At 40.1% G+C, this 144179-nt stretch overlaps 6 protein-coding genes and 1 non-coding gene across 8 annotated transcripts; 4 read left to right on the forward strand and 3 right to left on the reverse strand.

The window, feature by feature from the left end:
- Positions 1–3068: 3068 nt before the first annotated feature.
- Positions 3069–41751, reverse strand: vdra (vitamin D receptor a). Of its 2 annotated transcripts, XM_030786473.1 has the most exons (10): positions 41584–41751; positions 40924–41056; positions 18164–18311; positions 14578–14708; positions 9743–9927; positions 9322–9421; positions 7730–7913; positions 6271–6422; positions 3702–3818; positions 3069–3510 (listed from the first exon to the last, which is right to left on the reverse strand). In XM_030786473.1, the coding sequence occupies exons 3-10, from the start codon at positions 18307–18309 to the stop codon at positions 3257–3259; spliced, it is 1269 nt and encodes a 422-aa protein (XP_030642333.1). In that variant the 5' UTR covers positions 18310–18311; positions 40924–41056; positions 41584–41751; the 3' UTR covers positions 3069–3256. The 2 variants fall into 2 exon arrangements, with proteins under 2 accessions (XP_030642333.1, XP_030642334.1); XM_030786474.1 differs by lacking the exons at positions 40924–41056; positions 41584–41751 and having other exon boundaries at positions 18164–18312.
- Positions 41752–54090: 12339 nt separating this feature from the next.
- Positions 54091–54162, forward strand: trnaq-uug (transfer RNA glutamine (anticodon UUG)). The gene has a single exon. It is a non-coding gene; the product is annotated as a tRNA-Gln (tRNA).
- A 1519-nt stretch (positions 54163–55681) lies between these two features.
- On the reverse strand, positions 55682–76376 carry calcrl2 (calcitonin receptor-like 2). Its single transcript, XM_030785905.1, has 13 exons — positions 76298–76376; positions 66552–66652; positions 66218–66374; positions 64776–64883; positions 61712–61824; positions 60995–61086; positions 60374–60500; positions 59758–59923; positions 59297–59357; positions 58729–58795; positions 58283–58501; positions 57607–57648; positions 55682–56799 (listed from the first exon to the last, which is right to left on the reverse strand). Exons 2-13 carry the CDS (start codon positions 66603–66605, stop codon positions 56581–56583), a joined length of 1425 nt encoding a protein of 474 aa, XP_030641765.1. The 5' UTR covers positions 66606–66652; positions 76298–76376; the 3' UTR covers positions 55682–56580.
- Positions 76377–79026: 2650 nt separating this feature from the next.
- On the forward strand, positions 79027–99170 carry itchb (itchy E3 ubiquitin protein ligase b). The gene is made up of 24 exons (XM_030786020.1): positions 79027–79133; positions 82199–82290; positions 82614–82755; positions 84076–84200; positions 84871–85005; positions 85330–85384; positions 85545–85723; positions 86110–86299; positions 86811–86906; positions 87263–87437; positions 87717–87786; positions 88065–88149; positions 88445–88573; positions 89428–89500; positions 90152–90223; positions 90657–90749; positions 90978–91133; positions 91545–91678; positions 92079–92219; positions 92589–92709; positions 93872–93976; positions 94751–94847; positions 96450–96522; positions 96620–99170. The coding sequence occupies exons 2-24, from the start codon at positions 82221–82223 to the stop codon at positions 96717–96719; spliced, it is 2616 nt and encodes an 871-aa protein (XP_030641880.1). The 5' UTR covers positions 79027–79133; positions 82199–82220; the 3' UTR covers positions 96720–99170.
- A 1010-nt stretch (positions 99171–100180) lies between these two features.
- On the reverse strand, positions 100181–109908 carry znf341 (zinc finger protein 341). The gene is made up of 15 exons (XM_030786734.1): positions 109874–109908; positions 108205–108312; positions 106471–106661; positions 105947–106084; positions 105269–105484; positions 104989–105154; positions 104772–104865; positions 104293–104504; positions 103542–103738; positions 103096–103304; positions 102605–102701; positions 101637–101769; positions 101377–101488; positions 101141–101211; positions 100181–100954 (listed from the first exon to the last, which is right to left on the reverse strand). Exons 1-15 carry the CDS (start codon positions 109902–109904, stop codon positions 100446–100448), a joined length of 2484 nt encoding a protein of 827 aa, XP_030642594.1. The 5' UTR covers positions 109905–109908; the 3' UTR covers positions 100181–100445.
- A 2782-nt stretch (positions 109909–112690) lies between these two features.
- On the forward strand, positions 112691–118917 carry e2f1 (E2F transcription factor 1). The gene is made up of 7 exons (XM_030787330.1): positions 112691–112933; positions 113211–113310; positions 114251–114470; positions 114923–115075; positions 115273–115387; positions 116565–116781; positions 118673–118917. Exons 1-7 carry the CDS (start codon positions 112691–112693, stop codon positions 118915–118917), a joined length of 1293 nt encoding a protein of 430 aa, XP_030643190.1.
- Positions 118918–125530: 6613 nt separating this feature from the next.
- LOC115822780 (protein-glutamine gamma-glutamyltransferase 5-like) lies at positions 125531–132300 on the forward strand. Its single transcript, XM_030786699.1, has 13 exons — positions 125531–125534; positions 125717–125896; positions 126197–126430; positions 126560–126678; positions 126846–126974; positions 128076–128253; positions 128345–128480; positions 128641–128744; positions 129037–129276; positions 129863–130072; positions 130463–130623; positions 130737–130848; positions 132167–132300. Exons 1-13 carry the CDS (start codon positions 125531–125533, stop codon positions 132298–132300), a joined length of 1941 nt encoding a protein of 646 aa, XP_030642559.1.
- Positions 132301–144179: the final 11879 nt, after the last annotated feature.

The following is a 144179-nucleotide window of genomic DNA, read 5'->3' on the forward strand; positions in this document are numbered from 1 at the left end:
TAGATTGGTTTGGTTAACTACGGCACCTGTCGGTATGTGTGTACTGACACAATCAACTCAAAGAGGAATGAAGGACTGGATCTCCCTTCACAAAGCTGCTACAAAAAAAAAAAGACCACCATACAGTATTACAACACCAACAAAGGGAGCAAAGAGGAGATGTCTCCACCATGCTCTGACTGTATAAGAGCAGACCGCGTGTTGTTTTAACGAAACGGTTATGTCTCCTGTTGATACGCACGCCGTTGGTCTAGAAGCTCTCTTAATCAGAGTAGGTACTGATCCCTTAGACAAACTTGCAAACTATTCCATTAAAAGCAACAGAAAATATCCACAATCCCCAGCAGTCCTCGTCACAAAAACAAACAAACAAACAAACAGAAAAATACTGACATACTGAAATGGGGTCGCTGTAGTGTCAGAGACCCTGTTCTTTTTTTTTTTTTTGATTCTGATGCTTAACCATTAACGGTTGGACTAGCCAAGACGAAAAGGAAAAAAAAAAAAAAAGGTGAAACAAATAAAACATCCCATCCTTTCTAAGCACAATACCACGAGTCATTCCAACAGGGCCCAGAACAAGCTGAGAAAAACCTGAGCCCCTCAGAGCCAGGAGGGCCGTCGCTTTCTTCCCAGCTCCCGACACTCCTCAAATCATGGCAGAGAAAGAGAGAGAAAGAGAGAAAGTGGGGGAGAGAGAGAGAGAGAGAGAGAGAAAGAGTCAGTCCTGGCTTTGTGTGTATTTCCTATTTCCCTTGATGAGTGGATGAAAATAATCCAGTTGCATTGAAGTGCCTGTTTTGAGATTTGAGTTCTGTAAGGCTAAAAGAGGCTGACCTGGGTCTGAAGAAACAGGGTCGGTTTGGGTGAAAAAAAAAAAATTAACTAATAAAAAACCAAAAGTGCTGCCATCTCTGTGTATCCTAACACAAAAGGGTCAAGGACATATCCAATTATGACCAGTTATGTTGCTGTGCTAAAATACCATCCAACAGGTTGATCCTGGCTGGTGTGTGTGTGTGTGTATATATATATATATATATATATATATATATATATACATACACATATATGTATATATGGTGTCTGCCTGTATATGTGATGATGCGTCCAGTCCACTGTCCACAAAGCTGGGCTTGCCCCATTCTTTTGTCCACTAGAGGGTGGCAGAGAGACAGATGAATCCAATATTTCAGGCAATGAAATAAACAAAAAAATACAACTTCCCCACTACTGCTTTCTTACAATCCGCACTTGAGTCTTTCACAAAAACAGTGTGGAGAGCAGCTTTCCGGGACCTCTAAAACATCCAGATGTTCATCCACCCTTTTCATTCACCCCTCTTCATGACAAATGGCATAGTCCGGGCATAAACTCTCACATACGGGATTGGTGACTGGAGACAGTTCCGTTCTTTGCAGCACAGCAATGATAGATCATCCATGTGTTTTTTCTTTTCTTTTTTGTTTAGCAGCGCGTTTAAAGCTTTTTTTTTAACGTAGAGTCTGGCTAGTCTCGGGTTCTACTGCAGAGAGGCGTTGGCATGAGGGGGAGGCATGTCCGTAGTCCTGTTCATTGGTTGCCTCTGTCTGTGGCTGGTTGAGGCAGCGTTTTTTGTGGTGAAAAAACAAAAGCACCTGATTGTGACTATCTGTCCGTTCCCAAAATGATTGAGAATCACGGCTATGCGGAGCAGCAACAGTCGAGTCGAGATGTCTCATCTTGTTTTGCAAACAGATTTCAATGTGGGTAATCCATTAAAAAAAAAACATTCAAAGATAATAATAATATTAACATTAATAACAATATATGATGAATTCGCACCTAAGAACATCGTTGATAGATAAAACTGCCAAAGCTTATCATCCTCTCAGAGACAGAGAGGCCAAATACATAGGAACATATCATATTTGCATATGTCTCCCGAGCTTCTTTTTCTTTTTTTTTTTAAAACAGATTAATCATCTTAGCTTTGCCTACTTTTTCATTGGACATATGTACAGAAATTATAAGTGGTATTTACAGCATATGACCACTAGAGGGCAGCGTGGAGAGCCATGCTTAATTTGACCAGTGCTTAAGTACTTGGATGTGGTGGGACAAATCTTATTGGGGTAGTCGTAGACAGCATGCCAATGGTGCGACAGACTCACCCAAGTCATCTGTGTACAATTAATAATGTGTCCATAATCTATGCATAGTTTTTGCATAATTAAGAGTACGGCAGTTGCTCGTTAACAAAATACAAATTTTCAAATGTACATGATTTTTCATAAACCTCAAAAACAGTAGACCAAACCAAGATAGAGTTCTGAAAAGTGTATCTGCATATTTAAAATATTTTCATCTGAATCTGGTTGGCTTGGCACCTCTCCAAACCGTTAAAAAAAGGAGGATAATGTTGAGGAAAATGACTAGTAGCTTATCTTAAGTGCTGTGATGTTAGCAGCTGTAATGAAGAAAAATGGACCACAGAGGCCATACGTTGATAAACCGCTATATGCATAAATTGGCCAGACACAGAGTAAGGCTGGGATTCATTCAAACACTCATGCCTTTTTGGTGCCTGCCCTCTTGTGGTCATGAACATGTCCTATTTATACAAACATCAAAAATAGAGGCCCCTTGCACTCTGTTCACTGCAGGAGTGTGTGTGCGTGTCATTTTTCATACATCTAACACATTCTCTCACACAAACATCATGACCCCTCCCACACTCCCACACACACACACCCCACGCAGACACACGAATCCACCCATCCAGCCACCCACACACACACATTAACGCAAGGGGCCTACAACTCCAACATTACACAGAGGATCAATCAATCAATTCTTTTTTTTCTTTTTTTAGTAGAAACCGTTTCTCTCTTAAATATAGATATTAGCTTATAAACATATTTTATATTTATATATTTATAAATACATTCTTTTCAAAATTCCCTTTTGCTTACCAATAGGGAATTCCAACCTTGTCAAAGCCCGATTTTCTCAACCTCTCCACAACCCCCACCCACCCTCAAACACCAAAAAAAAAAAAAAAAAAAAAAAATAGCACTCCCTCACAGTCCACCCCCTCCGTCCCCCAAATTAAAACGTTATCGAATCCGGATGAATCCTCTCAGGCACTCAGGACTGGTCAGTTGGTAGCTGGTTTCCTCTCCAATGCTTGCTGTTTCTGTGGATGAGAGAGCCAACCCTTCACTCTTTCCGTCGTGGACGTGGGGGCCGTGACAGGGAGGGTGGGCACCGGACGCTAGGAGACCTCACTGCCGAAAACCTCCAGCACCAGAGGGGTGAGCTGCATGCTGTGCTCCGGCTGGAAGGAGAGGGAGCGGTACTGCTTGGAGTGCTCCTCGTTCAGGCTGCGCAGGTCCGCCAGCTTCTGGATCATCTTGGCGTAGAGGAGGCGTCCGCCAGGATGATTGACACGGATGTAAGCCTGTAGCGCCTCCGAAAGGCGGTCCTGCAGGGCCTCGATGCGGGCGTGGTCCTGGACACCTGGACGATCTGAGGGGTGGAGGTGAGGAGGGGGGAGTCAGAATGAATACAAGCAAAACACAGACACGGACACAGACAGACAGAGAGAGAGAGAGAGAGACAGAGACACACACACACACACACACACACACACACACACACACACACACAGAAACACACTGTGTGTGCAAATAACAGAACGGAATCAGAGCGTGTCTTACCAGGAGACAGCAGGCATATGGCCATTAGCAGCACATGTTCCTCTTCATGGAGGTTGAGTTTCTTCAGCCCAACTTGAAACTTCACCAGCGGCTCTAACAACTCCAGAGTGTGACCAGCTGGGAGAGGGACAAGATGTGTTCAACATCAAACATGGGGTACATTACTTAGAGCAAGACGTGAGGGTGAAGTTTGGGTCTTAGAATGCTTTGTGTGTGTGTGTGTGTGTGTGTGTGAGCGCGCGTGAACATTATTTCATGTGATTCCCACATGAAATAAGGTTCAACAGCATAGAAGACTATGTACACAGACATTACACAGCAATCAAGTGCCTTCACTGTGAAAACACAAAGAAAAAGCAACAAGCATTCCAACAGGTAGGTCTTTTCTGCACTACAACAGCACACAGGCCAGCCCTAGTGTCAGTCTGAATTGACTTAACAGTCACTCATTAAGTGACCGCTGCATTTGTAGCACTTGATGGAAACACAGAAACAGCTGTGAAATTTCAAATACCAAAGCATGGAAAAAGGTCAGAATATGAGGATCTTATTCCACACCCATATAAATTCTGTTGTTTAATATCAGAAAGATAATGTAAAGATATCTACCATTCAGTATCATTTTAAAAATATATGGTCTTATTAATATCAGCAGTACTGTCTACTGAGGCAGTTGCTGGACTGGGCTAATCATTCAACAAAGCCAAGTCACCGTAGGGAGAATAAATATGTAGTAACAAAGAAACACCTGCAGGGGGCACCAGAGAGTGCTGAGACTCAGCTCGTCACTATTGAGTGGCATGAGCCTGTTTATATTACCAAATGGGCTCTTCCACCTGCTTTCACCATGGATCTTAATGAAAACGACTCAAACTTTCTGTGAACTGTCTTAAGGAAATGAATTCAGTGTATGAGCTAACCGCTGTAAACAATCCTGTTCCTAACTGGTATAACACAAACAACCAAGACTGTTCTGGGTGGAGACCTCAAACACGACAACTCTTAAATATGTTATAAACGGGAGAAAATCCCCTGGCGGAATTTGCCAAAAAAAAGAAAAAAAAAATCAAACATGACTTCATTGGAAAAAGTCAACTTTTGCCCTTGGACAGACAGAGAGGTGGTTTAGTCTTGAACTCAGTTCTGAAGAACATGGGTGGTTGGGAGGGAGAGAGAGAGGACATGCTGATCTTATAGATAAGCACTCTGACTGTGACCATCTCAGCTCCTTCTGTTTCACTGTCTGTTATCAGACAGCAGACACACTGCACAAAACCCATGTTATACTGAATGGGTCCAACATCTCTCAGTGAAAGACCAGAATTCAGTTAGCCTGGTGAACTTACACAGCCATTGTGAGGACACACTGGATGATCCAAGGGACAAACCACATACTGAGTTAGGCCCATTATCAGATTACACTTATTACTGTCTGACTGGCTGTAATAAGAGATCACTGGCTTTCCTTGTGCAGTGACAGAGCATGGTAAGTGATTTGGTTAAATCTGTCATAGAACATACAGGACTCTCTGACGCCCTATCTTCGGCTGGTGTCCTTGTCACTGTTTTTATAGCAGTCCCCCCCCTTGGTATGATGGCCAAGCATAGATGACCATTGACCACTTGGGCTTATTTTCCTTACAGTATAGCATTATTGATATCATCGTCATCCTTATTCATTTATTTATTTATTTATTTGGCACAGAGCATAGTCATTCATTCAGGAGTTCAATTCTGCACCAAACTTTGATAAGTCTGGTTCCTTATTATGTATACTACTTAGACAAGACATTTAATAATTAATGAACAGCATTTCTGTACTTCCACAACCTGCGACAATAACTGTTCTATTCTAGTAATATGTCTTTTCATATACATGACACAAACGTACAAAACGTACAAATAAAGCCCTTTTATGTTTTGTATTTTCTGAAAACAAAAAAATGCAGAAAGAATTATTCATATGTTCGGGGAACCTCCTCGCATGAACTGCCTGTACTAGAAATCTACAAAGGGGGACAAACAAATGGGATTTTTCTCTTTGACTGTCTTGTTTGAATCAAATTTTTTGCCAGGAAAAATGTGCAAACAATACTGAAAGTCAAAATATTACCACGACATTTCAAAGGCCCAAAGTGTCAAGAGGGGCTGGTGAGCTGAAGATATAAAGTCTGTTTAGCATGTTCTCCCTCACAAATCAAAACAAATACGGCTGTTCGTTTGTTTTTGGTTTCTTTTTTTTGCCTTGCTCCTACTCAACAGCACTTCAATCTTGAAACACGTACAAATAACTTTTGGATCCAAGAGATGAGTAAGAGCGTGTGAACCTGGGAATTGCGTGTGCGTATGTGTGTGTGTGCGTATGTATGTGTGTGTACGTGTGTGTGTACGTGTGTGTGTGTGCGCGCGCATGTGTGCGTATGTATGTGTGTGTGTGTGTGTGTGTGTGTGTGTGTGTGCGTGTATGCGTGTGTGTGTGCGTGTATGCGTGTGTGTGTGCGTGTATGCGTGTGTGTGTGCGTGTATGCGTGTGTGTGTGCGTGTGTGTGTGTGCGTGTGTGCGCCTTACCCTTGGTGACATCGTTTACACAGTACTTGAAGTCTGGTCCCCCACAGCTCCAGGACATGTCCTCCAGGCTGAAGGACTGGTTAGAGCGCAGCATAATAATCTCTATAGCGCTCGACTTCAACAGGGCTATCTGGTCCTCGGCAGTTAGCTCTCTACAACAAACACACACACACGCGCACACACACACACACACACACACACACACACGCAGACATACACACAAACAAACATTCATTCAAGTATAAACATGGTGTAGTAAAACCACAAGCCATCACTTCATACACACACACGGACACATACACACACAACCAAACCACAGCGGAGAGTTCAGATGAACCCATTCAGCACAAAGCCTCACCAAGCTGACTCACTGCAACTTCTTTTATTGATTCTGGGTTTTTGTTTTTTTTTTTTGTTTTTTTCCTGTTATTTCTAACAAAGCTGATTGCAGGACGCGAGAGCTGCTGTAAAAAGGCCCTGTTTATGGACACTGATTGAAAAACCCTGACACATGCTATTCAGGCTGGAGAAACAAGAGAGCACCGTGGTTGAATAGACCATGTAAGGCTCTCTGAAAATACCGAAAAAGACCTCCGCATAGAGTGCATGTGTTCTCAACGAATAATTATCGAGCACAATGTATCCTCTCCACAGCATTTGTGTGTGTGTGTGTGTGTGTGCGTATGTGTATGTGTGTGCGTGTGTTCGTTTGATGGGGAGTCAGGAGAGGGAGGAGTTGTTTTTGTTTTTCTGACCGACCCAGTAGAACATGATGTACAGAGCGTTCTATGGTTTCCAAGACAACAAGGCTCCTTCAGATCACATGGACATGCATGAGCACGCACATTCACAGACACGCATAAACGCAGGCACACACACAGCCTCGCATCTAGAAAACCAGGGTTAACTTATCGATATAACATCCTTTTCAGACAAATATATTTGTTTCTACTGATTTAACGTGTTACAAACCCCCAAAAAACAAACCCATTAAATCACAGTGCCACCACCATTACGTGATGTAAAGTTATAATCTCAGATTTTTTTTAAACAAGCGTTCAGGCAGAAGATTCACATAGAAAAATAAAGCAAAAAACCAGAACAATACACAACCGTGAGCCTGCCTGACACATAACCTGATGCAGTAGAAGAACATACAACAAAGAGAAGAACATTTAAAAAAAAAAAAAATAAATAAAAGGCAGAAAAAACCCCAACAGGAATGTGACATTGTTTCCTTCTGTTACTAACATGTCAAAGCTTGTTTCTTTTCTCCTCCTGAAAATCAACTCAGGTCACCGTCCTCTGATGACATGTCATAAACAAGCTCTTTATAATACAGACAGTTTTCCAGACAGCTGTTGTGAGGGAATACAAGTTCAAAATCTCAAACACACACGTATGCACACACACATACACACACACACACACACACACAAACACACACGCAGGCACATACCTGAATCCAGGAATCATCTTGGCAAAGCCAATGACTTTCTGGATGCTGTAGCTGACCAGGTCAGCCAGGTGTGGCAGCATGGAGAGACAGGTGTTGTCTTCTTCACTGGAGTCTGGACTGCCTGCCCCCTCCTGGTACATCATCAACAGACTGCTCAGGTTCATCAGCTTTGTGTCCACAGACTCTGAAGGGTTACACACACACACACACACACACACACACACACACACGTAAACACATGCTTGATTGAGGGAATATTTACCATCCATATCAGCTGGAACTGGCTTCTCATTGGCAATCATTTTGGTGAGGAATTCTGAGTGCATGAGTGAAACGTTGAAAGTCGAACAAGAGAGCACAACTTCATTCACAAACGGTAAAAGACTTAGCAGTTGTCTGGTTCTGGAGTCGGAACTGGTTAAAGGGGTGTTTGGCAGAGAGAGGACTTGCCCAGTGTCACTACAGAGCTGATACTTTAACCCAGCAGGACGGACGACTGAGACACGAGACCACACACCCCCGGAGCCATGGGGAGGTTACCTACCTCATTAAAGAGCACGCCGGGGTCAGCTCTCAGAGGGAAACTTTAATCAATCGCACTGCACAACTTAAAGGAATCAAACCTATGATCATTCCAGTCCCTTTTACCGCCACACCACTCCTTCCCAACTGGGCTACACCTTGTTAGATTCCCCCACAAATCCTTTCCTTTTTACCGTCTCCTCGACACTAATTTGAATAACCCAACCACCACTACGTTAGCTAAATATTGTCGGAGGGCAGGAGAGAGTTCTAAATGTCAGCCAGCTGTGTGGGAGGTCTTCCTTTGCACAGCACTGTCTGGCTTGCTGAACTAATGTAGCCCCCACAGGCCACAGAACAGAAGGAAACAATGTGGGTTAAGTAGCATAAACACAAACTGTATAGTGTTTACAAGTGTTAGTTTGGGATTTAAGTTCACACAGCTGGATTACAATGAATGAGTACACTACACTAAATCAACAGACATACATTCAGACGGAAACGGCACAAAGGGATTAAAATATACAGTGCCACCTGTAAACTAACACAGACATCTTTTCGCTCTTTTGAATAGTAACTGCGTAACAGTTGTTTGTCACCACGCGAAGAGAGACGCCCGAAATTCCTCTCTGAGCCCGGAGCATGTGAGAATATTGAGGGATATAGCTCGCAACAGCGTGTGGTACAGGGACAGAGGGACAGGGATTCAGACACAGCCAAAGACGCAGTAACTAACACTGACACGCTCACAATGTAGTCTCTAGTCTGTTTAATGTCCTGCCTGCTCAGAACTGTTACCTCCCCAGAACTCAGCAGTTCTTGGCAAAGAGCTCACCCTAAATTCAGTAGTCTGCCCTAAAGTCAGGAAATCTGGGCAAAAGCAGAACTTCAATTCAATTTGACCAGTTTCTTTCTCAAAACTATGTACCGTAAATTGAATGTTAATTCAATTTTCAATTATGATATTAAAAGAACCCAGTCTCTGGGAAGAAAACTGATTCAGTGCTCTCTCTGTGTGTGTGTGTGTGTGTGTGTGCGAGTGTGTGAGTGTCCGCGCGCGTGAGTATCACCTGGCGAGTGGTTGAAAGAGTCGGATGAAGCGTCAGACAGGGAGTGAAGAGAGGCTGCACGGCTGGCGCTGCGGGTCACTGGACCGTCTCTCACTGGTGGCTGAAAACAAAAACCAGAGAAAAGCCTTTGCCATAAGACAACATCCTCCATTATTTGACAGTGCAATGAGTAGAGACTTGAGTACAAACAGGACACAGCGTCAGAAATTCTCATTCTAATCATTACTTTAACGAGCACTGCAACCGCACTGCAGGGGCAGTGAAGTCGTCTTTATCAAACTTGTCAAACAGAGCATCACGGGCTCGTGTGTAGCAATTTGGAAACATCAGCAGGCAATCAGCAGTAAATTCTGATTCCACAGTTATTAAAAAGTGATTTTCAGACGGGTGTAGGAAAGCAGTGCGTGTGAGCGCGACTAACTCTGAATCTGGTGAAGTCAGAGTAGGAGTCGTCGTAAGTTTTGTGGTGTGCCTCCACCAGAGTGTTGATGATCTGGGTTTGCTCCTCGCTAAGCCGTGGTCTCTGCGCCTCCCTCGCCGCCTCCTCTTCTTTCCTCTTCATAATCAGATCTTTCTTTCTCTGCACCTCCTCGTCCGTCAGGATGACTACAGAAAAGAGAGGGAAAGGAGCGAGACAGACAAATAAAATTCAATTTTCATTTTCCTTTGAAGCACTGTAAATCTTACAGCAAACACTGCTGCAAAATTCATAGCTTTTCAACTCAAATTCAAAGATGTGATGTTGTCATTTGTACTACTCAAATATGTGACACGACAGACCAAACAGCTCTGGACTAAGACTGCTGAATTAGTAATAAGCATTCCCCCCCCCCCCCCCCCCCCCCCCCACTATGTCTGTATAATGTGTCTTTATCATCATTGCACAGTGTACAATTTGAGTACATTTCGGTATCGTTTCATGGGCAAAGGTACCACAATATCTGCAAAAATGGTGATAGAGAGCAGTTTGTTTACGTCCAAGACAAAGGTCCCGCGGGACAATTGAAGTTCACGTTATCTAACCGCACACAATCATTTCCAATGTCTGTCTGGGCCGTCGTCTGTCCTCTCACACACGCCAGTCTGCCGGGAAGACGGCGAAGAGGAGGAAAGAGAAAAAAAAAAAAAAACCCTCGGCAAACCAGCAGGACGACAGCCTCTCAGACAGAACGCCACAGGTCTGTTCGGCCGCCAAGTCTCTGATCTACGCACAAAGATACTTAGCAAATACCAATAGAGAATGTCGCATACTCCACCACAAAGTCACCGCGGCAGTCGGCCGCTCGGCCAGAACGTGAAGTCAACCCGTCCCATCGGGGATTAAGACACAGCCGACCACCAGACAAGATAAGGCAGAACAATAAATCAAAAGAAGAAAGTCAAGGCAATCTAACTGGAGAGTTGAGCTCAAGAACCTGGAATGTGTAAAAAAAAAAAAAAAGAGCGAGCGAGCGAGAAGAAAAAAAGAAAAAGAAAAGGCTAATTTGATCGGCTGCCAGAGCTGGAACAGGATACAGGAGCATTCACTTTGGGCCGGCAGGTTCAAAGAGCTTCCCATCTGGATCTCTTTCAATAGTTATGCTTAATGGTGTCTCTTGTGCGAAAGAGGAAAATTAGCATTATAATTACAAATACTGAATAGGGGAGAGAAATCGCAGAAGTTTCATTTAACCGTCTCAAAAAAAAGGACAGCTGCTTACTCGGGGTACTTTCAGAAGTGTGAAACATTCTTAATGTTTCAATATCAACGCAGTATAAAGCTTTGGAGAAGTATTGTTTTTATGAGCTCAAAGCGGTAAATGAACAAAAGAAGATTGTACCTTTAAAAGAGGTATTTTATGAACCTTAGGCCAAAGTCTTCAAAATAAAAACCTGAATTGTGTTCTTCCTGTGTAGTTAACAATTGATGGCTGACATTAAACGCATGAGGCTTTAGTTAAGCCTGATATCGTTAAAACAGAGCCGGCGACCAATCCAAAGCAAACTAATCCCAAACCGACCAATCAAAAGAGGCCAATCCAAACCAACAGCACATCAGATAACGGCTCACTACGAATTAAACCTCAGGTTATAATTTCTGATCTAATTTCGTCCCGAGGGCGTATGGAGTAAGATCTGACAATGAGTGTGTAATCCCTGTTGACAATCTGGACCAGACCTCCGACTGTGCGTGGTCTGTGCCAGGACGGTGGCGGGCTTTATCCGTTGGCATGCGCATGCCGCCTGACTCTGCCACCACTGGGGTTGGCCTCAAGGAGGGGGCACCAAGCTGACAAACTGTGGCAGCTTTGCTAATCTCTAATGACCTAATTCCCTACTGTACAGACAAGAGAACCCGTTCAGGGCTAAAAACATCTGTGTATCAGAAAATAAGAGCAGGAAACGGACGCAGAGGCCTGCAGATAGCAAATGTAACCGTAACTACGCTCACGTCTGGCACGTATATTTTATTTCAAAATGTAGTTCGTTTTTTTGTTTATTATTTATTTATTTGTTTGCTTTTTTGTTTTGTTCGTCTGTACTTATCTTCGACATCTTCCCACAGCCTGTGAAGAAATGTGTGTGCCAAAAAAAAAAAAAAAAAAGAAGCAGCTTTGGAAGAGTGCCTTGGAATGAGAAAATATATAAAATATTTCAAGCTGCTGTCTGACATTTTTAAACGCAGCAAAAGCACAAACGCTGCTGCCATGTTGTGGAACTGAGCGTGTTACGTAATGGCAGAGAAGACGGTGAGACTAAAGTTGATGTCTGTTTGAAAAGCACTCAAACACCGCTAAGAACGCCTCACGCGGGTAAGCACGCTAAAAGACAGGGAAGCCTGGCTATCCTGCAACACAATGAGGAGAGACCCTTTCACAAGACGATCCCTTTCCAAAGACATTCGGAGCTTTCCAAAAGTTTTAAGACGACCAACAGTGTGTTGCTGAGAGCTTATAAATTATACTACTGAACAACTGGTAAATGACAACCTCAGTCTTTTTCAGCTCCCTTTATTTTAAGTGACACCAAAGGAACATAGCGTGCCTCATGAACTCTACATGACTCGTGCTCAACCGCTCTCCACATTTGCACACTGGCCAACCTCACTTTAATAGGTCATCAAAGTACACGAATCGTCCAATCTGAAGCTCTGGAATGCGCCACACCTCTTGGTGGAACCCTGAAGCGCCGCACTGTTATGTGAGCACGCACGCGCTCGCACACACACACGCGCGCACACACACACGCGCGCACGCGCACGCGCACACACACACACACGCACACACACAGACACACAGACACACACACACACACACACACACACACACTCTCTTGCTCAGGCACACGGGCGCGCGCGAGCTTTAGTATCTTTGCAGACAAAGGAGCCTTTTTTGTTCCTGGTTTGTTTCCTTTTTCTGCTGTGAACGGGAGGGGCGGAGGGGTTCAGTCATTTTGGACTTATGGCTGAGAGCTGCACCTCTGTGCCACTACCCTGCTTGCTGTGAATGAAAACTGGGCCAGTTCATTGTGTAACAGAGCAGAGAAAGAACATCATTGTTGGAAATTTCTTTCTTTCTCTCTCTCTCTCTGTGCTCATTTCTCTCAGTCATCTCACTGACACTCAACTTGTTTATTTTCAAAACATTTGTTTGTTTGTATTCCGGCATTGTCGAGCAGTTCGATCTGTGAACTGCCGAATCCAGCTTGCTTTGAGAGGGAAGATTTTTGGTGGTGGGGGGGTTAATATGTGTGTGTGTATGAAGCCAACATAGGAAGTGCTAAGGTCATGAATTATATGCTGGTTTTTATGCTCCTCATCGCTGCCCATCACGTTCACAATGCCGCGGGGACAACGTCCTCATATACCACTTTGGTGAACCTGTGACCATAAGTTAACCTCTAAATCAACGGTCGAGACAGAGTTGAAGTTGTTTTTCTTCCCGAACGATTTGAAAACCTGGACCCAAAAATACTTTCAAAGAACACTGTGATCACCCAACACTCATTAACTGGCTCTAAACATAGGGCTAAGGAGAGTTCACCCCCCTAATAAGGGTGTAACACTTTTGTACCAAAACCGAAAACTACAGTTCTGCAATGTTCGCTTCAGTTCACAGTACATGTGTAGTGAACCGTGGATTTTTTGTTTTTCACTTCAGCCCTTGTAACTGAAGTTCTTTCTTTCTTTTTTTTTTTAATGTGATACCAATCAGAAGGAATACACATTCTTATTTAATGACAGCATTCCACAGACTAAGGTTAATCCTGGTTTGAAGCTGGTACCCTATTTTTTCTTCTTTTCATATCTCATGGCTAGAAAATATATCAATCACTCTTATCCCGCTGCGCGTGTATGCTGTAACTGGGCATGTGATTGACAACAACAGCAGCTTTCATGACAATGTCAACTATGTGAAATAAAAACAATTATAAATAAATTAAATTATACTGGAATATATGAATCCACATAAATGAATAAAGCAGATCTAACCTCTAGGCTCCTTTAAGCAGGAACTTGTTTTTTTTTTTTTGTTTTTTGTTTTTTTTTTTAATACGGAAGTAGTCACACATTGACTCGAAAAAGGTCAGATTAGTCTGTCGTCTTTTTGAAGTCCTCGTGTTTTTGCTTTTTCTGCTGAAATGGCATGCTCAGGCAACAGTCTAGTCATTCACGTTTGGTTTTCTTACACTGATTTTCTAGGAGAAGAACTTCAAATAACTGGTGCTCCAGTTTAATTATTTTTAAAAGAAGAACTTTAAACTTATATGTATTGTTTACACTTACAGTATTTCACTTACTATCACAGAGAAGAGCCTTAAAAGAACTGAGGTTCTGGTGCTGGAGTTTAGTTATGTTACATTTATTTTCTACAAGAGGAACCTTGAAACAAAAGGTGCTGAAGATTAGATTTCTTCCTATCTCATTTTCGAAGCTGTTTTGTATTTTAGTTTTCTTCTTGTGATAATAGCTTTAAAATTAAAAAATAAAGAGGAAACTTAATTTCTGAGTTGGTGAAATTTTTGTTTCTTTTGAGCCAAACCGAGATATAAACCAAATCATGGCTCCCAAAAACAAAACAAAACAAAACAAAAGAAAAAGGTACAAATCAAAGCGAACGGGGCAAACCGTTACACCTTTGCCTCATAAACTTCGAATAATACTGTACATACCAGCGAGACCTGACAGAGAACTCCGTTATTGCGTATGACTGGGAATGCTCCTGACTTAATGGGCTAAAAGATGAAAAGATCTCCTGAGCAAAACTGAGTACTCACATTCCTTCATCATCCCGATGTCCACGCATCGTTTAAGCCTGCAGGCCTGGCAGTGACGGCGGTTATCCTTGGTGATGGTACAGCTGCCGCTGAAAGGACAGGTAAAACTGGCCTTACGTTTCATGCTACGCCTGAGGGAGGAAGAAAAATACTATTAGAAAAGCAACAGAGGAGAGAGAGGGAAGACTGAAAAGAAATGAAAATAAAATTAAATTCCCTCCCCGAGTTTGAGTCAGGTATGTATTGCTCACAGACAGGGTCAAGAAATGGATGTCAGGGCTGGTTTGGAGAAGATTAAAATACATGAATGTTACTAATGAGAAAGACACACATAAAAAGTCAACTAAGTTTTCACCTTCTCTGAACTTTAACACCCTCTACCACAAAACAAACATTCTACAACTTTAACACCCACTACCACAAAGCAAACATTTCGTGTGCCGTCAGAAAGAAGTCTCTGAATCGGCTTAGAAAAACACGCACTAATTTATAATGACTCTCTAACTACCACACACACACACAAAACACACACAACACACACTGACAACATGCCTTTTCACCATGAGAAATTTCTCCTGGATGAAAAATCATTAACAGCAAGAGAGAGATTTTAAAGTTTTCAAAAATGAGCAAACCATTATTGACCTACTCATAACTCTGACTAACGCAGCTTTCCTGTGTATATTTTCCTTTGAAACGAATGAAATGCCAGTGCTTTTCCATCCTTACTTGCTAGGTGATCATCGCATATTCATATAATAAAAAACAAAAAATAAAGCTAAAAATAATTTTAAAAATAATGTCATACACCACTGTAAGTAATTTACGACTGCCGTTATCGCTGATCTGAACTACGTTACATTAATCTGTTTTAGGATCAGCTTTTGTCAAAACCAGAAAAATCTCTCCTAGCTGACCAGGCCTTAAGTGGATATAACCGATTAAAACCTCAGAGGTTTACAGAACTGGGAGGACCGATATCCTAAAAATCACAACGGACTTTCAGTGAGAAAACAAAGGCAAATGTGAGCAGGCTTGGACGCTGTGGTGAGTTTTTTGGCCAAGAGATCTCTTGTGGAAGTGGTATTGACGAGCCAGCAGGAGGCAGTCCTTCCTCTGCTCCGGGGACCTAAACTCAGTTGGTTAGGGGCATGCTTTCTGCCCATACCTCCCAGAGGCTTAGTACCTGTGAACAGGTGTGTGTGTGTGTGGACACCTATATACTGTCAGACATTTTCTATTGAGGAATTAACTCTGTGGATGTTCAATTAAAATGCACCTCTAAGATAAATAAAACGTAGGCTCTGTGTCCTCAGCAAAGAGAGGTGATGGTCCACTGTGCTCAGACTTAATTCTTCCTGTCTCTATCTACTGACTGATTCACGGTTAATATACTCGTGCACCTAGCCTGGTCCACAGGTGCCCAAAACACTGGTGGTGGGTGATGGAAGATACTCGACTTCACGTTGAGTGTTTTGAGTTTAGAAAAAAAAAAGAGGGGTTTATTTAAACACAATGTCTCATTCATTCCTGTGTCAAAACGGCTCACTTTAGATAAAGGTCTGGAAACACAGCATGAATCAGGAGGAGACGACTGTGGATGTTACTGAGGCTTTGTTAATGCTGATTAGAGAACGGACAGTTGCAACTCATTGTTTCTACTTGTCAATTTGCATTGCAGCCACGCGGTTATCCCAGAGTAACAGCTTACCCCCCCCCAAAAAACATTCATCCGCTGTACCCTCGACTATTCAAAAGAATTTTAACAAACAGGCAGGCCACTCTACAGAATACCAGCTCACTCTAAGCCCTTTAAAAAAAAACCATTACCGTACACAACATCCACAACTAGTTTCATGCTTTTCTTTGACTCAGGTTTGCTTACATGAAAACAGGTCTATAATTCAATGTTTGATGCAATCCTCTGGCTGTGAGGTAGGATTCTGCTATCAACACTTTCCTCTGCTGGAAACAACGCAAGTGTTGATGCCCGAGTGCTTAAGAGGAGACAGGCGCAACAACTATGAAAAAACTGTGATTGTTAGTAAACCTGTAAAAGTGATTGTTAGTAAAATTCGGACAGTGATTTTCAATAAACCATTTATGGGGATTGTTAGGAAAACTGAAAGTGATTCAGCAAAACTGTGAATGTGCTTGTTCAAACTGTGAGGGTGACTGTCAATAAAACGGAAGGTGAATGTTAATGAAACTGTAAACTGTGACAGTGACTGTTAGTACAAACTGTCAAGATGATTGTTCATAAAATGGTAAAACTGTCCTTTGCAACTGTGAAAATCCACACCGTTCACTATCATAAATATACAGGTCCGAATGGACGAATATATTTAACCAGAAAATTTTAATAACACAGTGTCAACAACATCATCAAATATCATATAAAAAATTAATGACCCAATATTTGGGGGGGGGGGGGGGCACCACAGATGACAATAATAAGTAGTCTTGCACATATTCACACACTCAGGCTCAATCTCACATCCTCTCACTTCCTTCGATTGCTCAACTATTGCTCAACTACTAGTTTGCGACGAGACTGGGATTGCGCTTTAATGAAAGCAGCATGGAGTCCGAATGACAGCCCAACGCGCTTTTCACTCTTCTCCATCTCTTCTGCGTAACTCCACATGCTGATCCTCTGAGCCTCTTCAAAGACCATCACACTTAACATCACACGCAGCCTACAACGGCAAAAATCCTCTGGCAACACAGGCAGGCCATGACGGAATCACTGACGCAGCATAAAGATATCGTTCGATTTTACCCTGATCCTATAGTTTTTAGAGTGCACTGGATCACATTTTTTATTTGCACATGACTAATACACAAAGGAATGACATACGAGTAGAAATCTCATAATCGAAGTGAACAGTGTGCAGAAGTGAACAGTTTTATTGCGTAACCTGCCTGTTTGTGATGCTAACTGTGAAGTGATGTAAGATTAACTTTAGCACTACAGTGAAAAAGACTGTTACTACTTAGCCCCTCATCACTGCACCAATGACAAGTGCCGCAGGGGGAAAGCAGTTCCTGTTCTGGGTTGTCTGACTTGTCGGACCTGCTGAGTATGCATACTCCCCAGCTGGGACTTCCAGCTGGGAAATTCATTCCTGGACCTACAGATCACATGAACTAAGCCGCCCTGCCTCTTTGGAAATTAATATATCGAAATGTGCTGCCTCTAACTTTTTTTTCACATTAGGGTTGTGGTACTACACTTCACAGACAGGCTAGACACACTTTTCATCTACGAGTTTACTGACTCAACAGCATGAAATCTCTCGTTAATGACTGGTCCAAGCTTCAGTTTTCACAATGATTATCTCACATGCTGATTCTCACTTGATGAAAACTTGATAGCAACAGGTCTTAAAAGAACACTGTATCTCATTAATTATTATTATCATTGTTATTATTCCAACCAAGGGCCACAAATGTCAACCAATTCATTGCTTTTTAATTTATGTCTGTGGCAAACGTGGCTTGTTTTGGGTACAAGCTGTGACCCCTGAGGTTGTCATTCAATACTGCTCTTTTCTTTTCTTTTTTTTTTTTGGCGTCCACCCACCTGAAGAAGCCCTTACAGCCTTCGCAGGTCATGGCGTTGAAGTGGAATCCGGTGGCCTTGTCCCCGCACACCCCGCAGATCCGCGGCGCGTTGCGGTCGAACTCATCCGGGCCCTGCGCAGAGGTGCTCACAGCCATGGGCTCCATTACTGCCAAATGACAGAGAGAAGAAACCAATTAATGAGGGCACCTGAAAACAACAGTGAAGTAAAATTGTCCAAATCTTCATTATTTTTCTAATGGGGCATATATATGTATACTGTAAAAATATATACAACACACACACACACACATATTAATTTTATATATATATCACATATTTGTACACTATTTCGCTTTATATATTGCTGTTTGAATAGCCAAAGTTCATTTAAAGAACCTTATACTGAGTGAGGGTTGATTTGATGACTGTGTGGCTAAAAAAAACCAAAAAGTGGGCGTGTGGCTGATGAGGTGAGAAATTCACCTTTTCCATGCAATGACCTTTTACTCTCTACCATTTTATACAATACGCTCACATATTACTACAGTTATTAGAGCATCGAAATTACTCTCAAAAACACCTTCAGCACAATGATAACAACATAATGATAGCAATCAGTTATGAAGTTATATAAAGAGTGTCAGGAAATTGCAAAAATCGTATGACATGACAAGTATGACGTATTAACAAACAAACAAAGAGGTTGTTTCACAGTGTGAAGACTATCCTGCTCATCAAAACGAAAAGTTATGAAAACCAAGGAGAACAGAAAGCTTTGGTGTTTCTGGTCTTAATGAAGAAGCACTAATAGACTGAGACCATATTCAGCAAGAAGTCAAATGTCACCATCAGGATTTTTAAATAAACATTCATTAAAGTTGCTCCAGGACGACATGATTTAGTAACAAGGAGAGGAAAGCAACAACACAAAAAAAAAAAATAACAACAAAAAAACTCAAAAAACAAAATTTGACCTGGTTAGAGTGGAAAAAGAGCACGTATGTGGCTAGAATCCATTTACACAGTTTACTGAGATCCGCAAAAAAAAAAACCAAACCAAAAAAAGAAACTGGTTACTGAGGAGCAGAATCGAAAACATGGACCAACAGTTCCCACAAGACAGTCAGCATCACAAGACATCTGCGTGTCCGTGTGTACGCGTGTACGGACATACATCTCCGGGGGGGAGCATAAAGGCATGTTGACTTGTATATAAGGTATAATGGGGAGCAGGAAATCAGTTCCAAGTCATGAGAAACATTCACAGGACAGCATGTGAAAAGCACTGTGAATAATTAAATGCCAGCTAATATGTCAGTCGGCCTCGCCATTGGGGGTTCCAGTCAAACAAAAGTGGAAAAACAGCAAAACATGTCTTTTTTTTCCCTATGAATAGAGATGATCGGCTCACTAACCCACCAGCTGATGTAATTGGATGATGCTGGGGTGTCCTGTTCTTCCTGGAAGCAATCAGCTTGTTTTTCTGAGCGAAGGTGGGTGATGTAAATGCGGTACCAGAATTACGGCCGGGCAGAAGCTTGACTTTATGGTCCAAACATCTGAACCTCTCACTGTTCCTTCAGAGGCTATTAGTACAGCCAATAAAAAGCCTTACTAAGGTCTAACCGCCTTCCGCTGTGTTCAGTGAATTTTAACTCTATTTCAAACGCAAATGATTTGCACGGGTCCAGTGGAAGGAAGGAAGGTTTCTGGAACGGTTTAGTAGATTGGCCAATTCATTACTTTGTGTATTTATTAAAAGGATTTAAACCAGTTGGTTAAAAAAAGAACACGTTATGAATGCAAAATAGATTATACAGCCTATATCATGTGATTATATGTAACCACTCAAAAACAATGGACAATGTGTCTACAAGCCCATTGTTTTGGATGATCAAATTTCTGTCCGATCTGTAAATTGCGACACTGTGAAAACAGCCTAACCTGTTCAAGTCAGTTTTGATGTGAGCACTTGGGGTACAGGATGTATAAACACACAGCTGTGTAAACATATTAGCCTACATGACCAATCTATACTATGCATACCTCTCTGGATGGGGGCTTTTTCAAGTTAAACAAATTTTACTATTAATGGCAAAAATAATAACACGTGTTTCCGAGCGCCATTGATGTTGAGGACTGATGTGAAACTATTCCTCTCCAGCATCTCTACATCCTATTCAACAAATCTCTTTCTTCTTCTTCCCTTTTCATCTCCTCCTGAAAACAAAAAAGAAAAAAAAAAAACTGAGGTTGAAAAAGGGCGGGGGGCCAATTTTAAAACTCACAACGAAATAGCAGTAATCCAGGCGAGCAGGAGAACTGTTTGCAGTAGCATTACATGTAAATTCTTGATTATACAGTCTTGCCAAATAAATGAAACTAGAGATCAAGAGGAAGACACAGACCATACCCTCAGCATCCTCAAAAATGTAAGGTCATTTCAGGACAGGAAAAGTGTAGCTGAGACGGTATACATGTAACATTGTGCTGGGACCTCTATGCTGTGTCTATCAGTGCTTGTTCTGGGAGAAACCTGATCATACAGGTGGTATAAAGCAGAACTGCATAAAGGCACACCTGATTTAACCCGACGGAGTCAGCACAGAGCCCACAGGGTAAACTCTGAGGTAAAAACTGATGTGGCAGCGTGAAGTTTGAGGTTAAAACTCCGGTGTGACGAGGTAAACGCTAAGGTAAAGAACCCTGGCGTAACGAGGTACCTCGGCCGTAAACGCTCATGTGGCAGCGTGAACTCTGAGGTAAAGACTCTAATTATGTGAGTTAAATGGACAAACTGTAAACCTCATCTATGAATATCTATATGCGTATTATCGCTATGGCAACAAAAATCCTCCATTTTACCCATTTCGGTAAGCTTGTAAACGGCTCTTGGGTTAGCCCTGGAGTAACTCTCATGTAAAAATAAAACGTTTAAGGCAATGAAAGAGGGCGAAAAAAAAATCTCTAAGTGTCTGAGGAAAAGAGAGGGAAAAAGCTTCCAAATCCGAGACTTGCCCTAGATTCACATGACAGAGAGACTCTGAACTTTGGACCTTGTTTTCGGCACAGGCTGGAAAAGAATAGGCTGCTGCGTAGCTGGCGGGCTGACAAATGTAGGAGAGGAAGGGGAGGAGGGGGGAACGGAGCTGCTTGTGGTTTAGAGTGGTATGGGGGGCCCCAAATCCCCTCAGTGAGGCCTTGGCAGGGCTGGAAAAGCTGCCTGCTAAGCTACGCTGTTACAGAGCACTGAAAAACTATGTTAATACAACCAGTTTTTAACCACGTTTCACAATCTTAAAACGTAAAGGATTTTTGCTGCAAAACAGAGGCAATCAGAAATCTAATCTGATTTTGATTGTCTTTCTGAGATTCAGTTTGGCTGCTTGATTGACAAATTGTAAGAAGTGCAGTTGCAATAAACTCTAAGTATTTTACAAAAGCCTAAGGCTCTGAAAGTGGTTTTGTTTTGCTGCAAGTCCGTAACGATATTATGTCCAATTTCCCACTTTGAATATTATTCATTACAAACACATCCTTCTAGAAGATACAGCCTTAAATAAGCTCGCAAATTAAAAGGGTTTAAATCATTCACAGCTTCTATTTTGTTCTTCATGCAAATCTTCATAATGCAAAGCAATGACCTGTATTTAAACAGCCTACTTTTTGGCATAGCCTAGTGCACAGTTACATGGCTTTTTAAAAACTGCTCAGAATGCTCAGATATACTGCCACTTGTTTACAGTTTCATTAATTATATTTTGCTGCACGTACAAACAGGTTCTTCATGGTGCCATGAGCGGCAGACCTTTGTCTGGCACGTGTGGTTGAAGACAGCCAGCGTGATCAAATGAAATGCTTCTATTAGTTAATGAAACAGAACATCACGCCGCCGAGGTTTCCGTGGCGGGCTGACATGCGGCCGTTAGAGACGGCAGGATTAGCAGCTCTGCTATCTCTCTCTTGCGGATAAACAATCCCTCTTGGTTTTTTTTTTTGGTTTTTTTTCCCCCCTTTTCTACAACACAGGGCCAGCGAGATGATCAATGGGCATCTCAGCAGGAATGCTTGACCATCACAAATAAGCCTGCGGTTGACAAGAGGTAAATCTTCACCTCTGGAAAAGCACATCAACACCTCACAAGTCAAGGCTGGTTAGCCTCTTTTGATTTTTAGTGAGTTCAGTGGTCAACTTCAACACCCATCACAGTTAAAGGCCTCTGCCATCAGGATGAAATGGGGAGAGACAACCATCAAAACACGTAGAGCAAGCATTTTTTGGCATCGAGTGAAAATGAACTAGTTTAGCCATATCGCTCGGAGCGGTAAGAAGCTGTAAAATAAAGTCAGCGGGCTGTGTTCACACAAAACAAGCAGGAAATCATTGGCAATTTATCAGAACCAAACGATCAAAAAATAACAAAAACACAAAATCCTTTCAGGCTGAAAACGTATTGCAAACATCATACGAGTTCTGAGGACAGAAGATGCTTAACTGACACACAAGCAGAGAAACAATTCACAGTTTCCCAACACTTCAGAAATGGTTTAATCCAGTCAGAGAAAGGCAGGGAAAAGTCTGATCAGACGGTTATATTATCCAGTGAGGTGAATGGGAACTGTGGGCTATCTACAGTGCAACAGGACATTCAAACATGCCCCCTTACAAAAAAACACACTGGTGTCAGCTACCACACTCTGCCTAATGGCTTTTCACCCAATTCTCACAAAAGCCTCTTAAAAGGTACGCACCGTTCTGTGGTCACTCAGTGGCTTTACCTCAGACTGACACTTATGGTGGACTTGATCATGTTAGAGAACCGCACTGCAGATCAGAGGTTTAAAAATCACCGCTCCTTCAAAAATAGTCCCTACGTTCAATATATAGGCAAATACTTAATATCAAACAATGAGCAGCCAAAATAAATAAATAAACATCAGAGATGACAAAACAGACACATATTTTAAGGTCCAGTAGTTTACAGGAACGCCGTCCGATTTTGATCAGAAATGTTATACTCTCTACTTAAATGGCCGATATGTTCAGAGACATTTTGTGTCTTCTGGCAAAAATCAAAGCTGTCCTCACCAGTTTAACACCTGTTGAAAACCGCTCCCACAGAATAGCCCTGTGCAATCAATAAGAAAACAGCTTTGTTGAGGGATAATTCCCTATAGGTTATGTGGGTAAAAAAAAACCCATTTTGGTTCTGAGCCATGCCAGCCCCAAGCAAACGCTAACATTTTTGTCCTGTGTGTTCACATATGTCCATGTATACTAACATTTAACTCTGTATAATTTTTTTAAATGTATATCCATGAAATGCTAGAAGCATTTTAAAAATGTATGGTATATATCAAACACAAATGTGATCAAGATATCTGAGCCGCCTACATGGGAGGTTCAAGAAGTCATCCAGAGTTGGCATGTCAGGTCTTAAAAGGATGCAGGAAATAAAATGACCCCAATTGACTGCCTGAAACAGCACGCACTACTAGACTAAGCCAAACAGCACGACTGGGCAGGAGGACTGATGTATTTAACTAAAGGTCTGTAAAATGGACCAAAGCCACAGGCAGGGAGATAACATGGTACAAACACACAGCAATTGTGTCACAGCGCAGAAGTTATTCGTTTCCCAGAAACGAGTGAATTTTAGAGAGATGAACTGATAGCGATCTGGCTTTAAGATGAGTCTGTCATGCAGGGCCACAAACTAATGACATTTGTGCTGATGTCACTTAAACAGAACTGCATGCATGCTTTTATGGTCATGTACGAGGTACACCATTTCGCCAATTTCTTTTAATAAACATTTTAGAGTCTGGACAAACAACAAATACAATGTATATGTGCAGGGGGAAAAAGCAGGACAGTTGTTATGTCAATTATAATATTGATCTATTAGCTATCCTCTGAAAAAGAAATACTTTTATTTATATCATTAACAATGAATAACCACTGGGCAACACGCAATACATCACAGTAGGATGCTAAATTAATTCACTACTATTAACATATTTGTTATTCAATGAAAAGATTACAAATGCGTGGATGTGTTGTCTGAGTCTGTGCTGAATAAGTGCAGGAACTAAGCCCTTGGTCTACTCCGGCCAAGAAGCCAGAAACCCAACACTTTGCTCTCCAGGATTACGAGTCTGTATATGTTTGCAGTGTGCGCATTCCTAAAGCTATCTGTGTGGATGAGAGCCAGTGTGGTCACTGCAACAGCTCAAGTAGTTTCCTTCACATTAGCCTAAGTGCTCAGAGTGTTTGCTGTGCAATTACTTTCAGTGTGGTTACATTGTAGTCAAATTACATCATGTGGCCAAAGACCTTGCAGCATGTTACTGCCTGTGTTCACTCCAGTTACCATCAGCACGTGCTGTGGAGAGAAGACAGCATCCAGAGCGACCTCATCTCTCCTATGAAAAAAAAAAAAGCCCCTCTTCTGAAGTAGCCAAACATCATAGCTTTCTTCAATCTCAAGATCTTTGTTTAGTTCCTGTGAGGGCCCCTAATCGCTTTTTTCGTTAATAACATTAAGATTTTAAGGAGCTCATTTAACTTCACAACGATCCTTCAATGAAGAGTGGATGTTATGAAGGAGTGCGCAGACAGGCGCATACATGCTGTTATTGATATGAGTGTAGACGCTCTTCTTGAGAAAGTGCTTCATTCCTTCCCCTCAAGATTTTCTAAACAGTATAAAGAGACACAGAGGACAGCTCCAAACACAATATGCACTGGTCAAATGACGAAGTCCCCAGCGTCTCACTTGTAGTCTCCTCTTACAGACCATGTTTTTGTTGTTCTTGTACTGTACAAGCCATACTCATTCTATTCCTCTCGCTTGTTACGCGCTAACATTTCCAGCTTTTTTCTCTCTCACTAGTCTTTTTTGTGCAGTGGTGGCAGGCGTGTGTGTGTGTGTGTGTGTGTGTGTGTGTGTGTGTGTGTGTGTGCGTGTGCGTGTGTGTGCATGTGCGTGTGCGCATGTAGTTTCTGGTCCGCAAAAGTGAACAGGGTTAAAGATTAACTCCATACGAGGGGCCATCAGGGCAAACTCCGGTATTGCGGTATATATTTGGAACAAGAAGAGATACAAGGTGTTCTCTTTTGTTCACTAGGGTAAAACTTATGGATCTGTAAACAGCAACTTCAATGCAACGCTCAGCGCTATAAGGCCACAATGTGGCCCAAACACAAACAAGGTGTACAATGTTGCCTGTAGGAGTGTTAGGGTACACTTAACTCAAAGCTCAGTATGCACCGAGTTTTGGGGTCAGAGTTTGTTTTCGGTGCAACAATAGAAAAATGAAATCCTAAGTGTAAATTTGGTAGCTGACACAGGACGACCACCTACAGTTGTCCAAAGCAAATTATCCGTATGGATTAAAATTTTGCCCAGTGGAAATTTACTCCATTTGTAATACGTATCCTATCACAAGTCCCACAACGAACGGCTATATGTCACACCCCCATCTTGCTGTATCCACTTCAGTGACTCAGGGCCTGTTTGTTCAGCTTTCTCAGGTTTCTTGAATAAAAAATGTTACATATTGTGTGCAAACTGGAGGATCAAGGGGGAACTGCAGTATGGGCTCCGTTGTCTATTTTCTCATTAAACATTAAAGTCATTAAACATGTGAAGTCTCCACATTTTGCATTTTAGCCTTATCTGCAGTGGCAGCTTCATGTCACACACATTTTTTATACACCAGTTTAAAAGACAGCCCCAAAGGAAAAGAAAACCAAAGCCTAATGCTATTACCAGAAATATTTTAACTCACATACCATAAATCCTTAAATCCCTTTATGTAAAGCCTGTGAGGCTATACACAAAAGAGATGATAATACAACGTCAAAAGTACAAAACTTTTTTTTTTTTTTGGACAGTTCTACACAATTGTTCGACACTGTGGCAGTTTCCACTTGAGCCTGGATGTAGAGAATAGAGTACCTAAAGGCACGGTTTAATGAATAGTTCTACATGTGTGTATTTTGTTGGCTTTAACTGGTTTCATCCTGTTCCTCACTGACCGAGCTATAAGCGCATGACATTGGAATGTTCTAGTTAGCACAATGCTCTGTTACTATTAGCAAACTGCTCACTTTGTGAATGGCTGCAGTACTGAGGACGGTGTCACAATCACACCTCGCTAGTTTAAAACCAGAAAACCAAACACTGATAGAGTCAGGTGAGTCCAGAAACTGTGTGAAGACAGAGATGTGTGTCAGACTCATCAACTGCTGTCAGCTGCGGACAAAGCACATTCCTATTAGTCATATGAACGAGAGAGACTAAAGCAGTTAACATATAAAACAAAAAAAAACATTGCTCCTCTGTGTCATAAATTGACGCCAAAATTTAGAACAGTAGATTTAACTCTTCCACTTAACTAAGTACCATTTCAGAGCACCTAGATGTAATCAACAGTTTGCCTCCATCAAAATCACATTAGGCAATTCACCACACTCCACAAATTAGCCCATTCAGATAGGCTAATGGACGCTTAATGTGTCAGTCTGCCTGTAAAAGCCACACAGGGGATTCTCAGTAATACATTAAGATTTCTGTCAAATTTAGAATAGCAAAATGCATAACATCTCTAGTTATCACTTGGTCAGGAAATGTGGTCTCTACACAAATAAGCTCCAAATTCATGTGTTATTAGGAGCTGCTGTTTCAGAGCCTTGAGCTAAGCTAACGCAAACACACACTGCTAGTGAATAACTGGATTTGTTGCATTAGCGACTCAACAAAAGCATCCCAACATCCCCAATGCTTTATAGCAGCAATTTAAAACCACCTGATGCTATGATTAGTCTTTCTCCTTAGTTACTGTTAAATCTTAAGCTTAAGCTTTCACTACCAATTCTTTAACAAGTACACAAAGTCTGCCACAACATATTTGCAACAAACAAATGTTTATAGTTTGAGATGTCTTAACAAACCGTATCTAATCAAATAACACAGGGAAATGAATCACAGAAGTGACAGCATGCAAATGAGAGCAACTGCTCTTTTCATGCAGAAATCCTGGCATATCATTTTTCAGCAGAAATTCATCTTCTTTTTTTTTTCAGAAACATTTGATGAGTTATTGAGAAGGACTTCTGCAGAATCACTGAACCATATCCTTAGCATAAACCACTCTTCCAAGTACACAGCGAGAATAAAGGCCCTTACGTGTATCTAGTTTGAGAACTTGGGGCAGTCACCTGTACAATGTCTGTAGATGGGAAGAGGGCCAAGTAAACTGTATAGATTAGGACATGGCAAATAAAAATTCATTGGGCCCAACAGAGAGTCAATTTATATGGTTAGGAGGAGCTCAAAGTTCAGAGATCATCTGAGCAAAACTGAACCAACAAACATGCACTCGCTAAATGGACAAACGGCTAAAACGACCAGTCGAATGCTCTTACGAAACCACTTATGAGGTCAGCCTTGTAAAACTGGAGGATGATTTGTTCTTTTTTTTTTTTTTTTTTTTTGCTGTGTTAATTAATATGCCATACTACAACTGTTAAGAATTTTTATAAACTACTTCATTTGTAAGAGGAAGAAAATTTATGGAGTTTTTAAAGAGCATCTTTATTATACAGAGTACTGCAAGACAAAGAAACATAGGCTAAAGACAGGAGGACGAAGACATGAACAAAGTGACATCACTCAAGTAAATATTGCACAAAAGAAAAGCTGTTGCTACCCACAAATTACAGTTAGACAAAAAACAAAGGGAGTCCTATCATATAAAACAGAAACTGAAGCACATGAAAATTACACAGGCAAATTACCCATTTCAGCTTCATTAAAATATTCTGCAATGTTCAATCAGCTCATCCTTTAACACATAACTATCGGTCCATTTTTCTAAATCTCCTACGAAACTGAGCACAAAATATATTTATTCCTTTTTTTTTTTTATTTAAATTTAATATCCAAAGGTTAAACTATCAGATCTGGTAGCATGCGCTGGCACAAGAAACAGACACTCTAGCAGATCCCCGGTATCACTCTGTCACATTTATCTTCTCCACTTAGCAAGCTGCGCCTCCATGTACACTTCAGCAGATAAGCCTAAAGCTGAAAAGTATTTGGATTGATTACTGAAAAGAAAAAAACAAACAAACAAGACTGACACGTACTATTTATTTCGGAGGGTCAGAAAAAACAACAACATCATTTCGCTGGCCTGTCTTAGGCTTAGATAGATGGGGAGACAGGCCTTAGATAGATGGGGAAAATCCCACAATAGTTATGATATCATGAAGATTAGTGATGAACGTGACGTCAGTGTCATCCGTCAACTACTCTAGGCTCTCTCTTATTTTTAACACTGTGGTCTGCCAGACTGTGGTATGTCTTTCTCCTTGGCTAATCTCCAATATTAAGAGCAATCCACTGAAGGTGAGACTGTCAGAGTAAGAATGTTTATGATCGGCATTTCGTGAAAGGTCCTGAAGCACAAGACAAAGGTATGAGAGCAGGTTTGCATCCTCTCTTACCTGCATTAGCAGAAAATGAACCAACATGTCTAGTTAAACAGCCATGTGTGAAAATCTACAATGCATTCCCTTCATTTGCAAGCTGTAAAACAGGACCCATAAATGCACATAAGAACAGACAACATCAGAAAGCAACGTCCAAATAAAGCAGCATCCACCCTCCACTAGACTCGGGAAGGAAAATCCCTTTACTAAGTGCACTGACAATAGTTAGAGTGTGGGCTGATAACAGACTTGCCCGAGCAGACAGCCGTCTCAGTCTCGACTGGAGCAGGGACTGGTCAAAACAGCTACAACTGGACCTTAGGCAGTAGTCATGGGAAACCTGGCTTATTATTATCTATAAATGTCATAACACTGCTAAGGCCGTATGGTTTTTTTTTTTTAGAACTGAATACATGTTTAATAAAAATTCATACTGAAGCTTTACTGGCTGCAGCTCAAATTTAAGGGAAAACCGATTCATAGGAATCTTAATCATTATGAAGCTTACAAAAGAATATTACAGAATACAGCACATATAGGGATCCATTAGCGTTCTCTGCTATTTGAGCAGGAAGCAGCCATTACTGTCTGTAGGACAGGCTGAAAAGGCACAGATGACGTGAATTAATTCATACATTGACTAAACATGCAGTTAAGGTCAGCAACCATTTCAAGCAGTTTAAATGCTATCCCTGTTTTTAATGGCCAGTAATCTTCACTGCATGATGTCATTTTTCAATTGGATTTTAGCTCTCACTGGGATTCTCAAGATCATTTAATCTTCTTTCTGACGTGGTAAGAAAGAGGATTAATTTGTTTTGATTCAGATGTTTTCAATGAATAGATAGGCTTCCCACTTGTGAGCTGTCATTTCAACGAACGCCAAGAAACATCAGAATAACTGGCTAACTAGCTGTTTATCAACTTGCCTGTTTGGTTTGGCCAAGAAATTGGCTAACACTGCTGTTTCTCACACTTACACTATGCTATCAGAAACTGGAATAATTCCTGACATATACAAATTTTAAAGGGGTTTCCTACAGCCACGAAAACAACAACAGCCATGTAAAAAAGATGTGTAGGATACATGACCGAATTGTCTTATTTATTATCTGCTACATCAATCCCTGAAATTAGAGGAGGTGCCAAGTCCAAAGAAACAGCTGAGTGTGCTAATTTGTGGTGCATTTTTGGAAGCTAGCTAACTTTCCATAATAAGCTTTGATGATGCTAATTTCAGTAATGACTCTTTAAATCCATTTGTTTACTATTTGCTTGGGAGACACAAATACTTACTTATGTATCAAAGCAGGGAGTGACCCTGGCAAATTTCTGAAATTTTAAAGTGATAGAAAATTGTATTAAATATGGAGTGTGTTGTTACATTGAATTTACATGTGGGAGATGTTTTAGTTATTACAAAGCAATGTTTACAAGCCAGATGTGTCCTAGCACATAAAAATAATGTTGTTTCAGACCTACATTTAAAAAAATAACACTGACAAACTGTATGGAATAGCTTCAATTATTCTCCATAACAGATCAGGTTGTGCTCTGGTTACACCATGTATTTGTCAGTTCTCTTAATGGTGGCCATAGTTACAGGCTCTCTTCAAAATGCCTATGATGAGAGGTTTATGCATTGTTGAGCAGTTAAATGAAGCTACATACATCTTTAGGCACCCCTATCAAATATTTAAGCTATGCCTTCATCCTATGTGTGCTTATAAAATCTGTATGATTTTCGTGACTAGGTTAGAAAATGAACAGGTTGAACAAAATGATGACGGGTACAGACTACGACCACGAGAGCTGTCTCCCTGTGGCCAGGACAAAAGGTGTGCAAATATTTTTTGTCACCACTGTACACACGCTAAGCACAGATCTCGTTAGAAATGTTACCACATAGCCAAAGTCTTTAGCACTGGATCCTGTGTTGTCCCAGTCTAAGTGTCCCTAGGCTTATGTCAACACTAACACACCAGCTGACATTACAGAATCAGAGCAAACTGCGAGAAGGTTTGAGTAATAGTTAAATCATACTACTTATTTAATTGAAATGTTCCTCATAGCGTCCTTACTGCGGGTAACAATGTAGATAAAAATCAATAATTTGGAGTAATCATCATAATTAGGCAAAAAATGTAAGCTAATGTGACAGAGGGGAATAACTGCTCCAAAGCCTGTAGTTTACAGGTTAGACTGTAAAAAAGACCATTAGTGCCATGTCACTAATAAATGACTGATTATTAAATCTAGGAACAAATTGTTAATGTGAAAATAAAAATTAATTGGATATATTACTGAAATATAATTCAATTCACAGACAAACAATCAATCAATTAATCAATGAGTAATCAAATTAAAAGACTAGGCATTAGTCTAAAAACCAATGTCATTTCTTCATGTTTTAACTCTAATTTCTTTTTATTTCCCCATTTAAGTAGAGATTTTATTTATTTACTACAATTCATTTCAATTTTCCTTTAGTCCAATTTGCTTTTTTCTCTGAGAAAAAAAAAAAAAGTTTGACAGACACTGCCCCAGCTCTCTTTCCAATTGATTTCTTTCAAGTACTCGTGTTTCTTTTCGTTAATGGTGTGTTATTACTCCTACTCAGACTACCTCGCAGTTTCCGCGCGCAAGTCTGAGAAACATCCTGGGTGGTCGGTATGTTCTACAAAAGATGCCCACTGGTTCTGTGTGAGGTCATTCAATTCCTCATCTTGCAAAAGGGAATGATTAAAGCACCACAAATATGAACGTTCCGGAAGATTCTTCACCATATATTTATAGCCAAAAACGGCACGGTCAGATAGAAAACTGAATGCAATTTGGCAGTGGTTATAGGGGATGATGATGTTGTTACTTCAAAAAAAAAAAAAAATGAAGAAGAAGAAGAAAAAGAAAAATCAAACAAAATAATTTGTTGTAAAGATTTACACATTAGCTTGATAAAATACGGACATAATGACCCTTCAGATATGTAATATATGATTTGCAAACGAAAGTAATATTTTGTAGCTTTTTAAATTGAGTTACAGGAAACAGAATAAACAGTCTGATTCTAATGTCCTGTTCTCAGTACTGAGTAGATGAGTTTTCTGATGGCACGAGCCTGTTTTTTTTTTTTCCAGGAAGCTTTCTCCTCGTATACAAATAATTAATTCCACAAATATTTCATGCATAAATAGCTCCTGGTTGTGACACACAACAACAACAACAAAGTTTTAGTTGAAGCAGAAAAAGCAAATAACATAACAGCACGTAAGAAATAAGCTTTACCATCCTTCCAAAAGGTTTTCTAAATAAGTCAGGTAATCGAAGATAAAAGGCAGAGAAAGGTGAGCATCAGACTTATCTCCTGATAGTGCTGACAGAGTGGAGAAATGTGCTCTTTTGATTTGATTTAGCCAAAACTGTTGGACTATCAGAAAACAGACGGAACCCAATTAAAAAGAAGGGGGGAAAAAACAAGTAAACTATGAAGAAAAAAACAAACAAAATATATGTAATAAGTGATAATAATTGGAGAAAAGCCATGATGACAGATAAGAGCTAGGTGAACATTAGGGTATCTTTAAGGCCACACAGAAACAAGGGAGAGGAGAGGCGTGTTAAGCCTTCGAAGGACAAACATTAATGTGCACATTTTTCAGAAGATCCAAATGCTACTGCAGTATAAAAAGATGCAACATTTTCTTCTTTAAAGAACTACTCTCACAAACAGAAACCAAGCACAACGTAATATAAAATAAACGAAAATTGATATAACCAAAACAAATATTTAATCAGGAAAACAAACTACAAATCTGAGAAGGCAACATTTAACATTTATCCAGAGCATAATTAAAAATTAGAATTCAAACCCAATGTTTGAGCAGTTGTTATTTTTAAGGACAGGCTATGGTTAATGCTATTATTAATTTACTTATTAATTTATCAGCCCTGCAAATCCTCCTATGGAGGAAAAAATCCATACAAACAAACAAAAACAGCAAATACAAACACTCATTCTTGTAATGAGGAGTGCTGAAACAACATCTTCACTTATGTAGGTCTCAAGAGATGTGCTTCTGCTAATATCGATATTTTGTGTAATTAATTTTCCATTTCTATTTTAAGGAGTGTCCGCTAACTTGACATTTTGTGTGTGTTTTTCCCTTTATCTCATTTCTGCCATGGTATGCCTCTAGTTTACATAACTCCATTTCTTACCTTTCCTTGAAAAGCTAATCATAATTTCTTGAATATACTCTGGATAACTGTCAAAAGTTCATCACTCCTATTCTTTTCATCAGGATTTTGATTTTTCAGTTGCTCATTTTTTTCCTCTCTTAAGATAGTTTACACAGCCTATCTGTTTTCACTTCACATACTTTTGCTTCCATAAACTGTCAGTCAAGCTCCTCACTCTTGCTGGCCTTTGCCTAAAGGTTTGGAACCGCCCCCTTTATGTTCTTATACAAATGAACTAGCAGCAACAGAGGAAGTATAGGGACAGATTAAACAAGCCATGATCACTCTGCCTGACTATGCAAACCGCAGATCCTCGCCCATTTTTAAGCATTTCCTTACGCGGGTGGCGGAGTGAAGTTTAATTTAGTTTATTGTTTTATTTACAAGCGGCAGCACATATTAATCAAGGTTTCTGTTTCAGAATGAGCGTAAATGTGGCAGAATCAGAGTAGCCACTTACTTTATTCCCTGGACAGCACAACAATGACTGAATTATAATCTCGAGAACGTTATGTCATACGCAGCCTGAAGCCTTTGATGCCTCGTCTTTACCGTTAGTTTGGTCACAAGCCAGAACTGAAAATCAAACCACGAGGAACGATCACTTCAACGAGAGATTTTCACTCATCCATCTAATACGCTTTCTCTCACACTCCACTGAGAACCACCGAGATTGTGGATCTGTGGTACAGTAGCACTTTGTTTTGGAAGTCTGCTCTAAAATGGGAGTTAGGACAATACTGTCACTTTGGACTGCAGACTGGCCCAAATTCTAAGCTCTTGGGATATGGTTCTGTTTGTCATCAACTGTTGCACATTGAACAGACTGAACCTCCAGAAACCAATGCTTGACAATCATGAACAGACACTTCACGAAGGCCTTCTGAATAACTGCATGCATCAAAGTTATCCCAAAAAAACCACAGATCTTAAAGGCCAGACAGTTTAAAAAAAAAAAAAAAAACAAACAAACAAAAAACCTATAATGATCGCAGCGTCAAGGCTGTTGTTGCAGAAGCAGAGCTGGTGAAACTCACCTGACTCTGTTCGATAAAACATAAAATGACACGCCTTGATCCATACGTAGGACAAGCAGCTATACAGCACAAGCACTGCAAATGCAACATAACAAAAATCCCCCTTTTGCCCACAACTCTGGCAGCAATTAATGAGCTGAGGGGGGAAAAAAGAGAGATGGAAGAAAACAATTGCCTTGCATGTAGAGGAGAATATGACTCATCTTCTCTCCGTCTATATCCATTCGGTAATAAAACAGCCGACCACAGTAATCTGGGGCATTTCTGGGAACTAACTGGCAGGAGAGGAGGAAGACACTGACTGAGTGTTAAATGCTTGGTCTGAACGTGTGTGTGTGTGTGTGTGTGTGTGTGTGTGCATATGTGCATGTGTGAGTGAATGTGTGTGGTTGTGTGCAAGAGTGAGGGGAGAGGCAAGAACCACAGCTGCTTTCACCAACTGACCCGTTCCTTCTACGTTTCAATCATTTGTTCTGATCTAAACGACTCAGAAACTGAAAAACAAGACAAGGGCATATTTTTAAGGCTTTTTTTGGGACGCAAAAACTATGTTCAAGCTTTTTCAACCGCAAGAAAAAAAAAAAATCATATATTGCTAGTTTAATTAGCCAAAGGGAACTAAAATCAAACATTAATTAATCACATTGGGAAACGTCAGGAATCAAATTGAAAATATGTTAACAAGCACTGGCCCATCACACAGGTGACTGTTATCAGTTTGTTTGTTTTTCCCTTGTACAACTGCATCTGAACAGCTCTCACATATTTATTTGTTTTTAACTGTTTGCTCTCTGCACAAAAACTATGAAACAGATGTTTGACTGAATTTAATATCAGCTTCTAAATCACCAAAATGAATATTTTGATACTGTAGAATTATATTAATAAAAATTCATAAAACTGCAATAATAAGATATAATAATAATAAGACTACCACTGACAATTAATTAAACTGACAACTGTGGTTATTTTTTAAAAACAAATGACACGCTTCACATGTGTAGTACTTGTCTGGCTAAAACCATATTTTAACATTTTAAAACCATAATAAATATTTAAATGTAAATTCCTGCTCTGCTATTTAGCTGGAGGTCTTAATTCTCCTCAGATATTTCTTTGAGGAGACATGCATGCAAAGGATTCTTGAAGAACTGAAGGGTAGAAAGGATACGTCTTTTGCATCCTCACTACAGAACATGGCATTCCTCAGCTTTAGTGAAAATGGTATTTCCACTAAATAAAGTTCAACTAACAAATTTGGTTTCCCTCTTAAAGCAGATTTATTCTAACCCTAACCCCACAGGCCTGACACAGGACAGGCATCATATCTGTGAAAGGCTGAACATAACTACAGATTCATCCAGTGGAAAATAAGCCACAGTTAACCAAACACCCACTCTGAAACCAACATAAAACATCGCTAAATGTCACAGTGAACTTCAAACTCCCTCCTCACTCACGTTTAAAAGACTTTAAAGATTCAGGTAAAGATTGTTTGCAGTCAGTTTCCACGTGAGCCAGATTATCAGTGAGGCAAATAATCTGACATCTGAAACTGATGTGTATCAGAAACATCCCATCTGTAAATACTGTTGATTGTCATCCTCGGCCTGAGTCTGTGAAGGCAAGGTTCCCTCCTCTTCGTACCATCCTGCCAAGGAAGAAATATGAGGCAAAACTGACTGCAAATGCTGCTCGACATCTTAACCAACAGGAAACATTTAGTAATGCCTTTGGCGCTTGCGCTTTGTTGTAGAATTTGTACGAGTAAAAACTGTTTCGCATATGCTAAAGCCTTTAGTCATCCTTCAGTCGGGATAGTGAATGGAGACTTGTGTGCTCTTCAGAGAGACACATGAGAATGAATGTCCTCTACTGACTGCCCAGCTTTCAGTTCCGAAACTTTGTTTTCCTTTTTTTCCCCCTCCTTTTTTTTTTTGCTGGAGAAAAGGCAGCCATGGAGACACTGTGTCCCGTCTCAGAAAGCAGCACAACAGCTTGCCGCCCAGGCCACTAATGAAGTGCTTCCACACGTTTGCAGCCGATTCCAAGACTGCTGCATTCCCTGCCAGACGGCAAAGGCAAGAAAAGAGAGAGAGAGAGAGGGAGAGAGAGAGAGAGAGAGGGAGGGAGAGGAGGAGAATGACAAAGCAAGACTTTCATTCTTAGACTCTGAAGTATTAAAATATTGGCATCTGGAGAAAGTCCAAGTTCTCCAAATCCACTGGAATTTTCTGATGGTGCATCAGATCGCTCTAAATCATATGTTGCAGTTAAAGACAGGAACACTGTGTCAACTGAAATAACCTTTTTCCTTCTGCACGGTCCATTAGCATAACAGTTCAAATGATGAACTAAACCTGATAAAGATCAAAGTTATTTCCACTCTACGTGCCACCTGCCAAAAGGTAATCGAGAGGCTCTTCTAAAGTAACACCACTTTGATTCTGATTTAACAGATCTTTAAGTTGTTTTGACACCTGGTCACCTGCTGCACACACAGGCAGGATTTCCTGGACTCATCACTGATCCACATCAGCAAACAGGATGGTGGTTGCGGCACACATGGAGGTGAAGCAGGCACAGCACCTGGTCCTGACACATCTCCCTATGACACTTAGGAAAAAAATGCGCCAAAGCAAAGTTCTGCAAAGAAACTTCGGTATAAAAAAAAAAAAAAAAAAAAAGCCAGACCTGACTTCATTCAAGCAAAGCTTTATATCTAACAACCCCTAGGAATGTTGAACCTTAAGTGCACAGCATAGAACAAAGGCTGTAATGCGTAGGAAAGTCGATGAAAAACATTTCTTTATCATGTGCCCAGGAATTAGGGACACACAGCCGAATGACTGCGCTGACTTCCGTCCGGCAGGATATCTGATACCAGGGAAGTAACAGAACAAACACATTCTGTCAGTGCAGCTTGAAAAATCACATTTTTGGGCCTTAATTACAACAAACCAACCAGTTACCCCCTAAGTGAGAGCAAAGATACGTATGAGTCTGCTTATATCTAGAAAAGATTTCACTGAATGACCCCATAGCAATATACCAGGACGAGCAGACAAGTTCCCTCGGCAAGAACAGCAGATTCATTTCACTTCCAAGCTGTTTGAAAACTACGTCTTCTCCTCATTTCTCCGCCTGTGAAAAAGACTTCTTTCTTTTTTTTTTTTTTTCTGGAGAAGACATTTCAGGCAAAAAAGGAAACATAAAATATAGTTGGCTGCTCTTCAGTTTGGGTTGCATCACAAGGTAATGCTGAGATTAACAAGCTTTCTACAAATGAAAGAGAGAACTGAGACAATTGGGCCAATTGGTTGTACTGCATACTTTGGCTTGCTTACTACTAGTGGAGGCAAAAAAACAAAGCTGACCCCAAAAGACCTCAGAGAGACGCCCAAAGCATGGCGTACCCCCAAACAGAGCACGCTCCAAGGACAAGGAGGAAAAAGAAGGGGAAAAGAGAGAAACAGATGAGGAGAAGAAGAGAAAATTTCGAGTCATTCTGGAGAGAGGGAGGACAGGACAGATAATGGAGGCTCAGGAAAAGGAGGACAAAATAAAAGACAGAAGCTAGGGAACAAATGGAAAGGAAGGGTGAAAACTTCAAAAAAAAAAAGAAAAAAAAGAAAAGGGAGAGGGAGAAAAGGAAGGAAAATAAAGAAGAAAGGGCCCAGTGACAGACTGAGCGAGAGAAAGCATCTACCACACAAAAACAACTGAAATTTACTGGGATCTGTGTGACTCCAAGATAAACACAGGATAGAAGGACATAAAGAACAAATTCGACTAAAGGAGAGTGAGAGGAAGGATGGGGTGTGGGTATGAGGAGAGGACATGATACAACCTCTTACATGTTCGCTACGGGCTACTCTACCATGCTAGCTTGGATCCAGGTCGGATCCACCAATGTCAGCAGCTCTTGTGTGCAGTCAGGGGATTGGGGTGAGGGGCAAACTACAGCCAATGCCTGGGACATAAGCAGAGGAAAAGGAGGGGCAGAAAGTGGGGGCTTGTTGTCTGGCAGCCAATCAAGCATCGAAGGCTCAGCTTACACATCCCCATGCTCTTCTGTCTAGCCCCTCCTGCAAGCTGCATTGGCAGTAGACCTGGCACTAGGCCTCTTTGCACGGAGATTGCCAAACGGAGAAAGAGAGATGGGGAGAGAGAGAGGGATAGAGAGAGAGAGAGAGAGAGAGAGAGAGGGCGAGCGAGCGAGAGGGCGAGCGAGCGAGCATGCAGCGAGCAGGACTCCCAAACGTGAGCACCTGTAGTACAAACCTGACCCAAGGTTATACAAACTCACACACGTACGTATCCATGTACTCTCTCTCTCTCTCTCCCCACACAGAAAAACACTTTAATTTCTTTTGTTAGCACTGGGGTAGATACGCCAGCTCAGCTGTTACACAGCAAAAATGCAAAATTAAACCAACAGGGCTTGTCTGATTCAAATCTCTTTTATTACAATACAGAAATCAAGTAACAAAAAAAACAAACAAACAAAAAAAGCAGCTTCTTGAAGGGCCCATGCTCGTTTTACTGTTCTAACCAGCAAATACCATGCAAAATACAGGATTCTTTAACCCTGTGAAGTCTGTCTGCCCGCACAAGGTTATGGACATAAAGCAAGGTGTCCTGATAAAACTTCACTATCCAGCCATCCAATGACACCTTAGATTCTCCCAAAGCCTCTTAAAGGGTCCCACGACTTGACCTCATCACTCCAACTCAACCTCAGCACTTTTCCACAGACCAAATTACACCTCCCCTTAAGACCATTTCATTACAACTACTCTCATGTGGAAACTATTAAGTCTTTTTTTTTAAAAGTTACCTACTACAAAGCTACTGAGAACAACCTTATTCTGGCTACGGGGGCCTTAACTACAGCTTCAAGAGGAGTGGGCAAAAATACCGCGAACACTGCTTGATCCAATCACGTGGTAATTAGTAATGCAGGGCCAGTGAAAAGGGTTTTATCTGATACAAATCAAGTGATGTGGGCCACTGAGTAATCTGGGTGGTCCACATGTTCCATTTGGAATCTGCAGACGTAGTCTCATATCTGGTGGTAAAGAGTACTCTTTCTTTAACATGGAAAAGATCAGCCGCTCGAAAGCATCACACAAGCTGTGATTGGTCAAAGCACTAGGCTGGCAGTGCACGGTGCAACAATTCAGCACGCACTGAGAAAAAAAATACGAGGAAGGAAAACTACAGATATTTTTTAATGGTCAGTCACTATATAGATGGCTTCTGACTGCTCCAAAGAGACACAATGCTTCCCAACTGTATTCTGTAAAAAGTTAAGACTAACCCAAAAATGCACTATTCCAGAACTTTCTGTGACAACACCTCCACCAAGCAACAATTCAGTCATGGTCTAACATCACTTTGTTCATTCAAATGGCCAATCCCCACCCAACACAAGCCTGAGAAGAACGAACAAATGACGTGTTATTGGTGTGTTATCACAGTGATAAAAAAGGCTGCGTGAACAGTGTGTGCGCCTGAACTCAGTGAGCAGCGTGTGCATCGATTCTGCACACACACACACACACACACACACACGCAACTCTGGGCAAAAACACACACTGTACTCCACGTGTGAGACCTGCCACAGACACACATCAACACAGCTGAGCTGCTCATTCAAAACCACATCAGAACATCAAATGAGTTATGAGCCACTCAACAGGCATTCTTCAGGGTCATCTTGCTAAGCATTACAACAACTTGCATAGTTTTATTAGATCAAAGACTCCCACCAACCTACATATTTTTACAAGATCAGAGACTTCCTTGACCCTACATATTTAAGCAGCTGAGGGCCTTTATCGATCTACACGTATATGATGGCAAACATGCACACAGCTTACATACTTATGTAGTCAAAGACTTACACCTTCCTACATATCAATGCAGTCCGACCCCTTCAAAGCTTACATATTTCAGTAGTCAAAGAGACGCTTACAGAATAGTTACATCACAGGGATCAAGGGTTAGAGGCCAATTCCAAACAAATAAATAGAGCAAAGGCCAAAGGGGGCAAAGTTTTACTGGATCCCTTTACAATAAAAAATTTAAGCAATCATCATTTTTGGTTAGAACAGTTTTACGGAACAGTGTCTAACAAACAGATTTCATACTCGTTCTTACATCGAAAGTTTTACCTACGTCACAACCATAAGCCTATACTTCAACATATATTAGACGTTACAACTTATTTTAAAAACATCGACGTATGGATAGACGAAACAATATATTTAAGGTGTGTACTACTTGAAACAGTTTACTGACATTGAAACTGAACCACTTACGCTGCAAAGTGTTTTAATAGACTAGGAGATCGGAGTGACATATGTGAACAAGGAGGGCTTTGGAGCATTTTTGTAATTCTGTGCAACAGACTGATTTTCCGTGGCAGAAAAACAGGGACGCAGATGTTTCAGGCAATGTCCAGTACTATTGCTAAAAATTACATTAATATATTAAGAGAATATCTTGGGAAACAATCTCTTAGCGACTGACAAATTTAATCGTCAACTCCGTGGTCTTCATTACATCTATTTCCATAACGGCTTGAAGGCCTAAATGCGTTCTGACAGACCAAAGAAGATTTTAATTAAAAGGCTACATGTGCTCAAAACTTTAAAATGCTTATGGGACGCCATTCACATCATCGTCATTCGATGTAAATATTTAAACAATATTATTTCTAGTGAAAAAAGAAAAATGACAACAACCGCAGCATTTCTGACGCAGAGGACAAATCTTTTCGAAAATCGGCGAGAGCAAACTGATCATTTAGTTGTTTCACATGTCGGTACCTTTGCTTGCTGATCGAATTTGGTACTCTGAAAATGTTTTCACATACCGTAATATTCAGATTTCTAATACTGAAGGCCAACAATACTGCAGAAAAATGTGCACAATACAACATTACCATCAAAGCAAAAGAAGAGTAGTACGTTAAATCGTTCACGCTACATTACCTGATGAGACATCACAGTGTACTGCTGAGCTGCAGGGGCTGTTGTTGTTGAACTTGCCGCCAGGTCGACAAACTATCCACTATATGGCGAACTCTGGAAACGTTTCCCAAATCTGTTTCCAAAGCGATTGCAACTGCGTTAGCCAAAAGAAAAGAAAAACAATTTCGAAAACGGTAATGATCTCACGACAATCTTAAAGTGTAACAGATAAAGGAACTTCGAAAGACGACTAATCTAGCTAGTAGTTGAACTAACTAAGTAGTTGAACAGGAAACCTTCACCCTTCACATCAAGAAAACTCGTACTATACGGCTTTGGAATTTTACGAAGCTTAGTGGCTAGTTTGTTGGTAACCCAAAGAGCTTACGAACCAAGATTTCGATCAAAGTTATCCAAGCCTCAGCCAACGTTAACGTTAGTAGTTCTTATTTATTCAGTAAATCCGACTCAACAGTCGAAAGTGTAGCTGTCATGTTGGCTAGTTACATTGTTGGTTACATTGTTTATGTGTCAGCATGTGAAATACGAGCTAGCCAAGTGCGCTAGCTCGTCAGGCTCAAAAACTGCAATCGAACAAAAACATCCAAGTTCCTTCGCGGACTGGTACTGTTACAGGTCGAGATATATAGTTTAGAAGGATATGGTAAAAAGATACTTTACCAAAACGATTCCGTGTTGTTTTTCGTAACCTTTACATACACCCCAAAACAGGCCTAGCGCACAACTCACGTTAGTCCGCACGAAATATTTTTTTTTTTACACAGCCACCAAATAGGTGGTCATCCTTTCTGCTTTGTCCCGCCCTGTAGCTTCGTAGAGCCGCATATCTATAGACATATTACGGCCGACAGCCAATCTCAGCTAACTTATAGAAACACTCGGTGCGCTCATTGGATAAAACGTACGACAGCTCGACTTTGGTCAAATAGAATGTCTTTTAATGCATAGTGGGGAAACACCCCCCACCATATAGGGGTGTGTCTTGACGTCAGAAGTAACCAGTTAAGAGGTAAACAATTCGGCCCTTGTTAAATCCAGGGTGATATTTTGATGTATTTGAATTGAAAAAAAGGGCGCTTTGACTAGGCGACACGAGCATCGATATATTTTACGATGAAAAGACCAGATGTCAGTCTTAACCATGCACTCACTGGATAAACACAGTTTTTGTGAGAAAAATGTTGCCTGAAAGCATTTTAAAATGTTAATTTATTTGATTTCGTTTAACATATTGATGGAAGGAAGGTTCCGAGCGAAAGGAAAACTCTGACACGAGAGAATCTAAGTCTTTGCAGCACTGTAAATTGATGCCATACCCCGAGGGAAAGAATCTTGGGGTTAGCCAGACTGATTCAATGCACTGGCCTGTGTGGTGTTTCTGACAGAGAACCTGACTCTTATTCAGCAAACACTTCTGCAGAAGACTTATGAGTCTTTAGTATGTGTAAGTATTCAGAATGGGATTGAATGAGATCTTATTGCAGATAATAGGCTAGTTGCTGTATAGCAGGAAACTGGAAAGTACATTCAAACTTTTGACCCTCATCTGACCGCCTTTTTCTGTCTGTCTGACTCTCACACACACAGTTGAGGGACAATGTCACCACATGGTCCCTTATCCTTATGGAGTGTGTAGAACAGCACCCAACACACCCCCAGCCCCACCCCACCCACCAACACACATGCGCGTGCGCGCACACACACATACACACAGAAAGACTGGAGGAAGTTCCTGTCACCTGGGTGTGTCTTTTCAGCATAGACTGCAGAACTTATGGATCTTTCTTAGAATAAATGCATGTAGCTGGGAGCTGTGAAGTTGTGAGGGGTTATATAAACTTTGTGTGTGTGTGTGTGTGTATGTGTGTGTGTGTGTGTGTGTGCTGTAAGTTCACTGCCTGTATTCATGCGCCTCCACGTGAGTAGATGGTTTTGAATGTGTCTGCGAATGGGTAGGAGGGACATGTCTTCTCATATTTCAGCTTCCCCCCAGCCCCTGTGTGTCCGTATTTACATGCTTAAGAACATCTGTGTTTATGATTGCGTGAGTGCAATTATGGGTGAACCGACAATGATTTTAACATAAATGTGTGTACACATGATCAAACAAGATCGTGTGCATTTATTTCCTTTTTTCCTTCATGCGGTGCGCTTGTGTACATGCATGAGTGTGAGTCTGTGTGTGTGTGTCAGCACATGTTGGAATCTAGGCCATCAGTACGGCTTTGTGTCTGAGGGGTGGATCAGCGTCTGGGGGAAGGGCGAGGAGGCCTGAGGATGGTGGGAGGGGAGGGGGGATAGTAGGTGGGCTACAAAGTAGTTCCTGTGTCAAGGGTAAACTGCATGCTGCCAGGAAACAAGAAACTCTCTCTCTCTCTCTCTCTCTCTCTCTCTCACTCTCTCTCTCTCTCACACACACACACACACACACACACGCATACATTCCATGTCTTTCGTCCCATGTGCACACGCACACACAGGAAAATTCGTTTCATCAGCATACGGCAAGAGACATGGAGGTTCTCAATTTTACACAACCGTTCTGTGAGATGCATAGCAACCTAGATGTTACTAAATCAGCTGAGATAAGCTCGCCAACTCGCTAGCCTTACGTCAAATGCAGAAAAGCTGACCCCGGACCAGCTATTAACGGCACAGGAGTGAGTACTGTGTGCGTGTGAGAGTGTGCTTTAAATGACTTTCCATGTTTGCTCCGCTGCTTTTAACGCGTTAACCGCAAGAGTTGGTCAGCTACTCAGCTGTCCCTTTTTTAGGCCCAGGATCCACCCTGGTTCCAGCAGGAAACACAAATAGACATAGTCAGAGCATGCTTACCTGGCCTTTAAAATATTAGTACTGTTCTAAAGGCTGAAGGAAAGGGAATTAAAGGATACTACCTAGTACTTTGCTCCTAAAAACTGATCAGATACCACCGCAACAAAATCACAATACTGTACAAATCAACTATCATCCATTTTGGCTGCAGTGGTGAGATGTTTGAAATGACTGCCAAACATTGCCCCAAAAACCTTATTTAAAGATGGATTAAGTCAACGATAAAGCATGCAAAATGATCCTTGGAGTCATGATGTTTGAAGGGACAGTTATTTGATGCTGTAAGCATTAAGTGGGTGCTCAAATCACTGTCATAGCAAAGTGGAGTAGCTTCCCGTGTTTTGGCAGCTGTCCCATCCTCATTAAACCATACGGGAAATGTTTGAAAGACATTTCCACGCAATTGAGCTCTACAGGATACAAGAACAGGCAGCGCCAGGCAGACTTTTTCCACAGGCAGGAAGTGTACATGGTTCTGTACGCACACACACACACACACATACACACACACACACACACACACTACAGCACAACAAAATACGTTGTCTTTAGGGATGGTGTGGTTCTATGGCCATAAAGTTTCCTTTATGATGTCTGTTCTTATGATGTGTATATCAGTTATTTTAGAGTGCTGACAGAGTGAGATAGAGAGAGAGAGACAAAGAGAAACTAGTCATCAGTAAAACCTTTGTCTCCACTGATTCTAATAATTCACTAACACACCTGCTGCCTTAAACTGAAATTGAAATCACAATATAAACAGAGAAACAAAAAATAAAGCCCCACAGTAGATTCTTGAGTTGTTAGTGATTCATCTACATATTGTATTTGAGTCAAAGGATTTTGCAGCACAAAAATGTTGTGAGAGAATTCAAATAATTCTGTCCAAACACATTTGTTGGAATAATAGGGTCTCAAAGTGAAACATTTTTCAGCTACTTTAGTATAAATACATTTTTGTCAAGAATAATGATATCTAAACTCAAGAAAATGATTCCAACAAGACTTTCAAAACTGCTTACAAATTATTAATGAGGACATTTACTATCCGTAACTAAAGTTTCTTCAGAACATTTGCTTACAAGAAAATGTAACTGTTAGTATGTACAATGCACATCATTGGAAGATAAAACAGAAGATCTACAGGCTTTTGTTAATATCTCTGTGCGTTTTGTTCTTTTCATGAATATGTCAGCAGATGCATTCAGACTTCTTTCTGCCCTGTTAGGCTATTTTATCTCTTTGCTCTAGTTTTTTGTCCCTCAGCCTTTTGACTTTGTCCTGTATCACCGCTTGTCATATTACTGTTCGTTTTCACTCGTTGTTCTTTGTGGCTGATTGGCTGGTTTATAAATCCAGAGGTCCATTTACAGATGTGACCTCAGAACTCAGTGTGTTATTATTCTTCATGTAGTGTGTGTGTTTGTGTGTGTGTGTGTGTGTGTGTGTGTGTGTAAACATGAAATAATGAACTTTCTGCACTGTTTATTTCTCACACCTTTTAAACCACCAAGCTAATGATCAGTGGGCAGTACACAGTCTAAGACACTCAAGCAGATAACAGGCAGTGGACAGCTCTTGTCCAATACCGCCAATGACAAATAGAGTCAAGAGTTAATGTATGTTGAACTTTAATACTGTTTGGCTGCTCAACCCAGAATGTGGGACACACAGTGATCATGTAATAAAACAAGGCAAATACAAAAATTGCCAATGATCTCTGAGAAATTCAGTTTTAAATTTGATTGTCTATATATGTATTGGAAATGAGATATTTCAGATCTCTGTCTTACCACGGAGGATCTGTCTGAATTGAGGGGTTCTATGAGTTTATGTTTGGATTTGTTGATGGAATTCTTACCTTGGCTGTTTTCCCTTTCATGATTTGTGTTCCAAATCAAAGGACACGTGTAAGTAATTAGGATGTTATTTATTTAACTTTTATGGTATCTGTTTACAGAGGATAAAAAAGACATTATATGTCAAGCTTAAAAAGAAATGAGTTGAGTCAGCTCCTTGTAATAGCGTCATGCATGACACACTCATTGTTGTGTCAGAAAAAAAAAAATAGATTTATAATGACATGACAACTGGCCTCTGCCAGTTGGCAAAGATTTTACACATTCCAACTTGACTGCATTTTGTACTGTTCAGGATAACTAGGAATGTTACATATTTCCCTTCCCTGAAACATTAGGATATTGCATATTTTGTGGAGGACTGGCTTGGTTAAACGAACAACAACAACAAAAAAAAAACAGAGGTCATGTTTCTCATATCATATCGTCCTTTCCTCTTAACATGGATGCCCTGCACGGAATCTGGTTCTGTGTTAAAATAGCGACAAAACTGATCGCTGCAAAAATCGGACCAGAATAAACGCTGAAGAAGGGAGCAGAAATGTTAGGAGAGACGGAAGAGGAGCAGAGCGCGGAGAGCAGTGTCAAGGGTTGCACAATGTTGTCCACAAAATGGTGACCCTCCTCTCCCCATCGCCCTGTAGTCCTTGGAGCATAGACAAATGAGGCACCAGATCTGTGACAGTCATCCATAAACACACACTCCAGCAGGGGTCAAGGTGCAAATCGAGCATGTGATCCTTTCAGAGAGAAAGAGAGAGAGGCAGGAGTAGAGAAGGAGTAGATAAAGGGGGTTAAAAAACATGTCAGCTGACAATGAATGGAAGTGAAGATTGATTATCGGTTTAAAACTGACTAAAAAACAAAGTCTCTGTGAGTGAACAGGGCAAATATTCAGCCTGTAGCACAGCTGAAATGTGAGATGTTTAGAACTACTTTGCAGACTGTGCAGGTAAAAAAAAAAAAAAACTGCCATGACTACTCAATGAGTATCGTTTTCCCTGCATTAACACACATGTATGCCTGCATGTACAAATATACATAATGTAATCAGCATTTCAACTGCTGCTGTTTTACTAGTACTTCTACTGCTATTTTACCCACAGCAAAATAAGAATAAATAATATAGAACTTATTTTCAGTAATAATATTGTCATCTTTTTATGTGCAGTTTTGTATAGATCTAAATTGGATGTCAGTCACAGATTACAGAAAACAGATCACTGATCACAGGTTATAAATAAAACAGAGTTTTGGTGTTCAGATGGTCTGATAATTAAATGTACTGTCAATGGAATCACTTGCAGTCTTCCTGAGCCGTAATCTTGTAAGATCACACCTGTTGAGAGCTTAAATGGTGAGGATCCTTTGCTCCATTTGGCAGTGACAAGGATCAGTGCTCAAAGTAACCGGATGTGTCTCTGATTACATTCACCTTTTTCCTTTTCCATAGCACATTTATGCTTATTTTAATGAGTGTTCAGTAAGAAAGATCCTCAGAGAATAAATACATACAAAATTGCATTGCCACACTCGTTGGTAGCAAACTGATTCTAAACATTGTTATGCAGACAAATTTGTAAATGTATAATTTACAGAAAACTTGTTGAGAGATGTATTAAGCAAAAGTGAATCCATGCTGGCTTTCTGACAGACAATTTTTTTGTACCAGGCTTGAAATGAATGTTACATTAGCAAACATGTTACATGAGTATCTCACCAGTGACAGTATTTTACAAATGTATGATGATGACAATGCTGATTTTTATTATTATTGTTGTTGTTGTTGTTGTTGTTATTATTATTATTATTTTACTATTAGTAGTAGTCTGTCCCCAAGGCTGTTGGACTGATTAGCTTGTTTGAGAACTGCTTAAAAGCACAAGAGATGACAGGCCACCAGACCAGTTTAAAATGTGCAGAGGGAACACACAAAAAAAGGTTCAGTGTTTCCGTCCCGATTTCAAGCTTAGGAAGAGCTTTTCTCCAGACACAAACAACAACCCACACATTCATATTTCTATTAAACCCCATTTGTAATCAAACACCGTAAATAAAAGATGAGTCAAATGGAATAGTTTTAATATCTAATGATTTTTTTTCTCTCCATATTTCTGTCCGGTGATTAAGATTAGGAAAAAGGGAGAGAAAAGGCTGGCAGTCCGATGTAATCAGTCTGCTTTTCCAGGGTTATACATAGAAAATTACAACTTTCTCTGCCAATGTCTGTGGACACTGCCCTTGGAAGAACAACCAAGGGAAGATGAGCTGAGGGAGCAAAACAAGGAGATACAGATCCTTAGGAGAGGAGTGAGAAGGCCAGGCCAACCAAAGCAAACCTCTCGCCAGCCTGTGGTAGCCCCCGTCTTTCATTTTTCTCTTCCGTTCTTGTTTACAACGCAGTGAAGTGGCTTTGCTTTGCCAAAGCTGTGATGCAACGTGGGCAGCATGTCTATTTTTAAGGGAGGCTGGTGAGAGTGTCCTGGCAGCCAGGCTTGGCCCCGAAACGCTCGGACAAGTCAATGTTTAACTGTTCAGGCTATTTGTGTCACAAGTACCCCTCTTCTAACTTTGACCCACCTGGAGTTTTAGTCTCTCTCTCTCTCTTTCTCTCTCTCTCTCTCTCTGTTAGTGAGTGCAGCAATTGTGTGTGTGTGTGTGTGTGTGTGTGTGTGTGTGTGTGTGTGTGTGAGTACATCTTACATAATACGGGCGTAGATTAACTCTTCCCTCCTTTCCTGCCCCAGACAGTTCCCTCCTTTCTCTCTCTCTCTCTTTCTAATTATAGTTATTGCTAGGGCATTAGTGACTCTAATATGAATTCTACTCATACCGCTGATGATTACTGATATACTAACAAAGCTGTTACTAAGAATATTACCTTACACCACAACTGCTCCCACTGTTATTAATGGTAATACAAATGAAAGTCAAGTAAATGAAAAACAATAAATGACTGGCCTCTCGAATCATGATCGGTTGTTTGTATTGAGCAGCGTGTTTGGCTGTGGACTCATCTCCTGACAGGATTCTTAACCTCTCCACATCATCTAATTTACGTGGTCCCCCCTCCCTTGCATACTCCAGGTCATGATCCCTGGCCTGTTAATGCTGAAGAATTCTTTGTTCTAGTGGAGGATGTTCTTGGCAGCGAAGAAAATGTTTGATGCTGTTTGCAACACGTTAAATACTTGTGATTTGTGACTCATGCTCGTGATTATTGTGAAAAAAAAAAATCACAAATCACAAGTTGCATATCATGTTACTGTTCCCTGAATTAAAAGTCATTATATTGGTTTGTATGTTTTAAAAAAAAATTAATAACTGTTAAACAAAATACAGATTGCTGACTTTTTGGGAGGTTGGAAAAAATAGTGCTGAGATTTCAAGTAGAGGATCGTTACAAAAAAAATATATGATATGAAACAAACCAAATATGTAATTCTTTTCTTGTTTCTTGTGGATTGTAAAATCATCCAGATGTATTTGGGATTACAACATTCATCTAATATTTTTAAAAGTTCTTACATTAGGCATCATATCAGCTCATGTTTCACCAGAAATAGTACACATTCTGCTAGTAAAAAACTCTATAAACTCTGGTCTCTAGGCATTTTGTACTACTCCTCTGAGGGACTGTCTTTTACAGTGTGGGTATTTCTTGTGTAATGTCACATGTAAGGTCAAGTGACAAACAAAAGTACAGTCTAGAGCAGCCAGAGCCTTAAAATGACAAACAGAGGCACAACCCACAGAAGTCAAAGTACTGGAGCAAAACACTGGATTTGACAGCAGAAGCGTAAACAAAACCAACCAACCTCAAGTGAACTACTGGCCAATGGTTTCTCAGTGGCCACAGTAGCACCGTATAAATCATGTTTCATAATCAACCTCATATTATAAAATAGCATAAAACAGACATGTATAGCTTGGAAAAATACATCCATAAGAACAATTTTCTTGTTCAAAAACCCTTAGAGAGAGACATATCAGGAATTAAGAATGATTCCAGCACTGTTTCTGCCTCTCTGTTACAAATATATACAATGTAAATTCCAAAATTAAACAGTATGCATTAATATGCTCTCAGGGAATCATTTATTTTTTTTAAAACAGAGTGTATTCTCGGAAATACATATTCTCTACATGCTGGTCAAAATACAATTTCTATTTATTAACATAAATATTATTTATTAACGTTCATTGCGAAGGACACATTTGTTAGGTAAATAAAAAAAAACACTGATATAATTTTGAAAAGAAACAGCAATATCAAGGGACTGCCCAAGTTCTTAAATACTTCAGTATTTTGTAAATCTTAAATATTCAATATCCTACATTATAATTTGGTTTGACTTGATAACAGATTTCTGTATTTTCCGTTTTAGAGGTAAACATAACAAGAACAGACACTGAATACACCAAGTCAAATGCATGCTGTACACATACACACATGATCTGAGCACAGTGAAAAGGCATTGTAGGTTCTATGGCGGTGGCAGAACCCTAATGATGTGCCATGTGACTGTTGCATAAGTTTGAGATATTTTGCTCAAACCATGGACATTTATTCTCCAGTTCTGTAGCCACACTCCACCAGTAAATCTCTACTGTTTGCTCTTGAGTGCTCAACATAGGTATGTCTCTACCAGCACTGTGTGCTCTGCTCCGACTTCATTCTGTTTGCTCTATTGGGTTGAGGTGTGCTTCTATACACAAGACCACTGTGTGTGTGTGTGTGTGAGACAGACAGAGAGAGAGAGAAAGAGAGAGAGAGAGAGAGAGAGATGGGAGCTGCTGATGGACTCAAGTGAATATAATGATCCATGATCAAAGGAGCAAGTCTGTGTGAGATGTCACACAGATTACCTCATCACTGCCCTGCCCCCTCTGCTGTGCACAGCCAATCAGTACAGACCATCAGCAGACATGCTGGGTTACAGTAAAACTATAACTTTACATGAAGTTACATGAAACACTTATCACCATACAGGTAAAATGCATTTGTTGAAGAGGGAAAGATCAGGAGCTTCTTATTTGGTGACCTGACTGGTTGAGGATTGAGAATTAAAGGTGTTTGATTTAAGGGGTTTGGAAAGAGGAGACAATTCAATATATTCTTACTTAATGTCTATGGACTCAGAAATCTTTTCATCAGAACACACGCACACAAAGACTCACTCTTAAAGCTCCTTGAGGACACTGTGTTGGATTGGAAATCCAGATTAGTCAACAGTCTAGGAAACTCCAATTAGGCAAAAGTTGAGATTAACACTAATCACTCAAATGAGATAGTCTGGGATCAAGAACTGCCAGTGAGGAGATGCAGTTATTTACACACTCTTGAATCACATGACTACACAATGCTCAAAATTCAAAGACAGAATTTTTTTTTTTACAAAAGTAAAGTTTTATTAGTCACACATTATCACACAGTGACGATAACACTGTCCATTGAGTTTTTTAATTCATGTTACCAATGTAACATGTTAAACCAACCAATCATGTCTAAGGATTTGATGCAATGGACCAATGAATGTTCAAGCTGGTAAACAGCCAGCTACTTACACAGGGACTTTCTCTCTCTCCCTCTCTCTCTCTCTCTCTCTCTCTCTCTCTCACATGAATGGTGAGCACAGTCTGTTCAGGTCTTTCAAGGTGGCTGGTCCTCAGTCTACCTCCTGACCATATGTGCATTTTGGTGAAATTCTCCTCTGCCTAACCAGCCTGTTTACAGGTATGGGTGCCATTTTAACCAGTCCTATGCTTGGTCATATGCCCCCCCCCACCCCCACCCCCCATCAGATAAGCAGTTAGAACAAAGAACATTTGCGAAATAGGGTTTACACAATCCACTGCTTTTAAATTTTAAACCCATTTAAAATCTACAAACTTCATGTTTTAATATTTTTCCCATAATATGATCGCCCAAGAGGCTTTCTCAGTTAAATGATTTGCCCCTAGAACTGTCAGGATTATTCCCTGGATAATGCTTGACTTCAGATGAAAAAACAAAGAGCAGGTGTGTAGCTTGAGTCGAAAAGGTTTTGTATAGTCACTAACGCCATCTTCTGGTGCAAATGATAAATGAGAGCACGACATGTTCTTCCTCTCTTTTTTCTTGCTTTCACCGACATTTCTGCTATGAATCTCTCTCTCTCTCTCTTTTTTTTTCATTAAACAGAACACACCCATCCACATCCTAGTCTCATAGCAATGGAAAGAATGAAAAACAAATCAGCAGCAACAGCGACATTAACATAATGTTAACATTAACATTAACAATATTTAAACACACGTAAAAATGGCTAAATTATTCAAAACTTCATGCCGTAAAATAATTGAAGTAATCTAGCAATGTAAGCCATTTAAACACTAGTAACATACGTCGTCACTCACGTCGTCCAATTTTGTAGAATACTTTGGGGTTGGTACATGAATAGACACAGCGAAACCTCTCTCTCTCTTCTAGGTTTTTAAACTGAAGCGGAACAAAGCATTAGACTGCAACGAACTCCTTGCAGGCGTGCTGTCCAGTGCCACTACAAAATCACACCCAACCATCATTTTCAACGGAAAAGGTTTTTTTTTTAAAGAATGTTTTCTTTCGGGATTAAAAAGATAATGATGTGAGATAAACAGGGGTTACGTCAAAAGGATATATAGGCCTATCTCAGGTTAATTAAATTATTCATTCCTATAGGCCTATTCCAGGAAACGTCTCCACTTTATGTATATATTCATTTAAATATTTCTTGTTACGCCTTTATATATCTGTTATATTAATTAATTATTAATTAAAACACTGCTGAGTTTTTTCTTCTTTTAGCCAAATGATGTCTGATAGATAACTAAAAGAAATAAATACGTTGAGTGAACACATAAGAACTTGACAAACAGGGTGACATGCTGCAATAAAACTCAACAATTTCCCGGCAAATATCATCGCCCTAGCCTCAAGAACGTCCTGTTGTGACATGTCTAGACGGTGTCATGGGGGAAAATGTCCATTTAGAACAAGTCAACCTCTTATGGCCTTGAAAGAAATATGCAGCTAGCTCTCCGAATGATCAGGTGCGACCATATTCAACCACGCATACTTTAAAATGGAGTGTACAAAGGTATTAGGCCTACAGCTCAAAATCGCACACATTTATACCCGGATTTAGAGATATCATTCATGAATGAATTGGTCAAAGGTCAGTCCTCTTGACCGAGTCTAGGAGTTTGGTTGTGACTGTTAATGACCCAAAAATGTAGGTGCACATTTTGACATAAGAATTTAACTGATAGCCAAACGACTGTAGACGGTCAGATTGCCTTGGAGGAATATATGTCGGTCCAAGATAAATGTTACAGATACTGTTTCAAAAGATCAAAGGAATTAACAAAATGTACAGTCTACAATGAAGGATGGAATGAAGGAGTGGGCTAATTGAGACGCATTAGTATGTTTCTTGGCTTCAGATGAAAAGCCAAACATCAAAGTGAGGCGACATTTTAGTTAATTATTCTGGTCCAACCCAAAGTCGATCCATTGACCGGCGGAGGTCAGAAAAGACCTACTTTTTCATTTTGTTGTAAACGCGAGGTTCCACAGTGAACGCTGGATCAATTTAGATCAACTGTAAAAAACGGGGGTTGGTGGTGTAATACGGGTTTTGTCTGTAATCCTTCCGTACCGTCATCTCTCTTGCTTGCAAATTAAATCTTTATTTACAGTAAGCGCAAGACAAACTCGAGAGCAGCAGTGCTTCAGTGTGATCGACCATTCGTTTGATATGAGTGAATTATGCATTGCATCCCTCTCTTAAACAACTTTGGTTGAGACCATGAGATTACCCAGATTAAATTATTGAGGCATCATTCGAGACCATTGTTAAATCACACTGAACACATCATAATACACGTAGTTATCAAAGGGGGCACTCAATATTAATGCACTATAGCAGTTTAAGCTTGAAACCTTATTAAACTTGAATGAGCCTTATGACAAGGCTCAAGCGAATGTAAACGAATATATACCACAGCATGGAAAGGAAACAGGAGATTAGAATGGAAGACGATTCAGAACTCTAGAGCACCAATCCCTTTTCACCCATCTTAAAGAAAATCAGGTGGGGAAATTTCTTGATTAACTATTTTGTTACACTGGGTCAGCTAGCAGTTCATTACAAGTCGGACCACATTTAATTGTATTGTATCATTAATATAATTAATAAATATAACTGAAAGGTTTTAAGACGGAGCATTGCAAGTGGATGTAATTAACGGTGGACTGTGAAATTACACAGTCACATTACATGCAGATCACAGTAAAGGCTGGCTTTGTATGTTATGCGCTCACAACGCTCGATCGTTTATTTTCACAGAAAAAAAAAGGATTAAGTGCTCAAAGATTACAACATAGCTACACTGCAAGTGGCGGCGTGTTACCTGTTGTAATGACATTTGTGTGTCATTGGCGCTCACCGGTCCCATGGTGTAATGGTTAGCACTCTGGACTTTGAATCCAGCGATCCGAGTTCAAATCTCGGTGGGACCTCGTCGTTTTAGCTTGTGATCTCTCGCAACTATACGGTATGATACCCTGAAGAGTGACTGAAAACCGGTCTCTTCTAGCTACAGTTTCATATGAAACATAAAATATCGTAGACTGCTGGAGCTGATAAACATATTCCCCCAGATCAGGGGTGGGCAAATCCAGTCCTGGAGGGCCATGGTCCTGCTGTTTTTCTTGTCGACCAACTAAATACAGTCTCTGATTGGCTGAAGAGCATGCACACCTGTTTTCAAAGTGAAAATCAACAGATAGCTAAGAGGTGAAAACAAAAACCGGCAGGACACCGGCCCTCCAGGACTGGATTTGCCCACCCCTGCCCCAGATGTTCCATTGAGTCTGACTAATGGATCTATAGAAGACGACTCCAATGGGAATGATGAGAATGCGTGATGTCTTTCAGCTCTGTTCTGATAAGATCATAGCTCTGCAGGTCTTACCTCTGTTCTAACGCACCTGTTTCAGCTAATGGTAATCAGCTGCCGAGCGTTGTATAGAATAAACTGTGCTGCAGAGCTCCACAGGCAGCACTGAGGAAAAGAAATCATTTACACAGCAATACGCTGTTATACTGCATACAGAGGCCGTCATTTATACCAGATGGTATAGACGAAAGTCACTGATATCAGGTCTTATTTCCTGTATGATGGATACATTTAGCGTACATTCGTATGAGAAGTTTGCATTAAGCCTGGCCTTTAATTGTAACAGTTGGTATTCCTTGTTATATCTCTTAGACCTATCTATGGTTATTTCCGAAGTTTGTGTTATAGAAAACAAATCACGATAAAACAAACAAAATTAATTAACATCAGATGATGATATTAAGTAATCCATGATCCTTGATCTAGTGAAAAAATGGTCCGGTCTGTGAACCAGTGTTGCAACCCTGTTGGTTGTTTTCATGAATTCATGATCTCAAGAGACAGGGCTGGCCTTGATTACATTTGGTTCAGTTCCTATCCATGATGCTAGCTGTTGAGTGGAAAAGGGTGGTTCTTCTTAAAATAAAGAAACTTGCCTCATTGCCCCTATAAATAAATAAAGACATCTGCCCTGCTGCCTCCCTTACCTTCCAGAGTATTTTGAATTATGAATCTCTCTCCATTTCAGTTTCTGAGACATATGGTTTGGTCATGTCTCATTTGGAATTTAGAAAACATCTTTCTGTCACATCTGAACAAGCACTGACGAATTTTTGATTAAATTATACTCACATTTTTTTGCCATCACTTCCCATTTTGAGAAACTTCCAAAATACACTTCAGTAATCCTGTTCTGTCGGGTAGATAGTTTCAGTATCTGAAAAATACTGGTTATCTTGAATCCTTTTGTGGGTGTTACATAAATCTCAGTGGATTTTACCTTACACATGTGGTGCACCTCCATTTATTGTGCCCCATTTAACAATGATGTCTGTTACACAAATAATAACAATTAGTGTGTTTTAATGACAAGAAGTGTACCTTTTCACAGTTGTTGTTTGTTTGTTTATTTATTTATTTTTTGACAGTTAAAGCGGAATGTATACTTTATATTTGATCTTTAGTGCCACAAATGCGAGGACAGACACGTCACAGGATAATAACTACAACAGATCAGGCTAAGTGACATAAGCCTTCAAAAATATATAGCTAAGTGAAGGCTGTCTGTGACAAAGGAAAGTGCTCACATGAAGATCTATTTACACAACAGAAAGCGTTTTATATACATGCTCAGGTAATAATTACATTTCAAAACCAACAAACTAGATATTTCTAAAACAATCCAACACTCAGTTTGAAAAACACCCTTACTGAATGTAAAACCAAACTCACTTTACAAACTTTCATGGAGTAATAAAGAGTGGAAAAAACAGTTTCTGTTAAAAATATTTGTTGTGCCATGCTAGGTGAACAAATCCTTGTGTTCTGTATTTGGCTGTAACAGAAAAAGCTGTTTATGGTTGAAGGGGTAAGAAGTGTGTGTCTATGGACACCCTGCTATCATAGGAGCTTTGACTTCTCACGACTCAGACTGTGGAGCTTTTCCTGGGCATTTTATTTGGCGTTTGGCAGAATGAAGCTGTAATGCTGATTTAGCTGAAATGTAATATGACATGGCTTTAATACTGAACTCTGGGAAATGATAAACATCCACTGTGTGTGTGTGTGTGTGTGTGTGTGTGTGTGTGTGTCTGTGTGACTTTATTACTCCTGTGTTTTATAGAAGCGCATGGCTCTGTGATTGTGAGGACGAAATAACGTCTAGAAAAATACCCTAACATTTATTCTAGATTTTTACACGAACAGATAACAAGAACCTAACATCATCATGTTCATTATCATCATGTTTTCTTCTCTCTTATTGTGGGATCAGAACAGTGTTAAACATAGCAGGGTCTGCAATGACAGCTAAAAACACTCAGATCTCAGTACTCTCCAGAACTTTAGGCTTTTCGTGGTCTCCATTAGTGACGCGTTTGCCATTACTCTGACCATTGGTCTTCGGCACAGAAGTGGCACGGCTGGATTCTGTGATGGAGGAGTTGGTGTGGTAGTTGTAGTGGGAGTCAGCTGTCACCAGTCGTCCTCTCCACTGAGCCATGTATTGATTGAAGCGTCGCCTCAGGGCAGACTGAACCTGAGGGGACAGGAGGAACACATTTTCATGTGACGCATGAAAACAGGAAACTATGGCACTGGTCCAGAATTCTAGAAGAGCTTCTTTTTTTCTGTCTGTGTACTGCTCATACAAGTGGAAGCAAAATGGCACCAAACTCTTTGGAGACTGCTTACGTCACTAAGGCTTTGTGAGAATCAAATAGAAGAGGAAGGCAAAAAGAATATGTTTTTTTTTTAGTCTCCTTTATCTAGAATATTTAATTACAGATAATATCACAGGAAGATACACAGGAAACTAGCCACTTGGTCTTTTCAAATGAGATCATTATCAGCATCATTTAGTGACTCACTTAGAGATGAGCTGAATAATACTACCAACTGAATATCAGTCAGGAGAATAACCCTGTCCCACACATCTGTCAAAGCAAACAGACCCAATGGCATTCCCTCAGTCCCCTGGCCACAGTTGACCAGTGTGACACAGCTTGGATTCAGATCAGAGGTCTCAGAGGGGGAAGACACTTCTGCAATGTAAGTTGCTGCCTTTACACAGTCAGCCACTGAAGCACTCCAAAAGATGCTTGCAGTTCACTACCTGTGTTCAACTCTCCCTCTCTCTCTGATCCTCTCATTCAAAATGATGCTTTTACACACACACACACACACACACACACACACACACACACACACACACACACACACAATTGCTGGGCTTGGCGTCCACTTTACAGGATCTTACAACCTTATACTAGATTTGACAGTGTCATTAGTCCTTCAGTCTGAGATTTATTTATTTTCATGTGATGTGTCGTGTGCTCATACTTACCTCACCATTGCAGAAACAGAAAATGACAGCAACCAAGAGCCCCTATGAAAGATTAAGCTTAATTAAGTTTTTTTTTCTCTTTAAAAATGCAAGTAAAATAAGAAAAATGGATGGTAAGAGGAAAAATATTATGCCCTCAAGAGACAGTCCTATCTTTAAATTATGGAAACAACTGGTAAATGCAAAAGCACAGGATTCTGTGACTGATTCTCCAGAGTAAATGGGCTGTGAAAAAAAGGTAGCCAAAATGTGTGGGCAGCAGACTTGCCTGTCAAGGAACATGACATCCCTGTCCCTATGATTATAGTAGAGAGCTTTAAAGTAAGTAATTTTCAATTCCTCTGGCATTTCCCTAACAGTCTTTTGGTTTTGTCTATTTACTCTACAGTATGTTTCACTGTGTTTGTGTTCCGGTCTGTATGCAGTGGAGACTGTCTATGTCCAGCCTGTATGCGGTAGAGACTCTTTTTGCATGTATGTGGTAGAGTGTCTGTATTCTGGTCTGTATATGGGAGAGACCCAGTCTGTGTTCTGTTATGTATGTGGTAGAGTGTCTGTCTGTGTTCTGGTCTATATGTGGTAGAGTGTCTGTCTGTGTTCTGGCCTCTATGTGGTAGAGACTCTTTCCTTGTTCTGGTCTGTATGTAGTGAACTGTGGTTGTGTCTTGAGCCCTACCTGACATGGGACGAGTATGTTCATGAAAACCTCATACACAGCCAGAGCCATACGTCCTTGTGGCTGCAAGGGCACAAGTATAAACTGAGCCCCTAGCAGTGGTATCAGAATGAGTGTGGCACGAACAGCCTTCATGTAGATGTTGGACTCAGAACAGTGAGTCACCTTCAACTTGGTGATCAGCACACGCACAATGTTGAGCAGGAAAAGAAGGTTCACCTTATGGAAAGAGAGGGTGGAAACAGACATTTAGAGCCACACCCACTGAGCATTATTTGGATATTTCAGTTTAAAACAGCTGATAAATGTGTGATAAACTTTTCTCTGATAAGATTAGTATGGAAGGCCATGTCCTGATCTTTATGCTCTTATGAATTTGTTGATAAAAAGGCTGAAGCTAAGATGTGCGCATGTGCATTAAATCTTCTTAAGGTAGAAACACTGACCAGTAGAGCTACTTGAATGGGTCCATGAACAATATATAGCAGGCGTGTGTTTGAGCTTATCCAACACCTAAGAAACACACAGTAGAGCTGTTTCAATCTAATGAGATGCATCAGTTCACAAAGAGAAACAGTCTGAAAGACACCAACATTATATAAGAAACATGCCTTTGGACTGACTGTTAAGGCCATTTTGCCTCAACCTTTGCTATCAGTGCTAAAATGGCACACAATAGTACAGTAATGTCGAATAAACGCAAAGGGAATCAGAAAAATCTAAATCTAAAATTGATTCGCAGTAGAAACAAAGATCACATCCACAGAACCTCTTTCCTGATGGGGCAAAACTTCACACTCCCCTTACTTCCCCTCAATAAAAACCTGCTACGGAATTCGCTATTTCTGTGTCAAACACTGAACAGTCAAAACATTGGCAAGGACAGCATAAATAGTTTTCTCTTCTAACTAACGAAACAGAAATGATTCATTACTCCACAAATCTACCGGAGGTTCAGAATAGGCCTTACACTGCAGCTGTTCAGAGAGGGCTAACAGCGACATTTTAACTTACTTATCATTATAGAAGAGTTGGTGTGCCACTGAGTGTATAGCAGCAGGAATGATGGGAAAGCCTAAAAGACATAGAGAGGGAAGACAGGGAGATAAATGTCAGAGTACACTGTAGCACTTGGTACAGCAGTTACTGTGTCAGGGAGTGCTCAGGTGTATCTTTGAGCAAGGTTTTTAACCATCTTTATTGGAAAACTTGTAGCAAAATCTTAAGATTAAGTTAATTCTGAGTACAAATTCTTTTTCAACATGTGACTTTGTTTGGACACTTGTTGCAGAAGTTGAAGACAAAGGGTGACCAAATGGCTTGAAAATAAACAGATAACATTGAATAACAATACATTTTTTATTTGGCTTTTTTTTATCCTTTGTATGCACACTACAGCCTTTAGGTGGTCTTTGAAGAGTAGGTTGTTCTGTTTCAGCCCTCTGCGTGACATTATGGTGTAAAAATCCACTAACCCCAACCCAAGACGTAATACCAGCCCAGCTGCTGGTCTCCAACAAACACAGCCACGATGATTAGAGTATGTAAGTAGATCCCTTCACAGAGCATCCAGAAGTAGCTGGAGCCATTTGTATATAATATCAGGAAGGACAAGATCTTGCATGCCATCTGAGAGAGATCCTAAAGACAAAGAGCAATCACAGGTATAGAATTCATTCTCTCTGGCCTAGCAAAACGACTTAAGTCAGTTTTAAGAAACTGACAACAAATTGTTTGCTGTTAAGTCGAGCATACTCAGAACATTTGGGCTTGGCCAGATGACATCACTCTTCTCTCAGAACTGATTTGCATCACTTTTTTTAAAACATTGGTGCATGGAAAACTGAAGTTTCTTAGTTCTTGTTTGAAAAAGTTTGCAATTACTCCGTGTATTTTAACTGAGAGATACATGAAAATGACAAACGATTATATCGAATACGGTATCAGTGTGGCATTTTCAGATATGTTTGACTTGACACTAGTTAGGGCTACACTGCAACAAACTTCAAACTTTACAAAATATAAACCCAGCATGCTAATCTAAGGTTTTCTTTGTGATATAACAGGAAAAGTTTTTAATTGGATACTCACAGGATTAGAGGGTGGTGCCTGCTGATCAGAGACAACAACACTGAAATAGATGATGGTGAGGATGGAGTTGATGGTGAAGGAGCAAAATAAATTCTTATGAAGTGAAATCCTCTGACAGCTTAAACTCCTGAGGAAGACAAGTTTATACATTTTTATGCCATAGTTTCTTTACTAATTTTATTAACAGCTATTTCCATTACCCAGACAACGGTTTGCAGCAGTAATATGACCCACTAGCTGGTTCAGGTTTAGTTTTGTTCATTCCATGGCCATTACCAGCAGCAAAACATTCAAACAGCTAATGGACAACTGCACAAGACGGATATATTGATGTACAATACATTCTGAGCAAACATGCTTTGTACTTCTTAATCCTTGCTAGCTTGTTCTCAGGTTTACTCATTTTCAGGCAGATGTTCATGCCCAGTTGTCTGTGGTACTGATTACTTTTTCCTCGTTTGGGAAGGTCAGTTGAAGCAAGTCTGGAACAATCTTTTTGATTTGAAATGATTATCAACATCCACAAGGAACCCCAAAAACTATGCTCAGTGATACCGCAATATCACAGACTTCTAATGTTGGACAGAAGAAGGTGTTTTTTGGGGATGATGTCAGACTCACTTGAAGTAAGAGAAGATGAAGATTGAAATGAGGAGGAACACTATAGACAGTGCGTGTCCCACGATACTGAAATAGTACATGACGAGCGCAACCTGTGGGAGAGCAGTAAAAAAACATATTAAGGTTACATTAATCGAAATCACATGCCATTTAATGTGTTCTGTGTGTGCTTGCTAATCTTGCATTCCTTGCAAAAAGCCGGCTTTTTCCTTTCCTTCCTAACCTTGTTCCAGAATTGCAAAATGTTGTTACTTAGCTAAAAAGGTTACTGTCAGACAACTAATAGAAGTACAAGGAAAAGGAAGTGGAACAATGGTTTTGAAGCCTTGATATATCTGTAAATGATATAAACCCTGTGGAAGTGCGTAGTGTCTAAAAACACAAGAGGAAATAGTAAACCTGTCTCACGTCATCATTTGGAAGACATTATTAAGGGACATTATTAAAATCACTAATCATTTCCTGACATATTCATGTGTCATATTACATTTAGTTTGTGACATGCATATTTCTTATTCTGAACACTACTGAAAAAGAGATCATTTGAGGCTATCCATAAGAAATAAGGAAGTAAGTTCTACTGGTACAATACTGCAAAAGCACATTTAGCTGGTTCAGTTTGAGGTTTCGGCAAAAAAGCGACCTATTAATTACCATTAGACTTTGAAAAACTGGTTAGAAGTTTCTATTTTGGATGAAACACATGTTACAGGTTACCTGCAGTTTCTGCCTGGTGTAGGCATTGCACTGGGTGTAGTTGGACCACAGACGGTTACTCTCTGGATGACGAAACCACTGGCCATCAGAATTGCATATCTTGGTTACTTTCTCTGAAAGATCATTGAAGAAGACAGCAAACAGGTCTTACATATGTCATCTACCATGTCTGCATTTTGTGTTATACAAGACCATATGCTGGCTATAGCTATACAGTGCATTGTTAATGGTTTCACTATTTGTGGTTGCAGGTTGTTCGATGGGGTTCGTGGTAAGGGATGACATTGGTATGCAGTCATGAGGTTTGTGTTTGGGGATGTGGTTGGTATGGGAGATGAGGTTGATGAAAGCTATTAGTGTAAGGAGGTTTATATGTAGTGTGGAGAATTGTATTCAGGGTAAGGTTGGTAATGCTGTTATTCTGATGAGGTTGGTATGTGTGGATGAGGTTGGTGTGTAGGGTTGAGGATTATACGCAAGGATGAGGTTGATATTTGGAGTTGAAGGTGATATGTGGAGAGGTGGTTGGTATGTGAGGATGATGGTGGTTAATTCTGCTGAGACTGGCATGTGGTGCTGCGGTCACACTGCAAAACATCCAACTCGGAAAATTGTTGCCTTAACATGAAGAAGTAACACAACTTTTATCTCATAGTTCTGTGAGATGAAAGCTGTCTCAACTTAAAATGTTTTGTTTCATGCATGTTTTTTGGCAACACTAGGAGAACTTGATATGCAAAGTCTGGAGAAAGAAAATGTATGAGTTATTTTTCATTAATCAGCACAACTTCTGGACCAAGATCAGATAACTGATAAATACTAAGCTTGTTTCTGAAAAAGGATCACGCATGCTCAGTTGGACACCAAGTTCTGGAGCCAACATTAGGTTAGTTCTTCAAATGTTTTTGGATGGTTCATGTGTAAGGTGGAACACCTTTGCTGTCGACTGATATTTGTTTGATAGCTAACAGTTTATATATCTCTGTGTTTGCAACATATCTACGACCGTTGTGTTTTCAAAAGAAAAACAGCAGACTGCCCGACACCAAATTTAGCGATTAGCTAGCCAGCTAACGTTAGCCAAGTTTCCTGCACGGGGAAGGGTCTTGACATCTGTCTGAGAGACCTGTGAATTTTTATTTGACCGCATTATATTAATGTAGATTTTACAAAAGTTGTGTAAACCAACAAGAAAGGCTATGGTCATGTTTTTCCCCCCTTTGTGCATATTGGGTCTCAAAACTTTGCTATAAAGACACCAAAAACATTTCAATAAAATTTAGATTCTTGGGGGGAAAAAACTGTGTTTTTGTTAATTGTGGTGCTCTACAAGCTTTAAGAATGGCAATTAAGGAATAAGATTTATTTGAGAATATTAATATTGTACTAAAGCATCAATTTCTTCTAAGTTGAAGTCACTGCAGATTTTGGTACAGTGCAGTATGTAGGGATGAGATTGATTTCTGGTTTTCTTTAACTGTTTCCTAATATATTGTACCTTTAACTGAAGCACGGCATCACATAAGAAGTATTGTGAAGAGATCTAGTTGATTATATCCTAGTTTCAAAATTCAGTGAGATGTTGAAAAACTGAGATTGAGATAATGTAAAACTAAGATTTTGTGTGGAATCAAACCCAGTTAAAATCTACAATGTGCATGAAAAGATCTTAAAGGATCCTGTCAAATTTTATAAGCCTCATGAGAAGCGTAATTGGGTTTTATTTAGAGCTGGCAAACATTCTGGGGTGGGGCTTTCATTCCAGGAAAGGTGCTATTTTTCCATCCTAAAAACACGACTAGCAGTCTTACTCAATGTGCATTTTTCCACAGGAAAACCAAATCTTCTTTTCCCCCCACTAATCTCTATGTTCCTCTACTCACTCTTAGGACACTAGCTCCTAAGCCCCCTTGTCTGATGTGCAGTTCAGTCATCTTTCAGCATCATCACCTCTTAAAGACTGCCTGCCCTGCTGCCTTCTCTCCTGCCTGCCTCTCTGAATGATGGCCTGCCTGTGCTTTTCCCTGGAATGACCCCGTGTCCAACTGTGTACAGTGACATCTAGAACTCCCCAGAACTGTCACTGCTTAACCCAAACGCTATGTGACACTGCACTTACACAATGAATATCCTAAGATGGATCTCATCTCCTCGAGGTCTCTGGTCACTTGTTCTCTAAAATAAACTGCCTATTCTAACCTTAAACACTAACAACCCTGTGGCAGCCAGAGGAAGATGGGCTCCCCCTTTTCTGAGTCTTGGTTCCTTACAAGATTTCCTCCTATTGTGGCCATAAGGAGTTTTTCCTGTCACGCAAGCTTGCTAAAATTTTGTTAAGATGCTTTGTACAACCAAAGCTGAATTAATCTGAACCAAATGTGTTCAAGGATCCCTTAAGAATCCTTGAGGGTAATATAGCAGGATCCTGTAAGACCTATGATAAAATAATATGTAAAAATTCTGGTACACTCCATGTTTAAATATGATAAAATTGTCTCTTTGCAAAATCTCCCTATACATTGTGTTATGTAGCATAGCACATAAAACTAAATATACATTAAGCAGGCCTAGTCAAGCAGTCGGGTTCATCCGAATTTCACCTAGCCATAACATCTCTATTTGTTTAAAAGTACCCAGTTTATTAATATGCAGTTACTTGTCATATTACCATCACAAATACACAAATATTACCATTATCTCATCCATAAAAATTCCCTAAATCTCAAGACAATGTTGGAAACTGTCCAGCTGAATAAGATCTTCTTCCACATCCAGAGGTGTGTCCCATCAGCATTTTCATGAGGGGAAAACTCACCTTTGTGCTCTTCAAATGATCCAGTCACTACCCAGACAAAGCTAACCCTTTGCCATAATGCTTATGTACACACAGTTCACTCTAAATTGGACTTCTTGTAGACATTTTATAGACTTTTTTTACATTGCTTGTCAGATATCATTGACTCATTTGCCTGTTCTTATTTAAATCAATGGAAAGATGATATTTGAAGCCAGCCTTGCTGGGGGAGGATGAAGGGGGGGAAATAAATGTAATGAAGGGACTTACCAGCTGGATCAAAGTCCTGGTAGTATGGGGGGCAGGGCTGCACAGCTGTGCCGGGTGGAGTGTCGTCCCAGCACAACCAGCCATCCCATGTACGGTTACAGTACGTCCCTATGGAAAGAGTTAGCAGGCGTACTCACGTTATCAACTGTTATCTCAGCCATTAAAGTCAGCTCAGGGCACATGTAACTCCAACACACAAAGGTATTTTAAGGTGAGAAAAAATGATGCTGGAAATTATTAAAATGTTAGACAATTCCTCTGAAGCACAGTACGGCCTTTGAGGTCCTTGGATGTGACACACAATAAGATCCTAGATGTGTTTGTGGAGTTTTCAGAGGGTCAAAAAAGATGGAAAGGCAGAACAAATGTGAGCGTGTGTTTCCGTGAAATGGTCCCTGCACACAATGCAAGGAAGCATGAGACACACTGACATTAAAAACAAATGCACAGCCACGGTTTACTGCAGCACAGTTACACTGCAAAACAATGCTTCCTTTCTTTCATAGGAGAGACCAGCCTTCCTCAGCTGCACCTTGACAATACAATTTTTAATTTCATTTATAATACAGCTAATACAATCAGGTATAAATAAGAGTTTCTACTGTAAACAATTGTTTGACTTAGGTCTTACATTTACAGTAGTTAAATAAGTTAGACATTTTTACGTGTATTTTGTCTGTGGGACAAATAAAAATTAAGGAGGTTCGTTTAAATTGAGTCTTGCTTGCTTATAGTTTATTTTTGTATGGATAATATACCCAAAATGGCCATCTGAATAAAATCGTACTTACACCGTGCAAGCACAACAAGATCTTACATTTCCTTCAGGTGAAAATTATGGAGGGCAATAATTGTTAAAAAAAGAAAAATTAAAAAACACACAGATGAAAGCACGCAACAACAAAAGCGAACACAAGAAACAAGCAAAAACTACAAAGTAAAAGCATGAAACATAAAAAACAAACAAAAAAAAAAAGGATTAAGAAGTGACAACATAACAGCGTTAAGCAACAAGCCGAGACAATGCAGCGGCGTCAATGGAAAGCAGAAGATTCCAGAAAGTAGCTCGTTTTACTGGAGACCAGAGAGGAAGCCCTTCAACAAAGCTGCCATGTATAACAACAAAAGGACAACTTCCTTAACTATGATCCTAGGCCCATTTCTTTACTAAGTGAAGAAATCTGGTAAACGCAATCTAAAAATCTGGCAAACGATTTTTCAGCATTCCTGCTGCAGATGATTTCCTCTGGTCTCCACAGCTTTTTCACCCAGTTGAAATGTTCTCCTTCTGCTCAAACTGCTGTATTATTGCTGCACAAAGTCTATGAGCTGAAAAATTATTCTAAATATGCATACGAAGAGATATTGATTGAATGCAGAATGAGCATAACTGCTTTGTTGTAAGCGTGTGTGTGTGTGTGTATGAGTGTGTGTATTCTCACCTCCATCCTTGGGTGAAGGCTCATGTAGGATCTTAAGGTAACATTCAAACTGAGCAGCAAGTATCTCTCCACGGGACTTCTTCAGAGTTACAGGTGACGAAGTGGCAGTGGGTTCAACTTCTGACATCATTACCTCAGCATCCTCACCTATGCACACCTACACACACACACAAACACATACAGTATTTTTATCACTATTACCACAGCTAGTTTGAGAACTGCTGTCATGTACATTAATTATAAAGGGGTGTACATGTTCCTAAACACATGCACGCATGCAAGCACAGACACACAAACACACACAAACACACACACACATACACATAGTGCTCACCTTTGTAGCCAGCAGTAGTAAGAATTGGAGCCATGGCGATGGGCCCGTCCACATGGTTTTCCAAAAGGTTCCAGTGGGTGGCACCAGAGAGCGATTGTAAACTACGGAGGAGAACCACACGACACTTCACCCTTTGCACTTTTTGACAGAACATTGCTGCACTATAACTTCTATGAAGAGATTGATAATGGATATGACATGATATGGATTGATATGAAGATTGGACTTAACAGAAGTCACTCAGTACTTCTACACATTTAGTATGACTAGTTGAAATGTGCTCAAATGTGCAAAACTGAGTACACACCAAGACAAAGGAGTTCTAAAGCTTTCAAGGCTGCTTGTGTGATCTGTTTTCCTTGCCACTCTACTCTTTAGCTTGCTCAGTAGGGCTTTGAGGTTCAACGTTCTGTTAAGGGCTTTGTGACAATTTCTAGAAATGCTAAAAATGCTATATACAAATAACATTAAATTAAACCTGAAACAAAAAAGATTAAAATGTGTTGTTCAACTGCCCAATCAACCAAGCACTACAAGGAATCATCAGAACCAAATGATTAATTGTTGTATTTCACTTCACACAAATTTGTTGTACATGATGTAATGAAATAGGCCTCTACATAACGCTAAGGATATACCACTAAGTCAAAGGACATGAATAGACAAACACACAGACAAACATGGTAGAATTCAGGTGCATGTCATGTGACTCAATTTAACATATAATCATGATTGTACAACTGCAGGCAAAATCTCATTTTTTTCTGTGAGTTTCTGTGTCTGTTGCAGTTATTAAACCTGTTCACAAGAATACACTCTAAAAGAGTGAGCAAAACCACAATGGTTGGTTGACAGAAAACCCAGACAGTTTTGGCTGTTTAGGACTTGACTTTGCATTCCCTGATGCACATATTGTCAGAAGTCAGAAACTTCTGAATAGCTCAACAACCTTAAACAATATAGTGTTTTTAGCTTGTGCGCGAGGTTTTTGTTTACACAACACACTATACTGTGTTCATTATGTTCCATTTGTAATATCCTAGGTGAACACACAAACACACACTGATTTAACAATTTCAAAAGTTGGCATATATGCATTTTAATCTGAGTGCATGCAAGTGGAAAATAACATGGAAAAAAGAGGAAATCATTCTTGAAAAAAGAGGAAATCATTTGGACAATCATTTAAACATTCCGTTTAAAGAAAATCAGGAACAAAGAGTTTAACATACTACAAAGCGGATACTTTTGTTTTTTAATTAAAAAAAAAAAAAACAGTCATTTTCTTTTTCTTACTGTGGTTTTTCAGCTATTTTGGTGGAAATGAATCATTTCCCCATTCATTTTTGTCATGGTATAGTACAGCATGTTCTAAACACAGGTGTCTGGGGTGCACACACACACACACACACACACACACACACACACAGACCGTTAGCCTACTACCACGGAAACTAAGGTTCATATCCCATTAGGAGTGTTTTTGTGTTGGCTGGTTATCCACACAAACACAGTTGGTGATGTTTGTGTTTGGGAGGCCAGCAGAGAGTGGTCTCCCTGTTGCAGCACCAACTCCAGCTGATTGGTCAGAGGCACCAGACTAGTGGTGGGCACATTTGAGGGGCATAGCGTGCATTACAGCACGCAGAATTTGAAGTTGCGCCAATTCATATGCACATATTATAGAAAGTCAATTCATCTTCAGCCAAACTTGTCTAGCTAAATTGGAAGGATGTTTTTGACAGCTCATCTATTTAAGCTGAAAGTACGTTTTTGACAACTTGATATGTTATGTTTATGCAAAACTTATAGAAGGTTGATTTAACTAAGCAATGCTGTATAACAATTTAGTAAAACATCTTGAGTTGGGTCACTGTGATATTTATTACAGTGTAATGCACTCAACACAGCACATTATCCACTTTAAAGTTCAGACTTTCCCGCAATCACTACCCAACTGCTTGTTAAACTGTCGTGTGCTCTCAAACTTGCTCTGATAAGTGTGGCTTTGAGCCATTTCAAACACATCCAGTGAGCTAAACACATTTTCACCTCCTCGTGGAGGCGATTGCCAAAATACCCTGTGTTTCTGTCCGTTGACAATGCAAAGCTTTAAAAATCCATAGTGAATTTGAATTTCAGACTGACTTTGACAGATTTGTTGAAAGCCTTGGCACTTGACTTGGCAATTGTTTGGCCTCTTTTCTAAGGAGTCTTACAGCGCTTTGACTGCACTGAGTCTGTTGATCTGATGACAGTCATGGGATTCATCTCTCACTGTTAAAGTTGGTAAAACTGAATTTTCACAAATGGGCACAAAAAAAAACTGCACTGAAGGTCATTCATCAAAGGAGGTTGAATTTGTACAGCATTTGTACAATGATGTTTAATAAAAAATGACTCCTCTTACATAGGTACTGCCCTACGGCACTCACATTGCAAGACCTCCTCTTCCCCCCCCTCTCTCTCTCTCCCTCTTTCTCCAGGGCAAGATAATTGAAAACATTAAAAGTAATGATTCCAGCAACAGTTTGAGCGATTTGGCTTAAAAAGATGGAAAGTGTCCAACCTACACAATGAGTGTTTCTAAAACCAGATGTTCATTTTAATGAGTACACTCCAGAATTACTGCTTTTTAACCTGTCCTGTTTAAAATAAATTATAATTATTTGAACCCAAGAACACTAATGCAGATGTCAACAATGAACTCACCCAAATTTTTCACTACTGTCTATGTGTGAGACATGGATGACAAGATGATGTCAAAAACTTTCAAATGACTGAGATATTTCTTGAGAATATGCCTGAGAGATGATGTCCTGAAGGCTTGAGGGTGTGGTTAGATTATATTCCAATCAGCATTGGCTAGATTAGAGCCCAATCTTGGTTGACCAGCTCACATTAGAACCTAGTCAGCAGTAGTAATATTACAGATCAAAATGAATTATGGCCAAGTCTAAACTGGTAAGATTAGAGCCCAAACCTGAGCTGGTTACATTAAAGCCCAGTTTCAGTTGGTTAGATTAGAGCCCAATATGAGTAAGTTAGATAAAAGGCCATCATGGGCTGGTTAGAAAGAATCAGCATGTTTAGAGCCCAATCTACACAATGTATTGCAGATGTTTACTGCAATAGAGATTTTGGTGGAGATTCTGAAGGGGGTAACAAAATGTGCTCAGCATGACCACTCATAGTGTTTCAAAATTTCAAAAACGGAAGATGTCCTTGTTTTCTTGACTTAATCTTTTCTGAATATGCACTGTCACACAGAGAGGGTTTGAGCTGTGTGTTGTTTACTCCTTCATAATTACATAAAGATGAGAATATTCTTTTTGATTATCTATTCATCAGAGGATCAGGAAATCTGTGTCCCAGTGAAAAGAGAAAACTGTCATTTTAATGCAGCCCTTAAATGTGTGGATGCCAAGTGTACATTTCAGAGTATTACACTAGAACATTATCATGCAGTAAATCTGCATCTTAATTAGAGTACAAATCAACTGGAAAAAAATTTGCAGAAATGCAATGCTTCTGTCTTACAGAAATGCAAACACACACACACACACACACACACACATTCTCATTTCCATACACACGTCACTCCTCGGATGTGAGAATAGAGTAAAAAACGTCTCTAATAAAGGTGTGTGTGTGTGTGTGTGTGTGTGTGTGTGTGTGTGTGTGTGTGTGTGTGTGTGTGAGAGAGAGAGAGAGAGAGAGAGGGAGGGAGAGAGAGAGAGAGAGAGAGAGATTTAATCATCACATTCTTTATGTTTATGGCTCAAACACTTGTGTCAAACTGATAAACAGAAGATAGTTTTACAGATAACCAAATGATTACAGCACAGTGTTTGAAATATCAGCCTGGAGGTCTGAACGAGACATTCGCCAGCTGAACAAACAGAATTTATCATTTACTATGACATTTCAACCTCCTCAGAACATTACACGGCAATACACTGCAATGCGCCACAAAGCCCTCACAAAGCAATGACACCATTTTCATCACGCAGCCACAGAGAGAAAAATAGAATGGATCCATGCTTCTTTACCACTTATTGTTTTGGAGATTGGCTCTGATAAATTTGATAGAATGTTAGTCACCATAATCAGTGGCACAATTATTTTCTTTGTCTTTTAATCTCTTTGGAAGCATTGCTCTCATCTCTTTGTACCTAGTACACACACACACATATTTACATACACATATACACATACATACACACACACACACACACACACACACATATATATACACACACACATACACACCCACATATGTGTGGGTGTGTATATAATTCTCAAAACTACATACATGGCTTTGTCAGACAATTTCTTCAACAAAATTTACTTTTTTTTTTTTTTTCATTTTTCCCCATTGATTTAAAACTGAATGCAATACTACTGTAGCTTTTCAAAAAACATATGGGAGACCTCTAAAGACCTCTTACATGAGAGAGAGGGGGAGAGGGCATGAGAGCTGATGTTTGAGGGAGGAAATGGCACTTAATCACAGCTCCCATGAGGCTTGACTGGGCAGCACAGTGGTTCAGGAGAAAGGTCAAAAACATGGGAAAGGGGAACCACAGTCTGCTTTTTCTGAGTTTTTCATTTTTCACATAACTGTCCTTCAACAGTACAAGTCCCTGAAACGCATTTTGTGTGGTCTTCGAACATGGATGTGTTACCTTCAAGCACCGTACATCTTTTTTGTTTTATTGTATGTTTATCTTAACCTTAAGCATCTATTACTTTGAGCTTAAAGGAATCTGGTCTTAACATTATACAAGACCCCACGAACTGCACTGTGATGTGACCTTTAACGGCATGCATGTTTCATTCAGCTGTATCATTCAACATTTTCAAAGACTGGGAACATTTTATGCTGCCTGGGTAAAGGACAATGTGTTGACGCTGAAGCAGAAACATGCAATGTTCTCAGAGGTCCGCATCACATCAACAGAGTCCAAATATTTATTATAAAAACACAAACTGATTAGTCCCAAAGCAACCAAATCAGGGCCAGATGTCAGAGTTCCAGCGCTGGTCGCACTGTTTACATATCAGTTAATACTGATTGCTGTAGATGAGGTTCTTGTATAAGAACGTAGAATGTTTTGGTATTGGAAATGTATTCACATCAGAGTCAAGCTTTCTTAATTCCTGCTGTAAAAAAAAATGAGAACTTTATGTAGACCACCACTGATGACTTCACAAACAGAGTAACACGTTTCTAAGTCGTCGAAACACTGTGTTACAGTTAATCCACAATGCTCCACAATACGCTATGACAGTCCTGACACTCCTGTAACACTCATGTTTAAACCAATAAAACCAAATAGTGCCTGAGGGTTGACTAGGATTGACTAAAATGGCTTTGTTATGCTGTGCGGATTAGAAAAAAAAATCATTTCCTGTTGATTCTTACAGGTCATGAATAAATGTGCCCTGACAGTACGTCCCTCCCCCCTCTGTGTCTGCTGGCTTTGACTCGCTGGGGACATGTGTATGTATGTCTCTTCTGTTTGTGTGTGTGTGTGTGTGTGTGTGTGTATGTGTGTGTGTGTGTGTGTGTGTGTGTGTGTGTGTGACAGAATGGAGGGGGGTATTTTTATTTCGAGAGGAGCTCCTCAAATCCAAGGAAGGATGAGGCCTCACTTCCTCATTTGTCACCGTGATTCCAGCCCTCATGCTGGTTGACGTTCGGTTAAAAATAAGCCATTGTTACACCTACACAAAAGCTTAGACTTGGCAACACAACAAATACCTTGACTGCAATTCCTGTCAGACGCGAATGGGAAAGAGAGAAGACTGCAGAGAGCAAACAGACTGCTGGCTAAGAGCGTTTTTCAGGGACTTGATTCAACCTCTGCTGGATGACATTGAAATGTTCCAGAAAAGACTGAACTGAACGTGGAATTCACATGATTTTCTCAGAAACACACACACACACACACACACACACACACACACACACAAGCACTCACACTAAAACGAACATGCGCACACACACACATACACACACACATTATATTATATCTGTACACTTTACCTGTTCAGTCATGATTCACAACTGTTCAATTTTTAGATAAAAACACACAGACAAAAAAAATTCTTGCACTTGAATGGTTCCTGTTGTCAGAAAGAGGCGAGAATCGAAAGCTGAACAATCACCCAGACTTGATATTTACGTGTATGCATGTGCACGTACTTCTTTTCTGTGAGCCCCTGTTCCGAGACTGGCCTATGGACAGTGATTATGAGCTTGCTTATTTTCCCATTACTGGATCCTAAAATAGCTTCATCGACTTGGATGCTCTCCAGGCTGCCCGTGCCTATCCATGAAAAGTATCACAAGCGCAACCACTCTCACACTACATTCTGTTCTTAAACCCCCCACCCCCCCCCACCCCCTCAGCCTGCCTCACCCCCCCCCTTCCCTTTACTCATACCCTACCACAAAACACACTGTGAATGAGATGCTGGGACTTAGTTACAACTGTTACAACTGACAAAGAAACAAACAAACCAACAAACAGATTTATTATGATAAATAGAAAATATTTACATCTGAACTATCTAAGGTATTGACACATATTCTCTCCAGTGACTGTATCAAAGGAATTCAATGAATGATTACATGGTGTAGGTAAATTAGAGATGAGCAAGCCCAAACTTGAACAGCAAGCTGTCCAGACAAAAGAAGACAAGGAAAGGCGTTAGACTTGTTTTTTCAGTAGCTGGAAAACTTTCATGCTGTTCAATGAAAAAACTGTTGTTCAATCAAGTATTTTGTTCCACCACCCTCCTCTCTCTGGCCTGCACCCTTACATGGGTCATTGAAGCATATATATCTAGTCAACCAATCAGGCAGCACCCAAAAGGCAAACTTTGATTTTCCGGGAAAAACACTTAAGTCAACAGACTTCAAGAACAGACTCCTTAAACCCTCAAGCTTGTTACAAACAGATAATTAAACTGTTAAATGTATAATAACGTTTGATTCGAATGAGTAAGATCATGTCAAGTCTTTTTCCGCTTACGGTCATTACACATCACGCACTGTTGCCTCTACGTAGGCTAGTTCACTAGTTTGGGCTTAACTTCTCCTGTTTTTATGCAAGATTTAGTTTGGCCAACATGGTGAGGATTGGAATGAATTTATTATTCCCTCTCATGATTTCTCCATCTTTCATTTCTTTTCTCTTTTTCTGCCAAGGCAAGTTTTAAACAGGGTTGCACTACACTTTTTTTTTTAGATTTGATTTGAATTAATTTAACAAGTTTATTATTAATAATTCACTATAGAAACTGTTAAAAAAAAGCCACCTCATTCCAAGCCGTGTTTTGTCCAGATAAAGTTAACTTCCTCGTGCCATGAGCTGTTAGAGCTTTCACTAACCAAAATCTCTCCCACAGTCCTTTATAACCAAAGTTATCAGTCATGCTAAAATGGCTCCAGCAGATCACACAGTATTCTCAGCGGCCCACGTCAGAGTTCAGCAAAAGAAAACCCCTCCAAAAATTTGACACTGTTTGGTGATGCATGGATAACTCTTAAGAAGAGAACAGGAATAGCTCATTCTCTAATACCACTATACAAATTTCGTACCCAAACTGAGGCAGTTGTTCATGATAAAAGTATTTTATAAGAACTTCCAGTGATTTGTAGCTTTTCAAAGTCGCTGGTCACATCCTGTAATGTCTGTCATAATGCAGCGTTAAATAAGAAATGTCTATGATTTTTTTTTCTCATCTCTGATTTTTCGCATGTGATCGAAAGGTCAATGCCCCAGCAGACAAAACAGATAGGACCATACTTTCACAAGCACAACCATAAACGACCCCACTTCCATTAAACCGCTGCATCTACTGATCATTTTTTATTTACCGCTAATGGAATTATGCATTTACAATGCTAATGATGCATTCATATTTGAATTGGTGCCAGAGTCTGTTCTAGATAATGTTAATAACTATAGCTCCAACTACAAAGGGTGAGCCACAGAGGACTCTATGGATACAGATATATGTTGAAACACCAGATATACTGCTCACTTTAAGCTGACATTAGGTGGTATTGTAAATGAGAATCATGAGCATTAAATGACCAAACAGGCACGGTTAATTTATATCATTTTTATGGATCTATAGATATGGAAAAATATAAAGGGGTTGTGAAGACCTTCCTGCTTGTGAAGCGTTGTAGTGTAGCAGTGTATTGTGCTGTTGTGTGTGGACTTACTCTGACAAAATTAGTTGCAAATCTATCACACTGTGTAGAAACAACACAGAAAAAGTTAAGCCCTCACAAAACTGACTCTGCAGGAAAGCCAATCAATTTTTTTTCCCTTCTTTCTAGCTTTCCACTAGTCTGTCCATTGTTTTATCAATCTGTTAGGTGACCAATACAAATAAATAAGTCTACTATTACCACTCGTGTAGTTACAGCATATCTTATAACTTCAAAAAATCATTACTTAACTCACACCAAACACTCACACACACATACACTGTAAACTAAATGTTGCAATGACATGTCACTCGCTTTATATACCATACACCCAACAGACACCACAAAGCATATGTATCACACTCTCCAGATAGCATGTTCTGTACATACCCAATATATGCCATCGAAAATTTACTTTTCACCTTAACACTGGCAAATTGGACATGTTTCACAGTGCAACAACACGGAAAGCAACCAACACACATGGTCATCAATTGATGAGTCGATGAATGAGTGTATACACACAGGGGATGAATTTGGCAGAGCAGGGTCTATCAAGGTTGCAAAAGCATTTGGCTAAGTGTATCAAGAGCCACACAATACCTATTTATACATCTAAACAGCTGACTGGCAGCAGCAATGTGTCCTCAGCAGACATAGTGGAGCAAGACTCTCTGGTCACCAGTCACTCTATTTAACTACAGCCTCAGAACCAGACAACACTCATAGAATGCACGTTGTGATGTCCCCTAATATTTTCAAAGAAAGTATTTTGCCAGTTTCCGTGCTTAAGAACAAGCGTGTAGCACAATCGCCGGCAATGTCCTCTGAGCTGTGAAATGTAGGATCGCAGCACGATCACGGACACACACACGCACACACACACACACATCGATATTATTCACCTACAGTATTACCCTCGCTGACCGTGTCTCTGTGAAGACATTGTGAGTCACATGCGGCCATATCTTATTTTGTAATACAGAAGTTCATTACACTATTAAACACGAATCAGTATTTTGGCAGTCTGGATATTTAAAAATGAAGCAGTCAAGCGTTTTCATTCAGAACACTAAATAAACCGATTTTCAAAGATACTTGAAGCTTTGTTGTATGACACTTACAAAAATTACAACGCATTATTCTGTCGGAATATATTTTTCCCGATTTTTATAAATTCCCGATTTGTACAATGCCTTACAAATATCTGAGGTAAGTGCATAAGAGGTAAGTGCATTCCCGCGCCCCCCCCCCCCTTTTTTTCATAAAAACAAACAAACAAACAAACAAACAAACAAACAAACAATTAAATGGAACATATGGTTACTGCTGTAATGGCAGCATTTTAGGAAGTCAATGGTTCGTACATGAACGAGACGTTGTGATCGACCACAATTAACAATAAATAACAACGATCTGTAATGGGAGCAAATGTAACGCAAATTGTTGAATTTTAAACGACAAAGGGCTACCTTAAGCAAACAAAGCGAATTCTTAAGTTATTTCCACATACCGAAAAGACAGCGAGAAGATCGACTATCCTCCTTCAGTTTTCTGGTCTTCACATAATTCACGGTAAATTCCCATACAGAGCTCTGCACGGGTTACACTATGTCAACTGAGGACGTGCGTCTGAACTTACTTTTAAGGCGGTCCATTGCAGCTTTGGTGGAATTTCAAGAGGACAAACCAACTATTCCTTGTGCCAGTTTTCCTTTATGACGATAAAATTTCGATTTCCTAACGTTCAAAGCCTGCCAGAAATTGCAAAGAGCAATCGAAAAAGTCCTGTAGAAGCCTAATCTTCAGTATGTGGGCTGTCTTCTCATTATTTCTTCACGAGATTGTTAGACGCAGTCGACTGCTGAAACATATGTTGTTTTAATTTTATCCTCTTTAGTTGTCATATTTACCATCAAGTGTATGACGTTTCATAGAGCCCTTTACTGATATCCTATTACAGGCGTCAAATTGAGATCACTGTGAATTCAGTATCTTTAAGCGCAGTTTCTTGAAGTGAGTTAGAGCACCAGTTGTGCGGGAAAACAGTGATGATTATATTTAAATCATTCTGTTGGAGCACAGTACCTATTAGTACATATTTAATTTCTCACACTCATCTGTTCATACGCAAACACCCTCATGAACCTTAACTCTAACACACTCACGATCAGCATTTGAGAAGAAACACCGACCTCTGCTGCCCACGAAGTAAAAAAAAAAATCAAAAAGAATTAGCCTTGACGATAAAAAGACAAAGACAAAGAAGAACAGAAATGTAGGTGATTTCGGATGATTTTACTCCTGCACGGAAAGAAAACAAAGAACGTACAAGAACAGAGAGACTGACTGAGCATTGGGTAGCCTCAGAGGGAAAATGACACTCTAATTGTCAACGCCGGAGCATTTTATATTTGCTGAGTTCTTTCAACAGGTTGAACTGCAAGACCACACTACTCATTTGACGACTGCGATTTTTAAAAGTGCACAGAACGTATCAAGGTCAAATAACATGTAGGCGAATGCGTTGATATTGCAATTCGCGCCCCCAGTAAGGTGTTTAAACCTTCTGCTTGCATTTATCAGCTTTGAATGGAAAGAGTCTTTAAAGCCCTTACATATGAAAACATTACAGTGATTTTTTTATTTGGCTGAAACATTACTCATCGTCGACAGGAAGGGTAGGCCATGAAATGAGTGTAAAACGTTTTGTGATATCTGTTTAATTGGGCTGGTTTTAATCATTTAATCGTTTAAACATTTCCTGTCAGAAAAAATTTATATTCTCCTTTGAGATGCTTCATTAAGTGAGCTCTATCTTACAATTAAAACATCATTCTCCTTTAATAGTCACATTAGTGTGAATTTAGTACAAGTAAGCATCGAGCCAAACGCACACGAAAATTAGAGCGAGGGAAACACCGAAGTTTTGTCAATTCTTGCGAGGGTAAGATCAAGTAAAAGTGCCACGTCTCAGCAGTTTTTGTGTGCTCAAGGTGATATTGCAGGCCTCACAGGAGCGTTGTGAAGATCAACAGTTCTGATGGGCAAAGGATATGGAGCCAAATTCAGACCGGTTAATTAACAAACGCAACAAGGGTATTACAGACATCCTACAATTCATTGTGTTTTGTAATTACATAGCACCACTGTCACAAAAATATGTCATTATGGTTTGCACAACTATTACGTTTCATGAAGACTATGCTCTCGACAATTTAAAAACATGATTTGTAAGCACAAAGAGTGAGTGCAGTACATGCACCCCATTTATAACCCCCTGAGACGTTTGGCAGTGTTTTATTACAGATTTTCTCACAAACCTGACGGGATTATTGCTCTGTCATTAATTTTGTTTAAATTAAGAAGTTAAAGGGAGTCATGTGGTTAAAACAAGTCATGTGTTTTCTCATATTCGACTGATGATGCATCATTGGAACCCACAGTTTAAAGCGCACCTGCGTTTTAGACCTAATACAATTTAGAAACCACTGCCACTAGAGGTCACTTTATCTGAGGTTTATCGTGAACCTGTTGTATACGTGTTTTTACTTTTAAACACAGACGATCCTGACTTTAAACAGGTCTCCTTCTTGGATGTTTTTAACATTCGGTCTTTTTGGACGTAAGGTGTTATGTAGGCTGCACTGACATAAGCCGAAGCCAACGGCAACACTGTATAATTAAGTACATTTAAAATGAAGGCGCCTGCCTTAAAAAGCTAAATTGTTAAACCGTAGCTAAACTAATGACACAGCAATAAATCCCATGTTTGCATACCATAAAGTGTTTAGTTGCAAACAAATTTCTTTTATATTAATGAAGCAAGCTGTATTTAACTTTGATGCATAATATATTTGCATAGTGTGATGTATAAGTGCTGTGCTGCGTTTGAATGTGTTGGCCGCACGGAATTACTGTGAATTATAAGATATTTGTAGGATGTACTGGATTTCTTTCTGCAGTTTTGTCATGAACACGACCACACGAGGAACTGAAAGAGTTGCAGACAACGAAATTTATAATCTCCACATATTAACAAGGAAATTCTCAAAGAAAATTGGTGGCGGGGGGATTTCAATAACCCTAAACAGTTGCGCAGTGTTAGTTTAAATGGTTCTTTCATAACGCTGGAGATCTTACGGTGTGCACCCAGCTTTGCCATGTATACGAAACTCTAGACTCTGGTGTACATGCGTCCCACCTGGTATCAGTCATGTGACATGACTACGAAAATGGTGGAAGTTTCCTCCTCGAAGTGGTACTGAGGGGCCACAGATTTCCAAGTGAAATTATTAAAGAGAGACCTTAGAGGGACATCAGATAATTCAGTCTCATTTCGGCACTGGGTAAGCCGTTTACACTTTGACAGTGGGGCAACAGCGTAATGTTCTTAGTTACTTAAAGTTCTCACATAGCATGCTAACGTTACTATATCCTGTAACTAGCCGGTGAGCTAACTAGCTACCTTATGTGCTACGGCGTATCTACGCTGTCAACATTAGTTCTGACATTCGCTAACCAATTATGTAGCTAGCTTAATAAACGGCCATTTGCCAGCAGTCAGTTTATAAGGTATAATGGTAATTTTTAATTTTTAATTTTCAGTATCTCCGAAGCAGCAAGCTAGTTAGCCGCATAGCATACCATATAAAATATGTTACGCCATTGACAAGGTTAGCTGACTCGTTAATGGGAACAAAGTGAACATGTATTCTTTCAAAGGAGAATTCTCGGCCTCAGCTTACCGTAACACTAACCACCCGTTGAAAGTTACTGGTTGTAAATGTAATTTATCGTCTCTTTGTACTGAACTGTTCACGGTTTGTCATGTATAACCAGCCTGACATTATCTATCTAGTATGTCGTTGTGACTTAACGACGAGACTAAACAGTTAATGAAATAATGTTTTCCCTTTTTGTTTTGTAAATTAGTAAGTAGCTCATAAGTTCCGTGTCAGAACTGCACAGCAAATGCTTAGCTAAATTAAGTTTTCTCAGTCTCGTACAGCGGTTGACATAGCATTCCGACTCCTCTTTATCATGATGTCTTCATCGAAAGGAAATTTGCAATCCGCGATGTTTTTGGGTTGTTTTCTAAAAGCTGTGTTTTACATTAAACTGTGGGTTGCATAGTTGTTAATTCAGACTGATTTTTTTCTAACACTCATCAGATGGTAAAGCATTACCGAATTAGGCTAGTTGTTAACTCAGAATCTCTTCTTTACGTTCACCAAGTTTTGGCATAGTTCTGGAGCGACATGTAAGGCATCTGAGATTCCCTGGTAATATGTGTGTATGATGGTTGATGTTGAAAAAACGAGATCGACGACAAATGTCTATTTTGAACTAGGAGGTTCAAGTTTGTTTGGAATGCTTTTGAATTAGAGGTTGTATAAACGTCAGTCAAGGAGAATGTGTGATGAAGCAAGGAGTTTAGAACATACCGAATATTACAATAAGGCTTGGTGTGTATGGTCAGTCTGTGCGATTTTGACAGAGTAATGACACCTAGGCAGCCTGGTGAAAAAGGTCATTAATGGAGAAGTGAATGACAGTGTTTGATATTGTGTGGCTTTAACATGATTTTGAACTTAGATGTGTTAGCTAGAGCACTCCTAAAATACAACACATCGGTCACTTTGGAGAACCCCTATAAGTATTGTCACAATATACAGGAAGATGGTTTGTCCTTGTCGCTGCAGTTTCTCTTTCACTTGTGTTTCCATGGTGTATCCACCTTACTGTCAGATCAAAGTATCATACGATCATAGCAGGATGTTATCTGTGTTTTATTATATTTGTTTTGGGCCTAGCATAGTGTCTCTATCTCTTAATGGTACAAAATGTAATGTTAGATTAACATAAATGCTTTTAGTGATGATGTTTCAGGCAATAAATTTGGTCAGACCATTCAGCAGTGGTCCTGCCCCTGTTTTCTAATCATGAACATTGTTAGAAGTCAGACTTGTTTTGTGGTCAGCAGTTTGGGATGAATTAAATCCAAAGAGCTGTGTGAAGTTCATTTTGCAGTTGGTTCGTAGTCAGGTTTCCAGCTGAAGGATGGGTTTGCGGTGGCTGTGGCAGGAAAAGGGTGTTGTTTTGGTAAAAGCTTCATAAGCAGAAGTGAAAATAAATACCACAGTCTCCCCCATGTATGGACATTAACTGTTATGTCTGTGTGAACATTTTCCTTCACATTATCTCCACAGCCTCTAAAGGTCAACAGCAATTGCTTTATCCAGTGTCTACATCAGCCCAAATGCTAAGCTGTTTTCTAGTATATAATGGTAGATTTTAACATTTGGAGTGTGTTATTTGTAGAAGCAGCCAATATACTCTTATTCTAAAATCAGTTCACTTGAGATGGCAGATAATGAAATGAAAGTAAAATGAGAAATAAAAACGTGTCGGACCATCACACTTTGTGTTTTCAGCGATTGTGGACGATGTTTAGGACTTAGTGGTTTGTCAGTGAAAATAAACAGTAATCAGAATTATGTGATTTCGGACCATGAACACCTTAGGGAGGTTGCTTGTGGGTTTCTTTAAAATGTGGATATGTGACATCGATTTGAAATGAGTGAGTAACATAAGAACTCAACAGAACCTCGGAGTCATACTACTGGCCATGCCACTGTTTTATAACGTAGCCATGCGAATTACAATTTGGATTCATGGTACAAGTCCCAGCTATGCCGCAAAGTCAGGAGAGCGTAATAGGCCATGTGCTCTGGGGTGGGTTTGTCAGCTGTGATCCCTCTCACTATTTGTCACTGGTGGTCAAAAACCAGTGTTTTTATTAGTGTTCGTGAGTGCAAAGCTCTCTGCCCCAGCGTGCTGCATGACTTTAAGGGTCAGCCTCGGTCGTTGAGACCAGTGGCCGCCAAAATTTTTAAATTGTAGGGCAAAAAGTCTGATTGAATGATGAGCTGCAGAGCAGCATAAATAATTTTGGAGATTGCAAATAATTTATCAGATCATAGCAGTAATGTTGATGCCTATTGTAGACAACAAGGACAATTACCTACAAACACCTTCAGGAGAAGGCTGTCAGACTTAATATCATAGACCAAATGAAAGGTTTTCACAGGCCACCCTTGGTCTGTGGGGCAGCCCTGACCTAGCCTGTCGCTGCTGTCTGACAGGGAGAAAATAGGGGAGAATTGAAAACTCTTTGGTGCTGAGTTTGTGCACTACGTATGGTTTGAGAGGGATTTTCATGGTTAATGTGTTAAGCCACTGAATAGGTTGCTGCTGTGTGTATCCACAGCCAGTCAAGAGGAATGCTCTTTTATTGCTAAGCCCGTTTAACAGACTTGTGCAAACCTATTTCCATCAGGTTCTGTCTTGCGTTAGATATGAGTATTGGTGATAGAGACAGACAAAAGTGACTTATTGTTTTTTAATGCAGGTTGACAGCCCATATCAATGTGATGGCCTGCACTGTAGCTAAAGCAGGCCCTGGGAATGGCTATCCCATGAAGGCACAACTGCAGATTGTGGGTAGGTTTTTTCATTGTCTGTTTTCCCATTGCAATCACTGTTTGTTTGTTTGTTTGTTTTTTAATTGCTTGATGTGATGAGGAGGTGAAGGAATGGGAGCAGAAAATAAAACTGATTTCTAGCACAGAACTTATTTAATGTTGTTGCTTAGAGAATACATGAAGTTGAGTAAAGAAAAGATTTATTTTTAGAAATGCCACAATTGAGTATTTTGCCGTTAATTAGAGCCTTGAGGCCGAGTCAGTTTTAGCTGGTTGGTAAATGAAAGTTGTATTTACTGTCGAGTCAGAAACTGATATAATGCTATTTGGTGTTTTCCACAGTACTGTCAGCGAAACTGAAGGAAAACAAGAAGAACTGGTTTGCCCCCAGTCCCTATGTTGAGGTTGCAGTGGATGGCCAGTCCAAAAAGACTGAAAAATGTACCAATACTTTGACTCCCAAATGGAAGCAGCCCCTCACCGTGTAAGTAACACACATGTATAAACACACAAAGACCCTCATGGACAAGGACAGCACACGCTCTGCGTGAGGTGTTCTTTTAGGGGATAGTAATGTGTGGTAACAGTATTGCTTTGTGCATTCCACTTGTGTATCAGGAGCGTCGTGCGAACACCTATGTGCCGAGCTTTGATTCCCGTTCATTGTTAATATCACACTGTCAGTCCTGTCTTAGCGTTCACCTGTCAACCAGCTCACACCCTCTGTAGAATAGCAAAGTCACGCATTTTTAAAACGTACTCTTTCACAGGTTTATCAGCATCAGCAAAGTGGTTGACAATGTGGATATGAAAAAAATATTCATCATTTTACCTTTATGCTTTTGTAAAACACATTCAAATCATTTGTCTCTTTGCCCCCTATATCTTAATGTAAATTGTAACTGCTAATGGATTACACTTTTTCATTATTTATTTCACACAGTGTGTGCTCTGTACATTAAATGAACAAACGTGAAAGAAAAGCATTTTCAGTTAACATTTTCAACATTTTATGTTAATGTGTGACGGTCGAACAGTCAGAGACTATGTAAAGTGTAATGTATTTTCCCTTTGAACCTCAGTCTGGAGAGCTGGGATGGGAGCTGTCTCACTTGGCTGTCTCAATGTCATCAGTGTGTAAGATGAGGTGTTGAACCTGTCTTGAGATAAACACACACTCTCTCAATGCACTCTCTCAGCAGCTGGGCCAACAGGTTAAATAAGTCAATGATTTAATTGCATTAATGACTAAAACAAATGAGAATGGCTTTGCAAAGTGTGCATATGTGCCAAATTCAGTCACTTTCAGTGGAGACAAACTCAAGCAAGTACATGACTTTGTAGTACATACATTAGTGCAGTGTTGTCGCCGAACTTCTATTGGTACTCTGTAATTCTCTCTGGCATAGGACCTTCTAATTTTAAAGCCGTACATCTTCCCTGTCTACTCTATGGTATTTTGCAATTATAAAGGAGACCTCATTTGACCACACACATGGACAAGGCGCATTATATGACTGAGTTCTCTGGTTCACCTTTTAAACTTCCCACACAGTTTCTGGTGTGTTTGTTACTCTTTTCCAATATATAGACTGATTTATGTTCCAGTCTTGAACATCTTTTGCTTCAAGTTACTTTCAGATTTGAGAATTAGGAGCTCTTTTTGTACTGACTCATGTGTTGTTTTAATCTTCTTTCTGTTTGTCAGCAGTTCAGTACATTTACTATAAAGAAGCTCGATAATTAATGAGGTTCTGTTTTCTCTTTGTTTTCAGTACTCTCATTTTTTTTATTGCTTCTTCAGAATCGTCACACCCTTTAGCAAGCTCATCTTCCGCGTATGGAGTCACCAGACGTTGAAATCAGACATCCTTTTGGGAATAGCCACGCTGGAAGTCAGTGAAACATTGAAATCAAATGACATGAAAAGTGAGTGCTCAGCACTGGGCTGAAATGAATCATTTTGGGTGGAGGAGCAGTGGGGAGACACACATCTCTCTTCAGCCCTTTATTCTGTACGAAGGAAGCCTTTCAGCAGTCTGCAGTTTTTAAACATTGAAAGATTTGGAAGTATCAAAGCACTGTGCGTGAAATGCGCCTTGTGTCTAACAGAAAATAGTACATTTCATTTGTAATGAAGGTTATGGTCTCAAAAACATCTTTATCCTGTATACACTTGTTGAATATACTGCTATAGTGATCATCTCTCTGCCATTTGGTTGCTTCAGGGTTCACTCACTTTGAGATAATACCAGACAGTGTCTATTAGTACTGAGTCTTTGGAGAGTCTTTAGAGAGTCTTTAGATAGCGTGTTTGTCTGGTGGAAAAATCGAGTCCCTCATGACATTCAGTCTCATCAGCTGGTATATTCACAGCCTGTGTAACCAGATCTGCTTTCTCAACCATCTGTTTATCTTACAGTATGTATTCACAGTAGAAACTAGCTCTGTGACTGCATTTCAGTGCTCATACTGCAATCTCAGATGTGACAATTACTTGATCTGAAGCCAGGATCTGAGAAGGAAAGAAAGACGAGAGGTGTTTACTCTTGTTCATAACCAACTCTGTGACGTCCATGTTTCCCTCCTTATCTTTCAGTTTCTGAGGTAATTCAGACTCTCCAGCTGAGTGCTGATCAGGATCAGGCAGACGTGGTTGGCGACCTGTCTGTTTGTCTGGACGGCATGCAGGTAGACCCGGAAATGTTTGCTTCTGTGGAGGCTGACAACCAAAGTGAGTTCCTTGCTCTGTCACCCTTTTCCATGCTGCATTCCAGAGCGTGTAAGAGCGTGAAAGAAGCTGGATAGACTCTTACAGTCTGTCTGTAGGAATAGGGGTTTTCCAAGCCTTTTTTTGAGGGGGGATTCTCTCACATTGGTTCTTACTCTAACTTCAGTTGACAAACATGTTGTCATTTATTTGGCAGTTTGTATGCTGTAACTGAGGGCTCCAGTGTTAATCACTGTTGAGTTCAGAGCCTGATTTTTGGGTCTGCATTTTCACTATCTTTACTGACAAGGTAAATTACTACTGTGTGTGTGTGTTTTTTCCCCTCAGGTGTTTCCAATGGGGAATTACTCCATAATGGACATAATGGTGATGTGAAGCTGAGGTACGATGTTCTTGTTCCTCGTAGTGAGACTAATGAAAATTAATTTACTGGTGTTTTTTTGGCACGAGGCTGTCATACTGTTTGTGCCAAAGATTTTTCATCTCAGCTTTTCTGATGTTGTACACTTTTAACCACAGTTCTGTCCTCTTCAATGACTTAGGAGGAGCAGAGAGGGCTCTCCAGCCGTTGAGGGGCGTGAGCGTTCATCCACTCCGAATGGTCGTACGATGAGCGGTACAGGGTCTCCCTCTACTTCAGTGAGGGCCTCTAGACCTCAGAGACCCCCAAGGCCTTCCCGGCCCCCACCACCCACACCACGGAGACCATCATCCTCACCAGGTCAGGATCCACACTGACAGACCTTTTCATACACCATGTTCTGTGTATGCTGAACATCTGACAAGCTGTTGCATGATTTTTGTTTAATTTTATTTATTTGTTCATGTAAATTAGCACATTTTGGAAGTTAATAATTCATTAACCTGGAACCTTTATGAAAACATTGTTTTGAAATATCCCGTTGAATATTAATACATTAGAGTTTGTATGTTTTAGAGCGGTACAAGTAGAGAAAAAATCTCAGCCTGTAACCCAGAACTCTCTTTCAAGCACTGCCACTGTTACACAACATGGAAAGTAAACTGACAAATACTTAAGTTCAGTGTGTTGTTAATGAATATGTAACAGATATGACATTATTTCTGCTTTATTTTAAATGTCTGCAGCCTTCTCCAATGGCTGTGTCCAAACTGATGGGGGCAATATAACACAGGCTGATACTCTTTCCCGTAATCCTACGTCTGGGACGGCAGATCACAATTCGGTGTCCCAGGAACTGCCAGCACGACAGCCGATCAGTGTAGCACCCAACCCCAACCGACACTCTGTCATCAACGCGGGCCCGTTACCCCCTGGGTCTGTATCTCAGTGGATGGCTTTGTCCTGTCCCCAAAGCACTAGGACATAAAACTGTGCTCTGCTCCACTCAAATCCATTATGGCTGTGGTCTGTTGCCTGAAACAGTTAGGACCATAACAGTGTAAACAAACCTAGATAACAGCCGTCTGCATTAGAGATTTGAGAATTGTTTTTCAGTCTCAGTGTTCCATATGCTTTGCAGGCACATGATGGCCATACTAGTTGTAAGAGGATCACTAGTTTTAATGACCTCATTCTTATCGTTTCTCAAAACAGAAATTATTTTGATATTCTGTGATGGTGTTTAAAAAATGATTGTTCTCTGTAACCCTGTGTGTTAACAGAATGAGAGGGCCGTGCAGGCTGACTATAGACTACCACTGCCTGTTTTTTTTTTAAAGCAACTTATATTACCTAGTATACCTCTGTGAATGTTTAAAAGGGAGATGAGGACTTTGACTCTCAATCAAGACTTTTAACGTTGAGGTTTGTGCCCTTATGACTGCAGATGGGAGCAGCGAGTGGATCAGAACGGCCGTACGTATTTCGTTGACCACGTGGAGAAGCGGACGACATGGGAACGGCCCGATCCTCTGCCTCCAGGGTAAGAGAACTTTCAGTGTTCCTGTGTCCATAAACAGGATAGGCCTATTAACGCAGACAGGAGGGTGCTCCGGACAGTGAGAGCAATAAGTGAAATACCGACAGTGCAGGCGACCGCATGGTATTGCGACACACTTTGGGGTTTCCAACAGTGTCAGCAATGCAATGGCATAAAAGAATTCCCAAATGTAGCTGCTAAAGTTTTTAACATGTGTGTTACTCATATTTCTTCTTTGCTGATTGCAGTTATGTCCCTACAGTAAGCATATTGAATGTAACGTCTGTAGGAAAAACAGAGGAGCAGTTGTTTATACATGTTTCAGACCCAGTGAAAGTGTCGCGTTGTTTGTCATGTAGCTGGGAGCGCCGAGTAGACCCCATGGGTCGTGTGTACTTTGTGGACCACATCACCAGGACCACCACGTGGCAGCGCCCCACCATGGAGACAGTGCGTAACTACGAGCAATGGCAACACCAGCAGAGTCAGTTACAGGGGGCGATGCAGCAGTTCAATCAGAGGTTCATTTTTGGGGTAAGTGCCATCCTCTCCTCAGCAAAATGATTGGCCCGACATTGTTTTGATCACTCGCAGCATTGTTAAATACAGAGGCTTTACTTTTTGTCTGTGTTTTATGAACTTTGCTCGATTGACATTTCACTCACTGAACCGTGACTCCAAAACCATAGTGCAGCCCTCCGGACCAGTTTAGTGTGCTGTTACACTTATGTAATGTTATAGAGTTACAGATTTAATCAACTGTTGGTCATGATAAACTCAACTTCTTTTTCCTTTCCCCCCCGTTTGCTTTAGGTGCAAGATCAGCTCGCCACAGCACAAAATAAAGAGTTTGACCCTCTGGGACCTCTGCCTCATGGATGGGGTAAGAGCGCAGATTATGCCGACTGTTTTATAGGACAAAGCAGGATATGTAGATATTTGCTTGTGCCTGTGCTTTATCAGAACATCATACGAAATTACCTGAAGTGCTTGGTGTGAGTAGCTCAAATAGTGATGTCTTTGTTGCACACAGTAGCTCACCAACCTTCTCAAATGTCTTATTATTATTATTTTTGTTTTTTTATTGATGCATCCTCTCACTTTTTCCCTTTGGGAACCACTCTCGTGTGTGTGTGTGTGTGTGTGTGTGTACATTTGCAGAAAAGAGAACTGACACCAACGGCAGAGTTTATTTTGTCCATCACCCCACCCGATCTACACAGTGGGAGGATCCACGTACCCAAGGGTAAATATTTACCCTCTTTTCCTTTTTCGTTTCTTTAAGCTGTCGTTTGGGAAGTACTCAAGTCCCTCATTCACCTGAATGAACAGGAAATAGTAATAATATCATTGTAATTCAAAGGCATCAGAGTGCAGTCAGAAAATGCGTGTTTGATTGGTACTGTCTTTAAAAAAACTCTGGCTCTAATACATATCATTATAGATAAAGAGAATACTTATCATTAATGATGGATCTCCTGTGTGATGGCACTGGAATCACATAGTCCGCTCAGATGTGTCATGCTCTGCTTTGCTCACAGGCTGCTAAATGAGAAGCCTCTGCCTGAGGGATGGGAAATGAGATTTACAGTGGATGGAATCCCTTATTTTGTCGACCACAACAGGAGAACTACAACCTACATCGACCCCCGCACTGGAAAATCTTCACTGTGAGTCCCACCCTTCGGAATGCCCAGAAGGCATTTCATGAGTTAACCTGTTGTTTGACAAGTAGTTTTAACAGTTAATTCTGTGTGTTTAGTAGACCCTTAAGGATCATATTGCACTTTAGTGATTTCCTTGAATGTGTGTTGTGGGAAGGAAAGAGAGTCTTGAGTTTCAAACAGAGACACCCTTTCCAGGCAGACTTGCAAAGGAAATCTTTGACATCTCGCTTTAAGTATGACTGGATCATGACCTCTAAATCCACAAGTGTCTGATGGCGGGAAGTGGAGCAAAACAATGCATTTAGAATCATGCATAGCTATATTTAAGACTTTTCCTCATTCCTGGAATGATTGTGTACACAGACTAGCTCATGATGTTCCCCTAGGTGAAATTCCCCTTAAGTGTGTCACACTCTCATGTTGCCGGTCATGCAGACATGCCACCTACCAAACAGGAAAAACCAGTTAAATGCATGTAGGATGAGTTTTACTGCTGATTCTCCCATTTACAGCCCTGTCAGTCATCTCATGCGGCCATGACACGGCTCTTGTTATATTTGGTAGTTTTAACATGCGTGAGGGCTTGGACAGCCTTGTCTAAATGCCGCAACACCAGATTTATTTGATATGAAGACAGATTTGATAGCTGGTGTACCATGTATCCTCATCATAGTGACATCACTGCCATTCTGAAACCTCTGACATGCAGAAAGGCTTCACAACACACAGTTAAAAGATACTCTCAGTGAAGTCATTCAAATAATGGAGAAGCGCATTTTGTCCTCTGAGAGATTGGAGTGAAAATGAGTTCTAAAAAGACATGACTTTGACAACATTCCCCCTCATTTCTCTTACAGTGAGAATGGACCCCAGATCACTTACGTCAGAGACTTCAAAGCCAAAGTCCAATACTTTAGGTTCTGGTGTCAGGTGGGTGTCACGATTCATAATGCTTTTACCGGTAGTGAAATCATACGGTAGGTACAAAACTGACCCAAACACAGAGCCAGCAACACATGATCCTGTCTCAGCTTTAAAATGATCCGTCTTCATTCTGAAAACAAACCAGAAATAGTCATGACGTCTTTTTCTGATTCACCATTAAGAAACTTCCTTTGTAGAATGAATAACTGGCACAAAATGTATAAATGCATATGCTAGCAGATTTAATTATGTAAAGAGATCATTAATCCTAATTAGTTAACTGCTGACAACAGTGTCAAATCACTATGTTTAGTGTAGGGATGCAAGAGTAAGACATCAGCAGTAAAGGAGAGTTTTTGTAAGGGTTTTGCTAAATGCCTGAGTATTTCATGGGACGTGTTAGCTTGGGCAAAGAGGAGCCAGTTCAGTGTATCATATCCCTCCCTATGTTGTATAATTTCACTGGTGATTTCATCCTGTTTATGAAGCCAGTGTTGTGGAAACGACTGTGTTTTATTTCCATCTCTACCTTTTAACACATGACGTCTCTTACCCTGAAAGAGATTAATACTGTCGAGACTTTTCTGAAGTTGTTTGTGGGTGGGAAATCAACTACCACCCTGTCACACCCTTAGTCCCTTTTGTTTTCTTTTGCAGCAATTGTCAATGCCTCAGCACGTTAAAATCACTGTCACCCGTAAAACCCTGTTCGAGGACTCATTCCAGCAAGTAAGTTCACCTGGGAAAATGTGGTCAGTGTTTATTTTGCTTCTTAATCGCTTTTGTGCTGTCCTGAGGATACTCACTCGTTTGTGGTAGCTTCTCTAAGCTTTATAAGGATATCCCAGAGCATTTGTCTTTGATGAAGCACTTCACTAATGTGGGTGTGACGGCTCCGTGGGCGTGAACCTGTTTTACAGTGCTGTGTTGAGTGAGCGAAGGTAGGCTGCAGAGACCTGATAAGGCTTGATACAGACAGCTGGAACAGGGTCGGCACATGCGGCTTCTCAAGCCAAATGACCCGCGGTGCTACCAAAAATACTAGCGTAGCAACACCCTCTGCCATTCCAGTAACACACCTTCTCTTTCCCAGGTGTTCCCAAGTGTTCTGTATTCGTTTTAAGTTTGTGAGCACTCTGTCACACGTGTGTGTTTTTGGCAGATTATGAGCTTTAGCCCACAAGATCTCCGGCGCAGGCTGTGGATCATCTTCCCTGGGGAGGAGGGTCTGGACTACGGCGGTGTAGCAAGGCAAGTGGCGCACCTAGAGAACTAACCCAAACACAGAAGCCACCTGAATACTCTAGCCCCCAAATGTCCTTCACTGTTTTACATAATGTGTAACTGATCCCCTTTTGCTTACGACAAACTCAGAAATCACAGTGGGAGACGCTAAGAGAAATAAGTCAATATAAGTACTTAAATACGTGAATCCGTGTCTGAATGACGGTAAACAGTCCTATAAATGCCTCCATACAGAGAGTGGTTCTTCCTCCTTTCCCATGAAGTCCTGAATCCCATGTACTGCCTTTTTGAATATGCTGGAAAAGACAACTACTGCCTGCAGATCAACCCTGCTTCCTACATCAATCCTGACCACCTCAAATACTTCAAGTTCATTGGCCGCTTCATAGCTATGGTACCTTTAATTTGACTATAAACATCTTTGCTGTTCCGACCATGTTTTGAGAAACCATTTAGAAGAATTCAGTATATGTGACTCATTTGGTTTTAATAACAATAACTGTAGAATCATAAAACAATAACTTATTAACAATAAATATAAAATATCATCAAGTTTTAAATTGAATTGATACTGCTACTAATGCTACACTATTAATTATGAATGTGCTCTCTTACCGACCATTCTCAACTGTAATTTTACTGCCCTGTTAGAGAAACAAAGCTTGAGATGACATTGACATGTAAAATGGTATGTTTCAATTAGAACGCAGCTACAGTGAAAGAGTGTAGCTATAACATGTTTAACAGGTACAGAGTGAATTGTAGCCATTGTCTCTGGATAACTGCGTATTTCCTTTTCTCTTAGGCCCTGTTTCATGGCAAGTTCATTGACACTGGCTTCTCTCTGCCTTTCTACAAACGGATCCTTAACAAGCCTCTTGCACTCAAAGACTTGGAGTCTATTGATCCGGAGTTCTACAACTCTCTCATATGGATCAAGTGAGTTATTTTTCACCCTTGTGGAAGGACTGCTGGTTAATTCTTACTGTTGCCAATTAATTTAAATAGGCAGTTGCATCCGTAGTACAAGTGTGAGTTCATTTCACCAAGATATGAAGGAATTTTTAAAGATTGTGCCGTTTGACTGTGATACAAGAACTAGAATAAGTAGACATGGATAAAACACAGTGAGTTTTAATGAGGAGGATCAAAGAAAGAAAATCATGGCTGTGGCTACACACGTAATCCAGATAGACTCAAAGGGCTCAAATGAAAAAATGAGATGTTAAATAAAAGATTTATGTGCTGGTCGTGTTGGGTTTATAATACTACTCTCAGTATGAACGTACACAGTGGCTTCTGTCCTGACTGTGTTTTCTCTGTGTGCTGTGCCTTATAGGGACAATGACATAGAGGAGTGCGGGTTGGAGATGTTTTTCTCTGTGGATAAAGAGATCCTTGGTGAGGTCACCACCCATGAGCTAAAGCCTGATGGAGGTAACATTCAGGTGACAGAGGAGAACAAGGAGGAGTACATCAGGTAAACACACCACACTCCAAACAGCATACTGCAGGCATGTGTGGCAGAAAAATACTATTACACTGATCCACGGAGCCCCCCCCCCCTTTTACAAGCAATCCAACTGTCACTTTACAAGACCTGATGAGAGAAACATTCATTGAAACACTTGTTTTCGGATGCCTCGGGCTGTTTTATACATCAATAATAAAGCAGTAATACATGCCCGTAATACATACGCATTATAATAGTTGTTAAGATGTAACAAACAGACTGTTGCATTTCTTGTATAAGACAGCAATGAACTCAAATAATGATGACCTATTGAATTAAAATCCTGTGAGCGCATGTGTTTGTCTCACCATGTGAGATTCTTCTGCTTGTTCTCAGGTTGGTGGCAGAATGGAGACTGTCCAGAGGAGTGGAGGAGCAAACACAGGCTTTCTTTGAGGGCTTTAATGAGATCCTGCCACAGCAGTATCTTCAGTACTTTGATGCCAAAGAGCTGGAGGTAACTTTTTTTTTTTTTTACATTAAGTAGCATGGCATTGTCTAGCATGCAGTGTCTAGTTGTCTGGAGATGTTGAGCATGGTGCTGGATTAAAGCACTGTAGCAGTGCAGAGCGTCTGGGGTTTTGTGTCTCTAGTTCCAGCTATGGTAGCCGACAGAGTCCAGAGGAACATAACTGGCCTTGTTCCTTTAAGAACTTCCCATAGTAATAGAAGCAATAGAGAGCATCATGGTCTGGTCCATATCGTCATACAGGACAGACTTAAACAAAGTGGTTCAAAGATAGTCGGTTAGATATAGATTTCTTCTGTATCTCGCTATGTCAAAAAAGTAAAAGAAAAAAAAAATATATATATATATATATATATATATGTGTGTGTGTGTGTGTGTGTGTGTGTGTGTGTGTGTGTGTATGTATATATATATATATATATATATATATATATATATATATATATTTTTTTTTTTTTTTTTTCTTTTACTTTTTATATATATATGTGTGTGTGTGTGTGTGTGTGTGTGTGTATATATATATATATATATATATATATATATATATATTACACACACACACACACACATATACACACATATATACACATCTATGAATTTGCCACTACAGTTGGAGTTTTGCTTATGAAAAATGTGTGAGGATGAGATCTGTGAGTGTGTGTCCTGTATGTGATAAGATCTGTAAGTGAGTGTTTGACTGGATGTATTGGTCCTGTAGATGGTGAAATGGGAGTGTTTGTGTTTGTTCTGTAGGTGATGAGATCTCTGAATGGATGTATTGGTCCTGTAGGTGATGAGATCTCTGAATGGATGTGTTGGTCCTGTAGATGTTGAAATGGGAGTGTTTGTGTTTGTTCTGTAGGTGATGAGATCTCTGAATGGATGTGTTGGTCCTGTAGATGGTGAAATGGGAGTATTTGTGTTTGTTCTGTAGGTGATGAGATCTCTGAATGGATGTGTTGGTCCTGTAGATGGTGAAATGGGAGTGTTTGTGTTTGTTCTGTAGGTGATGAGATCTCTGAATGGATGTGTTGGTCCTGTAGATGGTGAAATGGGAGTGTCTGTGTTTGTCCTGTAGGTGATGAGATCTCTGAATGGATGTGTTGGTCCTGTAGATGGTGAAATGGGAGTGTTTGTGTTTGTTCTGTAGGTGTTGCTGTGTGGGATGCAGGAGATTGACCTGACAGACTGGCAGAGGAACACCATCTATCGACACTATGCTCGCAACAGCAAACAGATCCTGTGGTTCTGGCAGGTACAGACACTTTACACACACTCCCACAGCCCTACACCCTGAAACCAGCCAAAACCCTGCATGCATGGGTCTTTTCTATTAGTGTGAGTCTGGTCAGGTCAGGTTTGAAATATGTTGTGTGGTTTAGTAGTCTTTTTTTGGAGTCACAACATGTTTTTTTTGTCATCATTAGCTAACAGTGATGATGAACTTCAAGAATGAAAACAAGTCATTGTGAGTTCTGCTCCTTGTGGAGAGGCCTGTTATAGCCATGACAACGAGGAGTTTGCATGTTCCAATGCTTTGTAAAAGCAAAAGTAAAAACATAGCTTAGAACTCAACTCTCTGAAAAGTTTACAGTGCAGCACTGGCTGTAGAATTTTGTTGTAGATCTGTCAAATGATTCTGATAGGATGGTGTCTCTCAACTCCAGTCCAGGGGACCTGCTTGACAGCACATTTTAGCTAGTGCTTAACACCAGAACACCCAGCTCAAGAAGCCAAGGGCTCAGTGGTCAGTAGATAGATGAATCAGCTGTGTTAATGCTGGGCTAGAGTAAAAATATATATCTTGTCGGTCAGGAGGACTGGATTTGAGTACTGTTATGATAGTAATCTCTTTCATTTTCATACCACACCTGTAGATGTGAGGACTGATGTAGGCTACATTTGTTAAACTTTGACCAAATAATGTATTCACTGACAAAATCTAAATTTGATATATTGCAGGGTTAATTTGAGATGTAGGCAGACACATGCTAAAGGAAATTATGTTTCTCTCTTTTTCTCCTATTAGCTGGTTAAGGAAATGGACAATGAGAAGAGAATGCGTCTGCTGCAGTTTGTGACAGGCACCTGTCGCCTCCCAGTGGGTGGATTTGCTGACCTGATGGGTAAGTCTGACTTCAACTTCCCGGTCTGTTCCAGTTTCTCCCTATGAAGACAAGTTCAGCTTTCGACTGCACTGAACTAGACTCTCTTGTCTTTGGCTTCACGGTAGCTGTGTGAACAACCCCTTTGAATACAAGTTTAAATAAGTAATTACTCTTGCAAAATTAATATTATTATTAAATATTTTTTTAGCATGTACTTTAATTATAGATGTAGAATGTACAATCTTAGAATCTAAAACACCATTTTTGAATTGCACATCAGAAATAGCATTAAGAATTTTGGTTTAATAAACAGGAATGGTTTCCTAGCCTCTAAACTCCATTGGTTGTATTCATCAGATGATGGTATTTATGACTGACCAGTTGCCAGTCTGTTACTCAGAGCTCAGAGGATGGGGTGCTTCAGCCTTGTTTTGATTTTAGAGGATCCTTATGCAGACATGCATCCTGTCATTTGTCTGACAAATGGTACACCCGCTGAAGCATCCACATTATTGTTCTGTTTCCTCAGTGAAAATTCTGACTTTTGTAGCCATGGATTCTAGTGGCAATGCTGATTTCTCTAGAGAACTGTCACATCCCACATTAACCAAAGACTGTTCGTGTTTGGTTCCTCTGGCCCTTGGGTCCAATGTTGAGGTGCCGCTGGGGGATCCAGTGAATTTTAAAACAGTAGCTGCTATTGTTCATCAGTCATTTGTCAAAACGTTCAGCTGTGTTTGGGATCATGACTTGGCAGATCAAAGACTATAGCACTGAATTCCTTTATGAAAAGATTAAATATCATTTTCCAAAGGGTTAGCTTTCCAGGCAAGAGTCTGGAGAGTTCTTTTGCTCATAACTTGAGTCTATAAAGCAGAGAGTTGTCTGATAATATGGGCATGACAGCTACTGTGCAGACTGACAAAGAACACAGAGTTTTCATCACCTTTTCACCTTCAGCCGTGCATCTCTTGCCTTGCTGCTAACAGTACATTCAGATTTCTGTCAGAGAAGCCCAGCTGTCGTTATGGCTGGATGGTGCCACTCTCTGCTCTGTTTCTGTCTCACTGTTTGAAAAAGCTGCCTTCAAACAGAAGAAACATTTGAAGCACAGGACACAGTGCGCTGAGCATGTGCTCAGGAACACTAATTCATCAGCATTTGCACGAGCCCCTTATCATCTAGTTCATTGTTTGTCCCCTGTTGTGTGAAACAGTTTTTACGTAGCAGTCAAGGGCTCCTTGTAAGAGCTGTCGTTCATAGGACTGCCAGCGTTTACAAGGTCACTTTACTCAGATTCATGGAACATTTGCTTGCAAAGCCAAACACTTTGAATGAACAAGAATGAGAAGGTACAGAGTTGAAGGTATTCATGGTGGATTCTAACCATGTCAGAAATAGTACTTTTCTGAGAGGCACAAAGTTAAAGGTTTTTGGTGCATCCCCCTAATGGGACTGAACAGAGTAAACAGAGTGTATGGATCGTAGTGGAGTTCCTCAGAGATCACATTTAACACTGTCATTCTGTATGTAAACGTGGAGATTCAGCAGGTTGTGTTTCATGACTCTTTACTTACTGAATGACTCAAAACATTTGTGAACTATTTTTTTTTTCCATAGGGAGCAATGGGCCACAAAAGTTCTGTATTGAAAAAGTTGGGAAGGAGAACTGGCTTCCCAGAAGCCACACTTGGTGAGTGTATTCCCTCCAAAGCAAATACTGTATATAACCAGACTTTCACATATCCACTCCGTGGCTCTGTGTTAATACCATCATCTTCTGATTTCAGTTTTAACCGGCTGGACCTGCCTCCTTATAAAAGCTACGAGCAGCTCAAGGAGAAAATAATGTTTGCCATCGAAGAGACAGAGGGCTTTGGCCAAGAGTAGGAGACCACTGCTGATCACCACCTTATCTAAGCAATGTCATGACTGTGGTGTGTGTGTGTGTGTGTGTGTGTGTGTGTTTGACCAGAGGAGAGCAGTACTGTTATTCCCTCAGTGATCTGGCACATAGGTGAATCAGGGATTGAGGGGACTCCAGTTGATTCTTCTGATTTCATCAGCTGAGGAAAATAGGGCTCAGACCTGTGACAAAATGCAATTTTCACAGATACTTTTTGGAAATCTTCAGTATAATACTTGAAGTCCTGAGACACCAACATGTAGCTCCAAATCTAAAGATGAGACTGGCAGTTTCATGTGTACATTTATACATATATATACAGACCAAATTCTCATCAGAATGACAGTTTATCTGAAAATTGCACATTAAGCCTGTAAAGGAAAATCACAGTGTCAGAGTCAGTTTGGAGAGACACAACAAAGATCATGTGAACACTTGTCCATTTTTCTTCTGCCTCAGCTTTCCGCCAAAATATCTGACTAAACTGAAGTGTGCTAGTTATAATCGAAATGTCTAGATTCTAGAAATGTGATTTATGTGACAACGCAACTCTTTTTTTTTGCAGTTTGTAAAACACAAACAAAGACATAATGGACTTGAGATGAACTCCCTCGGCTAAATCAAATAGAAGAATCATGACCTATGATTTATGAGACATATGAGTTCCAAACTTCCTTGGCCCTAGTTTTATAGGGCTCCTTAATCAGAGATCATCTTATCATTGTAATATTCTGGGTCAAACCACGATATGTGTCGAGATAAATGATATTATTGAGTAACAGCCTGTACTGGAGGTCGTATATGCTCTGGCCATGTGCTCATGGTGACGTTCTGGGCATGGTCAGTTTTCTTTTTTTTTTCTTTATTCTGTGACACTGTTTCCCTTCTCACGCCCTGGGGATCCGCTGGACAGCAGATTTCTGCCCTAGCCCCGCATAATCACGCCCATGTCTCCTTGAATTAGGACTACCGTGGTTAGGCATGAACTGAAATGTGCTGCATATAGGGTTCTTAGAGCTGGAGCAAGGAGACACTGCTTTAATAGAGTGCCAATATGTGACTCAAGTCAATCAATAACCAGAATTTTAACAAAATTATACCTTTCATACCGTATGTTTTCATCATTCAGAAAGGGTGTTTATATGTATGAGTGTTTGTTTCACTGGACTTGTGAAGCTATAAACCCAGTTAACCTGCATTCGAAGACAATAGAGATATTGTCCCTAGCTACACTGGAGTGCCTTTCTTCAGTAAACCTGAGTGAACCAGAGCAGTTCACATACATACATTACATGCATGCATGCACGGGGCGTGTAATGCATGCATGTGAAGCTAATGTAGCTTGATTCATCATGCAGTCTTGGGCAGTGGCCCCTCCAATTGGACTGTCACTCTCACTGTGCTTTGTCAGTGTTTCCCAAACTGGCTTTGGGAGACCTAGACCCGTGCACATTTTAGTTTTCTCCCTGTTCAAAGACCTGATTCAGTTCATCAGGCAATTATCAAACCCCTTGTTGAGCTGAATCAGATCTGTTAGAGCTTGGAGATACTTGAAATGAGCAGAGCCATGGGCCTCTGGGAGCAGGACTGTGAAAGACCAGGTTTATGTAAGTGGGAAGTGATAAAAAGGAAGCAACCGGACTGTTAGCAACTCTGCTGGAGAGCTGTTTAGTATCCACCAATACAGTAACTGAATTGGATCACTGTCTAGCGCTGATCTGGAGAAAACTGCACTAGTGAATTGATTTGCAAGAACAATGAGCTAATCTTGATTTTCTAATCTAGGTGAGACTTGTGCTTATGGGCCTGAGTAGACTTTTTAAAGTTTGAGGATTTGGCTTAAACCAAGCAGGTAGCCAGCGTATAGAACTTGGGCTGGTTAATCCGCAGAAATGTTATCAAGTTTTTTGTTTTGGTTTTTTTCTTTTACTGTAAAAAGAGAATGAGATTAAGGGGTGATCTTGGGAGATCTTTATAATATGGTGTTTCTATGAGACCTTCTAAATATTCTTGGGAATTCTTCTTTTTTGGGAATGTTTGACTATTAACTGACAGGATCACATATTCACCTCTCCAGTATGAATGGACATAGAATAAAACATTCAAACACTTGCTTTCTGATAATAAGATTGAGTCACAAGGGACAGGACAGATGGACACACAGTCCTTAACATTTTTAATTTCCTGTCTAGAAACTAAACCACTTCACTCTGTATGTGAACTGAATGTTGTAAATTGTGTGAATATTTAAGTAATTTACTTTTTGTAAAAAAAATTTAAAAAAAAGATCAAAAACAAAACAAAAGCGGTTTTTAATAATGACTGGTGTAAAAGCTTCCTTCTCTCTGTTTGGAGATTTTTCTTTTCCCAATTGATTTTTATGTCTTGTATATTGTGTAAAAATGTTAAACCAACAAATAAATAATTCTATGGCATTTCTGACTTCCTACATGTCTGTTTAATGCAGATACTCTCGGCTGCAATCTCCCAACAACCTTGATGTCACTGCTGAACAATAGCATTTTTTCTGTCACATAAGTCCAAAAGAGTCACTAGACAAACACAGACTGAACTGAATACTTTATTTATTTTTTTTTTTAACAAAAGCAACAACCTAAAAAAACATAAAAGAAAAAAAGAAAAACAAAATGTAGGACTTTAATTTTTTTCTTTTTAATAGCATGATTTACTCATACAGAATCATTGACTCTATACGCAGACCTGAAATCACAGGGTAAGGCTTTAAGGTCAAATCACATCACAGAGCTATAAATAAATAAATACTGTGTTTGTTACATTTCACTGTACCTTAAAAATGGAGTTAGGAATTTCCAGCTGACTCTGGATTCGTGTAGTAAAATAAATAAACAGGTAGGAGCTGAAATAATACACCGCGTCAAACTCAGTACCGTTTCTAAGTGAGGGGGGGGGGGCGTTTTAATATAAAACAAACAGCATGAGGTTGAGGAGCTAGCTGAAAGGCAGTCACCCTTCAGTTCTGTCTGATTCAAGCTTGGTGAGGAAGAGTGAGAGTTTACTAATCATCTGACCTGTTAGGGCTCTGCAGTCCCTCTCATCCGTTTTGACAACACTACCTACTGTACTGTGCCGAACTAAAGGTCAGCTATGCTGTCAGACAGCAGTGATTTGGTTAGAGAAGGAACAGCGTCCTCTCTCTCTCTCTCTTGTACCCTCTTTCCTCTCAAAACACAGTACAAGCACTTAGTAAAATGCAGAAAAGTACTTTGTAATTTCGTAACAATTTTAAGTTGAGTTTTTGAATACACAGTTTTTGAACACATAACCACGTTGCTGACATTCTGGTCCAAAGTATAATATTTATATATTTATAATTTGCTGATGTCTGCAGTTGTATTGAACTACAATCAGACTGTTGTCTCCGTGTGAAAGCGTTTTTTGTTCTGCTGAGTAGAAGGCATATAAGGTCACTGCTTTGACAAAGAAGTCAATTAACTAGTCGTTTCAAACTCCAAAGGAATCACAAGACTGGAGCAAGACTGCAACATACCTCCATTCATCTCCCAACTTCACTTTTCACTCAACTGACTACAAGAGGCAAGTGTTGAGGAGTCGATGCTTCTTGAGAACTGAAGTGTCTACTAAGCACTGACCTTAACCGTTGTGAGCTTAGTCACGCTAAAGACCTGTTCTTAAACATTGCCCCCCAAAAAAGGTGTGACAAATTGCCCTTAGTTCACATTCTCTATGAACATAGGGGCTGTGAGCAGCCTCTCTGCTCCTTCTTCCTGTATCTGTTCCAAACCCTCAGCACTTTCCAAATCTTCATCACACTCTCCCTCTCCTCCAATCTGCTTCTGAATGTCCTCTATCTCCAGCATTCTGTGGCCATCTGGTGTTCCCTCCTCTTCGTCCCCTCCTTCCTCACCCTCTTCCTCCACAGTCTCCTCCAGCCCCCCGCCTGCTGGTTCTGATTCTGTTATGGCATTTTTATTGCCCCCTCCTTTGCGACTCTGGCTTTCCCTCCTCCTGGAGTTCATTTTATCAGCCCCTTCCTTGGTAGCATGAGAGTTAACCAGGGGGCACTTGTGGTCCCTGTAGTACTTCTGCCTGGTGAAGCCTTTGTTACAGGTACCGCAGCGGAAACGGTAGTTGTCCGTGTGTGAGCGCTGATGTTCCAGCATATGGGTTCTCCGGCTGAAGGCCTTCTGACAGAACTGACACTTAAATGGCTTAATGCCTGAAAGGAGATCCATACGATTAATTAAAAAAAAAAAAAAAAAAAAAAAAAAAGGACATGGAGAATTCCTTTAGAACATTTTAAAACCAATCAAATTATACCTGTGCTGGCAATGTTTCACTGTCACTTTTGCAATATTTCATCATATTTTATTTAATTTCACCTGTAACTGGAGATTTCCCTTACCGGAATGAGAGAGTATATGAGCCTTCAGTTTATCTGGTCTGTTAAATTCTTTCGTGCAGCCTACGTGAGTCCTAACACAAATGAAAAATAAAAGGGACTCTGTGTTAGCATAATACTAACACTTTCATTTTTACACAAAGAATCACAATGTGCTTTGTTTCGCCCTTTTAAGGAAATGAGAAAAAAAACTGTGAGCGGGGCTAAAATAGAGCTTCACTGATATTTTGTTCTTTTACCTGAATGGACATTTGTATTTCTTAAAGGGCTCGTGAATCAGCATGTGCCTCTTGACTTTGTCCTTACGGTTGAATGAAGCTTCACAAACAGAGCATTTATGTGGCTTCTCCCCTGAAATCAGAAAACACTCTTATGAACCAAACATGACTGAATTAACTTTAGTTTTCATACATCTTCAGTGTTTCTTTTGACTTCATATTAGTTTCCTCCTTGGCCACAAAGCAACTCAAAACAATATATATATTTTTTTTAACCATACCTGAGTGTATACGAGCATGAAGTTTGAGGTAGTGCTCGGTTTTGAACAGCTTTTTACAGACTGGACACTTGAACTTCCCACCAACGCCATGAGTGGGCAGATGCCGACGGAAGTATCTCTCACAGGGGAAAACCTACAAACAGACCAGATGAGTCCAGAAAGGCACAGATCAGCAGTGACCTAAGAGAAACCTAACCCTTAAATGTTAACAACCCTGACAGATTAAGTCTGTTTAAACTGTGCTTTGCATGTCAACATAACACCCATAATATCAACGCAGACATTGTTTACGGTTTACGTAATTATGGTTGAAATGAATTTTCTCCAGCCTATTGGTTTTGACTGATATGGAAAACATTTGAACTGACAGTTTCTAGAAATAGCTGATAGTTTGCACATTGCACTAAGGTCTAACCAAGAGTCCTATTATATTTTCTAAAGACCACTACACAGGACTGAAAACAGTCCTTCTTTCTCTTGTCTCTACTGATGATACAATAAAACTGACACCCATGCTGTTTTTCCTCTATCATGCAATATGCTCAAATGTTGTTACTGATGGCAAAGGAGCAGCTATTTGTAAGCATTGCTCTGCTGAAGTATCTGCAGAGGGTAAATTGCCAAGAGCATACATCATAATGTAAAATGTCATACATCAAAATGTAATTCTCCATTTCATAAATGACACAAAGACATTTTAGTTACAGACAGTGTTGAAGAGTCTATTAGAAAATATATACATTTAGCAAAATTCAAACATAATCATATTGATTTTACTATTATCCATGGTTGTATGCGTATGACTCACAGAGAGATGTTTGGTCACAAGCTGTTCAAATGATTAAACCACTGGTATAAGTTTATAGACTTTAACACAACCAGACATAAATACTATTGGTATCAGCTATTAGCCAAGACTTGTACTTTTGCAGCCGAAGTTAGAGAGTGCTTTTTACAGACAAACTGACCTTTTGGCAATGAGGACAGGGGAAGTTGTGCGAGGCAGTCAGCAGATGTTGCTCCAAGGCCTCCTGTGTGGAATACTTGCTTTGGCATTTCATACATCTGTGTGGTGAATATACACCTCATCAAGATTAATCACATGACTTTCCAAAAATGATCAAGATAAACCATAAGGCCATTAAAACATACCAAACAAAAAAAAAGTAGACCAAAAGCAAGCAACAAAATAAAGAACTTCAAAGCCAAATTGTTACTTATACTACAGAAAGAGTCAGACAAGAGTATTACATTTCCTGTGTAGAGATATGCTCGTCACACCACTCTACAAGAACACATCCACAGGACTGAACAGTGTTTCTTGTCATACTCAAAACAATAACTGCAGATGACACAACATGAAGATTCATCCATGTGACCATTCAACTCTAAGCCAGCGAACTGAAAAGCTGAGCTGTTCCGTCTGAGGAAGCCTCTTGCGTGTTGTGGAGTGGCTGACCTGTGGAAGGTGGTCTCCTTGCGAGGGGTCTGCTGCGTGCAGAAGCTGTGGGAGTACTGGTGCAGACCGAGCTCAAACAGCGAGGGGAAGACCTTACTGCACAAATGACAGCGATAGGTCAAGTGGTCCTGGTGCGTTCGAATGTGCTCCAGAAACGAGTCTAGTTTTTGGAAGGTCTGTGAGCACATCTTGACCACACATTTGTATACCTGAGAGGGAATCGAAAATCAAATTTTTCCGTTTTATTGTTCAGAGCAGTGGACCTTGTAGGAATTAGACATTTAGTTCTCAATCCTCTTACAGATGTAGTTCTCACACGTCATCAGTGTCTCTCCGACGATTCATACTCGTTTTTAATCTTTACTTGGTTGTACGATACTTTAGAGCCTTCAGGAAAAGTCTAATCGACAGATTTTTAAAGGCAGATTTTCTTCACGGTGAGTTACCTGCTCGTCTTTGTGTTGGGTCATGTGAGACTTGAGTTGGAAGTAGGAGCTGAACTTGTCTGGGCAGAACTGGCACTGGTAGGAGCTGTCAATTAAGATCATCTGTTTTGTCTTGGGCTGACTGCCTTCTCGGGCTTTGTTCTGACCATCCACCTCCGACAGAGATTCACACTCTCTCCCCTCTGACTCATCATGACCTGAAGACCAGAGATCAACATTTATAAACCTCACAGTTTTGATGGAGATATCTTAAAAACCATATCATAGGCCAGTACAAAGGTTTTGTACTGATTTTAAGGGGGTGCTACGAAGGTGATACAACTGAAAATGCCAAAAGTAAAAAAAAAAAAAAAGTATGCATCACTGTAAACCTTCATGTAAAGTCAAAATACCATAAAACATACAGGCAATTATGAATTAACAACTGTCATTACAAAGGTTTTACATTACAAACAGGTACAACCTTGTACGGTTCTACCATGGCTAGACACTGTCACCTACCTCACTGTTTTGAGCTCCCCAGCCAAGGGAATTGCAGACTTACCAAATACTTTACCAAAGAAACAATACTTTCTAAAAACAGACAGATTTATCACTCACTGAAATTCTACACTTTCCAGGCTCTGTGTAAAACCTAGAAATCTGGTAGGCAAAGATATTCTAACGCAGTTTTTTTTTTCTTTTAAGCTAGACTGTTACACTCTAGCTGAGCTTCATGCCACAGAGGACACACACCGTACGGTAAAATTACCTGCTGTCTCCCTTTGCTCTGCCTCCCCTGGCTGTTCTCCGTTCTCATCGGTCTGCAGAGGGACGACCTTGACGGTAATGGGCAGTCTAGACACCGTGTTGGCCATACCTGTGGGCCATACTTTGTGCGTCTGCATGTGCTTCTTTACATTAGACTTCTGGGCAAAGGCACGTCCGCACACAATGCACTGAAAGGGCTTCTCTCCTGTGTGACTGAAATTACAGACATATCCAAAAGCGACATGAGGCTGCTTGATTACGCTGTAGTCTTATAGAGACCGCAAAAAATAGAATCATGAGTGGAGTCACATGTGAGGACAATCGGTATATTGCATGAGATGAGATTTGTTTTTCTCTAAAGTGTAAAAGCAAGATTTTATGACTTGCATACACATCTTTTCACATCAGAAACCAGATCAGAAAATGTTTACAGGTTATGAAATGTATACCACGGTTTACGCTGAAAACTTTCATATTTACCTTCGAATGTGTTGCTGGAGGTCAAAGTTTTTTGTGAAAACCTTCTCACAGAAACTGCACTTCAGTTTCTGAGCTTTTCCTTTTACTTGGCCTGCTGAAACACCAACGTAAAGATCATTCGAATGTAACCGTTCACATTACGCTAGTATCATTTTTCTGGAACTGCTCTGTGGTGTTAAAATCTTTTGGTCATTTGTTAAAGTAGCGTAGGTCATACCATCTTGCCCTTTTTTAACGTTTCGGGGTCTCTTTGGAATTATGACTTTATCGAAGTCTCCGAGGACGTTTAGGTTGCTGTAGGTCTTTGTTTTGGTGCTTTGTTTCCCTGGGCTGTAGACAGGAGGATTGGGGAATGCCTGGCTCTCCACACACTGACTGGGCACCTGAGGAGCCAAATATCTCATCAGTTCGAAAAGTCTGCAAACACTCCCACCAAAACTCAAAGCAAACACAGGAACACAAAAACAAAGCAACAACTGCAGAAAACAAGTAGCTACCTGAGCTGGCTGGAAGGGCTGTAATCCTAAGGATTGGGATTCTGCATTACCACCCCCAGTCATCTGGGGCAGTGCACTGTAGACCTGGACCACGGAGTTGCTGTTGCTCGATGGCACTTGGGAGGACAGCGGCTGTGACTGACTAGGAGGAAGTGAATGTGCAGGCTGCTGATGGTGTTGAAGGTAAGGTGGCCCAGTGTGCATATTGAGATTGTTCTGGAATGTCAAAAACAGGAGACAATGAGTAAAAAAAAAAATCTGGGATATGAACAAGAATACCTGTTGTACTTTCATACCAAATACACTCAAAACCAAAACTATTAAATCCATTCTTCTCTTAGCGTTCAGTTATTGATGACACACAACAACCAACTGTGCAGTTGCAAACCAGTGTTGTCAACCTACAGTGTGATATGAGGTCTGCCTTTACATAGAAAGCCTGGTTTTTTTAATCAGTTGATGTTGGCTGTATAATTAGAGGGAAGTGGCATATTTCTTCTGCAAGTCACATTTTCACTAAACATATCAGATGAGCCGCACAGAGTACAGCACCGATAGCATTCACTGTAGTCCATTATAGAACTATTTTAAAACTAATTTAGCCGACATGAGACTGAGCAGAAAATGAAAAATCAACTGGTAAGAAGTTCAGTAACTGATCAGATGCCCTGTGCTCACCTGTGTGGAGCCCATTGGCTGGTCCATCGACGTGAATGCCGATATGGCCGACATCAGAACTTCATCACTGACCAGAACATTCCCCTGGACTAGCGTGTGAGTAAGAGGAGACTGAGGGACTGTGATGTATGTGGAAACCTGATGTGAATTAGAAAAAAAAAAAAAACACATACACATGTCCACTGATATCCAGCACAGTTTTAAACCAATTCCTGGTGTCTTTGATGTCCATGTCTCTGACAAAGACCAGCCAGTGATTTCCAAAAAAGGCAGAATGAGCTTTTTACTAACTTGTGAATCCCTGATCCCCATGGGGCATCCTGTATCAGATATTACAAATTACTACACGTAAACAGTAACAAACAATCAGATTGCTTGTATCTCAGTCATCATTAGTAAACTGACATCACCTTAAAACGCGGAGAGAACCAGGTCACATGCATCAACATTAAGGAGACATGCTCAGATCAGATGCTCAGTTTTGTGTTCTTCCCTTGCTTGTGGTGCGGTGGAGGTGTAAGTACCTGTCTGTTTGTGGGTGTCTGTGGCACAGCGTTGACGGATGGAACACAGGTGTAGGTGTTGTTGGAGGCTAGTGACACAGTGGCCAGTGACGGAGCATTTGGTTGACACTGTTCGCGCTTGTGGGTCATGAAAGCGGGTAATGAATTGAACTGTTTCTTACACTTTCCACAAAGGAACACATCCTCATCATCTGCAGAGACAAAGTTACATTTAAATGAGACAGATTCAGCTGATCAGGTAAAACACAGAGGGACGCATTTGAGATGAAAAATGCTGGCTGAATATAAGATATTTTTCAATAATCTACTATAGCAGAAGAGATACTGAATGTTGGATGGTAATTCAGTTTAAAAGAAAAAAAGAAATATTCAAATTATTGTCAACTACTTTCCAGTGTTGTCTCCTGTTCTGTCAATAAATAGGTTCAATACAAATGCAAAGTTTTTTTTTATCACAAACATCAGCATTCAAACATCGTATCAATTTTTTTCCAACTTGGTGCAATGCTTCACTGTCCTTATGGTACCCCTTTTCTGCTTTTATTCTTGCTTTTCTTCAAGTAATAAGAAGTGAAATAAAAAGACCCTACGCTTCTGGGTGTTCATTACTGAATAATACCCTGTCAAGACTGATTTTATATTGAAAGTGGGAATGCAAATTTTGTCCCATTCTGGCATTTTCATTTAAGTATTGTTGCTTGAAAAATCTATTTGTAAAATACTGCCAAGAACCAGTGCCACAGTATACAAGCATACACAAGGAAGCCTGTGGCCTACAGGTTAGAGAATCGAGCAAGGCACCTAACCCCAACTGCTCCCCGGGCGCAGGTTTGCAGCCCGCTGCTCCTGTGCTTGGTGTGTGTGTGTGTGTGTGTGTTCACTACTGGTGGGTAAGGATGGGTTAAATGCAGAGGATAAATTCACTGTTTACAGTGTGTATATGTGATCACGGGATTCTATTCTATTCTGTAGTCACCTGGATGTAATAATTCTGTGCTCACTAATGCGACAGAGAGCAGAAATCTATAATGAAACTAGTGTCTTGTGTAAACTCATTAAAACAAAAGGGAGTCAGAGAGGAGGAATGAAAGAAGAGCTATTGTTACATTAGCCTGTGGTTATGACTGAATGGACTCCTGCTCTATGTTCAGAGATACTTTCTTAGAAACAATGTTTTAGTCCATATAAACATGAGATTTTTATATTTGTAAATGAACTCCTACAACACTTCAGTAAGTGTGGGGGGGGGGGGGGACTCAAACGATGGCATATTGCTAAGCCCATTAAGCAGTCTCTAAAATATTTGCCCAAAGAAATAATACTGCCTTTATAAGACACGTTTTTGTCTATACAGAGGAGAACTACAAAGATTATCGTCAACAGACTTGCAATAGACTTGCAAACAGGGTCTACTGCAACTTTTGCACATTCAAATCTGTGTCTCGACCTGGCTTCCCTAATAGAAGGCAACTCTGTGTGTTTCCGTTTGGGTTCCTCACAATGACCCCTTACTCTGAGGAATGGCACACTGAAAACAGAGTAATGTTGGCTTAAAACAGTTTCATATATCTAAATCCTACTGTTAATTCAGACATCCTACAAATAAGAGCAATCCACAGACCCTCATTCTCAGGTCTGGCATGGTTTTCTCAAGCAGAGATCCTTATATCAGCATTGTACATGCAAGTCTCATATAAACACACCGACATATGAACATATGCGATATATTCTTACCCATTGGCTGAATGGTGGTTCCTGAAACATTCTGGGCATTTGGATCTGGGACTCCCCCCTGTCCGTCCAAAAGGGACTGAACAGCCAGGACTGTCTGGTTGTCCATCCCTACAGGAAATACCAACAATCAAAGAATACTGTGTGTATTAATTTACTTATTTTCAAATGTGGTATTTCTGGAGGCAGTAGATAAGAGTACACAGAAACTGTGTGGAGTCTCTGATAGTTATACTGCCATGCTCTGTTAAAATCTGCAGAATTCTATAAAAAACGCTTTTATTTCTTTAAACATTGTAACACAACATATTATAACAGTACTATGACATATCATTACTGTTAATCATACTAGCTTCAATACAACTGGCTGACATAAGTCACTGATAAAATTGTGATGCGGTACAAAACAATGATACCTACTTTTTGTCCTACACACTAAGGAGCACAGGTTCTCAAATTAAATAGGGAAGGAGACAAAATAACTTACATATTGCCCACATCTACTGTCTACTCAACGCGCACCCCCCCCCCCCCCCCCCCCCCCCCCCCCCCCCCCCCCCCCCCCCCCCCCAAGGGACTGGACAGCCAACAATAAAGCTTCGTCAAACAATGTTGTGTATATTAATCCAAAGCACAGGACGGCAACTGGCTTTTTAAATCATGGATGTAACTAAATAACTAACAAGCGTTTCACCTCCATATTTCATGGTCCTATCAGAGTGCACTGTCTGATCAGTTGAAACACTTTTTCATATGAATATCTCAATCGTCGCGTTTTAGTTCTGCCTGGTTCATCCGACAGCTACCAACCAAAAGAAAATCCTGCCGACTACATCAAACATCCAGTTTGACTATAGCCCTGTAAATAAGAAGGATCACCGGGACTCAGCCCTCCTCTCACTTCCCGATGTCAGTGTCTCTTCCTTGTGATGTCAGCGGGGAAAACTTTTTCCTGAATGGAAACAGGCTAAAATCCACTGTGACTGCAAGCCATAAACTACTTTTAGATATGCATATGAATTCAGATAAATTGGGATGGTTTCGGGTGGAATTATTTGATCGAGCCAACAGGAGCTTTCTAGTTCATCATCGCTTTACTATTAAAACGGAACTGGAATGGCCAACTACTTTAGAGCCTGATTCAGATAAATAACACAAAAAGCAAACAGACGCGAGTAGGTTTCAACAATAAAATAAATGGCAACACATATCATGTCATGTGCGAAGTCATGCTTGCATTTCAATTGTTATTTGCGTGGAGTTATAATTTCATTGAAAGGGGAGGGGGGCATCTGGCTTTTCCTGCAATACGCCTTCCTCCTTCCTCCATGTTTCTCTTACACAGTAAACGACGCTGTTACTGTTATTGTGCTCACTCCCCGTTCCCGAGGAAGAGCCAGTGCATATTCAGTGAGCGACTTCCCAGCAGGATTACAAATACGATTCGATTTTTAAAAAATATCAGCCTTTTCAGCACATACATTCTGCATCTGGTATAGCAATTGTCCTCTCTCCAAATATGTTAGCCTACGTGCGCTACGTAGAAGAAGGAACCATGAGTTTTACAGCACGCAAGACACGTCAGCAATTAAACAGGAGATCAGCTGCAACATGATAATACAGCCATTACTAACGAAAATGTATTATAAAATGAAGGTGTTTTTCCAAATACCTTCAAGCACCTCGAATATAGCCTGCGCCATCTTGTAGTTTCTCAGTGCAGTAGCATTCACTGTAGACGTTTACCCATACTACCGGGCCGTGAGTGGGTGGGGACAGATACAAATCTGGAGAGCTAACAACCAAGGAGAGGTCTCTACAAGCTGGAGCGTGGGCGTAACGTTAACATGAGTACCGGCTGTTACATAACATGAAGTCAACTTGTGGCGATTAACTGTGTCGGTTAAGTGAACGATGGCTGCCCTGGGAGTGGTAATTGTTTTCTACGTGTTAATTCTCAGATGTTTGGGTTACGGAGCCCTTGATCCAGCCTGAAGATAGCTTACCCCTTACCTTGGCTGAAATGTCACCCTAAAGTCGTCCTCCTGGACCATAATTTGCTAACAGGCTATTTTTTGTCTTTAAAATGACACACTTTAAGCTTTTTATTTTTTTTATAAAAGACATTTCAAAACAACATAAATGAATTGCCAAACATTTTCATACATCAGCTGTGCATCAGCATAACACTATGGAATACAGTATGAAACGGAAGCATGTATCAAGGTCTGGGACTCCTTATCTTTTCAGTTTTAAGCTTTATTTTGTATTCTTTGCTGTGATTTACTGAAACTTCACACATAGAACAAAGGGTATGGCTATGGGTTTTGCACACAGGATTCATACATTTCATGGTCCCGTGGTCTTTGCGATACTGGCACAGGTGGCATCTTCTCTGGGCCTGGGCCTGGCACAGCTCACTTATGAATCCACACCTTTCAATTTACAGCTGCACGTGAGATGAAAACAGCCTTCCAATTCAGTCCAGCCTCTGACGTTCTTGTGTCTCACATATTTACCATCATTTGGATCCTGCGAAGTGGCTGTCATAACTGATAACATTCAAATTCGACCACTTAAAACCACGTTATTGATCCCTTTTGCTGTGCCGCACTTTTAGCAGGAATATGTAGCCCACTTAAGAATCTAGGAGTTAGTGTTTCACGCTTTTATGAATAAATGAACACAGCCTATAGTTGTTGGCATGAGGTTATGTTTTCCTGTCCTACTTAAAAAAAAAAAAAAGTAAATTTAATTGACACATACTGGTCATAAAAGCTGCCGAAGTCTGAGACATTGGGCTAAGTCTAAAGTAGCTCTCATTCCTTGTTCGAGTCTCCCTACAAAATGAGTAATATATACCGTTTGCGGAGAAAAAAACAAAACAAAACCGCAGAACTGTCAAGTTTACCCTTCCCGCAACAGCTGCTGACTGACGTCACTGTTGGTTAATGCAGACATTCACTTAACGTTATCTGGTGGACTGAGAAATACTCTGAGCTACAAAGATAAACTTCGTGAAAAGGTGAAACACAATTGTGACATGATTAGGCGTGAGGTGAACACATAGTTAGCTCGTGGACCCGTAAATGCGCTTTGACAAGTGAGCTATTTCTAAGTGCATGTTCCAAGTGAACGTGAGCCCAAAAGACAGCACATTCAAAACATTACCCCGAAGCGCCAGGAGTGCAGTCTGTCCTTGTGGCCAATGAGCGGGTTTTGCACTCTGACACTGATGACAAAGGTTGAAGTAGCTGAGCCAATGAATCCGCAGTTTGAAGGCACGTGCCAGTTTCGCGGCAAAACGATTTGGCGCGAAAAACTTAACCTTGTCCCCGATCAGCTGGAATAATAACAACAATAACACGGCTTTGAGGGGCGCAGAGGGGGTACCGGTCGAAGCTCTTGGCGTGATATAAAACACGGGAGAATCATTTTAAACCTAGTTTGGGAGATTTGCTTTTTGAAACGGAATAATTTAGTATTTTTCTGGTTAATGGGAGTACTTCCTGAACGTGTTGACCCAAACAAGAGAGCAAGGACCAGGGTAACGTCTCTGTTTCTTGCTTTGAATGCTGTTGATAGAGAAAGGGACGTTTTACACTGTTTAATCAAGGAACTCATTGATTTGTGGTTATAAGCTTTAATACTTAACTAAATTAGTGATTAGTTGTATTCGCTTTTAAAGAGTTAGTGTAACGTAACGTGAAAATGTGCAATAATTTTCTTTACGTTAGCGATGTTGATGGCCTACTTTTTATGGATCGGTCAGCTATTTTACTCTATGCATAACGGCATATGTCAGAAGTTATATAATTAAACTGTAATATGTGACTGCGCTGTACCTATATAACATTAATCGTGTAGTCACAGAGTTATATTGGATTAAAGAGAAATGTAATGTTCTCCAGTTTATTTCCTGAAACGCCAGTATAAGCAGCCATATTTTTCAGTGTAGGTCTTGAAACAAAGGATTAAGCAAATAGCAAATAAAGGTTCATCTGTTTGGGGTTATGCATTTTGGAAGGTTGCTTTATTGTGTTGTTGCAATGTGCTTGTTTTCCACTAATATAAGTAGTCTAGTTACATGGCTGTGACATGTATTTTGGAGATTTTTCATAATAATAAGAGAGTTTGTAATCGAATTTGCAGCATTTTCAAGCTGACCCGTAGTTTTAAAAAGTGTTCTGGGTAACCATATGGAGTGAACCAGAATGTGCATCGTTAACTGATGGTTATTTTATAGATTTAGCAAAACGTAGTTATACTCTTTATGACTCATTTTTCATAAGTTTCCAAAATATGTTAGACGTGATTAAAGTAAGCGTAAAAATCAGTACAATCACAAACATGGTTTACAACACGTTTCATAAAATTGTTTTTCAGTGCTCATTTTTGCACTGAAAGTAAAAGCCATAGTCGTAGGCGAGATAATACTTAAATTCCAACAACAAGCCGTGAGGGGAAGGGCCTCCGAGTTGTTTGTGCGATGTCAGAGACTTTAATATCGGGACAGACGTCGGAGGATCTGTTGGCAGACTTCGAATCCTTGTTGAACGCTGGGAGTATTGACCTGAGTGAAGACCACCAGATCGTTATCATTTCAACGCCGAGTAATGTGGATATTCAGACCGCAGCCCCAAGTGCCACGGGGGACATTCTCTTGTTTGCAACCCCTCAGACATCAGCAACCATACCAGACAACCGCCGACCAGCTTTGGGCCGACCACCGGTATTGACCTACTCCACCCCTACAGCTGTTCACAAGGGAGCGCCCCCTAATGTTGTCCACATAATGACATCCAAAGTAACTAAAACGTGTAACGAGCAAAACAAAATCATATGATACACCATTCTGCATAACATTTCTGTTGGGTGTTCCTTTTACATCATTTATTTACATCAGTAGCTTAATATATGATGGGCAGCTCCCTGGTTCAGACTTCAGTAAAGTTTATTTTAATGAGTGAATGCTGACAGACTCTTTTAAAGTACCGTTTTGACCTCAGGTGAAGAGAAAATTGGACTTGGACAGTGATCACCAGTACATGAGCAGTGTCAGACCCCCAGTTGGTAGAGCGCCTCCGTCCACACCAGCACCTCCCAGAGGTACAGACTCCTCACCCAGCAGAACCACTCACCTCTACAAGCCACTCTCTCACACTGATCTCTGAGTCAGATCAGATTGTTCACTTAGTTTGTTTTAAATGGATTGATGAGCAAAAAGCATTTATATCTGAACGGTATGGGTTAACTCTCCAGAAGGCTCAGAGTGGATTTAATGGTTTAATACATAAGGATCTGAGTTAATTGCAATCACTGTAGTGGTGTGTTTGTGTATAATAGAAGAATCAACCTCAAATTACGATCTGAGATCTGAGCATGATTTTGAAGAACAGAATAGCCTAACATTAATCCCCAGCTATCTGGAGAAAAATATTTTCAGACTGTGTGCTTTGAGAAACAGGATATTTGGGCATTAGCAGTTTATACTGATCGTGTATGCTCTTCTATGCTGAAATCAGAGCTCAGTGCTGAGATATGTACGTACGTACCTGATCTAATGCTTCAACTAGTTGTTGACTTGCAATGACTGAATTTGTTCAATGTTCAAATTGAGTGATTAGAATTTTGTAATGACAGTGGTTTCCATGTGATTGTCTTTAAAAGGAATTGGGAGGGTTTTTTTGAGTGAGCTTTAAAATGAGACTGAGAGCTGTATGAAAAGAAGGACAATGAGCTGGTGTGTGTGTGTGTGTGTGTGTGTGTGTGTACATGTGTGTGTGTGTGGTGAGTTTTACCTCACATTAACTTTTTTTGCTTTTTGACATTATCGTATCACTTTCAGTCAAGAAAAACTGTAAAAAGAGGGAAAGTCAGTAATCAGAGTATTAGAAATTAAGTAAAGAGAGATAAAGGTTAAGAGACTTACCACAAACTAGAATCTTATTCTATAACTAAAATAGTATTCTGCTCAAAAGTCAAATGATCCTAATTTATATTTAAAAGCTACAGAGACGCTCATTCACCCTCTTCCTTTCTTCCCTAGTCCCTAAACCATCAACGGAGAAGTCGCGGTATGATACATCTCTGAACCTCACTACAAAGCGCTTTTTAGACCTTCTAGCACAGTCGCCCGACGGGGTTGTTGATCTCAACTGGGCTTCACAAGTTCTTGACGTGCAGAAACGTCGAATTTATGACATCACCAATGTCCTTGAGGGAATCCAACTGATCTCCAAGAAATCAAAGAACAACATTCAATGGCTGTAAGTGCCTTCAATCACAAACACTTCCCTCTCACAACCGGTACTGCAATCAGATTCCAGCTATCTTTGGATGTATTTTAGGGAAATGCAGTTCTGTCTGCTAGTTCCTATCGGTTCATATAGTCTTTCCTTCCAAATCACAAAGCCTTAAGTTGTTTGCACCCAGTTAGCTAGCAGATTGTTTAACTGAAAATCATTTTCAGGTGAAAAAAGAGGGAGACGGTGATGTAATTTTTCATCAAATAAATTGCTGTGTAGAATCTGATAGTCAGCCTATTTTAAAATAAGAGACAACGAGTAGCGTGGCGAGTTCATCTATAAGAATATTTCGTGTTAGTGCCAGGTGCGTGACTGCTTGTCCTCAAAGTTCATGGATGCTAAGCTTTCTTTGGCTTTACTGTATTACCTCCATTTAAAATTGTGAGTTGCTTCTGCCTATAATTCTTTTCAAGTGGCAATCGTATAGACGGAGCGACGGTGGCCCGTTTTCAGGACCTTCAAAAAGAAGTGTCTGAATTAACGGAAGCAGAGGACAAACTGGATAAACTCATCAGCAAATGCAACCTGCAACTCCGTCTCCTCACAGAAGACCCCCATCACAAAAAATATCCTTCTGACTGCAAAGAAATTAAACATTAAATTTCCTATTTCTTAAAATAAGGAAATGCTAGTAGCTTATTTCAAATCTTATCCATGCAAACAGCAGGTGCATCGCCACTATTAAATATCGTGTACACATCATGAGTGTGTAGAGTTTTTACAGCGTGAGCCAGAAATGATATTATCTTTAACACGATGTGACGTTGGCCTATGTGAAATGTCAGGACCTGCGGGATGCGGTGGATCTTCCAGACCAGCTTGTCATGGTCATTCGAGCTCCTCCAGAGACTCAGATGCAGGTGTCTGAACCCAGTGAGGTGAGAATGGGGAACAAATAGTATAGCTGTCTTCAGTCAACTGCATGACAAAATATCGTCATGGAATCTAATTAGAGCCCGATCGATGAATCGAGGTGCTGATGTTAGCGGTCAAGCTAATTGCAGATAACTCGGTATCAGCGTTTATAATGCAACAAATCACAACAGTCAGCTGACCCAAGCAGAGTCGAGCGGAGTAGTTCACGACGGAGATCATCTGCGTTCATGGTAAATTGATAATTGTCCCGTGAAATACATCACTTAATAAATATCCCGCATCACTTCTCCTCTTAGCCTAAATAAGCCTGACAACTTTCATGTGAGCCATGGCTCGTTTTGCTGCAGTAATGTGAAAGCCAGTACCATCAGTTAAACATCAAAATCACATTTAATGTCATGGTAGTTGAGTGGTGTAGGTTAAGCTGTTGACCAACTTGATTGTAGGTTTATTTATGAAACAGTGTGGCGGTTCTAGCGAGTAAACAAACAACAGTCCTGTCATCTCTCCCTCGTCACTTCTTAAAATTCTCTGGCAGCATCGCTTACAGCAGCTTATAACACTGTCCATTGCTAAAGTAGGTTTCCCACAAAGCTATCTAATGCCATGTTTATCAGTGGAAGACCGCTAACATTAATGAGCAGTTAAACTATAGTGTTGAACTTATTCTGCCTAATTGAAGCAATGGTAAATATATCTGTAACTCACATGCCTGTAGTAACAGTTGGTGCACTGGAAATTATTGAACCAGAGGGCGCATGTAAATAAACGTGAGCTGAACAAGTATCTAACATGGCTTGGTAGCCAAAAAAAGTTATTTATGACAATAAAACAAGTTTATTTTTAAACTGCATTATGTCTTGTTATCCAGGTGAGGACTCTGAAATAACTTCACAACATATTTTAGGGAAAGTCTTTGTTTGTTATGTGTTTCTGAAAAAAAATATGGGCTAATATATCATGATACATCATTCAGATTTTTAAAACACTCAAATATCGAAATCGGTATCGGTCTTAAAAATCCTCTATCGGTTGGGCTCCAATTCTAATAATATTGAATCTGTTCGGGGCTTTGGATTTGCTACAAGTGGGGAAATGGGTAGTTTTACAGATAAAGAGAAGGAAAGGTTGCACTGAAACTGAGATTGTTTAAGTGAATTTGTATTTTTTTATCTGCAGGGTTATCAAGTCTCTCTGAAAAGCGCCAAGGGTCCGATTGACGTGTTCCTGTGTCCAGATGACAGTTCTGGGGTTTGCAGCCCTGTGACTAACAGCAGCCCGTCGAAAGAAGCCAACCAGTCCCCTCTGCAACCTACCCCATCCTCACAGGGGGCCACAATGTCGACATCATCAACTCAGCCAGATGCATCTCCTCTGCCACTCGCCAATGAGACAGGTTAGTTCTATCAATGCCACATAAGCTGTGCTGTCAAGAGCCGTTTCTCAGCACGAAGTCACATCAAGTATGGACGCCCGTTCTTGGGAGGTCAGACTAGCAAGTTCAACTGGGGAGTGGACTCCCAATGACGCAGGAGGATGCAGTACGCTCAAACTGCATTTGAAACAGCAGCACTCTTGCTGGCTAGAGCTAGTTAGCATGGTCCGCAAGTAGATGTCACATCTCCCAACATTTAGGACTCTCAAGGAGGCGCTACCGACCCATATTGGAATTCTGAAATATTAATTTCTTGCCTGAAAAATCTTAAACTACACTCGGTGACAGAGCAACAGTCGTAATACGAAACTTACAGTTATGTGGTAGCTCATCTGCCGTGTCCACTTTTGTGAAAATTGGGTGAAATGCATTCTGGGAAACTTGTCTACCCAAGTACACACAAGTCAACTCCTGATGCATCCTTGATAAAACCCACGAATCAAGAACACATCTGGTTATTTGATCTGTTCTTGGCTAGATGTGAACTTTGAATTGGAACAGTACTTTGCCCATGACTGATGGCGTTTCACAAGCCCACGTGAATGCAAGTACAGAGAAGAACGCATATTGAGAAACGGCTAAGGGCTTGTGTCCAATGGTCCCCAACTCCAGTCAAAGACAGTGAGTAGGAGCAAGTAAGAGTGCAACAGAGTGCTAGCTTTACAGTGAAGCCTTGTTTTAACAGTTTGTGATGTCAGTCCAGTGTATGAGACAGCATGTGGGCCCAGCGATAGTTATTTTGAAAACAGTTATAATAATCAAATGTCACACTGCATGTTATTTTCACTTGCTCAGTAGTTGAATGCTTCCAGTTTGTGTCAGTAAGTTCACTGTGTAGACCAGTATTGTTGTGGCAGGAAAAGAGTTTAGTTCAATTGGTTTGTTGTTCAGTGTGGTACTGACTCCGTTTCAGATCTCTATTTATAAACATATCAGCATTTGAACCATTTCCTGCCAGGGCAGGATTTCAACTAGGGGTGGATAATGTGGGCAAGAAATAATACCAAAACGGGGATGTTTACGATGATATTTCCAGATGTTCTTTGTATAGAAGATGATGTTCTAGTGGAAAAAGATGGTTTAAGCTCAAAGCTTCTCCCGTGGGAGGTTCATGGTTCTGTGTTAACCAAAAAAGATAACATAATAATAGTACTAAACAGTTGGGCTGACATGCAACAGTTATTGATATGAAATTCTTTACCGTATACAAGTTTTACACAAGAATGTGAATGAACAAGGTTCTGAGGGTGTGGGGGAGTTGACTGGCTCAGATGGGTGGTGTGCGTCAAGATCCTGGAATATGTTTGAAGCTTGTCATAGCAACGGTCTTCATGGCCACTTTGCACGAATCAGTGCTTTGGAAAATGGGAGCTATTTTAAATCCAAACCACTGTCAAGTTGTACAATGGGTTCTCCTTCCGACTCAGAGCTGTTTAAAGCACTGGCAGTTGTTTTAGCCAAACTGCTCATATCCACTGAAATCTGTATGTCACGGCCTCTTGCCTTCCACTGCCTGGACATGGTCTTGGTTGTCACTGGTTTGGTAAGCATGGAAATGGTATAAACAGAATGCCATGCTATGATCAGTCACCGCATATTAAAACAAATGAACATTTATGGCAGGTTTTACAGCATTTGTACAGGTGGCATTTTCAGCACCGACAACAAAATAATAAGCCATAGAATGTGTTGTGCCACTCCAATACAGTTCCAGACTCTATTACAGGCTCGTTTTTGCTGTGTGCATCATCGTTGTAGCAGTGGCACAAAAATAGCTATCGCTAATTTCATTATAGTAGCTTTATTGAAAATGTGTAACGTACAATATTTCTTTGCTTTGGATCTCTCTCAGAGATGTTCCTGGATGGAGACCCTTTCTCCAGCCTTGGGGAGATGCCTTACTTCAACCTTTCACCTCTGTGTTCCTCCGATTTCCTCCTGGATCGCGGTGGTGATAGTTTTGCCCTCCCGATAGACAGTTTCATCAACCTGTCGCCCCCCCACAATCAAGACTACCACTTCGGCCTTGAGGATCATGAGGGCATTAGTGAACTGTTTGACTGTGACTTTACTGACCTGGGACCTCTGGAGTTCTGAGAGAGAGAGAGAGAGAGGTTCACTTTTCACTAGCACTTCTTATCCTGCTGATTCTCATCCTTAAAATAAGGTCTTATAAGCTTTGACTCACCCTAGAGCTGATTTATTGCATAGGTAATCCACAAAGCCTGTCCTTTTAAGAGCTTTTGATGGTAATTAATGTTTTTAAAATGGATTTCATGCAAAACATGCTTGGTACCTGTGCTAATACATGCAAAAGCTATCCACATTGCAAAATCAGTGGAGCTGTCATCAGAGTTTTCCTATAATCACCATTTTTAAAATCTTGCTTGTGTTGGAGAGGGGTAAGGAATCCTATGTTGAGAGCAGAAAAAAAAAATCCTGTTGTTTGTTGCACTGTTTTATAAGAGGAATTACATTAGAATGTAAATAGACTCCAGAGTTCTTTGGTTGGTTCAGAGTAGAGTGTGTGTGTGTAAGTCATTTACAGCCAGAGCATTGAGCTGGCATCTAAAGGCCAAGCTTTCCATGGCCATTTAATTTATTTATGAAATTCTAAAATATTCTCGTTTCTTAAGTTGTTTTGTGTGAAGAATATGTCAGGGTTAGTGCATGTGGTGTGTTTTTGCTGAGGTAGAAATTGAAAAGTGTTAGTTGGAATATTAACTGACTGTGCAGGTCATATAGTCTCAGGAGCAAAGAATACTTTTACGTCTTTAAAAATCTGAGGATTTTAAACGTCTCTTTTGCAGACTTGGGGGTGTCTCTTAGTCAGACAAGATAATCAGTTAGCAGTTTTTGGAATGATTAAGGTATAGTACTTTCCACTCACTCATGGTCCAGAAGTTTTAGGTTTGCTGATAAGAAGACCCTGGTTAATGAGAATGGATTTGGGCAGTACCGCATTTTTGAACCACTGTTTGTTTGTTTGTCGTTTGTTTGTTTTAGCTTGGAATTGTCATTTAATCAAACACAGAAAACAAACCTTTCCTAATTTGATCAGTTTGGATCTTGCCATTTCCTGCATGCCAGTGCTGTTTCATTTTCATCATTACATCGTTTGCCACTTGACTCGATATCAGTTTTCACAGTTAATGGGTTCACACACATATACTCTGTATTTGTAATAAGTGTCTTTGTGGAGTTTATACAGGTTTATAGCCATTACACTACTTGGAAATATCATGCCCTCTCGTTCTAAAAGATGTTTTCAGTCATTCTCATACAATGGAAATTTGTTTCCCTAGATTTCCCCAGAAAAGCCTAGGTTGCATAGTTTGTAGTCCTCCCATTTTAAAAAAGTCGTGACGTTTGAAATGTGTGTGTGTGTTGTGAATGTGAATTGGTTGGTTGTTTTTGTATTTCTCCTTTTGTATTTATTGGCATAGGGTTAAGTATTACATATTTTTGGTACTTATAGTTGAGGCGTTTTATATTATTCCCCTATCAATAGAGTGCTTTGTTATAGACAGCACAGCCAGTGAATACAGAGAGTAATTGTTAAAGATATTAGTCTGTTTCAGTCACATTTACTCTCTGTTTAAGTGTCTAATTCACGTTTCTGTAATGGACATGAGTGTCAACAGGTGTTTTGTACTTGTTGTGAGTAATACTGAATTTTCCCAACAGTTTTGTGCTTTTGTGTTCCTACGTCACATTGACACATTAATTACAATACTTTTTTTTATTGTAACGTGTAAACAATCATTCAAAAACCCTGTTAACTGGACCCTTTCCTCAGTACACATGGAGGAATTTAGACAAAATAGCCCCCCCCCCCCACCTCTGTGTGTGTATGGACATAGAAATGAAAATGCAGTGCAAATATTTTTGGGTACAACACATTGATTTGGCTAACGTGGTTCATTATGTAAAAATGGAAAGCGTTTTTTTTTTTTTTTTTTTTAAACCTGAATGAATAAGCTACAGTATCCACTTCCTTTATAATTAGGGGTTCATGTAAAATAACTGATATGTGTAAACTTAAAATCAAAAAAAAAAAAAAAACTTGTTGCTCCAAGTGATTCTTCTGAAATGGCAGCTTAATTTGTTTGCTTGTTTGAATGTGACTATTGCTTTTTTTTTTTTTTCCTTTACATGTTAGAAGCATGTGGTTTTTTTTGGGGGTTGGTCTTTTTGGTTGTTATATCCTGTTACTACAACTTCAGATGTGCCTTAGTGCCTCAGTTTTTCCGAATGAAGAAAATAACAGGAATTGGGATCTTGTCGTGTAGCTGGATGAATTTTAATGGACTTCTTACATTTTGTATGAAAAAATGTTTTTGAAGTGGTATTTGTTTAGCCTCTCAGTGTGACAGAAGCTCAGAGAATGGTGATGCAGGTTTCATATCGATCTGTTTGATTTGTCTCAGTTTTAAAGTATTTAGTTAATCCACAGCTAAAATTTCTCTTCATTTCTCTTCATGACTATCATGTCAGTCAAATTCCCTTCAGAAGAGTGAAAGGATTTGATTTACACACTATAAATCAAAGTAGACATTGCCGTTGTGATTCTTCATAACCTAGGGTTGAGAAACTACAAGGGAGTCTGATCAGTTGAGAGCTGTGTGTTGTGTGAAGGTTTTAAATCTTAAGGACATAAAATGTCAACACATGGCATGCTGAAGACTTATGATTTGTTGGGAATGCAGGCTTGTGAAGACTCACAACTGTTACATCTCAAACTTATCAGTTTCACACATTGCTTATTTTTCCTGTCACATGGGGCTGTCTTGCAGAGATCAGAGTGCAAGATAATTTTTTTTTGTTTTACCTGTTCTCTGTGTTATATTTGAGCACTTTCAGTCAAACCTTTCCTCGTGGGTTAAATTTCTGTACCGAATTATAAATAAAACAAATATTCTCGCTTAACTGCTGTTTATTCACTTTCCTTATGTTCTGATTATTTTTGAGATTGTATTTTGAGTGCGTATGGTGTTGGCCCGTTTTGTTACATTACACTGTGTACAGTTTTATTGTGAAATTGTTTCTGTGATTTACTGCATGCCTGTTGTCCAAGACATACGAAACAGTATATCTGTGAACATGGGGACTTGTGCTCACTGGTGAAAGGCTGTGTAAGTGGGTTCATGTAAGATTATATGGGCAGGGGAAAAACTGTTGACACCAAAGTAACTGGGCAAACTGGACTAAAGTAGCTTCAGGCTTAGCTCTGTGGCACATAGGACTTTTCCTGTCTCATCTTGTTTTAAATGTTAGTGGAGATGTAGCTGCACCCCATTCACAGTTCAGTTTGTACCTTGGTTTTTGGGCCCTGATTTAGTTTGTATCATGGTTTCATTTGGGGAAAAAAACAATGAACTAACTCAGAGAAGAATCTTTTAAATTTGAACATATACAAATTTACCACAAAATGAACAAATTTAATCAGAATCAGATTTATTGGCCTAGTATGTTAACACACACAAGGAATTTGAGTCCGGACGATGGTGTCTCTCGAGTACTACAGGCATATACAGACAATGACATGTTATTTACAGACCAGAATACACAATATACAAGCAATATACAGACAATATGAGACATCAATATACATAAAGTGGGTGTGGAAGTGCAAACAACAGTAATGTGCATCACATATGGGAATGGGAATGGAAGTATGATTATTGTACAGTAGGTAATACAAACAGCAACAGAACTCTTCAAAAATGTGAACTAATTTTCAGAACCTTTCATTTTACAGGTTGTTCTTCTAGAAAATATGTGTATGAAAACTGAACGTCAGCAACAGTTATTTTAAGATTCTTCTCCGTGACAATGAGTGAAACGAGTGATGTTAATGAAGGTTCTAAATTTAGGGCTGTGGTTCAGAACATTTTTTTTTTCCCATTGCTGTGAGAAATGAAAAAAATGAAGAGGCATACCGACCTTGAGTTATCATTAACGTCATTCTTAAAGATCAAAAGCAGTGTGGAATCTCTTCTCCCATCCAAAGAATATGTATTCCCTGTGATTTGGCATCACATTAAAGAAGAAAAAAAGAAAAGCCAAAACAAAACCTAAAAGTGCAGGGGTGAAAAAAGAAATCCTTGGTTTACCACAGATGTACCAAGGACTAGAGATCTGCAGGTTTCGGATTCGTTACAAAACCCTTCCATGCGAGCTAACCCATCAGCTTAAAAAGAAAAAAAAAACAAAAAAAACCCCTTTCTATAGTTATCTAGCTGTGTCAGCTGAGGAATTTTTCTTTTGTGGGTTCCAAGACATAATAGCTGTCACAGACTGAAGGAAGTTTTGGATGCATGTAGCGATTTGTTAGAAATAAACAGGATGAAACAAATGACTTCTGGAAACTTACCAGTTTCAGGATTCAAACTTCTGGTTAACATGACACATTGACAACACAATTCCACACAACTGAACAAGGGAAAACAAGAGGTATTTATACAGAACAAAACTAGACTAGACTAACCAAAAACGGATGTAACTAATAATTGACTAACAAGATTAACTAAGAAACCAGGAAGTGCATAAACAAACCTAACAGAATGACCAGCAGAGGGGGGAGAAAGAACAAGGGTGTGACAATAGTAGAAATACCAGTAAAGAAAATGAGACTAAACCAGCTAAGAAGTTCACCAGCATTATTACATACAGCGGTTCTCCTTATCAGCATCCTTACATAGCTAGAAATGTTTTACCATCGTTAGTACTTGGTACATATATCACTACTCAAAATGCATCTCGACAGTTAAATGCATTCTAACCATGCCAGCAATGTGTGCATGAGAAGATGAAAGCTTTTCACCATTTTCTCAGAACATTGCGCCTCTTTATGACAATGACTGATGTTGAAAAAAGCTCTGTAAAGATAAAACTGAATTGAGCTGAATGGCATACCTGAGATCTCCAAAGATGTATACGAAGAAAAAAAAGAAAAGGAAAAAAAGAATCCCTGTATAAAAACATTAGCATAATCTTGAAATGCAGAAAACATGGGCAGTGAACCCTTGAAATGTAACTATAAAATATATCAAATACAGGCGACCAACCTTTCAAAGCCAGCATAAAGAGAATGCCATTTTTCATTCACTGAATGAATGTTAATTGCCTTGCTCTTCTGATTGCCCTGGTAAAGAACATAATACTGATTTAGTTCATAGTGTGGTGCTCTGAACAAGTGCTGTGCTTCTAAGAGCTTATTATTGTGTAATACATCTAACTTTCATAACTGTCTGAAGTCAACTGCAGTCTCGACATCTGATTTAAAAACAAAATGACACCTGGGCCTTTTCATTGAATTGACAATGAGATACCAAGAATTTTATCAGCTCTACCAGACGGCACTATAGAAATTCATTCGATGATGTACTTTAAACATTTATAGAGAGAACAGCTGACGTCTTTGTTCTGGAAACACCAGGGAGCCTTTGGAATTCAAAGCATTGCGACTTGACTCAGAATTGTCAGCTTTGACCAGTCTTCAAGACTGTTAGGAATACCAGCATGTTAAGAAAGACTAAATATTTCCATTTGTCAGAGAGGTGCCACCCCCAACACGTCATATTTTCTCAAGCGAGTGAGTGAATTTGCATTTGAGAGAGTGTACATGTGCATGTAAGAGAAATAGTATTGTGTTGAGACAGAGGCATGTTTCCTCTGCAGAGGACAGCTCAACAGCTTAGAGGTGAGTCTGTTTCTCTTTTCCTCTGTTTGTATACATGCACACACACAAATATTATATATATATATAAAATCATATTAAATAATCAACAAATTGTGGCAATTTTATAAAAGTTCTGCGTGGTAAAATGGTAATGTTCTCATGACTGATAATACTACGTAGCAGAATTACATATTTCTATCGTTTCTGCTTGCTGCTGAAGCATTTAAGTGTTTGGTAGAAACAGTTTAGATTTGGGACAAGGAATGCAGTCACTGTCTACATTACTTGGAAATTCACTAAAAAAAAAAAAAAGAATAAATATATATCTGTGTGTGTGTGTGTGTATATATATATATATATATATATATATACACACACACACGCACACACACACAACAGAATTCATTAAGGCCTTTAGAATATAACACTGCTCTGCCACTCTTTGTAAGTGTGTCTAATTTTTGAATAAGTTTCATTTAATTCACAAGTTTAAATCCTGTTACTACATCACTAAACAAACAAAAGCTTTAGTCAGGGTTGAAATGCATCTGTGGATTTTCACAGATTTTTACAGTATGACAGCACTGATTTTACAAACCTGATACTTGCCTTTCATCAAGGCCACGCTGAAAGATACATTTAAAAAAAAAGTGGACAGATTGGTTTGCTGTGACCTGACCCTGTTCAGATGAGATCTGATAAGACAACGCTGGTATGAGAGACCGCATTCCAGACATACACAGATGTGTCGGACACGCAGTGCTAATGACAAGTGTTTGTGTTGGCTGTTATACTGGAGGGAAAAGACAACTTAATGGCACAATACCAGACATTCCATGTATTTTTATGCTTTCCCAATCTCCTTTAATGTTTTCAGAACATGTAAAAACCAATTTTTTAACATAGACAATGTGGGGAACAGATGACACACGGAAATAAATAATTCACAGGACTCTTCATGTTTTGAAAAAACACTAACAAACAGTGAGGAGAGGGGTAGTCTAGAACTCTGTTAACTCTCCAGAGATGGGTCTGACACATTATATAAAACAAAACAACACTTTGAGTTTAGATGACCAGAGGACTCAAGTCAGTGTCATATGAGGGACCTGCTCACAGTGTTCACTGAAATCCTGTTTAGTTACATTAATAATCTGTCAAAAGCCAGACTTGTTCTAGAGAATGTATCTGTAATTTCTGTTTATTAAACAGGACTCAGGCTGAAGTATGTCAGTTTGGAAGCAGATGAAAACCATAAAACCCATAACACTCTTGGACTGAGCTCCAAACACTTGGTGGTACGGAGAGGACAACCTTTTAAAATCAAACTCCTCTTTCAGGACCAAAGCTTGGACCCAGTCAGAGACACCTTAATTTTCCATGTGTCACTAGGTACTCTGTCTCTCTGTTTTTTAAGACTAAATCTTCAGCTCTTGGTTCTCCTTTCAAAATGGTAAAATCTGCAAGTTCATATCTGGCTGATCTGATCCTACTTCATTATAGCGCCTAAACAATACCAAGCCTATATGTAATTAATCACTGCAGATAAGAAAATAAGCCTTATTGATATTGCATCTTTCATAGCGCTGGCTGGCTTTTTACAGCGAAACGGTGAAAACTCATCATAAAAAGGAATTTGATTTAATTAATGTTGATTCACTTAGCTGGGCTGCTGAAATGTATCTGCTATAGGTGACTTGGCAGTAGAGCTTCATAGCGTCATTTCTAAAAATGGATGCAGTGCCAACTGGGCTGCGTGGATTCATCCAGGGGAGATATACCCCAGATCAGTGGTGGTCAACATCTGTACCTCCTGCCAGGCCCCTCTGGGCCTCTATGACCTTCAGGTTCACACGCTGAATTCAAGTGGCCAACATGTGTATGTTATCGGGCACTTTGTCCTGCTCTACAATCCATGGCATCCATGTGAGTGTGTTTCATCAACACTAAAATTGTCCACAAATGGCAAATAGATGCGTAAGGAGTTCTGCAGTAGACTGCATCTGTTATGTCAACTCAGAGTATCACTGAATGCCGCCTGTTGATGTCTTCCAGATGATACTGTTTACATTCCTTCTGAGGAGCAGAGGGAGGAATATGTGAAAAATGATACTGGTATTCTATATGTTGGGACCCCTCATAATGTCATTCGGCGACCTTGGTCATTTGGTCAGGTATGACAGATTTGTTTCACTCAAACTGAAAGAAAGAAGATCAGAGGACTGGAGCAAACCTTGAAACTTCTTAGTTGTCTGTTCGGTGTAGATTCTCTTATGTGGAATAAGCCAGGGCATCTTTTTATCAACCCGAGTTTCACTTCTCCCGTCCTTCTTAAATATAGTATGATGGAGAGATCTTGGAGATTTGTCTGAACCTCCTGCAAATCAGTCCTCAGCACAGTGAACATTCACTACGGGACTATGTCCACAGATCTGACCCAGTCTATCTTAGCAGGGTGGTGTGTGCCATGGTAAGTGTAGTCCACCTTTAAAAGTGTGAAGATTATCGGTCTTTGAATCAAGTGTTCATGAACTGCATACAGTGTAAATCCAACTGATATACCATTGTATTACTTTTTGTATTGAACTGTGTTGTGATCAGATAGTCCATGAATTTTGACGTGCATTTACACAGTCATCCTCTGGGTGTCGCTGAAGACTATCAGTTATTACTGATTTAACAAACGCTTCAGTCACCTGATTTTAATGATATAGTTAGCCATCAGCTAATTTGTTTTTTTTTAAAGGAGTCATCTAAGGAACAGTTAAGATCTCCCCAAATTTCATGCTTATATCTTTGACACATAATCTGCACACAGATCAATTTATTATATTTTGCACCACGACTGTAGGTTTAGGTTACACAACAGGCATTTCACCAAAATCCCCAAAACATTTCACAAGTCCACACTGTCTATGGTTATAAGAAACTGGACCAGTTTGAACTCATGTCACTTGTTTTTGCTTCATCACTGGAAATGAAATAATGAATATAAGAAACATGATACTGAACAAGTGTTCAGCAAGTTGTGTGAAAAAACATCAACTTCTCAGTGTAAGAGAATGGAATTACCTATGGTAAAAACACATCATGCACAATGCTAAATCCCGTCACTTGATGATTAACATAATTCTCTACTGTATGTTGTTCATTTTACTATTTAGAATATTTTCATATAATAAATACGATATCTTTTCCCCGCACATTTTAATCAAAGGTTTGGGGATACTGAATTGTGAAAAGCAGCAGTAATTTAGGAATCGGGAGGTATCTTCTATCTCTAAAAATGTATTCTGATGGATAACACAAATGAAAAATTAAGATTAGATTGAATTAAAGAAACTGCTTCACACCCACAGCTTGATCATTACCGTTTTAAGAGCATTTACCTTCAACAGCATAGAAATCACAGTATGTTTTCTGTTGTAATATTCACATTTGGGTCTGGTGAATCAGTAATCTGTTTTCAGTTGCAGTGCTGAAGGACTGTGTTAACATACTACACTATGGTTATGTAGTGTTGTCAACACACTGGGCATTTTTAACACAGCTTATTCTCATGAATTCTCAGATCAATAGTGAGGATGATAGAGGTGTATTGAAAGGGAACTGGTCTGGAACCTATGGCAATGGGGTAAACCCATCAGACTGGACTGGGAGTGTGGAGATCCTGAAGCTCTGGGCCAAAACCCATTTCAGCCCAGTGTGCTATGGACAATGTTGGGTCTTTGCCTCAGTCATGTGCACAGGTAAACTCAGTGAAGAGGTCATTGCATCTGTTCAGCTTAAATATTCAGCAGGGCTCTCAATGACCCTGTTTTGGTCCTTTCCTGGCTTCAGTCATGAGGGTGTTTGGAATTCCATGTCGGGTTGTCACCATCTTCAACTCAGCACATGACACCAATGCGAACCTTGTGATTGAGGAGTTTTACACTGACAAAGGAGAAAAGTTGCACCACTCTAGAGACAGTATATGGTGAGTGTTCTTTCATGAAGGCATCAAAGGCCAGCTTCTTCAACAAACACATATTCATTTCATTGGTCATCTGACTTCAACAGAATAACAGTTAAAGCCATGATTTGTAACAGACAATCAGCATGTAAGGCAAAGCTTTTATGGAAATTTTATGACATAGGAATTTCCACCTGTGGTGCGAGTGCTGGATGTCCCGTCCTGACTTAGTTCAAGAGTTTGATGGCTGGCAGGTCCTGGACCCAACACCACAGGAGAAAAGTAGAGGTGAAAGATCGCTTTACCAACTGATGAACTGAACATCACAGAATTTGCCCTGATTATTCTGCCATCCAAGTGATCACTTTGTCTCAGAGCACAAGGAGTTACCTGCCATCAAGTATATGGCTATGTAATATCTGTTGTCACTGTCCAGCAGTCTTATACATATTATCATACCCGCAAAAAGACAAAAGTGATTTATTAGCACATGTTTGAAATCATTCCTTTTGTAATAATACAGGTGCAAAAATTAGGCTCTGTAGGCTTGAATGCATATATTCCTGCTCTGTTTCCGTAGGGAAGTACTGTTGTGGACCTTGTCCCGTGAGAGGCATCAGAAGACGAAGTGTCAACCTGCCCTATGATGCCCCTTTCATTTATGCCTCTGTGAATGCAGACGTGCTCACGGTCATGGTGAAAAATGGTGTCATGGTGGGAAGGAGCATAGACAGGAACCGAGTGGGTTCTCATATCTACACAAAGAGAGTGGGTTCTGATGAACCCCAAAGCCTCATATGCTCTTACAAATGTGTCAATGGTGAGAGAGGAGGAAGGTTTTTATGAATGAAAAAAAGAGTGTTTTGTCACGTAGCATTATATATCATCAGTCAGCGCATGTTTAGCGTTTTTCAAGCGTTTTGTCTGATTGTTTTTACCACGAGGATAAGATACATATGTTGAGTAACAACTTTTGATTCTTTTTAAAATAACCCGTTGAATCCAAATACTCACTGAATGAATATCAGTCTCTGGATTTTTTGGTCATTTTAAACATATGAGAAAATGCTGTTCTTTTTGTCTCATTACTGGTACAGATGGTCAGTCACTTCATGCAGGATGCAGACAAGGTTGGTTATAGAGATTTCATCTCTGTGTCTTACCGTATTGTCTTATATTTTGATTCTTGTTATTTATAAGTCATTTGTAAGGAAATATATTTGCATGTAGCCTTACTTCATTCACACTCAAGCTACTGACTACATATGAACGAGTAAATATCAATATATAGAAGTATTTTTCAGCCTCTTTGTTCATCTTTATCGTGGATGTGAATACATTTATGACACTGGAACTCCTAATGTTTGATTGAAAAAACAGATAGCTTCCCTCTAAACTTTTTGAAGGAACAACCCAAAGTTTGGCAGTTTCGCTGCAGTTGGACAGAGTGCCTGTGTTTGGGGAGGATATTATGATGTCAGTCACTTTGACAAACAGAGGCAGAAGCCCCAGAGTCCTCAGGGAACACGTCAATGCCCAGGCCAAAGAATATAATGGCACTGCTCTGCACACTTTTTGGGAAGTGCACAACCGACTACGCATTTTACCTGGTCAAGGTGATGCATCAAGTACCATGTCTAATAAAAACTCATTCTGGGTTTAGTTGTTTGGCTGACATGTGGAGAGAAATATCATTTTAAGTAGGATTTATTGACCCAAATATGGGGTTAAAAAATGTTACAATTAATTGAGTAATTCAGTAATTCAGTAATTCAGTTGCCATAATGTCGATCAACTTTACAACATAAACTACAATGAAACATGCTGGCAAAACTTGTCTATGCATTTTAGGAGGAAGTCAAGTTCATGTGATTGGATGGTTCTTTGTCTTTGTAACTGCGCAGTTATAATTGTTGTATTGTACACATTTCCTATAATTTTGCATCAGACATTTCTCATAAAAACTCAATGAAAAGGCTCATGATAATCTAATTTCATGCATGCAGTTTTTGCCATCAAGCATCAGATTCCTCATTGTCGGTATGAACATGTGCTGGGTGGAGATTGTCTGGTGAATGCAGCGGTGGTTATCGAAGACGAACAGACACAAGAGCGGGCCTTGGCATCAGAGGAGTTCAACGTCAACACCCCACAGATTTCAATAGAGGTTTTAGGAGGACACTTCCACTGTTGGATATTAAGCATAAAAAAAAAATTACAGCCTTCTTCAGCAGGTCTTTGAGACTTTTATATTGACGAGAGAACTATGATTGATCCTAGGTCACGGGTGGAGACAGAGTGCTCAGGAACCAGGAACAGATGGCCGTTATTAGCTTCACCAACATGCTTGGGATGGCCCTAACTGGAATTGTGTTGATAGTGGAAGGCTCAGGTTTGACTGAGACACAAATCCAGTTCAAGTAAGTAGTAACGATATTCAAACCTTATCTTCTTATAGCCATCATTACTGGCGAACACACATGCTTTCATATATGTACACTCTGATGCTGACAGTCTGTCACCTGTTTATGAAGCAAAGTCCATGACTTTCAGAGGTCAGATGTCACAACCCACTGTTATCACTTACCGATCAACTTTATGGCAATGGTGTTTCTGGTTGTGGGGAGCATTATCATTGTTAGAACACTTGGTATCTGTCACAGTCTCTGAAACATCAGGTTTTGACTTTTTTGGAGGACATAAAAAATGTGTGTTTTAGCCTTAACGACACCACTTTCAATAGCACTGCAGTTTAGAATTTCTTACAGCAAGCAGAATATGTTTACCCTCAATTTTCCTGGAAAAATTCTGAGAAAATGGCTCTTGGCTTCCTGTATTAGGCATGACCAACTGCCATTACTCAAGTAAAGGGGCTGGTTAACTGCTATGCAATAATGGGTGATGTTTCTGATCGGTGAAGAGATATGGATCTGGTGCAGATGCTGAAAGTGGTAGGAATAAATTAAAATGAGGGATATGAAAGGGCAGTGCAGTGGATAAACCTGCTGCCTTCAAAAGATGTCCTGGCAATTGGACTGTCAGTTGGCTTTTGGCTTGCTTCATAGATCGTCTGATTTCTCACTCCAGGGCCAACAGTTTGAGGCAAATCAGTTACCACCTACATCACTTCACCTTGGGTCTCATTTCTCAAATATTTACTATAAAAGTTTACTTTGTTCCAAATGAGCTGAGCTAACAAAACTGGCAGTTCACTTATTTTCGTTTATTTACTGCTTTTTATTTACCTATTACATGCATCAGTTCTTTTAAACAACACACATAATTGATTGATGTAAACCCATTTAGAAAAAAAGATTAAACAAAGATTTGGCAGCAAGAGTGCCTAGAGAGAAAAAAAACATTCCGAAGCAAACCTGTGTCAATTAAAAACATCACACTCTTTATGCCGTAACATTTAGTTGGAAAGGCAATGTGTGTTCTTTGTTAACAGTCCAATGCCAAATCCAACATAGTGTGAATTCAGAACATATAAAAAGGTCGTGTTTGCTTTAACATGTGAAACATTGGTTTGACCATTTCACGCAATTCAGAGAATTTGGCAGACACTTAAGGTCCCTTAAAAACATGTCAACACCAAGATGAATTATGTCTGCCTTTATGCCCTCTCTCTCTCTCTCTCTCTCTCTCTCACACACACACGCACACACAATCTTTGTTGTTCTGTCATAGGATGTGCCTTCTGCAGCCAGGGCAGACTATGAGAAGAGAGGTGACCTTCAAGCCCACGGCACTTGGCATCAAGATGCTGCATGCCAGCGTGGCATTTAAAAACTGCCAAGCCATCATCAGAGGCTTTCTCAAAGTCACAGTCACAGCCACATGAGACATTTCTCACCTGCGTGATGTTTTTCTAAATTACCACCAGAGCACTAAAACCAAGCAATTTGCAAGCACACATACTCTAACACAAACCATATGATTATCAAGCACACTTGTTACATATTTCCAAATATGTTGTGGTGTAAATACTTGTTTTTATGTATCCTCAACCTTATAAATTCTATATTTTTTTAAATTCATAACATAACACAGAAAGTACAGTGTCTACAAGCAGTAACTGACATAACACCCAGAGTTTATGATAACGTGCATTTTCAGTGTGCAGTAGTCAAAAGTACAAGTATACTAGATCGTCTTGCAACACTTTTTCTCAGTTTGCTCATGTCAAATGTCAGAATGTCTTGTACTCCTTAACAGGAGAACTTAAATGAGCTGAGAAAAAAAATAATGGTCCATAGGAATTGCATTTTCAGTCTTCTGAACTACCTTAGATCACCTCTAGGGGGCAGTATTGAGATTCTTATATTGCTTCCTTTTTTGAACTCAGCCTCAGTTCACTTCTGAGTGTGTGTCAGGTTCTCTTAAAAGTTTAACACTGTGGTTGAGATAATATGCCATCTTCTGAAAGCTATAAGTGCAATACTAAGAACTTTGGGATCATTCAGCAAAACCTTAGAACAAAATCAAATAAAAAAATCGAAATATTTACCAAAAAACCTTAAACAAGGATCTCAAAACACAACATGCATACACTCAATATCAGTAGCTCCTACTGACCCTGTGTTTAACCCAAAGAATATACCCAGTCAATATGTATGTGTTTTGTCTTATATTAATGGAGACCTTTTGAGACCTCTGGAGCTCTCAAAACACGAAGTGAATGAGCAAAAACTTAAATACCAAAATAAATTCAAAATGGAATTCTCTAAACTCAGAACAGTAAGTGCGTTTTAACAAATATAACTACAAATTATTGTACAATACATACAGGTTAATAATCTACAAATGAAATGTTGATACTAGACCAACTGTAGACAATACAGCTGAACATTTCTCAGAGTCTGAATACTGGTTCCCTCTCACCCTCTTTTTTGTCATTTATTAGGCAAATCAAGTGTGTTTGTGTTTGCACAGAGCAAAAATATCATGTAAGATGGATCTTTGAGTACAGGGTTTTGGAGATATTTACCAACTACAGTACATTACCCATCCACATAGCTCCTTCTATAAGCCTGGTGTCTTGTAGCAGCGTAGTTCTGTTTTTCTATACTGCAGGGTACAGTGAAAGAAGTTCCATGTGTGCAGGTTTTCTCCATTGTAAGTCAGAATATTATTAGTGAAAGATACATGAAATTTTTATGGCTTTACAGTGTTAGAGTCTCTCACCATGTCTTGCATGCAAAGCTCCAAATCATCATAACAGCATTCTTCTTACCTTAAATAAAACGTTTTGGATTGGTGCAACCTCACAATAGATGCAGCATCAAAATTTCATGGTGGTAAAGGCCAATTCTCAGACCATGGAACAATAGTAATTAATTTTTTGATCTACCAATGAAAGGGGGGGGAGACGTATCGAAGTGTTTCTTCATCCTCCGAAATGATGTGTGATGGTGTGTGTGAGGATAGCTCATGGCACGTCCACGTGCCGACGAGCACCATAATCAGACTGCATGCTTTGCTGAATTTCAGACAAATTAAATGTCAGGGGGAAACGAGGAGCAGGACCGCTTGAGTGCTTTGAAAAGCTGAGGCGATCATAAATTATTAACGGCTTCTCTCCCAACCTCTCAACTGCTTCTAAGAGCCGTCACACACAGGGATCCAGTAAGTTGAAGGCAAACTTTCTGAACTTAACAGCAGGAGACAAAAGCAGAATCTCTCTGGTGATATATTTCTCTGAAAAGAGACAGAGGTTTTGACAGGAGGAAAAAAAAAACCCCAATGCATAATGTATATGTGATAGTAGGTAATATGTGTATGCTAACGCTACCTTGGAAGAAGACTTTTTCATGACCTTGACAGATACTGACATTAGATGTCCTCATGTAAGGGGTTGAATTTTTAGTTGTTTCACTTCACAGAATTTTGCCTCAGAGTAGCACATATCATATACTTATCCAGTGGAACATTACAAAGATCATGATGGAAGCTAGCATTATACTGTAGCCCATAGACCCAAACACCCAGTGGGCAACATATAGCTGCCATTCGCTCTGTACCAACCCAGAAAACATCTGTATTTACCAGGCCAGTGAAAACAAGAATAATTCAAGAAGGAATCAAAAGTAGTACAGTAAAACAAAAATCATTTGTGAAGTGATTGTCATGCGAACAGGCATGCCGCGCCTCTTAGCAGCACTATAAATACTCTTGCTATGTAAAGCTTGATGCAGCCAGCCGTCGCTACTGCTGTGCTACCTGATAATTGAACTAATTGCTTTCACCTGTGTCTTATAGGAGAGCTCTGTGGGTGAGTCTGGGCCTTTAAAAAATGAAAGATCTAGGAAATGCAGCAGAAACACAGGACAGCTGGGCATGGCAACTAATCAGCTCTGTAATTGTATGCTCAGTTTAAGAGAGGAAGGCATTTAGGTCACTCAAAACCTCTAGGGCTTGTCTGGCAACAAAGATAGCTAGATAGTGGGTGAATCAAATAAGTTAGTTTAGTGTGGCATATTAATTAGGAGGTCTGGCCTTTCTGTTTTTGAAGCATGCTAGCTGACAGGATGAGCTGTCCTTTGTTCTCTTGCAACTGATTAGGGTCCATTGTGACAACAGGTGATTAACTGCCTTGTTGAAATACATTTGGGCCTTTGGCTGCCAAGGCAAGTCATTCTTTGCCCTTCAAATCGTTTGAAAATCACTACCTGTACAGACAAGCCGTCCCTTGTTGCTTTGAACGCCTGTTTGGCAGTTGCTGCTCATTACCCTATTCCTGTTTCTTTGCTGATGGTTGAGTGTTACACATCCCTAGCACTTTGGGAATGGGCTTGGTGCGTTGTGAGAATATGGTTTGGATGCTTCCTCTTCTCAAGCCTCTCGACTGGTGGAACTTAAACGTATATTTCCCTACAAGATTTTGCCTTCTTTTTCTTTTTGAGTGAACACTACTGTAACCATACAGACCATACTCTTAATTAGTGGATATGGCTGATACCCACCCCTCCCCTCTAAGCTCTGTTAGCGAATGTTGCTGACATACAGCATCTGGGTGTAAAAACTCATGTTGACTTGTTCTATTCCCATTATAGTCCTGAGCCAGGACCAGGTGAGACTAAAAACTTTTTGGCTATAGCAGCAGTCCCCATAGTGCTGATCAAAACTTTAGCTTACAGCTTTACAAATATGGATTCTCTTGAAGCTTTTGTGTGTTCAGCATTGAAATTGTGAAGAGGAGATACATTGTAGTATTGTTAAAATAGGACTTTTAGGATGTCAGATGATGAAACAGTTCACTTTCAAAACATAAGTCTCATCCTAAATGTTATGTATTTCTGTTTTTGGCTGAGTTCAATGGACATAACTTTAATCCATTCATTCATTCCTTCACTCATTTTCAAAGCCGCTTCTCCTAATTATGGTTGAGGGGTGCTGGAGCCTATGCTAGCGCTCATTGCAGGGAAACACCCTGGACAGGTCGCCAGTCCGTCGCAGAGCAGGCACACAGACAAACACACTCACACCTATGGGCAATATAGTGTCCCCAATTCACCTGACCTGCATGTCGTTGGACTGTGGGAGGAGACCCACGCAGACACAGGGAGAACATGCAAACTCCACACAGAAAGGACACTGGTCACCTGGCAGGGAATCGAATCCAGGACCTTCTTGCTGTGAGGCGACAGCACTACCCACTGCGTCACCGTACACCCTCATAACTTTAATATAAGATTAAATTTTAAAAAGTGTGAGATAGAAAATCATAGCACACAAAAAGTCACAGTAATTGATACGCTGACCTCATTAGCTCTCTTTCTCTCTGTCCTCAAAAAACCCTGTCTCTCCAATAATGAATGAAATCCACCAGGAGCCTTCGTAGGTCCTTAGAGTGGAGGAGAGTGTAGTCCCCAGTGACTCTAAGGGTCAGTGACTTCCTTATTTGGGGATGTCTGCTGAAACCTTTAACTGTCTATGTCAAATTAGGACCACAAAAGGAGAGGGCCGATATGCCCTTTTGTGTTCATATCCTCCAATCAGATGGCTCCAGCCAATATGTGAAATACCCTGTGGTGATTGTGGAGGAGAGTGTTGCAGTGGAGTGGGGTTGGGGTCTTGTTAGTGCTCCAGTGTTGGTTGAACACTAAAGTCTTACTATGGCACTGTGGAGTACAATAAATTAGCCATGGAGAATGCTGTCACTTGGAATATGTATAACATAACTAGATTAATTGCATCATATATGAATACACAATCTGGAAACAAATGCCACACCACTTATACTTCTGATTAGCATCATGCAGAAGAGCCTCTTTACATGACACATAGGTCTATGTGTTCAACACTTTACATAATGCAGAGCACTTATAATACTGACATCACAAACCACTCACAGTTAAAGAGACATTGTACAACATGAACATGCCTACTTCTGCTCAGCATGGCACTGCACTGCGTCTCTCTTGCAATAACACAAAAGAAATATTATACCCCTGTGCACATATGCTGTGTAGAGGCAAAGCTGCCTGAAAGCAAAGGAAACATTGCAACAATAACCTTTTTTGGAATTCATAGTTTTGATATATATTCATTTTTAAAAAAATATATATTTACACATGCATATTTTTTGTCTGTTATTTCTGGCAAACCCAGTAATAATGGACACAATGGGATCATATCACCAGGTACAAACAGGTTTTAAAATTTTATTGTCAAGGACCTCCAAAATGATCATTTTCAGGGCTTTCTGGGGGAAAGTTATGGTGTTCCAGAAACTGTGGGGCACGCCTGTATTTTGTACCATGTCTAATGTACCACTAAAACTCAACAGAAATATGAAAAGCAGGATCCTGTCTCATATTTTTGATGATGGTATTACCTCTGTGTGGTGCTGCTTGCAACCGTTTTGCTCACTCATGACCGGAATCCGTCACCATCCTGCCACTGAGCAGCTGGCGGAAATGGCATATCATTTTGAACAGAGATGGGGGATGTCTCTCAGTGGGTGCCAATGTTGGTTCTGATTTTTCAGTATTGGCACTAGAGGAATACCACTGTGATTATATTGACCAAAATAGATCTCGCTCACGGCTTGAGCAGTTTAAGAGTGAGCTGAGAAAGAGAGAATTCATACGGAAAAATGAGTGATGCTGAGGAGAATGTGGTATCTTAAAGTAATGATTTGATGCTGGAAAAAAAGAACAGCACAGTTCCATTCAGTTGTGTGGCAGTGTTTCAGGTTTTAGAATATGCTTCAGTCACAAAGTTCAGTCACATATCAAAAATGACCCGCCACCACAGTGTGAAGACTGCATGGCGATGGTGTTGAAAGGCAATAACAAATGTCCAAACTTGCAATCAGAGGGAAATATCCATTACTTATACATTTTCTAGTCCCTTACAATTAGATTCCACAAAAACAAACAGACTAAAAAAAAAGAAATCGAGGCCATCACACGATATTTCACCACATCAAGAGGAAATTTGAAGTCTTCACAATAAGTTATGTAATCACAAGTCAAGTTGTAGCCATGACATCTGGCAAAATAACTATGACAGGATGTTTTATCTGTATTACAGAGCCCCACTGCAGGAGGAATAGAAAGAGATTTGTTCTGATGCAGTGAGTGAGCTTGTCTACATGTATAATAATACAGTACGCTGCTCACCTCATGTCACTTCATTCTGCCTGATGTTTGCAAGGCATCCCAAATGATACCAGCCTGAGCCTGTCTCCTCTGGGCAAACTATCTACAATGGATGAGTGGCTCCAAAATCAACATGACAGGTTGAGAGCCACACACCAGAAAGCATAGAGAAAAAAGGAAGCTGATTACCAAAAGAAAAGTTTCAATTTCGTTAGCAGAGGAGGCCCCTCTGTTGCTAGCTGAGAGAGTTCTGGTACAGTGAAAAAAGAACCAGGGTAAGCTAGGAGAGCATTGTATGTGTCTTTTACCATAATATGCTGCGCTCTTGCTCTTAAGCCACAAATATGACTAATGCTGTAAAGTGGTGCATGTGTTTTGCCTTGGATAGAGCTTCTCCCAACCGTAGCCAAAGATCTGCTACAGCCAGCTACTAGTTGCTTTGTGCATGTTTACAGTTTAGTCTTTGTCATGTGATATCCATGAATGTTCCCAACAGTCCTGTGGCCCCAAAAGGGGTTACTAACATTACAGCCGCAACTGGATACACTTAAGCAAGCACACAACACACAGCAAGTATTTATTTTTAAATCCACTTCAGTGCTATCCATGAAAGGAGTTCCTGTTTTATCACCATAAATCAAAGTTAATACTCTTCCTCGCAGTGGATCTCAGACATAATATATACACAGATTCTTTTACAATACAAAATCCGTGTTTATATTTGATACACCATACAGGCAGCGTCTTCCATTTCTCCCAAAGAGGGACATGTGGCTGTGATTTCACATTTTAGTTCAAAATCAAGAACACAAGACACTGTAAAGGGCCCACAAACTCTATCTCTCACAATGGTATCAGAATGTCTGCCTTGCTCTAGCTTCCCAAGACACATTTATCAAAGTACACATGGTCAATTAGCGTGATACTTGGAAATCATCCTGCAGGAGATTAATAGTTCCTCTGAGCTGGTCCCAAGATCAAGTCCCAGACTCTAGCTATCAATCACTCCATGGACTGCAGTGCACACCACATCAAGCTGTCTCAAAAGATATTGTAGTGGCGTAGGCAAAACTAATCATTTGAACATACTGATGTTCAAGGTATAATATTGTCTTTTTAAATAAAGTCCAGTGTAGAAAAAGCTGAAAATAAATACTTTTTCCCCCTTTAAACTGGGAGCCAATTAAGGTAAATTTCAAAGTCTGCACAAGTCAGGAGTATCTGACCTTATCTTGTGGTTGTAGTTAAGAACTGAGCCATTACAGACATATGCAATAAATACTCCATGTAATGTATATGATGAAAACAAACAGTAATAAAAAAAGAAATCTAATCTTTAATCACAGTCAGAGTACATTATCAAGTGTCTTCATGGGACTAATAGAGGCAAATTCAAACCAGTCTTCAGCACACCTCTTGTATTGGTGCAGTAGAAGTTTTCATGTTTTCCAATCTATATGGACTCTACACACTCATCAGTTTTCCTCTGGCATGAGCCTTCTCTCTAAGGAGGACTGAGAGCTTGTGCAGCCCACATTAACATGCATTGGGCCCTGTGAATGCTAAACTGTGATTGACAGCCTAGTTACTATAAACCGCAATGTTCTAGACAATATTCTCGACAGATTAAGCCTGGTCCAGGACTAAAAACAATTTTCCAGAGGAGAATACCTGATAACGGTGAAATTACACCCACAACTTAACTGAAGGCTTTATCTGCTTTTAAAGAATCTGTCAAACATTTGTTAGTTTTCACAGCTACGGGCTGGTGAAATATTTAGTGTCACCCCACAAAACTGTGAATGCTTTCCCTCTTTTAATCTTGTCTTTCAGTTCTCCTTAAGTGAGGCCCTGTGAGGAACACTCTCGTTAACCACCCCATATCAAAATATAAACGTGCAACAATTAACACTGACCTCTGAACTCATTTAAAAACAGACCTAGGTTGTTTAAAGCTCCATCACAGTGCTGTTTAGTATTCCTTAATATAAACTCCATCACGCTTAGGATTTTTAAAATCATTTTAGGGGGTAAACCTTATCTGAACCCTTCAGCTGGGGCCCAGTCTGCCGGCGGCTCGTCTGTGGGCATGTGTTTTCTCGGGAGTGTTTAAAATAGGGTTTAACATTGAGCATTTCCTCTGGCTGAATGACTGAATGATGTGTCAGCCCCAGGTATGGGCCATCTTTCACACCGACCCATCGTCCGTCCCAGTTCAACAGCCCATCAGTCAAGGTCGACAGTGGGCCGAACCAGCGAGGGAGGAGAAAATATTGCCTTCAGACAACAGCAAACACACAGGGACATAAAACATTAAGCCATCATAGTGCAACTGTCAAGTGAGGTTAAACTGTCACTCCTGTGAAAATGTTTCTGTGAATTTATTTGGAGAACTGCTGGGGAAATCCTCGGAGCTGTGGGCAAAAAGAAAAAGAGAGTGGTGGTGGAGACCGGAGGGAAAGAAAGATATCTGTGATGTTTCTACTTTACTGGTCAACCCAGTGGAGTTGTTTAGGGATAAGAAAAGACTTGTCTTCATCCTAAATCTAGAAAGATAAGGATTTGAAATGGCAAGGAACAGCACGATCAGGATCTCCCTCTGAGAGATGCATTCAGGTCTTGTCTATCTTGTTAGAGTTATCAGAGTGAACTTTCCTAAACGGTCTGATGTGTGTACAAGGCAGTGTACAGTTCTGCAAATGTGAATGTCAAAAAGAGAAACAACAGAAACAGTAGAGAACGGGCCATCAAAATAAATAAATAAACATATACATACATACATACATACATACATAGATATATACACACACAAACACACATGTTTTTTATACATAGATACATGTAAATGTATATATATATGTGTGTGTACATGTATGTATATGTATATATGTGTGTGTGTGTGTGTGTGTGTGTGTGTGTGTGTGTGTATATACATATATATAACATACACATTTTTTTAAAAAATAAATTGGAGTTTTACTGCTATGGGATTCAGTGAAGTTTTACTGGTATCTTATTTAATGTACCACATCTAAATGGTTTAAAAGGATGGTTCCATGCTTTCCATTGTGTAATACAAAATAAGCTAAGGATCAATAAGTGCCCCCTTCTAGAAAATATTACCTATGCATCTATGCATCACATGGCTGAGTAAAAAAAACATGACATTCGATCATTGTAATGAATTTTCAGCCAAGCAGTTCACTGGCCTGTAGGTCCTGTATGTAAAAGAAATTAAGATCTATGGTCAAAAATCTCACTTGTGACTTTTACCTTTTACACTTTTACTGGTCATTGCATTGACTGGCCACTAAATGTGATCAGCGCGACACCCACAACATCCTGCCCTATCCGCAGGAATATGCCCAATCACATACAGGTCATACCTGAATAGGATATCACCCATGATTCACATGAGTTCCTATTTTTAATAATTCTACCTGCATTTGACAAACAAAAAAAATCACAAAATACATTCAGTCTGGAGCCATAAATGAGAGAGACATTGTCTGTGCCTGTGTTTATTCTGTTAATTATCATCTCAATGTTGTGTGGTGCAATTTAGCTCATATTTGGCTATTCAACTCACTTCTGTTGTGGTTAGCAATGCCCTGCAATCTATGCAATGCATACTGAGAGAAAGAAAGAGCAAATGGAGACAGACTAAAACCAGTCACATTCTGTAAATTGTTCACATATTCTGATTATTTCAAGAACATTGAAGAATACACCGTTGAGACTTCTAACAATACAATACATATCCAAAACCGATAGTTAATTCGAAAGCCTTTTACTGAGTTCCTTACACCTCAACAAAAACAAATAACTCAGTCCTCATATCTCTCTGTTTCTCTGTTTCTCTCCTTCTCTCTTGGGGTTAGAGGAAGGCTGTGTGTTATTGAACAGCTTAGCCTGCCCCGGCCCCTGATGCACTGGTTAACTAGTCCAACAGCCCCCCTGAATCGATGACATATATATTGTCGATTGACACCTTGCCACCACAGCTCCACAATTGATTTTGTTGGGGAGGAATTCTCATAGGCCTCTGTCTCAACAAAGAAGCTTAACCCAATGCATGTGAATGAGGAAGAATGGGCCCTGTGCCACTGTGCATGAGCAATCAGGCTCCCAGGTCGTCTCTTTCTCTCTCTCTCTCTCTCTCTCTCTACTTTTGCAGGCTGTCTGGTGCCTGGTCATAAAAAAAAACAACACAAAGTCACAAGCGGCAGGCTGAGACCACTTTTCCACCATCAGCTCTCTCTAATCCAGACTGATGACCGCCGTCTAAAGTCATTAGGAAGGATTCAGGTCTTCTTACATTCCAAAATTGGAAGGAGAAGAAATGTGATAGGCCAAACGATATAAAGACAGAGAGAGGGATAGGTAGTGATGAATGAAAAAACTCATGTGTGGAACAGCAGAGAAAGAGAAAGGATGGAGAACCAGAGATGGAGACAGGGGTAAGCAGAAGGATTCACTTTATTGGAATGGCACTTTTCACACACTGACAGAATGTCCTTCAAAGTGAAGTGTTGAGAGAGAGAGAGAGAGAGAGAGAGAGAGAGAGAGAACAAAATGGACAAGTACACTCACAGTGTGCATATGGAACTGTGAAAAGACAATGGAGGTCCACCAGAAGGATGAATGAAGTACAAGATGTGGGTGAATACATATATTAGGTCTGTTCAAGAGTGATTCACAAAGCTGAAAGATCAATGCACTCTCCAGCAAAACTTTCCACTGCAAAAGCGAAAACATTACGAAGGTACAGTGATTAAGGACACAGCAGTGTGAATCAATTCATTATTTTAAAAGTTTAGCAAAGCCAGGGCAAATTCATCAAGAATTGTTTGGAAACAGTTTCATCCTATTGTAGCAATTTATCACAGTTAAGAGGATGTCAGGGGAAAAGAGAATCAAGATAATCACTGTGGACCTTCCCTGTCTTCCACGCTAAGCCTGCTGACCTACTAAAGTTGGTCTTTTCTTTGGTGGCAAACGGAATGCAGCTGAAAAATGAGCATTATTGGCTAATGTCAGTACCATGTCTATTAAGATTATACAATGTGTCCAATGACCCAAAGAGTTTGGTCATATCAGAGGACTACCTCTGGTACACACAAGAGATTTCAAACTAAATTAGTGGTTAATGTGGCCTCGTTATTTCAGCAAGTCAAAGTTCTGTTTTTCTAGGTCTTTCTGCATTGAAGTTGCTTAAGTGTAAAAGAAAGGTGAGGTGAACTGGCCAGTTAAATGGCTACTGAGATCCTTCAGGGCATTAAAGTACATTAAGATGTTTACAGACTGGACTCAGACAAATGAAAATAGATCACATGGCTGTAATGTCGAATGAAAAGGATCTGCTTGAATGCCCGGTTAAGAATGGACTGATTGATTATTTGCTTAACTCTGAAGTAGACTGTATGATTTGATGTCTTCCCCCTCCAACAGCAGAAAGGTGAGCAGCATGTGAGTGTCGACATTAGGACAAAGATGAAGCACATAGAAGATCATAGCTGATCATAGCTGTGGGGAAGCTTGATTAAAAATCTTACAAGGTTGAATCTTGAATGGTTGGAAATTATAATGTCACAGATGTGCTGAAGCCCCTTCCTTTGTCCTGATGCTGATTCTTTTTACATAAACTATTGCATGGCATTATGATTCATGAATTACAAAGAGTAATTGTCATTTCTACTATTATGGTGATGGATAGGCTACCATGCAAATAATAATACGGGCATATTAAAACAACAACAGTAGTCTTAGCGCAACCTAAGTCTCGCTTGAGCCGCGCTAATGTCTTGCATGGCCCTAAATCTGTTTGCTCAAGAAGGGACAAGGGGTGAGAGAGAAAGACATAGAGAGAGAGGGAGAGAGACAGAGGGAGAGAGACAGAGGGAGAGAGAAAGAGAGAGAGGGAGAGAGACAGAGGGAGAGAGAAAGAGAGAGAGGGAGAGAGACAGAGAGAGAGAGAGAGAGAGGGAGAGAGAGAGAGAGAGAGAGAGAGAGAGAGAGGGAGAGAGAGACAGAGAGAGAGAGAGAGGGAGAGAGAGACAGAGAGAGAGAGAGAGAGAGAGGCAGCGAGAGGGAGGAAAAGAGAAAATCCCATTTT

The sequence above is a fragment of the Chanos chanos genome, chromosome 10, assembly GCF_902362185.1.
Source record: "Chanos chanos chromosome 10, fChaCha1.1, whole genome shotgun sequence".
In the NCBI taxonomy this organism is placed as follows: Eukaryota; Metazoa; Chordata; class Actinopteri; order Gonorynchiformes; family Chanidae; genus Chanos; species Chanos chanos.

What these genes read in the sequence shown, in the direction of transcription:
- vdra (XM_030786473.1), bottom strand. Translation starts at nt 18,309, where the DNA reads ATGGAGCCCATGGCTGTGAGCACCTCTGCGCAGGGCCCGGATGAGTTC. An exon ending in CATCGGGATGATGAAGGAAT is followed by an intron (nt 9,928 to 14,577) that starts GTGAGTACTCAG and finishes TCTTTTCTGTAG; the next exon opens with TCATCCTGACGGACGAGGAG. An exon ending in AAGATGATTCCTGGATTCAG is followed by an intron (nt 6,423 to 7,729) that starts GTATGTGCCTGC and finishes TGTTTGTTGTAG; the next exon opens with AGAGCTAACTGCCGAGGACC.
- calcrl2 (XM_030785905.1), bottom strand. Translation starts at nt 66,605, where the DNA reads ATGTGGACGGGCCCATCGCCATGGCTCCAATTCTTACTACTGCTGGCT. An exon ending in CAACTCTTCTATAATGATAA is followed by an intron (nt 58,796 to 59,296) that starts GTAAGTTAAAAT and finishes TGTGTTTCTTAG; the next exon opens with GTGTTGGATAAGCTCAAACA. An exon ending in TCTGTTTCTGCAATGGTGAG is followed by an intron (nt 56,800 to 57,606) that starts GTAAGTATGAGC and finishes CTGTCCCCTCAG; the next exon opens with GTTCAGTCTGCCCTGAGGCG.
- itchb (XM_030786020.1), top strand. Translation starts at nt 82,221, where the DNA reads ATGGCCTGCACTGTAGCTAAAGCAGGCCCTGGGAATGGCTATCCCATG. An exon ending in GAAATCAAATGACATGAAAA is followed by an intron (nt 84,201 to 84,870) that starts GTGAGTGCTCAG and finishes CTTATCTTTCAG; the next exon opens with TTTCTGAGGTAATTCAGACT. An exon ending in AACAAGGAGGAGTACATCAG is followed by an intron (nt 92,220 to 92,588) that starts GTAAACACACCA and finishes GCTTGTTCTCAG; the next exon opens with GTTGGTGGCAGAATGGAGAC.
- znf341 (XM_030786734.1), bottom strand. Translation starts at nt 109,904, where the DNA reads ATGGCGCAGGCTATATTCGAGGTGCTTGAAG. An exon ending in CTCCAGCAACACATTCGAAG is followed by an intron (nt 104,505 to 104,771) that starts GTAAATATGAAA and finishes CTGTAATTTCAG; the next exon opens with TCACACAGGAGAGAAGCCCT. An exon ending in TCATATACTCTCTCATTCCG is followed by an intron (nt 100,955 to 101,140) that starts GTAAGGGAAATC and finishes ATCTCCTTTCAG; the next exon opens with GCATTAAGCCATTTAAGTGT.
- e2f1 (XM_030787330.1), top strand. Translation starts at nt 112,691, where the DNA reads ATGTCAGAGACTTTAATATCGGGACAGACGTCGGAGGATCTGTTGGCA. An exon ending in GAAGACCCCCATCACAAAAA is followed by an intron (nt 115,076 to 115,272) that starts ATATCCTTCTGA and finishes ACACGATGTGAC; the next exon opens with GTTGGCCTATGTGAAATGTC. An exon ending in AGGTGTCTGAACCCAGTGAG is followed by an intron (nt 115,388 to 116,564) that starts GTGAGAATGGGG and finishes TTTTATCTGCAG; the next exon opens with GGTTATCAAGTCTCTCTGAA.
- LOC115822780 (XM_030786699.1), top strand. An exon ending in AATTTTCCATGTGTCACTAG is followed by an intron (nt 125,897 to 126,196) that starts GTACTCTGTCTC and finishes TATCTGCTATAG; the next exon opens with GTGACTTGGCAGTAGAGCTT. An exon ending in GTTGATAGTGGAAGGCTCAG is followed by an intron (nt 130,849 to 132,166) that starts GTTTGACTGAGA and finishes TTCTGCAGCCAG; the next exon opens with GGCAGACTATGAGAAGAGAG.